Raw genomic sequence first — 144,179 nt, 5'->3', positions numbered from 1 at the left:
CTAGGTGTCTGACACTCTCTTGGGCAATGGAATATTCACATGAAGAGTAGGCTGAGAGGAAGTACGTGCTGGCATCCTTGGGAAGCTTGCCATCAAGGTGAGCCTGTAAGAACCTGGTTGGAGAGAAAAAGAGGCCGACAGCCCCTCTGTTAACTTTGGAAGTTGTCGCTATCTCTCTGGGGACTCCGCCCCACATAAGATGCTTGGAAGTCAGGAATGTTCAAGGTGTTTCACCAGAGTTTTTTCACTCGGTTGACCAGAGCTAGGTGCCCAGAAACTGGGGTTGTGAGTTTAATTCCCAGAGATAACAGGGAACTGATCAAGGAGGGAAAACCATTCACAGGGACCAGGTCATGAAGCCACTTGCAAGCCATGTAATAGAATCTGAACTTCACCTTGAGAGCAATGGGAGGCCCTTTGTAGGTTTACAGGTAGGGCTTTGGCGTTGTCTGATTGATTTCCTTCAATTAGCACATGGAGAACAGACTGGAGAGAATGAGGGCGAGACCAGAGGGAAGGAGCCCAGCTAAGAGACCTGCAGTCGCTGGGCTGGGTGGCTCTCAATCTTGAGAAACGAGAGAAGCACCTGGCCCTACGCTGGCCCCAGCCGGGACCAATGACATCAGAATCTTTGGGGGTGGAGTTCCCAGGTGATGTCAGGGTGCAGGCAAGATTGAGAGCCATTGATCCACGTGCTGCCAGATGGCAGCCTGCATCAGGAAGGCAGCAGTGGGGCCGAAGAGGAGAGAGAGGTTTAGGAGGCAGAATAAGCTGGATCTGTGGGAGGTTAGGAGAGAAGCCTTCCCTCTTGGTTACTGCTTTGCCCCTCAGAGTAGAGGGTGGTGCAGTTCATTCACTCACTGAGACGACTTTAACAGGAGGGTTAGCTCCAACCCTGCAGGAGAGCAGTAAGCACTTTCTCCCCAAAGCTGCCTGTTGCTCAAGGAGGCTTTGCTCTGGCATCTTGGGTCTGCTTTCCAGGTTTCTGACCTCCCTTCCCCCCGCACTGTCCTCTCGCACCACTTCCTCTTCTGCCTCTTGGATACTTGCCTGGCTTCTGACTTTTGCCTCCATCATCTCCCCAGATCTAGCCAATACCTTGGCTGGCTCACCCGTCCTGGCTGCCACGTTATACCCACAGTTCAGTGATGGCCACAGACGTGACGAACCAAAGGAGAAAAGCTCAGTTGCTGTGACATCTCCTGGGGTAGAGGCATGGGGTCTCCCTCTCCCACAAAGACCATTCAGTCATTCATTCTGCCAAGAATGGAATCTTCACTCTTGCTATTTGTAGGCTTAAATGGAACAAGGCTGGACAAGCTATCACACATAGACTCTTCATTAAAAAAGGAGCTCGCTGTTTTTTAGTTAAGGTGTGGAGGGTTGCTCAAGGCCACAGCCCCAGTGAAGGAGGGCAGAGGGCTCCTTCTTGGCCTCAGACCTATTCCCCTATTCCTGTTTAGGCCCTGCCTGAACGTAATTTTTTTTTTTTCTTTCGGTACGCGGGCCTCACGCTGCTGTGGCCTCTCCCGTTGCGGAGCACAGGCTCCGGACGCGCAGGCTCAGCGGCCATGGCTCACGGGCCCAGCCGCTCCGTGGCATGTGGGATCCTCCCGGACCGGGGCACGAACCCGTGTCCCCTGCATCGACAGGCGGACTCCCACCCACCGCGCCACCAGGGAAGCCCTGAACGTAATTCTTCTCAGGCCTGCTTTAATCTCTAAAGAGCAGGACACCTGACCGGTGCCCTGTGTTCCTCTTACCTTTTAGGCAGACCTAAGTTCCCACCTAGGGACTCTCTTCAGTCCAGTAAGCTATTTCAGTTAAGTCCAAGTGTTCTGGAGAGGAAATTAGCCTGTACTTACAGAGCTTCTAGCACATGCTCAGCACTGAGTGAGAATCCGGAAAATGCACAGGTCAAGAAAACATCTACACCCGCTGGGACCCTGTCCGTCTGACTCGGCAGTCAACGGCCACCTGAGAAAAGGCAGAGAGTCGATAATGCTCGGCGTTTATACGGAACTTTCCCGAGCCGGCTGGCATTTCTTTTCCTCATCTTGGTTGTGACATCTCAGTCTTTACCTTCCCACGTGCACAGGTCCCTGGACTTTTTCTCCCTGGGCAGACGATAGGCGTTTCTTGGCTAGGGTAGCTCACTTGGTCTAACCTGAACCTTCCTACGGAGGTTGCAGTTCCCATCGGTGCCACACCAGGGTGCCCTTGGGGGAGTGCGGCTGTCAGTCAGGCAGCCGCCAACTCAGGGCATCAGATGCACACTGAGTGTCTGTGGAGCCCAGGCCTGCTTCGGCCACAGGGACCTGCGGGGATGGGGCAGGAGCGTAGGAACCAAGCTGGGATGGCTGGTGAGCTCAGCGTGCCAGGGTGGCCTCAACAGCACATGGTGAGGGTTCCAGGGACCCAGCGCAGCCGAGGTGGTGATGTGGGAGGTGCTAGGGAGGCTCGTGGCAGTGGTTATTTACCAAAGGGTGACTGACAGCCATCCTTTCCTTCCCTCGTTGTAGCATTCCCTTTCCCAGCTGTTTTTGAACAGATTCTCTAACTGAACCTCAAAATGCAGGTGCTGGAGAGCTACCTCATTCCTGTTCCCATATCCTTGGAGTTTTCCTGCATATGGAAAACACAAGGACAAGGAACTGACCAGTTGCCTCTGATTGACATCATATTTGGGGAAGAAAATGTTTTTAACCAACTAACTATAAGCTATTTAGTTAGATCCCAAATCCTCACAACCATCCCCGGCATTGATCTTAATGGGACTGGGCCACGTGGGGCACATACTGATCCAAGTCCCCAGAGCCTGCCGTTTCTTTCCCTTCCTTCTCTGGCTTCCAACCCCGCCATGGCAGCCCTTCTCCCATCTGCTCCCAACAAGCCTGTTGAGAGTCTCCATGGACCAGTGATCTCTCTGTTGGGAGCAGCTGCAGGAATCGTTCTGTCCAGCTGCTCCCCGAGCTGGGAGCTTCATCCATTTCCAATCTAGGCTGATGGGATCGAGCCCCAATTTGTAGTCTTCTCAGATGGGGAATGGTAGCGATGCTGTTAGGCAATGGGCTGGCACAGACACAGATGGCCAGTCGGGCCACAGTCAGCACGTGTCTGCTTGTTCCTGTCTTCACCAGTACCACAGGACTGGGCTGGCCAGTGCTGTTGTCACAATACCAAAATAATAGTATCAAGGACCTGGGGGTTCTATTATGGCCAGTGCTAATTAGTTTCAATAGAAGAAAACCCTCTATCTTGTGGACACAGATGTACTTCTAATGTCACAGATGTTCCCTGGTCCCAAAGGAGATTAGAATAGAGAGCGGGTGTTGGCTGGTGGAACCCGTTCTGATACCCAGAAAAACACCCTGGAAAGTGTGTCCTTTTGGTGGTGCTCATTTTCCATAGTCTGAATGATACTTCACAGCAGAGAGAGAATGTGGGCTGCTAATTAGTAGGAGAACAAAACACTTTGCCCTTGTTTATTCTGATCTCTTGATTTTATTTTTTTCCCTAGATCAGGGATTGCGAACTGGAGGCCAGGATGTTGACTCTGGTCTTCAGATGGGTTTTGTCTGGCAGCACATGTTTTAAACTTGCATTGGAAGGCCTGCAGGTGGTATGTGTCTCTAGTTAGGCCCTGACTCACATAATGTTACCTTCCTGGCCTTTATCACATGATTTTGTCCTATAAACTTTATGCCAGGTGTGGAAACATCTGCCTCACTAAATCTGTTCGTTTATGACTGGTCCTCATGAACCCTTTCAGGACACATTTTAAGATCATAGAAAACATCTCTTCATCTGGAGAGGCTTCCCTGACGTTTAGGGCTTTCGTGGTGTGACCCAACTCCAGGGCACCGCTCACATAGAGCGTGAGGGTGCGCCTGGAGGCCCTGGTGCTCTGTTAGGATGCTTTCAGCTCTAGCCTGTTGGGCCGTTGTTACTCTGTCCTGGTTATGTCGGAAGCTTCTGCCCCCTTAGGGGAGTGGGCACCCACGCTCAAAACTATAATCTGAACAGATGAGCGTGAAGCTGCTTACCCAAGACTCATTTGGGACTTGAGCTGTGGGAGGTAAGACAGACGCCTCGTGCCTGAGGAGAAGGCACTGAGGTGCCCGCGGCCCAGGAATGGGTTCAGAGTGCCAGGAGAGCCTCTGTCCTAAGCCCAGACCCACTGCCTGCCTCACCCACATGGAGCGAGGACCTGTGCTGAGCTCTGTCTTTTCCTCATTTTGTCTCTCTTTCAAATCTTTTCCTGTGTGAGTGGGGAGGTGCACCTTGACTTCTCCTAGGCCTCTTATCCTCAGGAAAGAAACGGTTAGCCAGGGAAAGCAATTCATTTCAAAAACTCAAGCTAACCTGTGCTCCCCTTCCCGACCTCCAGACTATTTTAATCTTGTGAACGGTAATGATGTGTGTGGGGAACAGTTTTGCTGTTTACTGAAGCAGCTGAGCGATAATTGCAGAGAAAGGAGAAAGCAGAAGGCTTCTCCCACATCCTGCATTTCTCTCTGCCATTCTCCATGCTAATACAAGGCCCCGATGTTGTATCCTGTGAATCAAGATGACAGACCAGGAAAGGGAGCACAGCAGTGGGTAAGGGAAGGAGGGAGGCAAGCCTGAGGCCTGCACCCCCTCCCAGCGAGGGAGTAAATGGGATTGGACAGTTGCGGGGTTGGCTGACTCCTCAGGGTGTCACGGTAAAGAGGGTAGCTGTGCAAACAGCTCTCGGTCCACCAGATGGGGTGCTGGGTCTTCTTAAATAAAGCCATGATGGAAAGTGCCTTCTGGTGTCAGATCAAAATGTTTTCTGCTACAACATAAAAGGGAGGAAGGTAGACCAAGTGGAACAAATATAAAATTATTTTATTTAACCTTCTTAGGTTAATCTGTCGGTTTCTGTGTGACTACTGTTCATTAAAAATTCATCGTGCTTGGAATTATCAATGCCATATTCCTCTTTAACAAGGTACGTCCCTTAGATGAGCTTCTTGTCACTGCCAGATATAGAATGTATTGAATGCCCAATGTATGCAGAAGCCTGTGTATACACTGGGCTGGGAAGCCAGGGTGCAATTTACAGTCATGTTGGGTTGAGAGAGAACTTGTGTCCCATAACCGCAGCCTGCTTTACATGCAATAGAACACAGGTTAAAATGTTATAGATGTCATGCCTTGAGTGACGTGACTGCAAAGCAGCCTGGGATATGAAGAGGTAGGGTCAGTGGGGAACAGGGAAGGCATCCAGAGCTGTACAGGACTTGTCTGGGGGATGGCTCACCCATTGCAGGGTCGACCGAGATGGGGTTCACGAGCTCTTCCACTAGAGTCACCCAGGACTGGGCGGAATGGATGGACTGGGTACCTGGAGCAGAATCTCCAGTGGTGGGCACAGGACTTCTGTCTTAACAGGCTTGCAGGAATTCTTGTGCACACGGAAGTCTGAGAAGCTTTAAGCCATAGGGTGCTTAGGTGTATTAGGGGTGGCCGTCCGCAGGCTTGTGGAGGACAGGCACAACCGTAGGCAACCCTGGCAGCAGGCCATGAAAAAGCAAGCCCCGCCCCTGACGGCAGATACAGGGTCCACTCCATCCCCCAGAGAGGGGAACTGACAAAAGCAGACCAGGGACTGGGGCCTTGGTGCACTGGGGGAAACCCAGCTGTGTGGCAGGACTTGGCCGAAGGTCATGACCTGGGGGGCATGAGAAGGTTTGGGCCTCCCAGGGTAGGTACACGTTTCCACATCCCATCTGCTGGTGGGCCTGAGGCTCTGAATCTCTTTCCAGCCTTGGGCAGGACTGGCTCCAGGGCTGGGTAAGGCTAGGCCTGCGGGTGAGGGGCACCCGCAGGTAGGACTGAGTGGCGGGGGCAGAAGCGGGGAGCCAGGTCAGCAGGGCAAGGGTGACCTTGGAATTGAACAGTAGAGATTTTAAGGAAAAGCTTTCTGGTGGAGCACCTTAGTTCCCAAACAAACCCACAGAAAAAGCAGGAAAACTCTCAAATGTTGAGACAGAAATGTTGTTACAGGACATAATGTTCTTCCTCGGACCTGCTTGGGTGGAAAAGGAGTCCATAAGCGTAGGATTTCCTAGCAGGCCCAACCATGTCCAGGCCAACTTGACTTTGCTGGAGTTGCCGACAGGAGCAGGCTCGTGTCGGACAGAGGAGCGTCCAGTGGGCTTCTTTTCCTGATCTTGGTAGAGGAGGCATCTCTCAGCCCTTTACTCCATTCTTAATCTGAAACCAGGCCCGGCTTTAAGAAAAGATGCTCAGTTTCGGATTGCTATCATTTTACATCAAAAACCCCAGGCTTTTTCTTGTTTAAACTTCTTTTGGTTAAACCTTCCCTTTCAACTAATCCTGAGATGAAATTCCTACAGCAAGCCTGTCCAGCTATAGGGTATTTGACTCTCAGGATTCTTGTCTAAGAGAGACCCAATCCTCTCTCACCTAAAAGCCTGGACTCTGTTACCCACAGCCTCTTGTTTGTTCTGTCTTTTCAAACAATCCCTGAGTCAGAATAAAGGGAAATTTTCTGGGACAAAACAAACAGTGCCTGAGAAAGGCTCCCTTCTCTTTTATATTGCTTACAAAGCATCCACAGACACTTCCCTGAAGGTAAAACTTCTCCTTTAATTGTACCCAGCACACTTAGCCAAGGCAAACTCTGGATCCAGACAGCCCCGCCCTTCTAGGTCAGCCCCAAGCCATTATCCTCTGGCGCAAAAGTGCAAGGAACGGGCAGGACTTCATATTGCGGCTCCTTTTTGGGCTTCAACGTTGAGCTTATGAAACACAATTTCTTTTGGCTACTGCGTCTATGAACTTGCTCGTTTACTGATGTTTTCCCAGTAATTTTCCCTGTCTCCCACTCCTATAATCTGGAGATCTGTACCTTCAGTTGCTTTTGCTTCTGGGGCATTTGCTGTGGGAGGAGATGGGGGAGACCTGAGGCCCAGCTAAACTTCAAGTCAAGCTTGCCACTTCTCCTGTTCCCATCCTTTGTCTCCTCTGAGGAAGAGCTCAGGTCTCTCTTGAATGCGAAGAAAAGAAGGATGTGGTAGGCGGCTCTCCTCTGGACTCTTTCTCTGAGCCCCCAGTTCAATCAATCTGAAATGACCTAAGTAACACACCTTCACACACCCACCCCCTTTTCACAAGCAGGAAAGGAAGAAAGAGGCAAAGGGAGCTGGTTCTGAGGTTTTGAAGAGGGTGATAATTCCTGGAGGGTCTGACCCAGCAGACCTGACTTGGGGAGGGGGGGCAAGGGGACTCCACGGAAGATAATGGAAACATTACGTTGTTAGACAGGGAGGTTTTGGCTCCCAGGCTCCTCGGGGAGCACCTGGAAGATGCTGAAGCAAGCGACTCCTCTACCTCACTCTCCTGCCCGCAAAACACCTTGAATTACCAGGACATTCACATTGCTCTTCATAATAAACCGATCACCCTTCCCCTCTTAATCCTGTTTTTTCCTTCTACAAGTATTAGCTGAACACATTATCATTTTTCAAAGTTCAGAGAACGTAGAAATAGATTGTCTGAGTTCAAATTCCCTAGAAAAATGGGCCGGAGGCAAAGTTTACTGTGCTAATACTTGGGATGGAGGTGGGGAATCCCAGGGAAGTGAGACTGAGAGAAACGGGGACGTGAAGCCAAGGAAGGAAGAAGGTAAGGTGGGAGTTACCAAGTAGGCCACAGGTTCACAAGAGAACTCAGATGGTCTTGGTTGTGCGGGACATCGCCAAGGAACCAGTTACGCCCAAGGAAGCCTCCTGTTATTTCCTGTCTTTCATTTGTCGAAGGTTGTACCCTGGTTGTATTCCGCAGGCTGCTGTAGAGGCCCAGAACCTCTATGGGCTGGGCCGAGCCCAGCGCTTTCCAGTATGGCAGGAGCCAAAGGCAGAATCTTGTTGGTATGGGAAACTGAGATAAACCTTCTCCCATTTGCCCTCCTCTCCTCAAAACAACTACTCTTAAGAGCTTAGCATATATCATTCCAGGTCCTTTTTTATGCATTTGTACACATATCTTTGTGGGTTTTAAAAAACATGAACTAGATAATGTAGTATGTATTGTTTTTCAATTTCCTTTTTCTCCTCTAATTACATCTTATAGATTTTTCATGTTTGTACATTCTTTTAAATCCCTGTGTAGCATTATTTATTTAGTATGGATATGCCATAATTTAGTCCCCTTTTGCTGGCCCTTTAGATTTTTCCAACCTTGGCTATTATAGTCAGTAATTGCAACGAACATGATTCTTTGTGTACATGTGAGGCTATTTCTCAATAACAAATACCTTGAGCTTGTACTTTTGGGTTAAATGATCACCCACAAAAATCAAATAACTCCCTTCTTGTCAGGATCCTTTCGATCCTGGAAGAATTTAAAAGTGGAGGCCACTTGATTCAGTTGGTCGGAGCATGAAGCCAATGAGCTTGGGAGATACTGAACTTGATCCTCATTAAATAATGAGGAGGACCGTTACCCATGGTCACAGACTGCGCCCTGAACCTTGGCTAGCTGCTCCTCAAACGTTTATTGTTGAGCATGAGGAGGAGAGAGAGTGCCTAACTCTACAGAGTGGCTCTCAAGGGGTGGCCCACAGCCCAGCGCCACCCAGAAACTTATTAGAAAGGCAAATGCTTGGGTCCTGCCTCAGAGCTACTGAATCAGACATGCTAGGGGTGGGTCCAGAAAATCTATGTTTTAACGCGTCCCTCCAGTGGTTCCAATGCATATAAGGTCTTTGAAGGATGCCCTTCAAAGCCCATCTCTATTACTAGGAGAAGAAAACACAAAAGTCAATAGAGCTCTGTCGCCCTGTTTCTGGGTGAGGAGCAGCAGAACCGTGTCAGGCACATATGAGGCTACTGCAGGTGGAACCTTCCTTCTTCTGGACAATTTGGCCCTTAGGATCTTCGAACCCGATCACAGTCTCTCCCTCTGCACGCACTGCCCCTGCTGTCAGACCAGAGTCACCAGAGGTGTCCAGCAGCTTAGGGTGTGTCTTGCTGATAACCTCACCTTCATGATGTCATCCTTTGGCTTCTTAACTTCTGTGGCCTTTGATCTTGACCCTGGAAACCCCCAAGCAAGCTTGAGCCCATGAGCCGCAGTCCACTGACCAGTGTTGGAGCCCAGCGCTGACCTATGGAATCTTCTATTTCCTTTTCTGTTCAACCATGTGGGGCCTGCTGATACCTCTGCTAGGCTGTGACAGTTATTTCTGCATACAAAGGATGGCATTTTTGCTTTTTCATATTACACCATGGACTACAAATCCCAACTCTGTACATGGATACATTTAAATCAACTGTCATTGCTGTGATGCAAGAAAAACTGAATTACCAAAGGATTTTGGCCGGGTTTTCCTGCCAAGGAAAGTCCCCTTTAGTTTCATATTTGTTGCATCTGCCTCCAGTAAAATGAGATCCTCACCAACCTCAGAATATGAGTGGAGATCCCGTCCAGCTGACTGCAGTTGCCATTATTGGGACGTAGCAAAACTGATCTTGCATAGATTTTTTCCTTTGATGCGTCTTATTGGTTGAATTTGTGCCCCCCCCCCAATTCATCTGTTGAAGTCCTAAACACCAGTACCGCAGAATGTGGCTGTGTTTGGAGATAGGGTCTTACAGAAGTAATGAAGTTAAATTGAGGTGATTAGGGTGGGCCCTAACCTAATGTCCTTATGAAAAGGGGAGATCTGGACACAGACATGTGTGCAGGGAGAATGCCATGGAACATGCAGGCAGAGATCGGGGTGATGCTTCTATAAGCCAAGGAACCCCAAAGGTTGCCAACAAACCACCAGAAGCGAGGGGAGAGGCACGGGCCAGATTCTCCCTCACAGCCCTCCAAAGGAACCAATCCTGCCGACGCCTTGATCTTGGACTTCTGGTCGACCCATCGATGTGAAGATAAACTTGTTAAGTTGCCCAGTTTGTGTTGCTTTTACAGCAGCCCTGGCAAATGAATCCAACAGGCCTGTCATCGTTTACTTTTCTTCTCACAGTCATCCTGCCTTTCGGATCTCATCAGCTCTTACCTGGGCTCCTGTGAACTGCTGTTCTCCCTGACTCAGGCTCCCCACACTCCATCCTGTCCAGCAAATCTTCGTCAGAGCAAGCTTTTCTAAGAGCGGTCTTCATCTCCTCCAGCACTCTATTCTTACTACTCCAAGTCTGAATCCCATGACCATAGCCTGCTCCTCAAACTCTTATCCTCACCCCCAACCCCTACACGGCCTCTGCTCTCCCTTCAGATGGGCCTTCTCACTACCCCATGAATATACGTCATGTCCACCTGCATACACCTGCCATGCCCTCCTTCCCAAGTTCTCCAGAAGCCCGGCATCACTTAGTCAAGGGGTTCTCAAACTTTGTTGCATGTTAGAATCACTTTAGGAGCTTTTTTTTTTTTTTTTTTTTTGCGGTACGCGGGCCTCTCACTGTTGTGGCCTCTCCTGTTGTGGAGCACAGGCTCTGGACGCGCAGGCTCAGCGGCCATGGCTCACGGGCCCAGCCACTCCGCGGCATGTGGGATCTTCCCGGACCGGCGCACGAACCCTTGTCCCCTGCATCGGCAGGCGGACTACCAACCACTGCGCCACCAGGGAAGCCCAGGGCTTGTTACTTAAATTCTTTGAGTTGTGGTTTCTTCATCTCTAAAATGTAGGTAATAATACCTATCTTCCAAGGTCGTAGAGGTGATTAAATGAGATCAAGCATGTAAAGCCTCTAGCACTGAATCTGATGCATACTGGAAGTACTCATTAAACGGTTGCAGTGATTATCACCATAATCACTTCTATCAACGCTTCATTTCTAGGGCCACAGCAGCACCCACATGCCTGTGAGCAGAATGGTTACTCAGGACGTGCTCCAGGGCTCTTGAGGTTTGCACGTTTCTTGCTCAGCTGCACGTGCAAGGGCAGAATGGTAACTGGGCATTTCTGCAGCTGCTCGTTTGTTTTCCCTTTTGTTCAGTCAAGGCTGCATTATAATTTCTGGAGTTCTTGGAAAATTTTGCCTTTCTTGGGCCTCCTTTTGTATAAAAAAAATTAAAACATTTTGCGATTGCATCGATGTAAATGTGAATGCAATTCAGATTGGATTATATTCACTTTTTTCTTCTGATTTTACAAGTTAGAACATTTTCATGGGCCCCTAACCTATCACAGGCTCTGGGCACTATGCCCACTCTGGCCCCCAGATGGTCCCTCAGGCCTGCTTGTGCTGACCCCCTCAGCAGCAGAGCACACACGGCTCAGGGGGCAGGAGGGCCAAGAGCCCCAGCATAAGGTATCATTTTACATGCAAAGTTCTTTCTTCGTAATTAGGTCACAGCTGCCTCCAGAGCAGGGATTTTCCTTGTTAAATTCCCTCCCAGCGCTGAGTGCAGAGCTGAGCACTAGGGCCGGTTTTCTTATTGTAAACGCGTTGCAACATCAATACATTTTGCTGCAGATAATTGTTAGGAGGCTCCTTCCCAAGCCTTGGGAGCCAGTTGCTCTGCAGCTTCCACGGTCATTTTCAGACTCAGATGGGCCCCTCCAGGCCTTTCTGTGGTGAAGCCTTGAGAAATTGGCCACAATAGGCTCCCACCACTGATGGAGTCCATTGTCACCCAGGCCAGAGGAATGAGGTGATGTGGAGGTGCCTGGCCCTGCGTCCTCAAAACTGCAATTCAGAGTCATGTGGAAGCTCCCTGTTGGGGGCCGAGCTTCACCCCCACGTGCTTCCTTTGAGCAGCAGCGGCCAGTCACCTACAAGATGGATTTCCCGCTCTCTCCCTCTGAGCAGAGGTAGCCTGGCAAGGACACTGTCTGGGATTGTCGGACAATCGTCACTCGCTGCTGCTCTTCCCTAGATCTATTCAGTTGGGGAAGACAGCACATACCACAGGCAACATCCACCAGTACCTGTAGGCTCCCAGGGTCACCGTCCACCCCAGTAGTAACATTTGGGGGAAGGTAACATGGGCATGATCCTTGGAGGGATGTGTCATTTGAAAGTGCCCCTGGGGCTGCCTGACTGGAAAGCTGGGGGGAACGACAGCTGGGGGTCGGTTTTCTCAGCTCTACTCCTGTGTTGGTTCAGCTGGGAGCGTGTTCACGTAATCTGTCCAGCTGATGCCGAGGAACTGACAGGACGGTGATGGTGGAGCTGGGGACAGATTACAGAGGCTGAGCAGTGACAGCTCTGGAGCAGACGGCAGTTTTGCTGTTCCTTTTGGATACTTGTTTTGATATGAAACTTATTATTTCACATCTTGTTTATAATAAATTGCTTGTTCATTAGTTTTTCTTGATGGTCTGTTGCGTTATCTCTGAATTTCTTTTGTACAATTTGAGAGCTGCCAAGACGCTTAGTCACTGTTACTGAATGTACCCAGTGGCAGCAAAGTGTAAATATTGAGCTAAATTCTGAGTTTGGAGATGCAAATTAGTTAGTTACTAATTAACCCAAGTCCTCCAAAAGTTGTTAGGATGTTGGCTTGTGGTGCAGCATTGAGGGAGGGATATAAACATTAGCATTAGGGCCTGGGAAATAAGATGGGTAGGATATAAAAACCCCACTGATGGTTTCAGAGAGGAATCTCGAGTTGCATTGGAAGCAAAGACTGTTTGAGGACTGGTGATGGACTATGTTAAAAGAAGGTTCAAAGCCTTATGAGACTCAGACCAAAGAAACAGTGACTCAAGAGCAAGGGACTTCTCCGGTGGTCCAGTGGTAAAGAATCTGCCTTCCAATGCAGGGGACGCAGGTTCGATCCCTGGTTGGGGAATTAAGATCCCACATTCCGCGGGGCAACTAAGCCCACGCACCACAACTACTGAGCCCACACGCCTCAACGAGAGAGCCCGTGTGCTGCAAACTACAGACCCCACATGCTCTGGAGCCCACACACCACAACTAGAGAAGGGAAAAAACAGCACACCACAACTAGAGAGAAGCCCGTGCACCACAACTAGAGAGGAGCCCGTGCAGCACAAAGAAAGATTCCGTGTACTGCAACGAAGATCCCGTGTGCCACAACTAAGACCTGACGTAGCCAAAAAAACAAAAAAAAAAAGAACAAGGGTAATGGAAACACCAAGAAAATTCCTCCATCCATCTGTTGATTTTATAAATATTGTTTGAATCCTGGCACAGAGAGGGGGATGGCAAGTGTGGTTACGACACAGAGGCACATCTGTGGTCCCACAGGTGAGGGGAGGCATAGTTTGGATGGTTGATCTGGTGAAACAGATGGGTCATGAAGGTCTTGGGAGGCATGAAGAGGCATTTGGATCTTGGACTTAGGGCAGTGGGGAGCCATTGAGAGCTTCAAGCAGAAGACTGAGGAGCGTGTGTTATTTGGGAGTGGGGCCGGGGTCACAGAGCCCATTGGAGGGTACAGTGATCCAATGCTACAATAATCCAGAAGAATAATTCCAGCATAGTAACTAGGAGCTTCAGCAGCAGGAGGCTTAGCTGTGTCTCATGAGAGGGGTTGTTGAGGATGTGGCTTGGGGTTGGTGCAAGTGATAAATTTAGTTTGGAAATATTGAAATTGAGGGGCCTGTGGGACTTCCCAGTGTCTGCTTGCATCTGGGGTAGAGGTATAGATTTGGGAGTCACAAGAAAACAGATGGTCATTGATGAAGTATAGGAGTGGCTGAGGTCACCTCGCTAGATGGTATGGAATTGGAGGAGAAGAGGCACTAGGATGGGACTCCCTGAAGAGCAGTACGTCAGGCATGGGCCGAGGAGGAGGAGCTCTTGAGGGAAACTAGAAGAGAGACTAGGGTCTCAACACAGGGTCCCCAACACCAAGGGAAGTGATGACTTAAAGAAAGAGCAGGTCATCATGAGTGTCAAATGTTGGAGAGAATTCATATAAGAACTTTATCTATTAGATTTGGAACAAATAGATCTTTAGTCTCCACATATGGGAGTTTATTTTTTTCAATCAACAAATATTTCCTGAACAACTGCTCACTCACACCAGGCACTGCTCTTGGCTTGAAACTTACATTCTGGTAGGAGAGACAGGCAACCGAGAAGTAAACCAATAACCGGGCAAGGTTATTTCAGACAATGATAAGAGCTATTGAGAAAACAAAACAGGGTGATTGGTAGTGGCAGTGGGTGATTGGTGATGAGTGGGGAGCTCATTTAGATTGGATGGGCAGGGAAGACTGTTTGAGGAGATGACATTTGATCTGAGTCCTGAATAAGAAACATTTGCATAAAGATCCAGGAGGCAGAACATTCCAGGTAGATGGGACAGCTTATGCAAAGGCCCTAAATCAGTGGTTCTCAAGCAGGGGTAATTTTGCCCCTAGGCAAAATTTTGTCCCCTAGGTAATTTTGTCCCCTAGGGGACATTTGGCTACGTCTGGAGACAAAACACAACTGGTGGTGGGGGGAGTGTTACAGACATCTAGGGGGTAGAGGCCAGGGATGCTGGTAAACATCCTATAATGCACAGGACAGGCCCCACAGCAGAGAATTATCCACCCCAAATGTCGTTAGTGCCAAGGATGAGAAATCCTGCCTTAAATTAGGAACAAGTTTGGTTCATTTAAGGAGTAGAAAAGAGGTCAACATCCGGGAAACAGGGGACTTGAGTTAGAGGGGTGAGTAGGGCCAGGTGACAGAGGCCTTGGAAGGAGGGCTTGGTAAGGGATATTTACTATTTCACTTCTGGAAGTGCAATGGAAAACCATTTGAGGGTTGTCAGCAGGGAAATGATTTGATCTGATTTACATTCTGAAATGATACTCTCCTGCTGTAGACACAGGATTGCAGTGGGCAAGAGTGGGAACAGAGAGGCCAAGCAGCCATCCAGGTGAGGAGAAGAGTGGGATATAAGTGGACAACTAGGTAGAGCTGATGGAATTTTTCTGATGGACAGTTTGAAGGTTGAGGGAAAGTGAGGAATCAAAAATTACTTCTAGGGCTTCCCTGGTGGCGCAGTGGTTGAGAGTCCGCCTGCCGATGCAGGGGACACGGGTTCGTGCCCCGGTCCGGGAAGATCCCACATGCCGCGGAGCGGCTGGGCCCGTGAGCCATGGCCGCTGAGCCTGCGCGTCCGGAGCCTGTGCTCCGCAACGGGAGAGGCCACAACGGTGAGAGGCCCGCGTACCGCAAAAAAAAAAAAAAAAAAAAAAATTACTTCTAAGATTTTGGTTTGGACAATAGGATGGCTATATGTACATATAGCTCACTGTGATGAGAAGATGGGGCAAGGTTTATATAGAGAAGATAAAAACTGTTTGAAATGCATGCTAAGGGGATTGTCAAGGTAATGGATGAGGGTTTAATGCTCATGTTTATCACACAGCTGTTTGAAATAGCTGCAATCAGCCTAATTATCCAATTATAGGAGATTAATTAAATAAATTATGGAACCAGTATAAATTAATATAACAGAGTATTTCAATTAACATGGAAATATGGTCACAATGCAATAAATTATTGTAAGATAGTATGTGGAGTATGATACTCTTGGATTCTCATTTCACTTTTTATACCAGAATATGTACTCCATGAGGTCACCATTTAAGTATAGAAGTAAAATTATAAAAATAATAGAAGAAAATAAGGATGAATATTTTTATAACCATGGAGTGGTGAAACCTTGTATAATATATTATTAAAACCAGAAACCATGAGGAAAAGATGGATATACTTGACTATATGAAAAGTTAAAACTCTTGTGGGGAGAAACCAATAGACGAAGTAAAAAAAAAAAAAGAAAGAAAAACTAGGAAAAATTATTTGTGATAAGCACGACAGGGTTAATATCTCTATTAGCTAAAGAAATTTTATAAATCGATAGAAAAGACAAATGGCCCAGCCACAAAACAGACAAAGATGGGTAGGAAATTCCTAGAAGAATAAATGACCAATCAGCATATGAGGAGTTCAGTCTCCCTATGAAAAAAATGCTAACTGAAACAATGAGTTCATTTTTTTTACCTATAAGATTGGCAAAAATTAAAAGACTGATAATATTCATTTTTGGAGAAGGTGAGGGAGAGTACCTAATACAGTCTTTTTAGAGTATAATCTGGTACCATCAGAATGTAAATGTGCTTATTCTTTGACCAAGCAAATCTACTTTTGGTTATTTAGTCTACATGAATAATTAGACAACTATTAAAAGGTATAGGTATAAGATGTGTAGATCTCACTAGTGATAATAAAAACTTTGAAATAACTCAAATGTTTCTCAGCAAGGAGATGCTTAAACAAATTTTGGGCCATAATAAATGATAAAGCAATATTCATCTGTTCAAAGGAGGGAGATCAATTTGTACGTCCTGATTTGGAAAATTGCTCATGACACTGTTAAATGAAAAAAGCAAGTTCCAGAGCAGTCAGCATGATATGGTCTCATTTTGTAAAAATAACTAAATAAAATTATGTATTGATAGATATGGTTCTAAATGTTTAGGAAAAGGTCTGAAAGGCTTACACAAATTTATTCAGTGTTTTCTTTTTCCAGGGAGTCAAATTTTTAGTTCCTATTTTTTTACTTTTCTCTATTGTTTATTTATTTTTAACATAGTGGCATGTGTCTAAAAATGCTCTGTGGTAAAAATTATATATTGGCATATTAGTAAAGGTGGACTTAACACAATTATGAGGGTAAAATATATTCCCTATGTCAAAATCATCTTCTTAAAATTTCCACCATTGTCTCTTCCTATCTTAACACCACAATATATGTACTTAGAAAATAAATGAAATAACAGCTTAATGTTTGATAAAGTGTTAAGTAAACATCACGTCCTTTGGCCCCCACTGTTTTCTGACATGGAAATAGGTGTGCCAAGTTGTCACAGAGTGCCTTTTTTAATAACAGAAGCTAACACTTTCATAAATCTTTGGATAACGCAGAAGCAGCAGGAAACATAAGCTATTGTCATCTCCTATTATCTTGTTTTTGTTTGTTTGTTCTGTAAGCATTCTACTTACACCTGCAAAGTCCTTGTGAAAATACACATGTAATTTGTACATATATGTATGTATTAAGTAGTATATGTATAGTATGAATTCAAGTTTTAAATTAGCATTGTTGTAATAATGAAAAGCTTGAAATAACTCAAATGTTTATGTGCATGTGTGTGTATATTCTCTGTGCATATGTCTCTACATCTGCACATGAACATACACACAGAAGGTAATCTGGGATCTACAGTAACCTACTAACAGTGGTTGGCTTGGTGGGTTTATGGATTTTATTTTTTAATGTTCATTTTAGTTGCTTGAGGTTTCTAATTTTTCTGTAATGAAAATATCTGCTTTATAATAAGAAAAATTATTTTGAGAAAAAAGGAAGAAAAAAATAAAAAGATGTCAGCGGTGACCTTGTCCAGAGATGTCTCTGGGCAGTACGGTAAATGCCCTACCTACGAAACTTCAAGTTGAGAACTTCCAAAGATGCGAACGTGCGTTCTCATGTCCAATCACGTGAGTTAGCACGTGTCTGGCGTAAATTGTCACGTGCAGCTTGCCCTCCGTCTCCTGTTGCTGACCATCCTTCAGCTCTGCCATCTCCCCCCTCCTCTCTCTCCTCCAGTCAGTAGCTCTTCTTGCCTGTTCACTCGATGTCAGCCCCTGTACGCCAGCTGTTGTACTGTACTACTGTATTTTTCAAGGTACTGTACTGTAAAATTAAGAATGTTTCCTTTATTTTTTGTGTTTTTTTAATGTGTTATTTGTGTGAAAAGTATTATAAACCTATTACAGTACAGTACTATATAGCTGACTGTGTTAGTTGGGTACCTAGGCTAACTTTGTTGCACTTATGAACAAGTTGGACTTACGAAGCACTTTAGGAACGGAACTCATTTGTATGTAGGGGACTTACTGTAATGACAGGGCAGAAGCTAGATGGCTATGGGAGATGATGAAGTAGAGGCAGGGAGTGTGAAAAACTCCTTTAATAATCTCGAGTGAGGGAAAGAAGATAAGGTCAAGAGGGAGAAGCTGAAGATACAGGAGAGAGGCTGGAAGTTGATGTAGAGTCAGGGGGAGGTTTCTGCTTCCTCTGTCTAAGCATGTCCATCTCTCTGTCCATGGAACATCAGTGCTCATGCTGAAGTTTTCTTAAAAGCAGTTTTACTCTCGTTTTCCATTGTCCCTTTAAATCTGTTCAGGTTCTGGTCATTTCTTTGGTTCCTTTTTTTTAAAGTTCTGAATCATGTTAGGTTACAATCTCAGTCTCAGTTAGTTAATTTAGAATGTCTGCTCCAAGATAACAGTCAACACTCTGCAGCTGGTTTAATGTTCAATCTTCTCACGTGCACACCACCCCCTCCCCTCCCCCTGCCCCGCCCCAGATGGCCCCTTGATGTGATGGTGGGGGCTGGCATGGCCCTCCTCTCTCCCCCCATCACCCCACACTTTCTCCTCGTTCTCTGCTTGCCAGCTGTGCTTCCCCCGCCAGGGTCAGAGCTAGGAGGAGGGATAAGTGGTGAGGCTGGCTCTCTGGTAGGATGGTGTTGCCTTCTCTGGGGCAGCAGGTGTGTACAGCAGACTCTCGCTGGGCATTTCCATGGGTTCCTTGAAAGTTCACCTGGTGGGGCCTTCCAACTGCAACCCTTCAGCTGGCCTTGTCCTATCCACCTTCAGTTCTTCACCCAAACCCACGCCTACCTCCCAGTACTGTTCACAGTTTCCTGCTCCTGGAGTCCTCTTTTCTGGGAGCCTCTCCCTGAGCAAAATTCTTACAATTTGATCCCCAGGAGTGAAGTTACTTCCCAGACCCAGCCTTCTACCCTGCTGCCTTCCTTGACCTTCTCAGGCATGAGTAGGTCCCAGTCTTTCTAGCACCCAACTGCAGGGGACATGCATTCATCTCTCCAAGCTGTCCCATTAAAGCATCCTCACTAGGCTTGAGAAGAAGGCAGAGATCCCCTTCATCCTTCCATCCTTGGGGTCTGAGACCCACAGCATTCTAATGGCTCTACTCAAGAATCCTCTTCAAACCCCACTCCTTTCACTCTTTAGCCTCCTGCTGAATGAGGGAATTTATTCTACTTTGGTTATTCTACTTTGAAATTGCGCATATGGTCTAGCACATCCTTTGAAATGTAGCTTTTATTATATCCTGGTGCTTCACAGTCCCAGCTTCTAACATAACATTTTGTTATATACAAATGGCGACGAGCCACAGCTAATACAGAGGGAGACTCTGAAGATGCAGGAGAGGGGCCGATGGAGTTGGGGTCCCAAGCCTTGGTGGGGAACTGGCCTAGAGGGAAGAGGGCCTCTTTCCCATTGCGCCAGGAGGGAAGGGAGAAGGCAAGTCTTAGATTAGTGGAGGCAAGCGAGGAACTGATGGAGCGTCCATCTGATGATTTCTGTTTTCTCCATGAAACAGGAGGTCAGAGGTTTACTGGAGCACAGCAAAGAGGAAAAATCCTGATTGAATCAGTCTGAATAATTCGCATGATGGAATTCCGAGGGAGTTTCTAGTCCAACTTAAAGTTGTGAAACCTGCTACAATGGTGTGGGCTGCTGAAAGGGCTGCTGAGTTCCTCCTGCATAAGGAGAAGTTAAGGTTAACACTTCCCCAGCTCGGCCGTGGCTGTTGGCTACCAGGAGAGGAACGATGAGAGAGTACCGATACTAAATAAAGAAGGGTATTACATGACAAAGGAAGATCAGAAAAGCCTAAAGATAGCCAGCCTCCCTGGATTAGAGAGGAAACTTTTATCTTTGCAAATAGACTCAGAGTTCAGGTTTGAATGTCCTGAGTCACAAAAGCCCCAACTACACACTAATCAGCAGCCCCGCTGAATCCTACAGCTCAAAAGAGGAAGGTGGTTTGAAAGAGAAGTCGCGGTGTGGTCTGCAATTACTGACTGGTGGGAGGGAAGAATGAAGTCCTTTGGGCTTATTCAACCTTAGAACCCAGTCTCAGAACCCCTGATTTGTTCAGACCCGGTAGACTCTCTTGATTTTGTTTCAGACGAGCATGTGGATATCCATGATTGACAGTGAAACTTTCTGAAGTCTCAAACACCTTTATCTCATTGAAGTAAGGGTGATTGGGGCTTTATTATTAAGTTGGTATCACATATGACCAAATGCTCCAACAGCACCTTTAACTGTAGGAGATACAATTATAAGAACTGAAACTAATATTTTGGTGGTAATCCAAGGTCAGCGGAAGAGGGAAGAGAAATAGAAAGTGAAGCATATTTTCTGAAAGCTAAATGGCTACTCACAATCAAGGAGAATTAATAGAAATTAACGAGCTACAATTTTAAGTAGGGACCCCTTTGCTGCACTCCCTAAAATAAATCACATGGGCAGGTGCTATTAAGCCTAAGTGATGGGCTAGTCTTATTAATAGTGGGTCTCAAAAAGGGTGCATCTACTGAGGATGGTCACCTTAAATTGTCCCGAAACCTTTCAGGGATTTTCATGGGGCAGTTATGTCACCAAGAAGCCATTGGAAATGTGTACAAAGCCAAAAATTAATTTCTAAAGTGGAACTTTGCTTTTTCTTTGGAACTCCCCATTCTAGACTTGTCACATAGGGGAGGAAGTTGGGATGGGTCCCTGGCACTGTTGCACTGAATGTATGCCTGTGATCTGCATGTGATTTTCTCTAACGGGATCAAAATCTTCAATCTGAACACGGTGCAGTATGTTCTAGGGATTCTTAAAAGCATTGCCACCCATGAGGGCAACTCCTTAAAGGTAGTGGAAATAAAGGAAAGGACACAAGAGGGCTTCCCTGGTGGCGCAGCGGTTGGGAGTCTGCCTGCCGATGCAGGGGACACGGGTTCGTGCCCCGGTCTGGGAAGATCCCACCCGCGGAGCGGCTGGGCCCGTGAGCCATGGCCGCTGAGCCTGCGCGTCTGGAGCCTGTGCTCCGCAACGGGAGAGGCCGCAACAGTGAGAGGCCCGCGCACTGCAAAAAAAAAAAAAAAAAAAAGAAAGGACACAGATTTCCTCAATAAGGATCAAAGCTTTTTGATTGCAATCCCGTTAAACTCTCCAGTGCTAATAATTGCCTGGATTTATTCAGCCTCGAAGCCCCGGAAGTCTACTGGCTTGAGCGTGAGGTACTCCATTTTAATGTTTCAAAACCTCTTAAATAACCACAAAAGCAACTGTTGATCTCAATCTTCCCTTCAAACACCTGCTTACTGACACTCGATTATGTGTTTTGAGGCTTGTGATTGAGAGCTTAACACCTGGCTGATTAGGCCGCTGTTTGATCATGTTTTGAAATGCAACCTTACTGTTCCGTGTGTGGTTCCAGGCTGCAGTGCACTGAGTGGATTTGATGCCTCCAAACTCTTATTGTTGGCTTTAAAAAATAACTGTTACAGAATAATAGCTTGTTTTCATTAAAGAGGAAATGAACTTTAAAATGCTTACCCTCTGATGTGGCCTTGGTCTTTAAGACAGTGGGTTTCAAAGGGTGGGGCTGGAGTGCAGGGCACCTACCTTGATTTCCTAGACCTACTGCAACTGAATCTCTGTAGCGGGGCCCAGGATTGACATTCTGAACTCATTCGCTTTGTTGAGAAATGCTGCTTTAAGAGAAGGCACCTTTCAATTGGATCCTGAATAGGAGCTTTCTGGGTAGAACCTTCTGGTTCCTACCTGTGAAATGCACCTGAACTAGAGCTGAGAGGTTTTGGCTGTTCCCTGGGAGAGCACAGAACATGCGTGTGAGCTGAGGAGTGGGCCCCTGTGCTCAAGAGTCTGAGAGGTGAGGAGATGTGCCCTTAGGACCATGATAGGCGCCCACTTTCCCCCTTCACTTTACAAATGAGAAAACTGAGGCCCGGAAAAGTATAAGGACCGACTGAAGGTCACTCGATGGCGAGCCGAGGCTAGAGCCCAGGATCAGAGTCCCTGCCCATTGCTCTTGTTCCGGGTCAATGAAGTGAGGCCTCTGTAAGAGGCCAGGCCCCTCCGGGACCCCGCCCCATCCTTTCGCCCAGCTCGGTACCCAGGAGGCTGACCTGCTTAGCTTGCAGCGCAAGCGTCCTGCCCTCCGTCTTCTGGCTGGGTTTGGGGACAGGGGGAAGGAGCCCATGGGTGGCCTGAGGGTACCACTTCAATCTGGAGAGGGGAGTAGCCTGTCCAACCCTCCTAGTCTGTCGGGACTGAAGGGTTTCCCAGGACACGGGACTTCCAGTGCTAAAACCCGGACAGTTCCAGGTGAATGGGAGTGGACGAGTGCCTTTAAAATTTGACTAAAGTTTGAGCAGGCTCAGGACTGTGGTTAATAATCACGGAAGTGGAGTTGTTGTTGCCATTTAAAAAATAGCCACATCCTTTACTATCTTTTGATTAAAAAATGAGAGTTTGTGATAGAAAACTAAAACGTTTTAAAGGGGTATGTTGCTAAGTAAGTCCTTCCCACTTTTGGCCTCTGTCAGCTTTCTTCTTCAGAGGCAACTGTGGCCAAGCTTCTTTGTGTATCTTTCCAAAGGTATTTTATGCACATTTAAGTGTAAAAGTATATCATGCAAAGCATCCAATGGTAGCATACAGTGTTCATTACCTTGCTTTTTTCACTTAACAGATTTGAGTGTTCTGCAATAGGTAAGAGCTGCCATATTCTTTTTAGTGGTTGTACAGTGTTCCTTCTTCTGGATTTATTGTCTTTTATAAACTTATCAAGCCACCTCTTAATAGGCTTTCAGTTTGTTTCTAATTCAGTACCATCATTATTTGTTTAAATTTATTATTATTTTTAAAAAATGTATTTATTTATTTATTTTTGGCTGCGTCGGGTCTTCATTGCTGCGCACGGGCTTTCTCTAGTTGCGGCGAGCGGGGGTTACTCTTTGTTGCGGTGCGCGGGCTTCTCATTGCAGTGGCCGGTCTTTATTGCGGAGCACGGGCTCTAGGCACATGGGCTTCAGTAGTTGTGGCACGCGGGCTCAGTAGTTGTGGCTCGCGGGTTCTAGAGCACAGGCTCAGTAGTTGTGGCGCACAGACTTAGTTGCTCTGGGGCATGTGGGATCTTCCCAGACCAGGGCTTGAACCCATGTCCCCTGCATTGGCAGGCGGATTCTTAATCACTGCACCACTAAGGAAGTCCCTCAGTACCATTATTAATACAAATAATGCTGCAATGAATATCCTCGAGTATCCTGGTACAAGGGAATGTGCATTTAAAACAGTGAAAGCCAGTGTCAAATTGGCTTCCATAGAGGCTGTACCAGTTTACACTGCTCCCCTCCGTACAGAAAAGTGCCTGGTCCCCACAGCCCTGCCAGAAGTACACCCTCCAATTCAGCTATGGTCAAGGCCTGGGTAAGCAAATACTGGTTTTTACTAGTAAGTCAGATCCTCTCCCATTTTACTTCCTTGCTGGTCTCTCTCCGGCTACCAAGGCAAAACTATCCTCTAGCCAGAGCCATTTCCTGCCTTTTTTTGCTGCTTTTGCTGTGTCAGCTCATTAGCTTTAATTGTCTTCAAAATGATCTCCAGCTGTGTCATTCTCTCCAGACCTGCAGAGCTTCGGGAAATGCTGTCAAAGCTAGGGTGTGTCTATAGGGATAGAGCGAGGTCTGTGCAACCAGTAGCCAAAGTTGGCAACTGGAGAGTAAATCAGCATTTTTTTTGCTCTGAAAATAGGTCACATGGACAAAGGCGGTGAGGAGCTGGAGAGCGTCATGCCAGGGCAGCCATACCAGAGTTTAGGCTTCCTTTTAACATCTAAAGCTATGTGTGAACGCACAGGACACGTTTGTGGGACAGCTGGCTTTCCTGACCCCAATATCTACCATCCCTACCTCCCATCTCCACATATTTTGTACAGGTGGAGAGCTAATGTGACCTTCTCCAGGTCTCCTCCAGCCAGTAGTGCGTGGGGAGGGGGCGTGGGGACAGGGATCAGATCGTATCAGCATTTGAGAGCCGGCTGGTAAATTTTTAGGGATTTTGTGGGCTGCTTGTTAAATACAGCCATTATTAAAAATTACATAAGTGTACAAGTAAACGTATTTATTAAAAACGAAGGTAATGCTCAAACACATCACTGCCTAATTATTACACACATTTTATTTATGCTTTTGAGTTTTTACATCGATTGTATCTGTCGATTAAAAACTAATCAACAGTTGATCTAAGAAAGAAATGAAAAACTTTATTCAAGCCAAACTGAGGATTATAACTGGGAACAGCCTCTCAGAAAGCTCCGGGAACAGTTTCACCCGTTAGAGGACTAAAGCACAGTTATATAATTTTTTGAGACAGAGGCCGCTACGTTAAATGACATATTATCCACAGTTTATACAATCCAGATCTACGGGACAAAGCAAGTAGTGGGTCATGGGTCATCGCAGCTCCTTACAAGATTAAGAAGCAAGGCTATCTCCTAAGTAGCTGTGACCCTTTATGAGATTAAGAAAGGAAGTTATCTCCTAAAGAGGTCTGGTTAATGCTTTGTACAACACACACTAAAGGGGAAGGAGGAGGCCCTAAAATTTTATGTTTTTCTTGTCTTGCCATAAAATATGAATTTTATTTCAAGCTATACACTGGAAATACTATGTACTAGTGCTGTGTGTCTCTTCTTTACTTGGTGGTTGGTGATGTCATGCTGGTAGCTTGAAATTGTCCACAACGGGAATACGTACAGCAAGGAAATTGGCAAATGCTATAAATCAGGGCTTGATTTATTGCTTTGTTGCTTGTCTAGATTTAAGAAAGTTAAGGAGAAAATAGAATGCAGATTAAACTTAAAAGTCTGAAATGACTAGAGCCGAAGGTGAAAGAGGATTTAGTTCAATGAACAGTTTGTACCAGAGTGAATTTATCAGTAGGTCTTATCATATGTAATGACAATACATTTACTGGGAAAAGAGCAGACTGAGATGCAATTCTATATGTCAAATCATGGTTGAATTGCAACCATGGTTTGACTGCAGATTCAAGAGGAAAATCAACTATATGGGATCTGCAGTAAAGACAACTGTGTATTTTATTACTATCTGTAAATTGTGTATTGTAAATATACATGATTTATATCAGTGAAACTTACAATAGCCTTATGTCTATATATACATACATTCACTTCTTTGGTTTTTTGAGAGCTGGTTGTTAAGTATTTACCTGCATACCACCATCTCCAGCTTCAGAATTCTGTGACTATCTCTTGAGTTTATGCTATTATCTCAGAAGAAATCCTGCCATTTTTATTAGTCTGCTTTCTGTACAGTGGGGATAAGACACCATTTGGCTCCTTTCCTAAGGAGTGAAGCTGGGCCTGAAGAGCATCTTCACCCGGACCTCAGTGTGTTGCTAATGACTAAGATGGGGATTAGGCCTGGAGCTGGGGAGCTTGCCTGGCTTCGAGCCAGGCCCTTTTTGCTGAACCTTCTTTCTGTTCAGTGGCCAGAAGTTTTCTGCATTTCCCTAACTCAGGGGTTGGCAACCGTTCCGAATTAGCAAGCCAAGTCCTCATTTATTCACTCTAAGGTGGCGTGCGCCAGGAATACATTCTAACTTTTAGAAGTTCTCTCTGTTAATCCAGGTTCTGGCCAAAGTCACTATATAGAAGAATTCTTTTATTATGAGAAAACCCACTGAAACATAAACTCCAAAATACACCATTTCTTTAAACTTTTGACATGAACGGAATAGTAATTATTTTGTTCCTCACCTGAGGGAGATTTTCATCTTGCCCACGTGACTGGAGCAGTAGGGCACGTTCCTTGCTCTCACGCCCCCAGGCAATGCTTCAGGGCCCCTCAGAAGCCCTGTTGGCGACTCAAGGGCCAGGGTGAATGGGTCGGTGCCAGGGTTGCTCCTGGGAACGTATCAAGGTTTAGGGGGTGGGGGCCTGTGATAGTTCTTTTACTTGGTGTATCATTCAGAATTCATCAAGGCGATCAAGAGATACTACTTCTGCTTACGAAAGGGGTGAAGAGACTTACTAAAGGGATATCAGATAGGTCAGGTCCCTTCAGAAGGCTATAGAACCAGGTTGGAGGGCAGGCTTGAACAAGAGGCTAGGTGTCAGCTAGGACCACAGCCGCAGTCACATTCTAAACAGCCTGGTGAAGACCCTGCACCTGCTTTTTGCCACCATTGAACACTGGGCACCTCTGCTTAGACCAGCTCTGCTGCTGCCCAGGGCACTGGATGTTCTTGCCCCTAGAAACTCTTTTTGTTGTGTTGTACTAAGGCCTGACTCAAAGTTCAGCGTGTGTGGGTCTAGGCCCCTTGCCTTTGCTGAGCTGCAAGGGAGCCTGGGAAAAAGGCGATTTGGCTTTTTTCAGGATCTCTAGTGGGAAGAAGGCTCTGCTTTCTACTGAAAAGCACAAGGGGGATGTGCTGCACACAAAGGGCAGGGATTGGCTGCTGGGTAGCCACAAAAGGAAAGTCAGATGTCCATGACACTCAGCCACGTGCTCTGCAGATTTCTAGGCTCTCATTATCATCTGGAATGTGCTGGTCTTTTGCTTCATGGGACCACTACGCACTGGGTCTCCTCTTCTCTAAGCGGGATACTCTGGGACCCCTTCTCCTCATCTGTAGGCTCAGGGGTGGGTCTGGAAGAGATGCTGGCACAATGCTATCCTGCTGTGTGCTCTCTTGTCCATCTCGGGACAGCACAACCTGCTCCTCCATGATGTTCTGGGTCATGACGCTTCCCCTGCCCAATCGCCCCTCCTCAGCCTATAACGCGTCTGTAGTCCCATGAAGCAAAAGGGTGTGAGAAACAAGGGGTTGGGTCCTGACACCCTCGTGCTTCCTGGGGAGTCCCCACTGCCCCTGCAGTAGTCCTCTCAAAACCCATGGCCCACATTACCTTGTGTATCACAAGGGGACAATCCCTTGTCCTGGTGTTTCATTTTGAAAAGTGCCTCATCCTCACTTTTGGTTAGATAACTATCAAACGATATATTACATTGGTTCAGTGCTGCAGAGTTTTCAAACAAACATTTTCATGACGATGAACTCCTTTTATTGGCTGGGCTCCCCCATGAAATATCAATAGCTGTTATTATTCCCATCATGGAGTCAAGCCTCTGAGGCCCAAAGGGCCCAAGGTTGCACAGCTGCAAAGGGACAGGGCTGGACTTGATGCCAGTTTTCCTTACACCTCACTTGCTGCTCCATGGACAGTATCACGGTGTTGTGGTCATGTGTGATGACAATGGCATGTGCTGCTGTGATGAAGCAATGACCCAAGAATCAGTGTCCGTGCTGGACAGTCCTGCCTCCGTGGAGTTTGCAGACCCCCGCTGAGCTGTGTCTTGCCTTTGGGGCCAGATCCGGTGAGCTAGTCTCCCCTGACAGTGGCGAGCAGCTGTCAGCAAGAAGAGTCCTGGATTGATTTCCAGCCCCACGTGGCCTGTAGCTCTCACTCACTCTCTACCCAGGATTTTTCTCCTTCCCCACTAGTCATGAACCCTCTGAGAGGCAAGCCAAAAGCAGCTGATGCAGTGGTCACAGCCCTCTAAGAGGAGGCCAGTGGGTGGAATTCTCAACAATCCCAACCCCGAGGTTTGGAAGACAAACGACTTCTGTTTCAGACAAATGGGAGTGTCAAGTTATTCCAGCCTGATGAGATTACAGCTCGGAGGATCACGAGGAATCAGTTCCTCCAGAAGAGGAAAAAAACAGCTGGCATGGGAGCTCTGCAGGGCTTTCTGCTAAGGGTAACGTGGGGTCACAGGCTGGAAGGTTCCAGTTGATGACGGGGTTAGGGCGAGAGGGGACTGGCATGTGAAACGAGCCCAAAATATAGTAAACGATGAACCCAGGGCCCATCAGGAAGGTTCGCAAACAGAAGCATGACTGACGATTCAGAGGCACCAGTTTCTGGGTCCCTTCTCTCTGTCCAGAAGCAGCAAAGGAGAGACAGGAGGAGTTTGGACTCTCACAGGAGAGCAGTAGAAAGGTAGAGGAGACCAGGACGAGGCAAGAGAGGAGAGCGAGGTACTTCCCTTGGTCATAAAATTTAAGGCGGAGCCCCAAATCTCAGAAATCAAGATGAATAATATTTCAAGGCCGTATTTACAAAAATCAAAATGCAAAAACAATCTGTGATGACAAAATACCAAGATGTTAAAGGAAGACTGGGCAGCAGCAGTGCTGTATGGAGCGTATGGGAGCCTTAGGCAAAGGGAAAAATCAATAATATTGATACTGTCTTGACTTAAAATTTTGGCATTTTGTTCATCATGCATTTTTTGCATTCGGTGAAGTACATGTAACTCAAAATTTAAACCATTGTCAAGTGCACAGTTCAGTGGTATTGAATGCATTCACACCGTTATGCAACCACCACCACCATCCACCTCCAGAACTTTCTTCATTTTCTCAAACTGAAATTCTGTATCATTAAACACTAATTCCCCACTCTTTCCTTTCCTGGAAACCACAGTTGTGCTCTCTGTCTTTGCGCATTGGACCGCTCCTGGGCTCCTTCTACAAGTGGAATCACACAGTATTCGTTTTTTATGACTAGCTTACTTCATTTCGCATAATGTCCTCAAGCTTCATCCATGTTGTAGCAGGTGTCAGAATTTCCTTCCTTTTTAAGGCTCAATAATATTCCATTTTGTGTACATACCACATTTTGCTTATTCATTCATCCAGAGATGGACGTTTGGGTTGTTTCTACCTTGGCTGTTGTGAACAATGCTGTGATGAATATGGGGATACAAATAACTGTTCAAGTCTCTGTTTCAATTCCTTTTGGGTATATACCCAGAAGTGGAATTACTGAATCATATGGTAATTTTATGTTTAATTTTTTGAAGGACCACCAAACCATTTTCTATAGAGGCTTTTGCATTAATTCTGATTTTTAAAAATACTGCGTTAGAATTTTATTTATCTGAAGTACTGAATTTTTCAGGACTTGCTTCAGCCCAGTCCTGGCCCTGGAAATACAATCCTTAACGCCTGGTGATTCATCCACGGCAGTGAATGGAGCCACAAAGCTCTTTTCCAGAACCATGGAAAGACCTCTTGGCTGGCCTGTTATTTAGTGTTTTGCCCTTATTTGGGAAGATGATGCTTTGGGTTGTTTTTCTGGTTGTGAGACCAGGTAACATAGACCCACCTGCTACCTTGTGACACTGGCATAGATCTGTGGAGGAGTGGCCAGTGTTGGGGTGCAGTCTGTGACAGATACCATTCTGGTAGATGGGAGGCTAATTGTTCTGAGCAGGAATTGTACCTGCTGGCACTCTTGATCCTAAATTTCATTAGCAGCAATTAATTCTACATTGTCCCCACGGTTTTCTTAAAAACCGTGAGTTTTTAAGTGAGTTTCTCTTCCATTAAACAAACCAACAATATTTTGATCCTTTCTTCAATCTCTTTTTTTTTTTGTAATTGGTAAAAAGAAGAGCGGCCTCCCCACTGGAATAAAACGTGAACTGTGTTCTGACACAACACCCTTGGACAGCCCAAGCACATTCTGGAATTACAGAAACAAAAGTTCATCTGAGAAGCAAAATGGCTCATTTCTATTTGTTTTTCCTGAGAGGAAAGTGGAAGTGCTCACTGATGCCATGGTCCCCAAGTCCTCTGCGAGCCGATAGTGCCTTGGGAGGCTCCAGACATGTGTTCACCATTTGCTTCTTGGGAAGTCTCCCCAACAGGGCAACTCACTCTCTGGCTTTTTGGGTTAAATATGGGGTTTCCAGGTAGTAATTTCCATCCCCATTTTGGAAGGTCTCTTATCCTCTCGATGAGGCTCTGTACTCCATGAAGTTTGGGGGATGGTCTCCTTTGTCTTTATCTCATCCCAGGGTGTGCTTACTCTTCATCTCACACCCTGGGGCTTTCTCTTCTCTCACTTGGTTGGAAACTGGGTAGGGAATGGTTATGGGTACATAGAATGACATTTTTCCATTGACTTGAGGGTAAGTGACTATGAGCCACTCAATAGCTTCGTGCCTCAGTTTCTCCAATGGTTCAACATTAACATCTGACTTCCCACGACCTTTTGTCTCTATTGGGAAGAGTACCTTTGATATGAGAGAAGGAGATGGTGATTAAATATAAGGGTGTATGACTGGCTGGTTGCATGTATTGATTCTACAAATAATTATGGGAGTCCTACTTTGTACCTGGCACCCTTCTAGGCACAAAAGGTAGAGGATTGCTTAAACGTGGCTAGGGTACAGCTGAGGATGTAGATAAGTAAAGGGATTTAATGAGAGTATATGTTTAGAACAGTGGCTAATACAGCTCAACAAATGGTGGTCCCTATTTCTATATTCCCGCCCCCCCCACACACCCCGTCATCACCATGCTAGGCTTTGGGGATATAAAGATGAAAAAGCCTTAATTCTTTCCCTTAATTTGTTAATGATCTAGAGGGCAAGGTAGACATGTGAACTACAATTTATGTGTGTATGAGATTAAAGCTGTCCTACCCATGTGCCTCCTCAGTTACAATAACCCTTTTACAGATTGGAAAACAAAAGCTCGTAACAGTCATGTGATTTCTTTCAAACATGCAAATAGGAAAAGCAAAGCCAAATTTCAAACCCAGGACATTCTTTTTTTTTTTTTTAACATCTTTATTGGAGTGTAATTGCTTTACAATGGTGTGTTAGTTTCTGCTGTATAACAATCAGCTATACATATACATACATCCCCATATCTCCTCCCTCTTGTGTCTCCCTCCCACCCTCCCTATCCCACCCCTCTAGGTGGACACAAAGCGCTGAGCTGATCTCCCTGTGCTATGCAGCTGCTTCCCACTAGCTATTTGACATTTGGTAGTGTATATATTCTCAGTGCCATTCTCTCACTTCGTCCCAGCTTGCCCTTCCCCTCCATGTGTCCTCAAGTCGATTCTCTATGTCTGCGTCTTTATTCCTGTCCTGCCCCAAGGTTCTTCAGAACCATTTTTTTTTTTTTTAGATTCCATATATATGTGTTAGCATATGGTATTTGTTTTTCTCTTTCTGACTTACTTCACTCTGTATGACAGACTCTAGGTCCATCCACCTCACTACAAATAACTCAATTTCATTTCTTTTTATGGCTGAGTAATATTCCATTGTATATATGTACCATATCTTCATTATCCATTCGTCTGTGTCGATGGACACTTAGGTGACTTCCATGTCCTGGCTATTGTAAATAGAACTGCAATGAACATTGTGGTACATGACTCTTTTTGAGTTATGGTTTTCTCAGGGTATATGCCCAGTAGTGGCATTGCTGGGTTGTATGGTAGTTCTATTTTTAGTTTTTTGAGGAACCTCCATAATATTCTCCATAGTGGCTGTATCCATTTACATTCCCACCAACAGTGCAAGAGGGTTCCCTTTCCTCTACACCCTCTCCAGCATTTATTGTTTGTAGATTTTTTGATGATGGCCATTCTGGCCGGTGTAAGTGATACCTCATTGTAGTTTCTATTTGCATTTCTCTAATGATTAGTGATGTTGAGCATCCTTTCATGTGTTTGTTGGCAATATGTATATCTTCTTTGGAGATATGTCTATTTAGGTCTTCTGCCCATTTTTGGATTGGGTTGTTTGTTTCTGTTTCTTTGATATTGAGCTGCATGAGCTGCTTGTATATTTTGGAGATTAATCCTTTTTCAGTTGCTTCGTTTGCAAATATTTTCTCCCATTCTGAGGGTTGTCTTTTCATCTTGTTTATGGTTTCCTTTGCTGTGCAAAAGCTTTGAAGTTTCATCAGGTCCCATTTGTTTATATTTGTTTTTATTTCCATTTCTCTAGGAGGTGGGTCAAAAAGGATCTTGCTGTGATTTGTGTCATAGAGTGTTCTGCCTATGTTTTCCTCTAAGAGTTTGATAGTGTCTGGCCTTACATTTAGGTCTTTAATCCATTTTGAGTTCATTTTTGTGTATGGTGTTAGGGAGTGTTCTAATTTCATTCTTTTACTTGTAGCTGTCCAGTTTTCCCAGCACCACTTATTGAAGAGGCTGTCTTTTCTCCATTGTATATTCTTGCCTCCTTTATCAAAGGTAAGGTGACCATAGGCATGTGGGTTTATCTCTGGGCTTTCTATCCTGTTCCATTGATCTATATTTCTGCTTTTGTGCCAGTACCATACTGTCTTGATTACTGTAGATTTGTAGTATAGTCTGAGGTCAGGGAGCCTGATTCCTCCAGCTCCGTTTTTCTTTCTCAAGATTGCTTTGGCTATTTGGGGTCTTTTGTGTTTCCATACAAATTGTGAAATTTTTTGTTCTAGTTCTGTGAAAAATGCCATTGGTAGTTTGATAGGGATTGCTTTGAATCTGTAGATTGCTTTGGGTAATATTGTCCTTTTCACAATATTGATTCTTCCAATCCAAGAACATGATATACCTCTCCATCTATTTGTATCATCTTTAATTTCTTTCATCAGTGTCTTATAGTTTTCTACATACAGGTCTTTTGTCTCCTTAGGTAGGTCAAACCCAGGACATTCTAATGCCAAAGCCTGAGCTGGTCTGTCTTATGGAGATGATGGTCGATGTTTGTCAAATGAATATTCATTCATGAGATGTATGTGAAAACTCCCAACACAGGCAGAGCAGAGGGCACAAGAGGTGCTTAAAAGATTTTAAAAGAATATCTGGGGCTTCCCTGGTGGCGCAGTGGTTGAGAGTCCGCCTGCTGGTGCAGGGGACACAGGTTCGTGCCCCGGTCCGGGAAGATCCCACATGCTGCGGAGCGGCTGGGCCTGTGAGCCATGGCTGCTGAGCCTGCGCGTCCGGAGCCTGTGCTCCACAACGGGAGAGGCCACGGCATTGGGAGGCCCGTGTACTGCAAAAAAAAAAAAAAAAAAAAAGATCTGAATTTTTTCCCCTCCTGCAATGTGTACATATAAAGAAAAAGGAGTGGAAACAGCAACGAAAAACCATCTTCTGTGAATCAGGAGCAGAGAAAGACACACTCAAAGACTCCAGATTTCTCAGAGGATTAGATTACCAGATGATGATTTCGGAACTGACAGCTGAAAACTGTTTCCTTCTTTCGGGGTGATTTGGATCTATTGTCCTTACTTTTACCCTATACTCTACCGGATAATCTCCTTGTGTTTGTTTTGTATCAAGGACTTGTATTTGGGTGAGTGACAGGGAAGCAGAGGTGGGCAGACAGCGGAGAGAAGAGGAAAAGAGCTGGTGGTTCCTTTCCTTTCTTAAGAGTATTTGATAAAAGCTTTGCACCCTCTGGCTGTCAGGGCTGTCTAAGGACTCATAAAATAGGTTAGTATATTCTGAAGTGACAGTTTTTCCCCCCAAAGGAAAATTGCTTTCTTTAAATTATAAAAATAATCCATGTTCCTTGAAAAAAAAAGACACAGAAAAATATAAAAGAAGATGAACATCATTCATTTTTCTATCACCATGAGACACACATATACACGTACCCTCACATATTATATTACAAAAATGGGATCACACTGGTAATAGGTACCACTTGGGTACATGCACAATAATTCTTCTTACTCTGGGAACATCCCAATAATCAGAGTTGGGTGGGTCTTATATAAACATAAAATAACATGTTTATGTTATTTGATGAACCAAAGCTGATTGGTTTTAGTGCAGACATCTGAGCCAATCTAGACCAATCTAAAAATTTTGTAAATTTTTTTTCTGCTGAGGTTCCTGAAACTATGTGGGTTCATATCCTTTCTTTGTTTTTAGTTGTTTTAGGCTTTCTTCATCCATGAAATAGCCCAGCAAATTTCCAGTAAATTCCCCCCTCCCTCCTCTCCCCTCCTCCCATCCTCTTCCCTTCCCTTCCTTTCCTCGCCTTCCTTCTTCTGTCTCTCTGCTTATGCTGGTCAGAATCAGTTCCTCTTGCATACAACCTGAAGAAACTTAATTAATACAATATTATATTTACTGCTTTCTAACCTTTTCCACCTAATAATGTGTTTTGGGCATTTTCCCATGTCTATAAATACAGAGTCAAATGTTTGTGTGTAATGGCGGCGTGGTATTCCACTGTACAGATGTACCACAACTTATGTAACTAAAAGGAAACAGTTTTCAGCTGTCAATTTTGAATCTAAAAATCAACAACAAAAACAGCAAAAAAGGACTCAAAATCCTTTATATTTGGACATTGAGAATATTCTCCTAAATAATTCATGCATCAAATAAGAAAAATCACAATAAAAATTTTAAAGTATTTTGAACTGGATCATAATGAAAATACAACAGATCAAAACTTTGTGGATGCAGTTGAAGCCTTGCTTAAAGGAAAATTTATGGCACTAACATGTACATTTAAAAAAAGAAGCCTAAAAAGCCGTAAGCTGAGCACCCACCTCAAGACGTTGGAAGCAGCAGCAGTGGCAGCAAACACAAATATTCACTAAAGATACCTGCAGGGTCATCTTCAATGAAGATTTTGTGTTTGTTTATTTTCTTGCTGTCTTCTTATCTAGAGTTTTATAATTATTGTTGACGCTTCCACCTGGCCTTTCAGGCTCTCAGTCCAGAATCAAGCCTCATGATGGTATTTTGGGGTTCCTGCTCCATGGAAATATTGGGGATGATACAGATGATACAGCTTAATTCCTGATCATGAGGTTCTGGCTTTGTCCCAGGCAGCAGGTCCATGGCCTTTTTTCTCAGCTTCTTTTCACAAAGCAGGAAATTCTCATCTCCTCCTTCCCCAAGTCCCTTCCCCAAACCGGCTTCCAACAGTGAATGTGAGGCCAATCCCCTCTGCTATGGCCTGAATGTTTGTGTACCCCCTCCAAAGTCCTATGTTGAAGCTTAGCCCCCAGTGTGGCTTACTTAGAGACGGGGCCTCCAAGTAGCAGGTTAAATGAGGTCATAATGGTGGAACCCTTATAAGAAGAGATGCTAGGGAGCTCTCTCTTGTCTCTTTCCCTCTCTCTTCATGCACAGAGGAAGGACCCTGTGAGGACTCAGTGGAAAGGTGGCTGAATACAAGTCAGGAAGAGACTCCTCACCAGAAACTGCCCTGTTGGACTTTGATGTGGGTCTTTCAGCCTCTAGAACTGTGGGGAAATAGCCTTCTGTTGTTCAAGCCACCCAGTCTATGGTACTTTGTAATGGCAGCCCGAGCAGGCTGCCACAGCTTCCTTCAGAGTGACTGGACCACGTGCGGCCCCTGCCTGCTTTGTGGCTCAGTGGTCTGTATCCATTCTTTAGGCCTGATCGCTTTGCTTTGCAACTGCTCCACAGAGGTGTTTATCTTCTTTTTGAGTCCAACTATGACATTCAGTTTTTTTGTTTGTGTGTTTCACATATTTTATCTGCTGTGAGGTGAGTTCACAAAGCGTGGGTATACTGTTTAAGATCCTTCATGTATTATAATAAGAAAGAATCGCAAGGAGACAGACGCGCCATTTAATTTTGCCCTAAACATTAGTGAGAGGCGATGGCTTTACTACATTACTTTTTTTCTTTTATGGGCACAAGTGTTTGGAATCAACCAGTTACTCCTTCATAGTGACTAAATAGTCTGAGGTTCACTATGATCCAGTATTTTCCAGATCATTCTCGGGGGGAGGGCTGTCAGCCATTCCTTCCCATCTCCTCACCTCCCAGTCCGCTAATCCCAGCGTCTCTCCAACCACAGCTCACTCCAGCTCTTTGTGTTTCTCTTCCCACGTTACCACCAACTCCAAGGTCCACCCTCCCAAGCAAAAGTGGCAAAGTTGCATCTTTATGTACCTAAATGAGATGCAAGTTGGGAAACAAAGCTACAGTGACGTTTGTGATGAATGTCTGTGTGTACATGGGTGTTTTCTTAACATCAGTGCTTTCGAAGCGTGAGGGGATGGTATGGATTCTGCCCACGTAGGGCAGATGCACCTGGACAGGATATGTATCTGTTGGTCCCCTCCCTCTGCTCACCCATTGGTGGCTTCTTAGCTTGTAGATACAAACTGTTACTTGCAGGCCCTGTAGTCATTTGTGGTTCTGCCTTTCAGACTTAAAGCAGAACTGGAGCCTTTTCTTAACATTACCTTCTTTCTCAGCACTGCAGGATTACATAGATGTGTCTGTGGTTTTCAGCACGTGGTGTTAAAAGTTTGACAACCAAGAATCAAATGGAACAAATGGCTTCAGATGCGATTCTTTTGAGTCCCAGGGGGCTATGTAAGAAGGTGGAAATATGATGGACTTTTGTGTTGGTCAAATCTTATTCATCCATCCATTAGCTGTGTGGCCTTGGACAAGGTCTGTGAGCTTAACCTCTGTGAGTTCGCTTGTAACAGGACCCTTATACTGCATACCCCACAAGGTTACTGTGAGCGTTAAATGTATGTCAAGCGCCCAGCCTGTGCCTGGAGATGCTCAAAGTGTATTACTTTTCTTTCCTCCCTCCCCTGGTCTTTCAATAGCTAGATACCAGCCCTCAGCACAGTCATCCCATCCCCCACACCTCGTCTTTCTAGGCGTCAGTGTAAGACATGTGAACCCAGCAGCTTGACTACAGTGATGTCCTTCTGGTTACATAATGGTGTGGCTGCCGTCCGACAGCTGTTGATCAGGCTGTGTAGGTGGTTCGTCTGGTTTGCCCCCTCCTCCCAGGGGAGCTAAGGAGCCCTGCAGTTGTTTATGACTATAGTGATTAGGAGAAGAGAAGGGGTCATTTCAAAAAGGCTTAAAGGGAAAGGGGGTTGGGTTAGAACCTGTCAGGAGAGGATGTGACACTTGAAATTGCTGAACACAGCAATGGGGACATCCCTTCTCCACGCCAGAAGGCCGACTGAGCAAGTGAATCTCTGCTCTTGGCGATCTTGATTTCCCAGGTATCAACCCTGGGAAAACTACAGAAAAGTTGGATTCTGTCCTTGACACAATGCCCCTTCCTCATTTTGTGTCCTTCCTCCCCTCCCCTTCATTCTGTACTCTGTGGTACCCCAATAGGCCTGGCTTCCTCAGTTCTCACAAAAATTACCTCTTCTTCCCTCAAATTAAGTATTCTCTCAGTACCCAGTTGTCAGGCTTCCCACAGAGGAAGGAGATCTGAGAAATCAATTCCCAACTAGGTTCCTCTCTATAGTGTTATTTATAAACTCTTCCAGAGGCATTTACGTATTTAAAGAACTGCTTCTTAATGGAATGTTATATTTCACTGGGCTAGGCCATACTAATTGTGAAAGGAATTAATAGTATGATGTGATTTACCTTAAGAAGGCTGCATTAATATAAACACAATGTGAATCAGGAAAGAGGAGTAAATCCCAACCTAATTCCATGGGAATCAGACTTCTCTTGGAATTGTTACATATGGTCTTGGACTCCTTGCTGTGAGAAACACCTAGACATAATGGGATACGTTTGGATCAGTGAAGAGTAGAGAGATTCAGCAAGCCCTGGAGAACTGCCTTCCACTCTCGTGAAGGATGGACCTGTTCAATAGCATGTTGCCAAGAGGTAGAACAAGGACCATTGGGTGAAACATACAGAGAGATGTGTTCCCCCACCCCCCAGTGTGAAGTTGGCTGGGTTTTTTTTTGCATCAAAACTGCCCAAAGAGGCAATGGGCTGTGAGAAGGGTCAGGGAGGTCCCAGCCCAGATGAGTGATCTGACCCGTTCTCATTCCCAGCTCTTCCAACCCAAATCATCAAGGCTCTCTTTGAGTGAGATCCTGGAGATCAGCCTGTGGATGGCGTAAAGTTTTGGCCTGGGGAAGATTCCTTCCCAGGGATAGATGTCATTTTCTCCAGGCAAGTGCAAGGCTGAGCCTTGAACAGGGCTGGTGTCATCTAGAAGAGAGGAAAGAAGTGACTGCCAGGGGCAAGGATTTTACTTCCCGCATTCATATAAGAACCCAGCTGTGGGAAAAGGACATTTCATTTATTTGCGTTGGTGGCAACTCTCTGTAGGCTGCTGAATGTTTATGAGTATGAATCATTTTTATTTCATCTCTGTGGACTGAGTCCCTAGCAAGAAAAGAAGACATCTTGACAAATCTAGATGTGCTGTTTAGGTGATGGAATAAATTTAAATTTTTTGAGGATTGAGTTATTTTTACTTTTGACCCCAGACAAACTCTCTCTTCCAAAGAAAATTAATCTGAAAGATTTATATAAGGTATTCAAGGTTCTTTGGATCTTATGTAAGCCTGAGTCAGTCTTACCCAGGTGAGTTTGTAGGTATAGTAGAACTTTGAGAATAACATTTTCTGTGAATTAGCAAGAAATGAGAGAAAGCAGTACTTGATATGCACTTGGAACTCTCACAGTCCAGAAACTTAAAGCCAGTGTCGTTTTATGGGCAATGTCTCAAGCTCTGTATATACAATTGTGTTCTTTTCCTTTTTTCTCTCTTATTAGAACTCTTTCTTTCAAGAATTTAAATTAGTATTTAATAAACCATTATTTATCAGAATGAAGCTTTCTGAAGTGCTTATGACTCAAATTAACCAGACAATACATTACTTAAAATCACATAAGAGCAAACACATAGATGTCGTTACAATTGAAAATTCCTACTTGACTTTTCTGCCATCCCTAAGTCCTATAAATAATACTGAAAATACTGAAAATTAAATATCTTTTATGAGTAACAGAAGTTCTTCCTAATACAAATTTTTTATGATTTACTGATGGAAATTAAGAATATATAAGGATAGAACAATAGACGCATGAAATCAATATCCATCATAATGAAAACTCTTAGCAAACCAGGAACAGAAAAGAACTTCTTCAACCTATTAAAAACCTGTATAGGGCTTCCCTGGCGGCGCAGTGGTTGAGAGTCCGCCTGCCGATGCAGGGGACACGGGTTTGTGCCCCGGTCCGGGAGGATCCCACATGCCACGGAGCGGCTGGGCCCGTGAGCCATGGCCGCTGAGCCTGCGCGTCCGGAGCCTGTGCTCCGCAACGTGGGAGGCCACAACAGTGAGAGGCCCGCGTACCGCAAAAAAAAAAAAAAAAAAAACAAACCTGTATATACATCTATCAAAATAAAAAAACAAAAAAAACCCTGTATATACATCTATATACATCTATAGATGTATATACATCTATAGCTAACATCATACTTAGTGATGAAAGACTGAATGCTTTCTCCTTAAGATAGGGAACAAGGCTGATGTCTGCTCTCACCATTCCTATTTAACAACGTACTAGAGGTTCTAGCTGGTACAGTATGGAAAGTAAAAGAAATAAAAGGCAGACAGATTAGATGAAGAAGTAAAATAGTTTTTACTCACAGGTAAAGTCATCCTTTATGTAGGAAACCCCAAGAATCTCCAAAAAAAGCTACTAGAACTAATATCTTGTATTTGCAGGATAGAAGACTGATAAAAAAGGTAATTGTATTTCTGTATTCTAGCAATTGGACATTGAAATTTTTAAAAATGTCATTAATAGCATCAGAAGTATAAAGTATTTAGGAGCAATTTTGACACAAGATGTAAAGCACGAACACGCTGAAAACTATAAAACATTGCTGTGAAAGATTAAAGAACCCCTAAGTAAATGGAGAGAGATGTCATGTTTATGAATTAGAAGTACCAATATAGTTAAGATGTCGATTCTCCCAAATTGACTTATAGATCCAAAGCAAACCTAATTAAAATCCCAGCAGCCTTCTTTTTTGGGTAGAAATTGACAAGGTAATTCTAAAAATTATAAGGAAATTCAAAGACTATAGAATAGTCAAAACAACTTTCACAAAGAAGAACAAAGTTGGAGGACTCACACTAGCTGATTTCAAGACTTATAAAGTATAATAATAAAGACAGTACGGAATTGGCATAAAATAGACATGTAGATCAATGCAACAGAACTGAGTCCAGAAATAGACCCACACATTTGTCAATACCATATGGTCAACTGATTTTCAACAAAGATGCCAAGACAATTCAATTGGGAAACAATAATCTTTTCAACAAATGGTGCTGGAAAAATTGGATAGCCATATGCAGAAAACCAAACCAAACAATCAAAAAGACACCTTAACCCCTGCCTTACACAATCTGCAAAAAGTAACTTGACAGTCATCATAAACCCTAATATAAGAACTGAAACTATAACATTTCCAGAAGAAAACATATGTGAGAATCTTAGTGACTGAGTTTGGCAATGATTTCTCAAATAGGGCACACATAAAAATAATCAATTAATTGGACATACTCAAGATATGCTTATCTTTCAAAAGACACTGTTGTGGAAATAAAAAGGCTCATCATATATAGAGAGATATTTGCAAAACATATACAAAGAATATATATCTTATAAATCAGTTGTAAAGAGGCAAGTGACCCAATTTAAAAATAGAAAGTTTAAACAGACTCTTCACGAAAGAAGATGTACAGATGGCAAATAAGCACAAGAAAAGACACTGAACATCATTAGTTGCTATGGAAGTGCAAATTAAAATCACAAGGAGATTCCCTTATATACCCACTAGCTGGTTAAAATTAAGACTGAATATGCCTTGTGCTGGTGAGGATATGGAACAACTGAAACTCTCGTACATTGCTGGAGGCAGTGGAAAATAGTATAGCTACTTTGGAAGACAGTTTAGCAGTTTCTTAAAAAGTTAAACACGTCTACCAAAATACATAGCCATACATTTCTTTTTACTCCTAGATATTTATTCAAGAGAAATGAAGGCATATGTCCACCCAAAGACTTGTACACAAATGTTCATAATAGCTTTATTTGTTTTTTAAATTGAAGTATAGTTGATTTACATGTTAATTACTGTTGTACAGCAAAGTGACTCAGTTATACATATATATATGCATTCTTTTTTATATTATTTTCCATTATGGTTTATCATAGGATATTGAATATAATTCTCTGTGCTATACAGTAGGACCTTGTTGTTTACCCCTTCTATATATAAAAGCTTGCATCTGCTAACCTCAACCTCCCACTCCACCCCGCCCCCAATCCCCTCCCCCTTGGCAACCACCAGTCTGTTCTCTATGTCCCTGATTCTGTTTCTGTTTCATAGATAGGTTCATTTGTGTCATCTTTTAGATTCCACATATAAGTGATATCCTTTGGTATTTGTCTTTCTCTTTTTGACTTACTTCACTTAGTATGATAATCTTTAGGTCCATCCATGTTGCTGCACATGGTGTTATTTCATTCTTTTCATTATTTCATGCATTTCATTCTTTTTTATTTTCTCACAGATCTGGAGCCTAGACATCCAGTATCAGGGTGTCAGCATAGTTGGGTTCTAATGAGGACTATTTTCCTGTCTTTCAAATGGCTGCCTTCTCTCTGTGTGCTCACATGACCTCTTTGTTGTGCATGCGTAGAGAGAGAGAGAACAAGCCCTCTGTAGTCTCTTCTTAGAAGGACACTAATCCCATCAGACCAGGACCCCACCCTCGTGACCTCATCTAACCCTAATTACCTCCCAAAGACCTTGTCTCCAAAGATTGTCACTTTGTGGGTTAGGGCCTCAACATATGAGTTTTGGGGAGGCACATTTAGTCTGTAGCAGTTGGTGTTCAGTAGTGCTTTTATTTTTTTATTTTATTTTTTTTAAATTAATGTGTATCCCTTAGAGTTTTTGTGTTTTTTTTTAGATGTTGGGGGTAGGAGTTTATTAATTAATTAATTTATTTTTGCTGTGTTGGGTCTTCGTTTCTGTGTGAGGGCCTTCTTCAGTTGTGGCAAGCGGGGGCCACTCTTCATCACGGTGCGCGGGCCTCTCACTATCGCGGCCTCTCTTGTTGCAGAGCACAGGCTCCAGACGTGCAGGCTCAGTAGTTGTGGCTCACGGGCCTAGTTGCTCTGCGGCATGTGGGATCCTCCCAGACCAGGGCTCGAACACGTGTCCCCTGCATTAGCAGGCAGATTCTCAACCACTGCACCACCAGGGAAGCCCCAATAGTGCTTTTAAATTGAATATATACTGAGTAATCAAAACAGACTAAACATACCTTTAGGAAGACCTGTGTATAAGACAACTTATTCCATCTAAAGATATTGTTTGATGCACAAATGGATTTTGAATAACTCCTTGGACCTAAGTCAAGCCCAGACGCTGGGAGCCACTACAGTCTTTGCTCCGTTCCATCAGTGGAGCAGCACCCAGCTACTATGCACCTACTCATCGTGGGTGCACTGAGAATTATGTACCAGAGACACAAAGGTGAATAGGCCATGGCTGTTGCCCTTAAAGAGTTCACATCCTGCACAGGGAGCCCCTGGAAGGCAGGTGTTGCACCTGGTTTATCTCTGTGCCACGATAGAGCCTCAGCACAGAGCCTCACACAGCATCGCTGCTCTGTTGACATTTATTGAATGAATACCTCTAAAATATGGCAGTTCCTACTGTTTGACCAAGACCTCTTTCTCAAGCAAAGGAAAAACCTTCTCCCAATCTTTTGTGATTCCCTCACTGGCTTAAGGTTATATTTTGTGAGTCAAATAATCCAGAAAATTTGGGAATAAGGGTCAGAATCCAGGCAAGCAAGTAAATGGGGAAATTTCCCTAATTTCCATCCTCCTTTTCTGTGTCTTATCCTGCAGACCTTTATTCATCTAAGGCGAGAGTCAGTAAGTATTTTTTGTAAACCATTAGGTAGTAAGTAAATTAGACTTTCTGGGCAATTGGGTCTCCTTTGAAACTACTCTGCCCTGCTGCTATAGTGCCAAAGCAGCCATTGACACTACAGAAACAAAGGAACATGTCTGTGTGCCAGTAAACTCTATTTATAAGAACTAGCATTGGGCTGAATTTGGCCTACGAGCCATAGCTTGCTGACTTCTGCCCTAGGGTTTGGATCTATTAGCTAGCATTTGTTGAAGTCATGGAAGCTACACTTTAGCCTTTAGGTAATAGAACTGATATTCAGTAGAGGCCATCTGGTTTTCTGAAGAAATTTCTTGAGCCATATCTTGAATCATACATGAAAGTACATGATCCAGATGGTTGGAAAGCCATGCTGGGACTGACCACACTGATACTCAGGGTGGTCCTGAGTATCATGATACCCAACTCCCACAACTCATGTGTGTTGTTTGATACAGATGTCCAGTAAGCACTGTTTCAGTGGAGTGGTATGGATGGAAGCTGGGTTGCATTTGGTAGCAGTGTAAATGGGAGGTGACACCAAAATGGGAGGCAGGTATAGACCATGTGTCTGGGGTCCCCAAGGCTCCCACGTTCAGAGGTATGTTAGAAGCACAGGCTGCCCGGACGTGACTTCTAGGCTCCTATTGTTTTTATGTTGCTGCTTGTATGAAAAAATCTGAACTATCTGTCTACTTCCTATTTTACTGAGGAGGTCAAGGCCATGTTATTTTCTTAATCTCATTTACTTATCTCATTCCACCATTCCCTTCATCTCTCTTGACTCAGAATAGAGCGTCCCTCTTTCTGTGGAAGGTTGATGCCACTGCCTGTGTCCTAGATCCCATCATCTAACCCTCCCCTCCGTCTCTAGGCTCTTGCTCCATCACTTAGCTCCCCTCTCCTATATTCAACCTCCCCTTCCTTACTGGCTTTTGTACCCTTAGCACACAAACATACTGTATTTAAGTCTTTCCCATCGTTAAAAACATGCTCAAACAAAACCTTCCTGTGACCTCTTTAGCTGCTGTTCTTTCTCCTTCCATTCTCATTCAAACTTCTTGAAAGACTTATTTTTTAATCATCTCCTCCTCATTATACCATTTTTTAATCATCTCTTCCCCGATTCGATTTTCATTATACCACAATTTGACTTCTACCTACACAGTTCTATTGAATGTTAGGAGCCTCTGAGCACCTAATTGCTAAATCCAACGGGTACTTTCCATTCATTATCTTCCTTGACCTCTCTGCTAAATCTAACACCATTAATCATTCCTGCTTCCTGGAAACTTTTATGTTCCCTTGGCTTCCCTGACATAGCGAAAAATGTCCTGTTCTCATCATCTCTATTTGACTATCCCGTTGTGGGCTCCACTTTCTTTACCTACCATCTAATTGGTGTACCCCAAGATTTTATCTGTTGTGCATTCATCTTCTTCTTATATGTATTCTCTCTGAGCAGTCTAACCACTATCTGGATACTGACAAATCCCCAATTTATACCCTCAGTACAGACATCTCTCCCAAGCTCCAGACCCGTATATTCATCTCCATCTGGATATTCCAGGAGAACCTCAAATTCATCTTATCCATAACTGAACTAATCATTCTCTAGTTCTGGAATTCTCTACCTCAGTTATTGACACTGCCACTCACTAATGCATTAGATAGAAGTCATCAAGTCATCTTTATTTTTTCCTTTATTCACATGTTCCATCTCTTCAATCACCAAGTCCTATTGACTCTGCTTCCTAAATGTTTCTCAACCCATTATCTCTTCATCTCTGTTACCAATACCTTAGTTTAGGCTTCCTCTGTTCTTGTCTGATGATTCCAAAAGCTTTCTGATAGGTCTCCTTGGCACCCATCTTACCTCCAGCAAATCCATTCAGTCAAAACATTTATAGAGCACCTACCATATGTACTACTGGGGTTGGGGATTTACTGGGAAACAGAATAGAGCATGTGTTGGAGTGATATGTAGGTCACTATATAATTAAATCTATTATACACTAAATAAATCTACATTAAATAATTCCAGATACTAGTAAGTGCTCCAAAGACAAAATAATAGAATAGAAGCTAACTGATGCGTTGAACGAAATTTGGATATTCAGAGTAGCCTTGTCTGGGTGGGTAACATGTGAGCAGAGACCTGAATGATGAAAAAGAACCTGTCTCTGGAATACCTGGAGAATGAGGATTCTGGGTAGACAGAACAGCAAGTAGAAGGGCTCTGAGGCAGGTCCACGTTTGGCGTGGCTGGAGGATGTCAGGTGAAGGGAAGAATAGTCTCGGATGAGGTAGGATTGTGTTGGGCCATATAGGCCATGGGTAGGTTTAGGGATTTAGGATGTAAGGGGGAACCATTGGAGGATTTTCATCAGGAGAGTAACCTGATCTGATTTACCTTCAAAGCAGATTACTCTAGCTGCTGCATGGAAATAGGTTATAGGAGCACAGTTAGAAGTAGTTAGGAGGTGATTGAATTATTCCAGGTCAGAAATGATGGCTGCCCTAAGGGACTAGCAGAGGAGATGGAAAGAAGTGGATGCAATTGAAATATAATTCGGATGCAGAATCAATAGGACTTGAAAAGGAAAGAATCAAGGATGTCTCCTCCAACCTCCATCAGTGGCTCCAGAGTGATTGTCTAAACACAGCTTAAGCCATATGGCTTCCACATGCAATAACCCTTAGGGTTTCCTTGCCGCTTATCAGAAAAATTCTAAACACTGTAACCAGAGATATTGATACAAAGCCATCCCTGGTTTTTTCCTCCTTTTCTCTCCAGAAGACTTCCTTGGCATCCCTCCCTCCCTAGCTATTAGATATCTCTTCTTGGTGCCCCAGAGTCTGGGTATTTGGTGTCTCTATTGTACCACCAACATTGTATTGAAATTTCCTATGTGCCTGTTTATAATCCTAAGGTACAAAGACTTTGTCTTTCTTGATCATTTTATTTCTGTTGTCAGCTCTTTGCTTCTTGAAGTCTGGTCCTTGGACCAGTTGCATTGACATCACCTGGGAGCTTGTTTGAATCTGCATTTTAGCAAGGAGATGCCCAGGGGACTCTTATGTACCTTACAGTTGGAGAAGCCGGCTGTTTCCTGGAAACAGTAGGCACTCACTGAATGTTGAAATTGATGGAACCAGTGATGCAACGAAGACTCCTCAGAGCACGGCAATGATTTCCTTTCGCTGAAATAGATCCAAGTCACACAGTTAATGTCAATGAGGTGGATTAAGTCCTACTAGGTGCTATGGATGTATTGAAAATGTCTGTCACCACATGGCAGAAAACATCTGTTTAAAGTAGCATAGGACCTGTGGTTACATTTACTTCAAGAGGAACTTGAGTATCAGCCATTTTAGACTGCATTGACTTAAATGTACTTTCTTATAAAATATTCTGTAATTTTTTGTAAAGTCACCCATATAATCTAACACCTAACTTTTTCCTTTGAATAGTTAATACTCTATTTAATTAAGTGTCTAGAACAAACTTCTAAGTACGAAAGGCAGGTACGCTGGTCCCATATGAACTATGAACAAACAATGCGCAAGTGTTAATTAGCTCATTAACACTTCACTGTTATTCTTTGAGATGCTCTCAATTATTTTCCAGCCTGAATAAATCCAGAAGGTCAGAAGTTCCCAGTTTTGCCTTGTCTTTCTTGTAAACTTGGAAAAGTTGTTGAACCTCCTCTGCCACAAACCACAAAATGGGAGTCACAGTCCATTCCCTACCCAGCTCCCCAAGCCCTCAGGGTGATGAAGATTTAGGGCCCTTACAGGCAGAGATTCTGATGTGCTTCCCAGGCCGCCAACGTGGGTAGCCTGAGGATAGTTGTGCCAGGTTAGCTTGTAGTAGAAGAAGGGGCAGGGCCCTTATCTCCTCAGCATTATAGGGGCTCAGGGAATTCAGTACTGCTTGAACTCAGAGGTGTCTCTTAGATATTAACTCTTAAGACTCCAGCAACCTGAACTAACCCTGCAGTGGACTGAATGCTTATGATTCTGCAACGTTCATACGTTGAAATCCCAACCCCCAGTGTGATGTTTTTAGAGGTGGGGCCTTTGGGAGGTAATATGGTAATGAGGGTGGAGCCCTCTTGAATGGGATTAGTGCCCTTATAAAAAGGATCCCAGAGAGACCTCTTGTCCCATTTCCACCATGTGAGGACACAATGGGAAGTCTGCAGTCTGCAATATGGAAGAGGGTTCTCTCCAGAGCCTGACTGTGCTGGCACCCTGATCGCAGATTTCCAACCTTCAGAACCATAACAAATAAATGTCTGCTGTTTATAAGCCACCCAGTCTATGGTGCTGTGCCACAGCAGCCCGACTGACTAAGACCACTGCCTGGAGGCCAATGCTTCACCTGCTCGGAACAGCTCTCACTCCCCATCTGGAAATCTCACGCGAAGCAGGAAGTGGCTCTTTTCCATGAAACGCTTAGGAAATTCTTGACCCACCTGCTTCTTAGCTTGAGGAAAGTCATGGTGGAAATCAAGTGTTTCATTTTTAAGATGGGAAAATTTACTTCCTTAACAATGGAGTGAAAGCAATGACTGTCTTTTGCTTGTTTTTTTGGAGTCTGTTTGGGACTTTGCAAAGAATGGTGACCTGGAGATGAGGGATCTGGGTCTTGTCCTCTTTGTCTGTAACTGGCAGTGTGACATTCCTGTCACCTCTCTTGGCCACAATATTTTCACTAGGTGACCTCTAGCATCCCTTCCAATCCCAACATTTTAGGACTCTCTGTTTCTATCTTTGCTGGTCTTTTCTGTAGAGAATTTAAAAATAAAATAGCTCAAGCCTTGACCCTTTCTGAATGTCTATAAAATCCCAAGAGTTCAACAACAAGCTTGATGTGCTGGTGAATGTTTAAAAACTGGCACTGATCTGTCGTATCTGCCAATTTCTGTGGTGTAAATCATCTCACCATGGCTGATTTCCAGCTATCATGGTGATATCAACCTGCTCACAAAATTATTGAAAATTTAACAGTCACCTCTTACGAGCTGCACACCATTGTGAACAAGCCTCCTTGTCCATTATTCTGAGAGGAGCAGGACTTACACAGTAAGGGGCAGAGATGCTCACTCACTCTTGGCTGCATGCCTGGCTATTGGGAAAAGTCAGTGTGGACATCATAAAATTATAGAAGATTGGCATTGAAATGTGTGGTCAAACACTGAAAATGGGAATGATTCCTACTTATCAGGATGTCTGACAATTCTCCTGGGGCTTTCTGCCAGAAAGTCATTGTGTCTTTATGCTTGCAGAAGGGCACACAATGACACTCAGAAATTGGATTGCCAATAAGAATTGTTCCAAGTTGAGAGATGGCATCTTTTCCCAAGTGCCGGGTGGAAGAAAGGTTGGAAGTCAGGTGGGGCTCGATATTATGCTCCGTGGAGCCTCACTTATTTAGTCTTATACTCATAAACTGAAATCAACTTTCTATTCTGGGCGGGCATTTATTTTCCTATATATATGCATTCCTTTCTTGTTGCTATTTCTGAGGGCTGGTGCTCTAATTTTACTGTCTTTGTTTAAAAAAAAAAAATTAGTTCCCAGGATATGCTCAGGGAAGGCCTCATATTTCCCTCTTATTTAACTGTAACCAGAAGCATAATGGAGGTCTTATTTCCAATTCAGCAGCCAGTGAGTTATACTGAGAACAACCTTGTCCCCTGGCCATGGATGTGATGTTTAACTGAAAGAACTTGAAGTAGAAAGGGTGTTCCATACATACTCTGTCTCCTAATGGGGACACATGTGTCAGGTGGGGCCCTGTCCTCAGCAAACCAGAGCTTAGCAGACCTGTAATGTCAAGAAAGAGCTCAGTTTGCAGATGCTAAACACTGACGTGAATGTTTTTGTGACAACTGGGGAGGACGTCTTATTTAATCCAGAGCCCTGCAGTTCTTTGTTCCCTTACCAGGGTAGCATGGAGCAACCATTAAGGTTCATGGTCAAGGCATACTGAAAACTAAGCAGGTGAATTACGAGTCCATATCTGGGTTGATTAGGAGGCAAGGAACAGGGACCCTAATCTGAAAACAAGAAAGCTTTGACATAACCTCGACCATCCATCTTATACATAAATGTTGTTGGTTTCAAGGAAGATATGGCAAGATGGTAAACTGGCTCAATGAGTCCCATCTTCTTACTGGACAGACAAACACACCCCTCAAACAAAAGTACTCTTTCTCTCTTTTCCAGACTATGAGTGAGGACTCCAGGAATAATCTGTGTAGGAAGGATAGTACACTACTGAGGATTTGCCTAAAAGATAGAGATGAAAATTAGCTTGTGTGTGAAGAAGTGTTTCAATGAGAAGGGGAGTTTACAAAATGGTGCCTGTGTTAGGATTATAATAATTGCAAATATTTACACACATGGATAAAATTTGGAAGAGGATGCACAGAAATGAAAGTGAAGGTGGGCTGGTAAGATTGAATATTTTACAACATTTTCTTTCCTGATTTTGTCATGTTATTTGAATATATTTAAATCTTTTGTGAGAAGGATTTTCTATCTTCAGAGAGAAAAAATGAGCTGGAATTTCCCTGGAGAATTTGAAATCAGATGTAAGAAAAAATTTCTTTGTGGGATGTTTAGACCCTGGGAAGTACTTATAGGAGAGTTGAGAAACACCTTCAAGAATGGAATTCCTCCTTCGCCTTGTGGAAAGCGTGGTGGTCCCTGGCATGGGGGATAAACCAGATTGCTGCTGGAGGATTCTCCCATCTGGAGAGTCTTACACTATTCCCATTTCACAGATGGGGTCCTGATATGTAGCATTAACTGAGATGCAGATGTGACTCGGTGAATTGATGTCAGAGCTATTAACAAGCAAATTTATGAGCTATGGAAAGACCACCTCTGATAACTGCTTTAGAGTGGCTCAAGCTACATCCCCCATTCCTGTAAATGATCTAGATCCTCCCAGCAGCCACAGCAGTGAGGAACCAGATTAAGCAATCCCTCCCCACTAGGTCAGTCTAACATGAGAGATTTGCAGAGACTCTTGCAGTTATAAATATTTTAAACAACCTAAAGGGACACCTCTTGGGTGCAGGGAAAGACATTAGGAGCAGCTTTCTAGGGTGGGAAAGTTTTTTTTTCTTCCACCACAGGGGGAGGGGGCTACCGCCTCTGTACCCTCCCACTCAGGCCGTTCATCTGCTCCAAGTTCAGTGCTCCCCAGTATAAATAAACTCCTTTTTTTTCCAGATAGGAAAGTTGTTTTTGTTGTCCATATGTACTATGGACATATCTGGTTAGAAACATGTTACTTTCCTGAGATATAAAGCTCCCTTGGAGTTCAAGGGCACTTGTCTTCCCATAAGGCACATTTGTGTAACAAAAGTTCATGTCTGAGCTTCGGATATGACAGACTCGATTTGAGGCTGAGCCTCACCACTTGCAATCTCTCAGAGCCTCAGTTTTCTCATTTGCAAAGTAAGGATATCAGTACCTACCACACAGGGTTTTGGAGGTGAAGTGTGCGAATAAAGTGCCTGGCATGTAATAGGCTCTCACTAAATGTTCGTTTCTTGAATGCTGTAAGTGTCAACAGAGAGGAGTTACACATTTGGTGCCCCTGCACTGCTTCCTGTACTCAATCATGACTCATTCTCAATACCCAGAAGGTGTCAAACAACAGACCTCGCCAGCTCCACATGTTTGGGGTGACTGGCACCCTTCTCCATGACCCTTGGGTCTAACCACAGATATCACCAAAGACTGTTTCAAATTAACTGTGGGGCCTCCTCCCCAAGAGCCCCTGTGAAATCCCGTGAATGCATCTGTTCCTGGTCCTCAGTCAGTCTCCACCAGGGCCCAGTGTTGGCTCTGAGCGCTTGGCACACCCTTGGGACAAGACGGCTATTTTAAACTTTCAGGGCCAGAGCTCGCCGGCCCTTGCCTGCTGGTGGATGAGGGCTGGCAGCCTCAATGCTGCTTAACCCTGCCCAGGAGCCCAGGGTACGGACGCCGGTGAGTGGGAGAGCATGGAAGGCTGCATTTCTGAAGCTGAAGCTCACCTGGATCTTCTCTTTGTTGGGTTGGGAAGGACAAACGAGTCCATCAGAGCAGAGCAGGCAAGGACAGCCCAAGAGGTTGACTATCCCAGATTGATGTAAGACCCCAAAATAGTCATCTTTCAGGAATAGTGATTAAAACATAGGCTTTGACACCAAATGGACTCCAGTTGAATACTTGGCCATTTCCTAGGTATGGGACGTTGAACAAGCTACTTAACCATTTAAACCATGAGACTGGATGATCTGACAAGGGAGAAAGGGTGAATGGAAAAGATGAGAGATTGTCTAAGGGTGAACTGCAGGGTTCGCCAACATTTATAGAAAAAAATCCAGATGAAAGAGGCCTTTAGGGGCCACGCTCCTTTGGGACCTCCAAGTTACATGCTTTAGCTGAGCAGTTATTGTTGTTAGTCAGGCCAAGAGTAATTTTTAAAAAGTTTCGTGTTGACTTAACATAACCACAACTCCTAGACTCTCTCCTTGGTGTCTTGACTACCAGACTTTGCTTGTACCTGTCTCATGGCTGGAGTGGGTCATGGGGGCGCAGACAGTGCAGGCCACATAGAGTCTTGCAGTCTGAGACCTGGCTTAGCTTTGCCAGAGAGTGTACTGAACACTCATAGCTATGAAGCTGCCTGTCTCTGTCAGGGACCAGTGAGTCTTCAAGTCTCTGGAGACCAGCCTCAGTGGTTGTGTTAACGCAGAGGGAAACTGTAAGTGTTGCTACAGGCCCCAAGAGGCCCCTGAAGCCACCGTTTACACGTGGCCCAAACCTGCGGGCAGAGGCCTGCAGAGGCCACTCTGTGAAGTGGCAAACTGAGATGACTGGAGTCAACTTGGAGATGCGGGCGGGGGTTGGTTGCAGCAAGCTCTGGTTTTGATCCCCAAGAGGAAACCTGCCCTTTTGCAGGAAGGGCCTCTTTTGGTTTCAGAGCTTTGAAGAACAGAGATAAACAGTTTGAAACCAAAACAGGGTTTAGTGTTCTTGTCCAGTCTTAGGCCCGGTGGGGTCTAAAGGCGCTTAGTGCTTTTCTTTACATAGACACGGGCCACCTGGTCGTGCTGAAGACTTGCTGGCGAGTGGGATGCGGGCTCTGTGTCCTTTCGGTGTGGCAGTTTTAAGAGGAAGCTGGTAGAATGGTTGGGCGTGGGGTGGAGGGGGTGCACTGAGGTGGCATCTTATAACCTCAACTCATGGAGACAATTAGTCCCTGCAGATCTCTTTCAGTCTTCTTGGTTACATCAAAAGAGTTATCAGGGCGCTGGCCTTTCACACCTCTCTAACTTTGCTAGTCCTCCTTCTTCATGCAGAGGGAGGCTCCAGGATCAGAGCCTTGGGAAGCCAACAGGAGCCATTCAGGACTTGAAATCATCGCTTTTGTTTTTTAAAATTATTTTATTTTCATATTTGCCTTTTACTTTATCACAAAAGATAAAAGTAAGAAAACGTGACTTAATTTAAGGAAGAAATGGATAAAAAACAGTACAAGCCATTTGTGGTTGTGGCAAACCCGTGGCGGTAGAAGGTGGGGGGCTGAACCCGGGTGGAGGAGAACAACGCCGCAGTAAAATCTCACATCTGGGTGTGTGCGGCACAAGTGCCTTTAAAAACAGAAAAGATTTCTAGGGCAGAAACTGTTGTCCCGAACTAGTCTGAAGACATTACTCCATTGTCCACCGGCTTCCAGAGTTGCTGGGGAAAAGTCAGAAGTCACCCGGACTCCAGACCCTTTGTATGTGATTTTGTGTTCCTCTCTTTGGAAGCTTGTAGGATCTTCTGTCAGTCCACAGTGGTCTGAAGATTCCATGATGATGTGCCTTGGTATGAGCCCAGCTTACCTGTGTCAGCTCTGGGATATTTTCTTTACTTTTTTAAAATTTGAGATTTATTTGCCATACAACATTGTGTAAGTTTAAGGCGTACTACATACTGATTTGACACATTTATATTGCAATGTGATTGCCATTGTAACGTTAGCTAACACCTCTGTTGCATCACATTATGATCATTTCTTCTAGGGCTGGGAACAATTCAGATCTAGCCTCTAAGCAAGTTTAATGATTATAGTACAGTTTTATTCTCTCTAATCACTGTACTGTGTATAGATATTCCTTGACTTACGATGGGGTTGCCTCCTGATAAACACATGGTAAACTGAAAATATCATTAGTCGAAAATTACTTTAATATATCTAACCTACTAAACAGCATAGTTTAGCCCAGCCTACCTTAGACGTGCTCAGAACACTTATGTAAGCTGCCAGTTGGGCAACACAAAGCCTATTTTATAATAAAGTGTTGAAAATCTCAGGTAATTTATCAAATACTGGGCTGAAGGTGAAAAGCAGAATGGTGGTCTGGGTACAGAATGGCTGTAACTATATTGATTGTTTACCTTTGTGTTCACATGTCTGACTGGGAGCTGCGGCTACTGAATGCATATTGCTTTTGCACCATCATTAAGTCAAAAAATTGTAAGTCAAATCATCGTAAGTTGGGGACTAGCTGTGTAAGGTCTCCGGGATTTATTTATCTATTAGTTGCAAGTACGTACCCTAAACAACAGCTCTCCCATTTCCAGCTACCCCCCTCACCCTCCAGACCCTGGTAACCACCACTTCACTCTCTGCTTTTACAATTTTAGGTTTTTTAAGATTTCACGTATAAAAAAATATCATAGAGTAGTTGTCTTTCTCTGACTTATCTCACTTAGCCTAAGTCCTCTAGGTCCGTAGACGTTCTTGCAAACGGCAGGATTTTCTTCTTTCTTATGGCTGAACAATATTCCATTGTATATATATACCATGTCATCTTTATCCATTCATCCACTGATAGACACTGAGGTTGTTTCCGTATCTTGGCTGTTGGGAATAATGCTGCAACAACATGGGAGTGCATACCTGTCTCTTGGGTAACCTGTTTTCATTTCCTTTGGATGTATACCCAGCGGTGGGATTGCTGGATCATACGGCAATTTTATTTTTAAGTTCTTGAGGAACCTCCATATGGTGCTTCATGGTGGCTGACCCAGTTTATAACCTCACCAACAGTGTGCAAGGGTTCTGGGAAATTTTCTTGATTGTAATAACAATTTATTTTCTGTTATTATTTATGTTATTTTATTAATCTTTTTGTTATTTTATTTTCTGTTTCCCCTCTCCTCTATAGAGCTTCTATTTGCTCAGATGCTACCTCTCCTCTTCAGGGTTTCTATTTTTATTCTCTTTCCCCCCTATTTTCATCTCTTTGTCTTTCTATTTTCTGGGTGATTTCCTCAACTTTTAAAATGTTTATTCATTGAGCATTTTATTTCTGCCCTTATACATTTATTTCCTAAGAACTACTTTTTTTGTGCTCTCTGAAAGTTCCATTTTTAGAGCATACTATTCATATTTTATAGATGCAGTGTCTTCTTTTTATCACAGTTTTTCTGTGATAAAAACTGCTTTTCACAGTTTTTTTTTGCTTTGTTTTCTTCTCTCGGGGTAGTCTTTGTTTCCTCCAAGTTTCTTTTTTTTTTCTGTTTGTGTTTTGTCCTTCATTATAACTGCTTTCCTCAAATGTCTGGCGATCCTTGGTTGTCACTTCATGACTATGAAGAATTAAAAAGTGATTGGAATACCCAAAAGAATTGAAAAGACGACTCAGGGCTTCCCTGGTGGCGCAGTGGTTGAGAGTCCGCCTGCCGATGCAGGGGACGCGGGTTCGTGCCCCGGTCCGGGAAGATCCCACATGCCGCGGAGCGGCTGGGCCCGTGAGCCATGGCCGCTGAGCCTGCGCGTCCGGAGCCTGTGCTCCGCAGCGGGAGAGGCCACAACAGTGAGAGGCCCGCGTACCGCAAAAAAAAAAAAAAAAAAAAGAAAAGACGATTCAGATGCTTGCATACCAGTGTTCACTGCAGCATTATTCATAATAGCCAAAAAGTGGAAACAGCCTAAGTGTCCAACGACAGATTAATGGATAAACAAAATGGGGTATGTACTTACAATGGAATATTATTCCGCCATAAAAGGAATGAAATTCTGATACATGCTACAACATGGATGAAACTTGAAAACATTATACTAAGGGAAATAAGCCAGAAACAGAAGGACAAATATTGTATGATTTCACTTATATGAAATATTGAGAATAGGCAAATTCCATAGAGACAGAAAGTAGAATAGAGTTTACTAGGGGCTGAGGGGCAGTGGGGAGTGGGAATTATTGCTTAATGAGTACAGTGTTTCTGTTTGGAGTGATGAAAATTGTGGAAATAGATAGTGGTGGTGATTGTATAACATTGTGAATGTACTTAATGCCTGTAAACTTAAAGTTTACTGAACCGTAAACTTAAAACTGGTTAAAATGGCATATTTTATGTAATATATAATTTACCACGATAAGAAAATAAAAAAGGTGATTGGCAGCCCTGAGCCCATTAGTAGGGCTTATTGACTGTCAGGGTCACTGTAACGGGTTCTGGCTGGGCCAGTTCCTGGGGGACCCTGAATTTCAGAATCCTTAGGTTGAGATTTGCCAGTGAAGCCTCTTTCAAGGTCTTGCCTGAAGCATAGAAACCTGGCTACTGGCATTTTGAGAGTCCTGGAAGACCGCTAGGGCTGAGAGGAGAGAGTGTCAATATTCAGTACAAGTTTGACTGAATCTGCTGTTTTCAGTATTAGAACCTTCAGCCATGCCTAGTGTTCCCTGGGCCAGAGACCCACCGCCTTACTGTCTCCAGCAAATGCACATCCTCCCGGGCTGTTGGACAGGAGGAGATGGGAGGGGCAGTCACTGGCTGAGCGGAGGGAAGGTACGCTGAGGGCTACATGCTTCCTAAACCCACTTTCAGTCAGTCCTCCTATTTGCAGACCTTTCTCCATCCTTGCTTCCTGGTTCCCATAATGTCTAGATCTTTTGGGAGTCCTGAAGTCAAAAATAGGCTGTTTCTCACTTTTTCCCCACTGCAGCTTAGGAATTAGACTTTGTGGATAAATATATAATCAGTTTTTTGTTTTAATGAGACTTAACTTTCTTTAACCCATGACTTATTTATGAGCACATTAGTTTAAAATAAGTTCCAACCATCTTTTTATGTTTTTTGGGCCGATTTTGGATTTAATTGCGTTATGGTCAACGATGTGGTCTCTTTATGGAGTCCCTGAAATTTTAGGGAATTTCTTTGTGATCTACTATGTGTTCACCTTTTATAAATGTTCTCTTAGGTAATAGACCCTTTGATGTAGGCAAGACGGAATTATTATCCCCTTCTTATAAGCAGGTAATCAGGGCCCAGAGAATTTTAAAGAGTCGCCCAAAGTTTCTCAGTCAGGTTGGACCAGAACTGAGGAATGTGAAGGAAGGGGAGCCTAACGGTTAAGCGCATGGACTCCATTCCATGTACCTGGGTTGCATCCAGGCTCTGCTAGTTCCTAGCCATCTGCCGACCGGGGATTATAATTGTTCTTGCTTCATAGGGTTCTTGGGAGGTTTACATACATGGCACACGGTAAACACTCAATAAAAGCTATTACTATTATTACTCTTTTTTACTTTTTATCTAGGATTCATGGTGCACCTTGTACAGAGGAGTTATTCCATTAAGGATCGCATCCTTAGAAACGTTTACAGCTATTCCTCAGCGCAGCAATTTACTTTATCGTCTGGCCACTGTGCCTCAGAGATTATGGCCAGAAGTACCACCATGTCAGTAGAAAAGCTTCCTGGACGTTATGCACTGAGGGCACGCAAGTCCTTTTTTGAGAGCCTACTACGTGTTGGTGCTCCATTCCTAGCCGAGAGGTATTTTCTATCTTCTGGGACTTCTTTATGCCTTAATCAAGGTAGGTACTCAAAAAAGCCTTTGTAAAATGAACAACAGCAAGGACAGAAGTGCTTAGAAGCCCAGAGTTGAAAGATGGAGAGTTGGGTGTGGGAGAGAGGGCTTGGCCACCCACTTTACGGCAGATTGTCCTAAATAAACAGAATTATCTGGGCCTCCCAGACCGTCAGGTGCTAATCCCCACGATAATCAGGCTCGAAGCCCTCAGAGCCACAGAACCAACCAGCTGGGAGGGAGAGCGACCACAGGGCTGTTCACGTGGAAGCAGCGTCCCCTCTTTCTCTTTTGTGGACACAAACAGCTGACAGTCTTAAAATAAAGGCGCCTGGCCCGCCTCTGAGCTGGACACCTGGAAATAGGCCAGCGCTCAGCTCCCTTATTGCGGATTCTGTGCTCCACATCAGTCTCCATGAAATTAGCTTTTAAATCTGTCTTTCGCTTTGAATCTTTCCGTTTCCTGGCTCCCTCTCTCCTCCTGTTGGGTGGAAGAACTGTGCAGTTACTCCCTTCTGCACCATCGCCCCACCCCGCCCCCCAAAGGAAACATGGGCGATGATTTAGTTCTCTATTCCCACCACTATTGCAAGGTATGGGATGCGAAGGGACATTTAGAGAAACTTTTAATTTTGAAACTGTATTAGAGAAAAGTTGCAAAAAGAGCACAGAGCATTTCAGATATGCTTTACCCAGCTGCCCTAATGTTGACATCTTATCCAGCCATAGGACAATGATCAAAACCAAGAAATTAACATTGATACAACACAAATAACTATAGACTTTATTCAGATTTAACCCGTTTCTCTGTTACTGTCTTTTTCCTGTTACAGGATTCAATCCCAGATCCCATGTTGCACTGAAAGGTCCTCAAATCCTTCAACCTATGACAGTTCCTCAGTCTTTCTTTGTCTTTTATGACCTTGATGTGTTTGAAGAGTACTGGTCAGTAGTTTCACAGACAATGTGCGTTTGTCTAATGGTTTTTCATGGATAGATTGTGGTTAGACATTTCTGGAAAATGCTGTGGATGGAATTGTCTCCCCTCCAAATTCATATGTTGAAGCCATACCCACTGTGACTGTGTTTGGAGATAGGGCTTTTAGGAGGTAATTAAGGTTAAATGAGGTCAGAAGGGTGGGGCCCTGATCTGATGCCAGGGTGACATGACCTCAATAAATTTTATGACTAGTGCTTTTTCCTCAATCCCTGATTTAAGGTATGTCTGAAGGGTGTTTCCACTGTAAAGTTACTGTATTTCCTTTTGTAATTAATTAATGTCTTGGGGGGATACTTTTAGACTATGCAAATATTGTTTATCTCAAGCTTTTGCCCAATAATTTTAGCATCCATTGGTGATTTTTTGCCTGCAGTAATTATTACTAACGGGGATTTTATATTTCCTTCTACGTTTATTCATTGGAATTTTTTTCTAAGAGCTATACCTTCTTGCCAATTTACTTATTTGTTCAATTACTTTAAAATATGAGAATAGACTCATGTATGTTTACTTTAGTCTATGGATTACAATTAAATATTGTTATTCATTTTATTGTTCAGAATGTGCCGGCTTTGGCCATTGGGAATACTTTCATGCTGGTTTCTATGCTCTTTCATCCTTTCTGAGCACATTCTTACCTTCTGGCACCACAGGATGCTCCAGGATCATCTCGTGTTTCTCTTGCCTAGACCTGGAATCAGCTACTTCTTCAAGGAGCCCTGGTCCCTTTGGTCGGAGACTCGTATTTAGAAACCAAGATCTGGGTGCTGGGCATGCTTGCCGCTACTGGGGTGCCAGTGATAAACAGACATGGTTTTCTTCTAAAAATGTTTGTCTTTGTTCCCATTTGCCATAGTGCCTAGAATTCTGAGTCTTCTAGAAACCTGTGTGATTGAAAATAAGGTATCCTGCTATATTCCAGCTACCTTAGGGATGAACTGTTGAGTCTGGAAGGTTCTTCAGTCCCCAGTTAAAATGCAAACATCCCTGGATTACATGATGGTATGATGATGTAACACTAGGTGAAAGCAGATTCCTTGTGAAGGAGGCCCAGCAGCAGCCCATGGCTGAGGGCACCTGTGACACCAGGAGCAGGAGATGGATGTTGAAGAGGAAGTGTGTGTTCACCTTGGGCCATTACAGTTTATGCACTTCCGGAAGGCCAAATCTACTCTTCATCCCAGCTTTTCACATTCCCAAAACAGAGAGTAGGTCTCCTTCACTCTTTTGGGAATGTGCAAAGTATTTTGAGTATTTGTTGGTCAGAAAGTTGCTGAGAACTAGCAAAAATATCTAGGGAACCCTTCGATAACGCTTTGAACTTATCTTTGTTCCTCTATAGGTAAGGTATTTTTTCCCTCTGGCTTCTTTCGGAATTTTTTCTTTATCTTTGATTTTCTGCAATTTGAAAATGATACGCCTAGGTGCAGTTTTTTCTTTTTTTTTTTTTTGCACTTATCCTACTTGGTGTGCGACCTCTGTGCTTCCTAAATTAGTGGTTTGATGTCTGATATTTGGGGAAATTCTCAGTCATTATTGTTTCAAATATGTCTTCTGTTCCTTTCTCTTTCTTCTTCTTCTGATATTCCCATTATGTGTGTATTACACCTTCTGTAGTTGTCCCCTAGTCGTTGGATATTCTGTTTTTGTTTTTTCTTTCCGTCTTTGTTTTTTTCCTTTCTGGTTTGAAGATTCTATTGATATAGGCGCTAGCACCAAGATTATTTTCTCAGCTGTGTCCAATCTACTAATGAGCCTATCAAAGGCATTCTTCATTTCTGTTACAGTGGTTTTTTTATCTCTTGCATTTCTTTTCTGGTTCCTCCTTAGGATTTCCATCTCTCTGCTTACACTGACCATCTGTTCTTGCATGCTGTCTGTTTGATCAATTAGGATGCTTAGTGTAATAATTAGAGTTGTTTTAATTGCTAATTAAAACACTGCCTGATAATTCCAACACTCCTGCCATATCTGGTTCTGTTGCTTGCTCTGTCCCTTCAAATTGTGTTTTTTGCCTTTTGGTATGCCTTGTAATTTTTTCTTGATAGCTGGACATGATATACCAGGTAAAAGGAAGTACTGGAGATAGGCCTTCAGTAATGTGGCGGTGAGGTGTGAGCGGAGGGGAAGCATTCTCTAGTCCTATAAGTAGGTCTCCATGTTTTAGGGAGCCTGTGCCTCTGAACTGCGAACTTCACAAGTGTTTCTCAGTTTTATCCTCCCTTCTTAGGTGGGACGTGAAGGCTAGAGTGGGCCGGAGCTGGGCATTTCTGTTCTTCCACGTGGAAGAGCCAGCTGGAGCTGGGTATATTTCCCTTCCCCAGGTCAATTAGGCTCCGATAATAATAGCCCAGCGGGTCGGGCTCTGGTTAACTGGCTTCACCTGCGGGCAGGCCTTGTTGAGAAGCACAGCAGCTCCGGTCAATTTAAAAATGGTTCCTTTGCCCCTCCCTCTGCGGGAAGCTCGCGGGCATTTTTCTCATATATTTGCTGCGGGAAGCTGGTTGAGCTCCTGGCGGGAAGTCTCCCCGTATGTTGTGGGCCCACCGTGACTTGGTCATCCTGAAGTTTTCAACTGTCAGAGTTGTCTACACTGAGCCTCCGGCAACTCGCTCATTGCACGCGTCCTACCTGGGCACTAGTTCCTGCTGTTTCTTCTCCCGAGTCTCGCTCTGGTAAGTTGTGACTCCTGTATTCACCCGTCTGTCTTAAGGGCAGTGGTTTGCCCTGTGTCCCCTGCTCTTGTACCGATGCAAGAAGTATTGTTGATTTTTTTCAGTCTGTTCAGCGTTTTACTTGCTGTTAGGATTGCTGACTTAAAAAATATTCACAACCTAAATGTTGAGAGTTACGTTTTATTCAGCGGGAATTTTTCGGACTTCAAGCCTGGGAGGCAGCATCTCAGTAACCCTGAGAAAACTGCTCCGGGGAGGCGAGGGGGGAGCCAGGTTATAGAGAGGTTTTGCAACAAAGGGCAGGTAGTCTGACCGTCAAAAGATGATTGTTAATGAAAGAAAACCGGATATCTCAAGTTAAGGAATTTAGCGCTTTTCTATGTATGGGAAGATGCAGGAGTCTGGGCTCACTGAAATCATACCTTTGACAGGCATCTCAGCTACCTGGGGCCAGTATCCCTGTGTTTTCACATCCTGAGTTTCTCCAGGGCTCACTGGCTCATGTTGGAGGGCAGCAATCACTGCTGACCATGACATCTTTGTTTACCGATATGGCAGGTAATATTCCATTTCTCAGAATGGAGTGGTGACTTCTAAGCTCCTTACATACGGACCTGGAAACTGGAAGTTCCCCTCTTTCTTCTTTGGCTTCTAATTACTTTCCAAGGTTGGATTCCCCACACTGCACCTCTCCTCCCCCCCCCCCCGTCCTAACGCTCTAAACATCCAGTGGACGATCAGAGGATTTGTAACCTGAGGGTACGGCCCAGGAAATAGCGATCTCGCTGTCAGAGAGGCTAAGTCACATGCTTTGGAGAATGTGGGTAGAAGAGGTGGTGGAAGAGGGGCAATGGTTGGCTGACAGAGTTGGAACAGCAGTAATGTTCCTCTGGGCGCCTTCCCTCGCTCTGTCCCTCAGAGTCACATGGTGGTCCCTGCAGGCTCTCTGGGTGTAGCATCTTGGAGGTCTGGACAACTTCCTTGCTGAGCAGAGGTCTCCCACCTGCAAAGGCTTGGGCTGTTTGAAAAGCCCACTGCACAGCTCTTATCACCTGAAGATTTGTGACAGCTCGTTCGCCTGCCTGCCTCTGTTGGAAGGAGTTGGCACTTTGAATTATCAAGCACCACTATGAATAGGAGAGGACAGGAACTCCCCCACTTGGCATTTGTAGTGGCAAATCATGTCTTGGAAAACTTTCAAGATTCTCAGCACTGGCAAAATCCTGGGGAAAGGGGATCAGTCAACTATCATTTATTTATGCTTTCAAAGGGCTCTGGAAACACAGGTAACAATGGGGTAGAAGAACAAGCCCTATTGTGTATTATTAAACACGAAGTCATAACAGGGAGGAAGACTCCCCTCTTGGATGGGTCATGGGGGACTAATAAGGCTCCCTGAGGCTCCAGGCTGGGGCCCTTCTATTGACTTCTTAGGCTACTGGAGAAAGAGAATGGCATTTCCCCCTCTTCAGCCACTTTTGTCTGAAGAACTTTAAGGTATTTCATTAGTAATTTCTTTAAAAGGAGGCAGATACTGCTTTACTTAGGATGGACCCAGAACAGATATACCTGGAGGCTGGATTTTTAAAATGAATTAAGTAAAATATTTATTGAAAGTTTATGAAATGCTAGACATGGTGTGAGGCATTGGGACACAAAGATTAACACGGTGCCCGGCATGTTGCTCACAGCCTACCCAAGGGCAAAGCAGGTGTAAAGGCTACTAGATCAATTAATCTATGAGTACTTTTAGAGTATCTGTATGCTCAGGGGAGGTAAATTGCATAGCCCATTTCTCCAGGTGCTTCTGAATTGCTAGGGGAAACAATGAAATCTACTTGGTAGAGTAAAAGGATACTTTAGTGGAATCAGGGGCAGCAGGACTTTGAAGAAGGGAGAAGTCAGTGTAGATTGGAGTTTAGAAAAGGTGAGGAAGAAATAGTGGGAGATACATCTGTAAAGGGAGGATGATGTGGGAAAGGGCCTCAGGAGCCAGGCCAAAGAATCGCACTTGATATAATAAAGCAATAGGAAGCCACTGAAGGTTTTAGAAGGGAAGGGGGTTGTATTAGTCTCCTAGGGCTGCTGTCTCAAAGTAGAACAAACTGGTTCACTTAACACAACAGAAATCTATTGTCTCATAGTTCTGGCGGCTAGGGATCAAGGTGTCAGCAGGGCCATGCTCCCTCCGAGACCCTGGGTAGAATCATTCCTCGTCCCTTCCTAGCTTCAGGTGGCGGCCATCCATCCTGGGCTTGTGGCCGCCTCACTCCAATCTCTGCCTCCATCTTCAAGTGGTGTCCTCCCCTCATAGCTAAGCATCTTGTAAGGGCACCAGTCATATTGGATTAAGGGACCATCCTACTCCAGTATGACCTCATCTTAATTAATTACATCTGCAACCCTTTTGCCCAAGAAAGTCATATTCTGAGGTACTGGGGCTTAGGACTTTAGCATTTACCTTTTTGGGGAACACAATTCAGCCCATAAGAGGGATGAATTGGTAGAAGTGGGATAATGATAAAGTTAGTCTAAATGTAGTGTGTTAATTGATTGGAGAGGGAGGGCCTTTCTGCTGGGGGTTGTGACAGTATCCGGACCTTCAAGGGGAGGGGGCAGGGGCACTAATGTGAATGGAGAGTTAAGCTTGGCCATGGAGGGTTTTCAGGGAAGAAATGACTACAAGAGAAGCTGAAACTAAGGGTGTGTAATCAAGCAATTTTGATGAGGTTTTGAATCTACATGATTTAAAAAATGATATTGTGATATATACTCAATTAATTGATTTTCATAAACGTATTTAGCAGGAATGAAATGTTTTCTTTTTGCGGGTGGGTGGGCAGTGAGGATCATAGGTTTAGTTGTGGATGTAGAAAGTAGTTGGAGGTCGGGGCCCAGAGCCTGGGTGAGATTTCAAGAAAGATGTGGATGTGGGAGTCATTCTCCTGGTGAGGGCACTCCTGGAGCTCTTGAGTTCTTGTCTGTACCCCTGAGCTGGCTCTGGGGTTGCTGTTTCTTGTTTTGATATTAAACATCTGTGTAAGGAACTCTTCTAGTTGGGTACAGCTTCTCTCTGCAACAGGGTGGAGAGTCCTGGCATAACAAGTGAACGCTAGGTACCTTGGGTTGATGGTGTGCTGGGCTTTTTGTGGAGATGTCTCCTTGAGAATGAGATGAGATGTTAGGAGTTATGACACAGAAGGGCTCTATCAAGTTGGCCTGAAACTCTTATTTCCAGGGTATTTCTTGTTCATGCCTCCATGCTCCTGGAACCCTCCCTGTTGGGATTGGAAACAGGATGTTTTCAAATCTCCTAAAACCTCACACAACTGCTTTCTCAGAATACATTGTCTGTCTTTAAACATCTTGAATCATTTCATAACCATCTTGTACTGCAAAACTGGCATTCTACCAGGGCTCTCAGTGCCGCCTTCCTGCTTGATCACCCACACGTTTGACTTCATTAGTCAATCAAGTTTAAATCTGGCGGTACTGCTCCTCAGCTGTTTACGTTAGTCCTTGGAGGCCTGGGGGGAGGGGTCTTTTCTTTTCTTTTTAAAAATTTTTTAAAAATCTATTTTGTTTATTTATTTTTGGCTGTGTTGGGTCTTTGTTGCTGTGCATGGGCTTTCTCTAGTTGTGGCGAGCGGGAGCTACACTTCGTTGCGGCACGTGGGCTTCTCATTGCGGTGGCTTCTCTTGTTGCAGAACACGGGCTGTAGCCACGTAGGCTTCAGTAGTTGTGGCTCTCGGGCTCTAGAGCGCAGGCTCAGTAGTTGTGGCGCACGGGCTTAGCTGCTCTGTGGCATGTGGGATCTTCCTGGACCAGGGCTCGAACCCGTGTCCCCTGTATTGGCAGGAGGATTCTTAACCACTGCGCCACCAGGGAAGCCTCAGCCTGGGTGGTCTTAATGGATCCTTGTTAGACCCATTAAGCATCATCAAGGGAGGAAGCAGGATTGGGCAATGAGGACCTCTTAATTCAATTTTGGTTGGATGGATTTACTTATGGACACAAGGAACTTGGTTTATCATTGGCGTGAGAACTGTGTCTGAGTTCCTGGTAATCACATTTCAGCTCAGCCGGGTGTGAGCTCCTGGACAAGTTTATCTAGGATGCAAGTCATCTGTATGTTGTCTCAACCTGTGCAGGAAAGGACAAAACACAGTGTGAGCAAAGGAAGTGTTTCTCCATGGGGGTCTGCTTGAGTTCATCCTCAGGCAGCCCCTTATCCTATACCTGGAATCTGCTTCTCATTGACATGTTAGCCAATAGGCTTGTGAAAGCATGTTTCTTCCTCCTTAACAAGAAGACAACAACATCAAAGAGAATGACTGGGGCCAAAAGTATGGGTGTGATTTTTGTCAAAAAAAGATTGTCAAGTTAATTTATGACATGGCAAAGCTCCAAACATAATTCTTTCCTAAAATGTCAGGAAGCACAAGGTAGTATAACTCAAATAACTGTGGCAGGAGAGAAATCATAATAAAGATATTTTCCCTTTGTTCAACACTCCACAGTTTAGGAGGCATGTGAAGTCGCTCTTATAATAGTGAATATCTCAGAAAAAAGGAAATTTAATCAAATGAAAACGTTCTGGGCAGCAGTTTTAGATTTTTAACAAATCCCTAATATTTAATCAGTAAGACCTTTTAATATATATATATATAATTGAAGTACAGTTAAATACTATAGTTAATTTTTAATGTTTTAATTTCTGCTGTATAGCAAAGTGATTCAGTTATACCTACATTCTTTTTTTATATTCTTTTCCATTATGGTTGATCGTAGGATACTGAATATAGTTCTCTGTGCTATACGGTAGGACCTTGTTGTTTATTCTGTATATAATAGCTTACAACTGCTAATGCCAACCTCCCACGCCACCCCTCCCCCAACCCCCTCCCCCTTGGCAACTACAAGTCTGTTCTCTATAAGACCTCCTTTTAAAACACACACCTTTAATCTTAAATGAGGGAGTTTAAATTTTTAAAATGGAATCCACTGGGTCACACAACCAAAATATACGCAGTTGGTTTGCTTATCCTCAGGAAGAATTCCCTTTTTTGTTCCACGTCGTCCAACCTCAGCCATACCTCCTGGGTGAGTGGTTCGGTTGTCTGTGGCAACTGGGTGGCAGATGTCCAGGTTTTAACTGGGGTTTGTGTTGATTCTTATCATCATGAAAAGAATTGCTGATAATGACGTGAAACAAGATTTAAGCTCACAGCTACCGAAATGAGATGAACACAGGATTTATGTAATGGTTCATTCAAAATGAAAAGGGGGTAAGAGAAAGATGACAAGCAACTCTCTAGCATTTTGTGCTTAGTGTGAGGAGGAGATATTAGAAAGCCCATCCTCCTTGAGGTGACAAAGCCTGGGGACCTCGTTCCTATTTTGTAAAGCAAGCCAAGCACTGGTCGACCTCTCCCTGGACTTGGAAGCATTAGTAGCTCCCTACAGAGAGCGCTGAGCTTCTGTCTCGCGCGTGGTCCCATTAGGGCAATCTAGTTAGAGAGCTTGGGCAGGGCCCTGCTGCTGCTGCTGCTTGATCAGTGAGCACACACAGCGCAGAGAGATGGCCTTGGAGAACTGCTGCCCTGCCTGCCCTGCAGGCAGGGTCATTAGTGGGGTGCCAGGCGATCCCCCCCACCACCAGAGGGCCAGCTCAACGTCTTGTCTGGTCTCAGCGCTGCTGCCATTCGCCACCTCCCTCCCATGTCTTAGCCTGCATCGATATTACCCGACACAATAAACTGAAATGCGGAAAAAATCTAACCACGTGGAGCTTTACTTACCTGAGGCCAAAACATTTCCCTCGAAGGTATAAACACCTTGAACGTCAGAAACCAGTAAGACGTAGGCGAGCCAGGAGGTCCTCCAGCACCCTACCGTGTGTGCCCTAGCCCAGCTTGTCCACTTTCTTCCAGCACATGTCAGCATCTGTACTGGTTTTATTTAGGGAGTAGCCGTTGTCTTTTCTCTCCTCCTAGGATGTAAGCCCTATCTGGGTAGGAGTCACGTCCGTAGTGTTGACTGTTATCACTACAGTGCCCACAGCGGGGCCTGACATATATAGATCCGCAATAAGTATTTGTTGAATGAACCAATGAACTCACAATTTAGAGAACTGACTCTGCTCACTACCTCCCTTTTTGCCCCTGGAACCCAAGGCATTTTAGCTTCTGGAGCCGCTGTGGCTGGTTTGGGTCTTAGCAAGGCTGCTTTGAAACGATTCCACAGGTCTTGACTGAGAGAAAGAGAGTGCTGGGAGGTGATAAACAATTAAGGGTGAGGGACCTTTTGCTGCTGTTGCCATTCCGGATGCAGCTGCCATGCCCACACCCTGCTGGCCATGCTTGAGGGCCCCCTTGCCTTCATGTCTGGCAGGAAGGCCAGCACTGGCTCACCTGGCGGTTAGCGTGGGAATCACAGATGAGAGTCTCAGCCCTTGTGGCTCTTCTTTATTTCATGCCGTGCTGCCCCCTTTTTCCACCCCCTCCCCATACTATTTAAGCTGTTACTTCGCCATAAAGCCGCTAGCTTGGCACGGGTGTTTGGCTCATACCAGCAAATCCCCATTAGCCTTTGACTCCTCCAAGAGGCAAAAGGAAAAACCTACCAGGATGCAGGAGACACTTTCTCTGTCTGGGCAGATAGAAAGGGATAAAAAGGATTCTGTAGAAACACAAGAGTTTATTTATAGCACTTAACCTTTCCTAGACAGAAAGCCAAAGGTTTTTGCTTTTAACTTATTTTTCTCTTCTTCAAGAATCTGAAAGAAAAGGAAATCCTGGGCCCTTCGTTGTATTTGTTTGTATCTCGCAGGTGTGTATATTTTAAAAATTCACTTTCTTTTTAATTAGACATGTCTTCTTGCCCCCAGGTACTGCTCCTGAGCCCTCATCAGTAGATTTCCTTCATCTAGGGTGTTGCATCAGGTGTCTCTTGCTGCATAAAAATACCCCAAAGCCTAGTGGCTTAAAACAACCACTGTGTATTTGTCCATGATTCTGCAGTCTGAGCTGGGTGTAGCTGGTGGTTCTTCGGATCTCACCTGGGGTCACTTGCGGCTGCAGTTATGTGGGGGCTCAGCTGGTGTTGGATAGTTCAAGATGGCTTCACGCACCTGTCTGGCGGGTAGCTGGGACTGTGGACTGGGACACCTCAGTTCCTCATGTGGTCTCTCCTGAGATATAACTCTGGGCTTGTTTCCATGCTGAGACCTAAGGGGGCATGCCCCAACAAGGAAGCACCTGTTCATGCTTCTGCTGGCTTCATGTTTGCTGTCCCATTTGGCCCTGGTAGGTCACATGGCCAAGCCCAAGAGTCAGTTTGGGAAGGGGTTGCACAAGGGCCCGGATACCCAGGCATGATTCACTGGGGATCATTACTGTAACAATCTACCCTAGGTATGAAGAGAGGTGCATTATTTATAGGCTTGGCTTTTAAGTTGCTTCAATTAACAGGTTACATTCTCCCATGACTTGCTCATCACTCTCTAATTAGGTCCTGGCCAATCCTACAGAGTTTTCCTCAACCTATCCCAACTAAACATCTATATCACGAGTTGGCAAGCTTTTTCTGTGAAGGGCCAGAGAGTAAATATTTTAGGCTTTGTGAGCCATAAAGTCTCTGTTGCAACTACTCACCTCTGCTAATGAAGTAGAAGTAGCCGTAGATCATATGTAAGAGAATGGGTATAAGCTGTGTTCCAATAAAACTTTATTTATAAAAAACAGGTGATAGGGCAGGTTAGAGCTGTGGGCCATAGTTTGCTGATTCTTGATCTATATCATAATAATTCTAGACTGCCAAAATATATTACATTCAAGTATTTCTATTTCTCAAACTGAAAACTAAATTTCATCTCTGCAGAATTTGATTTCATCATAAGAAGTAATTGATCAAGGCATGTTACATGATATTTTTCATCTAATTGCTTAAAATCATAAACAAACTCATAAAATTTTTGCTAAGTATCTTTTTAAGAACTTGGAAAACACTGCATTTACTGAATAAAATGTCATAGGTTGGTTCAGTGAGAGTTGGAGAGGCAATATAAGGTGCAGAGAGCACAAACTTCAGAGTCAGACTGAGTTTAAATCCAGACTACCACTAACTGGCTGTGTGACCACATGCAAGTTACCCGACTTCTCTGAGCTTTAGTTTTCTCATTTGAAAACAGATAACAATAGTCCTACCTCATAGGGTTTTTATGAAGATTAAATGAGTCAGTTCACATGAAATACTTGGCATGATGCCCAGACCACAATAGATGATCAGTTAAAATGGTGATCTAACTCCCTTAAAGAGTAATTTTTGATAAGCCTGGGTATATGATAGGGTTTCCAGGTTCATAGTGTTACAGTTTAATTTCAAGAACTTAATTTTAATTTGTTAGAACTAATAGGCAATTTCAGTAAAGTCAAAGGACACGAAAATCAACCTACAAAAACTAGCTGCATTTCTATACACAAACAACTATCCAAAAAGGAAATTAAGGGGAATTCCATGGCGGTCTGGTGGTTAGGAATCTGCACTCTCACTGCTGAAGGCCCAGGTTCAATCCTGAGTCAGGGAACTAGGATCCCACAAACCACATGGGTGGCCACAAACAAACCAACCAAAAGGAAATTAAGAAAATTCCATTTACAATAGTGTAAAAAAAAAGAATATAATACTTAGGAATAAAATTAACCAAAATGGTGATAGACCTGTACACTAAAACCTAGAAAACAGTGACTAAAGAAATAAAGACAGATGGAACGATGTCCCGTGTTCATGGATAGGAAGAATTAATATTGTTAAAACGTCAGTATTTACCAAAGTGATCTATAGATTCAGTGTAATCCTTATCAAAATCCCAATGACATTTTTACAGGAATAGAAAAACAATCTTAAAAATTCATTTGGAACCATAAAAACCCCAAATAGCCAAAGCAATTCTGAGCAAGAAGAACAAAGCTGAAATGCTCCCTCATTTTAAAATGTATTACAAAGCTACTGTAATCAAAAACAGTATAGTACTAGCATAAAAGCAGACAGACTATGAAAAAGAATAAAAGAGACCAGAAATAAACCCTGGCATATATGTATGGTCAACTAATATTGGACAAGGGAGCCAAGAAGACTCAATGGGGAAAAGATAGTCTCTTCAATAAATGGTGTGGGGAAAACTGGATATCCACATGTAAAAGAATAAAATTGGATTATCTCACACCATATACAAAAATCAACTCAAAATGGATCAAAGACTTAAACACAAACCCTGAAACAATAAGACTAAGAAAACGTAGGGAAAAAGCTTCTGACATTGAACTGTACAATGATTTCTTTGATATGGCATCAAAAGCACAGGCAACAAAAGCAAAACAAGACAAGTGGGACTACATAAAACTAAAAAGCTTCTGCACAGCAAAAGAAACCATCAAAATGAAAAGGCAACCTACGCAAGAGGAGAAAATATTTGCAGACTATATATCTGACAAGGAGTTAATATTCAAATATATAAGGAACACCTATAATTCAATAGCCAAAAAAGTCCCCAAATAACTCGATTAAAAGATGGGCAAAGGACCTGAATAGATGTTTCTCCAAATAAGACATACAAATGGCCAACAGATGAATGAAAAGGAGCTCAATGTCACTAATCATCAGGGAAATGCAAATCAAAAGCATGAGATACCACCTCACGCCTGTTAGACCAGGGAACTTGATAGAAATGCCCAGCAATCCGTGTTGTAATAAATGTTGGCAAGGATGTGGAGAAAAGGGAACACTCGTACTTTGTGGTAATGTAAATTGGTGCAGCTACTATGGAAAACAATATGGAGGTTCCTCAAAAGATTAAAAATAGAATTACCATTTGATCCAGTGATCCCTTTTCCGGGTATATAGCCAACAGAAGTGAAATCTAGATCTCAAAGAGATAGTTGATAGTTGAACACACTCCCACGTTCCTTGCAGCATTATTCGTGATCACCAAGGCATGGAAACAAATGTCCATTGATATACAAATGGATAAAGAAAATGTGGTATGTACATAAGGTGTAATATTATTTAGCCTTGGAAAAAGAAGGGAATTCTGCCATTTGCAACAACATAGATGGACCTTGAGGGCATTATGCTAAGTGAAATAAGCCAGAAAAAGAAGTTATGTGTGGAATCTAAAATAGTCAAACTCATAGAAGCAGAGACAGAATGGGGATTGCCAAAGCCTGGGGGAGGGGAACATGGGGAGGTGTTGGTTAAAGGTTACCAAGTTTCAGTTATGCAAAATAAGTTTTGGAGATCTATTGCTAAGAGGGAAAAAAAAAGGGCACCAGGGCTGCAGAGCCTCTCTGAGCTTTCTGCAAGGGAGTAGGTATGAGCATTGGTTTTGGATATATGGGTGAGAACAGCTTTTACTCTTCATTTAATTTGAAGGAATATGGGCTCTAAAATCAGGAATGTGGGCTCTAAAATCGGACAGAACTAAATAGTACCATTCATGAGCTGTTTACTGCAAGTTTTTTAACCTTAGTCTTTTTTTTTAAACATATGATTATTGTGAAAATTGAATAATGTAATGTGGTAAAAAGTTCTCAGCACAACTAGCTGTAATACAATAACTATTTAAAAATTTTAGTAGTAAAATTAATATAAGTTAACTTAGATCTGAGTACTTTCAAGCCTACTGAAATTAGACTAGCAAATCACCAGCAGTGGCACATAGCTAGACTTGGTGGCCTGCCACAGGGGATTTGCATAAACACATGGGACATTACTAGATATCCGGAGAAGGATATACAGATACATTCTCAGATTTGTTAGTAAAACTTTAGTAAAACACAGTTTCTTTAAAAAAGAAAAAAGTTATCTAGTAATAATATCAGCATCCAGTTGCTAGGAATTGTCTATGCATTATTTTCCTTTGTGTGATAAGATGCTGTTGCCAGACATGTGACCCATCATTCTATCCAAATGGTGTGAATAAGAATACCCTTGCTGCTGCAGCTGCTGAATGCATAGAAGTTGCTGGGGTGACCAGACAGTCCTTTGTGTTGCTACTCTATTTACAGCTGTGCTTTAGTATATGCCACAAATAGCTCAGTGACCTGCATTTGACCCCATGGTCAGCGTTTCCTCAGTGAATCTTTGTGACTGTGATATTTGTCTCTACTTCATTGATTTGGGTTTGAAATTTCAGTAGTACTTTTGAGGCTGCTTGGCCAATATTTGAGTACAGTGACACTTAGGTGTAGCCCCATGGTCCCAAAAGCCAGTAATCCTTTAGCCAGGATTTACTAAAACAAAGCTTACCTCGCATTTGACTGTATAATGGTTTGACATTAGTTCAGAACAAATACGGTGAATGTCTGCCATGTATCAGGTGCCATTAAAGATGATAAATTCTATTTTCAATCAGTAATTATATTGCAATGAAGTAAAAGCCTTGAAGAAGGATATCCTATGGCTGATGTGTGATTATCCCGTTAGTGTCTGGGGAAGATGGTAAATTTAAAACAGGAAATGGTTCGCTGGCACAAAGGTGGCTGTTTCTGAGCCAGTGGTGCACCCACTGCAGTGGAGGATCCATGTTTAAGGCACTAATGCCAGCCCAGGGAAGCAGAGTTGAAAGCAGCAACTGGTCTCCCAAAGGGCTCTCCTGCTGTAGGACTAGCTAGGCAGAAGCCGCCAGGGGCACAGCTAAGTGATTAGAGCCCTGCCAGTGACCCATAGTATGCTCAGCATGAAATAAGGAGGTTCATGACATTATCTCCCCAATGTCCTTGCATGCTTCCCTCACTCCACTTTGGAACTCAAAGGACTTGGGCAAGGCTCAAGCCTCAGCAATTCAGCTATGGGGACTGTAACACCATAGCTGGGGACTGTGGAAATACTGTCCATGGCAATTGATGGGACATCCTTCAGGGAAAAATCCCTAATAATGAAGGGTCATTCTTTTTTTTTTTTTTTTTGCGGTACGCGGGCCTCTCACCGCTGTGGCCTCTCCCGTTGCGGAGCACAGGCTCCGGACGCGCAGGCTCAGTGGCCGTGGCTCACGGGCCCAGCTGCTCCGCGGCATATGGGATCTTCCCGGACTGGGACATGAAACCGTGTCCCCTGCATCGGCAGGCGGACTCTCAACCACTGCGCCACCAGGGAAGCCCCGTGAAGGGTCATTCTTACCAGTGTTACATTTTTGGAGCCACTGTTACATCTTAACCCGACTTCTTTTGCCCAGAACGTAGCTTTGAAGTTCATCTTAAGATTTTCTTGGGTGTCCAGAGTTTTGCTGTCTCATGTGTTACAGCTTCCATTTACTCTCTAGAAAGCCACCCTTGATGACATCCTATTTAGAAGCTTTTTGACTATTTCTTTTTCTCTTAATTGTCTCGTACAAATCTGTGTGCATCAGAATCACCTGGAGGCTTTATTACAACACGGATTGCTGGGCATTTCTATCAAGTTCCCTGGTCATGGTTGCTCGTCTAGAGACCACATTTTGAGAATCACTGGTCTTAACAGGAAGAGGAAAAAAAGATCTAACAGTCTGATACACTGTGCTACGTGAAAGTTCTGCGATAGCTTAAATGAGCATATGAAAGGATTAAAGAGGTTTACTGTGACCCTGTTTTCTTTAACACCTATTAAGATCCTGACACTCTCGTATTTCCTAGCTACAGCTTGCTCCTAGTAACTACTCAACATTTATTACAGGCAAACAATTTGTATCAGGCAACTGTGAGAAGAGCAAAACCTCTAGATGAGATAAGTAATATAGTTTATTTCTATTGAATCTTTCCTATGTCCTATTTTCTTTCCACTTATTTTTTTCCAGAAGTGGGATAGAGGGGGAAAATTCAGATTAATTAAAAGTTTGAGTCAAAGCACCGATACAGTTGTAGAGAAGACTGGAGGAGGAAGGCGATAGTAACGGAGTGAGGTAAACGCTGACACGCTGGCTGTAGCACAATTCAAGTTTATTCCATTTGTTCTTGCAACACAAAACTTCAACACAATATTATTTAGCATTCTGATGTACGTGAACTAGGATAATATGAGAAACCCAATTGTGTCAAACGCATTACATTGTGGAAAAAATGAACTCAAATATATCAAAATGCACAAAGCACTAGTCTTCCTCCATTACTGCTTAGAAAGATATGATTGTTTCTCCATTTACAAAATAGAATCAGGACAATTTAAATTTTTTAAAATTTTGCATGCAAAACACTGCAGTTACTTATGCAGGAGGGCACCCTCACCAGCTTCTTCTATACACAATCGAGTATACAGTATTGCATGGAAGAAAACAGCAGCTCAGTTGAAGATTTAGGGAAAAAAAATCAAATAGGTACATATAGATTTGAAATCCATTATTTGGGGGAAAGAAATCAATGAATCAAGGGTGTACTTGCTGGCAGCTTCCACTCACTGCACCCACCTACCTCTCCTTCATGCCCCACTGGGTTTAGAAGGTGAGCTGTGAACTACTGCATCGATTCTCGTGCCGTAGCTCAACTGTAAGTCTACAGATACCAGTCTGAAGCTGCAAGGGGGAATCTGTTAGTATACTAATGTAGACAGGTAAACCACCTGTTTTCACTTGATACAGTGCATACGATATGACTGACTTAATACAAAACTACAGAACATGCAAGATTTTTTCTGAGATGTTAAATATTACTTCAGTGGAGAACAAAACTTACTTAATCTTTTACTAATGCATGTAGTACCAAAAAGCAGACAAGGTTTTAGCTTCCTTTAGTCAAAATATGAACATTAAGTGTTGTGAATTTCTCTGCCAAGTGGTTCAGAAATACATTATAAATAACCTAGTTAAAAAAAAGAAACTAAACCATCTTGGTCAGTCTATTCTGTTTATCTGTTATTTTCTCAAGCAACTGCTTCATAATTATGGGGTTTACAAAATGGCTGAGAAAGAAGAGGGAAGGCAGAGTAGCCTCTACTGCATTACGAGGAACATGAGGATAAACTGTACACAGAATCACATGGTCTCCAGACCAGGTGACTGTGGAAGCAGACCAGGTTTAGGAATGACAGGACAGTGCACTCTCTGCAGCAGCCAACTACAAAAAATACTTTGAGAGTAAAGGTAAAACTGCGTAGAGAGTAAAATCCAAGCCTTTTAAACAGCAGTATGCCAAGAAGTGGAAACAAGAGATATCAAAACAGCTTGTCACTACGCTGACAGTTACAGTCTGATAGAGTGCCCTCCATCTTCAGTGAGGATAGCTCTGTGTTTCAGTTCAGTGATGTTATGAAGTACTGATTACCGACTTTTAATCCAACTCTAATAAATAGGCTGCATTAAGACAGCAGAATTAGCCAAATGTATCAAAGTATTTAAACCAGCATTTTGTGATTGTTTTCTTGGATGCAGGAAAATTACAGGGTTAGGCTAGTTTTAAGTGAAAAAGCCACAGGATAAAAAAAGGGTTCATGGGGAAAAATACACACACACAAACCCACACACCAACCAACCAATCAGCAAGTGGTCAGTAAGACTTGTTGGCCAGGCTGACTTGGTACTAGTTTAACCCTGCTGTAGAATGCTACATTGCCTTAAAAAATCATCATTAATTCTTTGTTATCCACAATCTGAATACAAGTCCCTCACCCACCCTCCCCCGTTTTAAAAATTTGAGGTACATTCAATTATTGCATGACATGGCTAAGGAAAAACCCTTATATTTTTAGTAAGCTTATATGGATGGCAAGTCAAGGGAATCTTAGTATTTTATATGCAGGACAGCAAATTTAAGGGTATATGTTTTAATTAGCTGTACTGCTCATGAAATAAACATTAGAAAATGTGTCTAAATATTTTCTGCAGGTCCCAAGAACACCATTTTAGGGCACTGTATTTTAAGAACACAGAATACAATTTGAAGTTCTCACATTTTATGCAATGCATAATATAGAAAAGAAAAAATATATATTATGCAGGTGGGTTGGCATACATTCAGCAGAAGCCTATCAACACCTCAGGGAAACTTGGTAACACGCATATTTTTAAGGGATGGGGTTAAGTTTGTCCAAAGAGTAAATCTCACCCCAGTGATAGCTTTGGTGCAATAAGTAATCAGCATCCAGGATGGGTCTGAGAGAGGCATTCCAAAGAATGTTCCTTGATTCTCCAAACACAACTGAGGCCAATCCATTCAAATAGCAAATGAAGAAAATCCATAGGTACTAAGACAACTGTTCTCTCTTTATGATACTAACAGGCTTATGGCTATGATTCTATTTTTAAATCCCCTTTTACTACCAGCAGGAGTTTGAAAGTGTTTTCAATGTTCTATAAATGTCTGAATCTAGAGGAAAAAAAATATGCATACTGGAATGATTTCTCCTTTAGACTTCCAAAATTTCGAGATTTTATAAATAAAACTAGTCAGTTTTATCTAAAGATACATGAAATCCATGTGAAGGGGGAGAGGAAACCCAAAGTTCAGCCGCCCAGCAGTTTAGGAGTGTGCCCCTCCTCGCCTTAAATGAGCTTTCACATAAAGCTGGAAGTCACCGAGGGAAGATTTGGTCACCAACCACAGGCAGCGCTCTTAACTATGCCGGGAGATCCCCACTAGAGTGAATCTTAAGGCAGAAGGCTAGAGCTAATTGCTTATCTCAGCACCCTAAGTTACGTCACAGCAGCCACTACTGCTCGCACAGATGGGGCTACCAAATGTATAGTTGGTCTTGGTAGAGTCAGACCCTCAACGCAATCTAATTAATAAATTAACCAGGGAGCTGAAAAGGTCAAACATTAATGGTATATTTTGTCTTTGCTCTCCCATGGGTATAAGCTGTGTTTTTTTTACTGGAAATGGAAAAGAGGCTAACCTGATCAGGAATCCTAGTAAAAGCCTGATCTTGTTTTTCTCCTCTCCTCCCAAACATTGTTTTTTTCTGGTAGTCTGATTTGTTATGAATTTCTCTCTCCCCTCACCCCTCTAGAAGTATTTTAGCTGAAGAAGCTGGCAGATAGAGTGACAGACAGACAGGCAGCAGTGTGAGGCCACAGGAGAGTCATTCTTCCAGAGCTGTTAGCCCATCCGTCCATCACTGAAGAAGGGCTTTGATTGCCTGGTTGTCAGTGGCTTCAAAGGCAGTCAGTCCATCTGGACCTTTCACAGTCTTATCAGCACCCTGGAAAAGAGGAAAGAGCCTTTATCATTAAACGACGCCCACAACCAGGAGAAGAGAGTGAAAGCCAGGGCGCTTGGCAGAGGCAAAACTCCTTTACTACCGGAGTCCATTCTAGTGAAGGAAAAGCCCCGAACAGCTGGCAAGGTTAGAGACTAAGCTGTAAAAACACCAGATTATTTTTCAGGCACTAGAAATGTAAACTAGGAACACAACTTGCCAATAACATAGGCAATGACTGACTTTTATTTATACTATCATATATTTACTCAATTAAGCTTTAAAAAAGAAGATCCCTATGTAGTATAAAACAGGGAGGGTTGGGAAGGAAATCACTTTTGCTAAAGAAGAAAGTATTACTGCGACAAAATTATCTTTTTTTCTTCCTTGCAACACTTTTTGGAGAGTGCATAAGTAATACACACATTTGTAAAATCTAGAACTTACAAACCTTTTATTTTAGACAAATTCCTAAAGAACATGTACAATATTGGTCATTATACTTACAAAAACTTAGCAGTAAATGGCTGGGATGTGGGCTAGGAAAGGAGGGTATCTGCTATCATCTAGGGAAATTCTCTCCAGCTTGCTCTCAATGCTTCATGCAGAGAGTGCTGTCATGGAACATTTTACTTGCAACATGGCACTCTAGTTTCGAGCATGTGTACGCATACCTTTGTGTCTATTGTTTTTATCTGTCTTCCCTTATTAGAGTAAAAACTCAGTGGGAGTAGAAATCTTGTTCATATTATCCACTATTGTGTCCCCAGTATCTAAAAAAGTACCTAGTGCATGGTGGGTGAATTTGCTCCCAAACCAAGTCTGAACCTCTCTAACTTCCACAGATAGCAACACTCCACCATGGAAAGGTTCTCTGCTAGCTCCAGCCCAACCCGTATTTATTCACCAAATAACCTCTTGTGTCCTGTCCTCCTCCCATTGCCAAGTCTCACTCATTCTTCTGTTCCTGAGGCCTATGGAATTGTCTAAACTTGGCATGCATGGTCCTGTAGAGACAAACTCTAGTCAAATTCACCAGTCTCTTTTCCCATTAATCTTTCAATACTCTAATCCTCTGGAATGTCACCATTCCTCAATGTACCAGGTGCCATGACTTTACACTTGTTGGAATATGGAATGCCCTGCCCCCTTTCTGCTGGCAAATCCATTCACTCATTCAACAAATATTTACTGAATGTTTGATGCATAGACACAAAACAAGATAGAGCCTGCCAGTTTGGCTGGTGTGAGAGACAGACAAGTCAACCAGTATGACACAGTGGGATGAGAACAATAGCGTTATGCACAGTGATGAGTGGTCTGTAAACCATAATGGGATGTGGTTAGGAGAGTGTAAGAAAGTCCTTCTGGATGAGGTTATGCTTGAGCTGAGCCTTGAGTAAGTACAAGTTGATTAGGTAAACCAAGAAGGAGATGACAGACATTTTAGCAAGTGTTAAATTATCACAAAGTCCTCCTCAATATGACTATAAAAGTCTGTTTTCTCTTTTTCTAACTGAATTTAACTGCATTATGGAACATATGGAACTTACAGTTAAGTGAGAGAGAAATCTGTGAGTGAGAACTTCAGTGTGGTGAGTACTCCAACACAGGTTAAGTGACAATAATTGGGACCATTGTATCCAAAACAAATTTTAAAATTTATTTTTTATTGAATTACAATGTTGTGTTAATTACTGCTATACAGCAAAAGTGACTCAGCTATATACATATACAGTATATATTCTTTTTCATATTCTTTTCCATTATGGTTTATCACAGGATATTGAATACAGTTCCCTGTGCTATACAGTAGGACCTTGTTTTTACCCATTCTATACATAGTAGTTTACATCTGCTAATCCCACATTCCCACTCCTACCCTCTCCCACTGCCCCCCCCACCCCCCTGCCCTGGGGCAACCACCAGTCTATTCTCTATGTCCCTGATTCTGTTTCATAGATAGGTTCATTTGTATCATATTTTAGATTCCACATATAAATCATATGGTATTTGTCCTTCTCTATCATACTAAGTTAAGTAAGTCAGAAAATCTCTAGGTCCATCCATGTTGCTGCAAATGGCATTATTTTGTTCTTTTTTATGGCCGAGTAGTATTCCATTGTATATAGGTACCACATCTTCTTTATTCATTCATCTGTTGATGGACATTTAGGTTGTTTCCATGTCTTGGCTATTGTGAACAGTGCTGCTATGAGCATAGGGGTGGCATGTATCTTTTTGAATTATAATTTTGTCTGGATATATGCCCAGGAGTGGGACTGCTGGATCATATGGTAATTCTATTTTTAGCAAAACATATTATTTCTTATTCAATATTGATAACTGTTTTTATGACTAACATTGTAAACTGTAATTCTGCATTAACAAAAAGTTAAATATCATAGTGAATATCTGTTGCTTTTTAGCTGCCAGACTTCCCTTCTTTTGATAACAGCACCCTAATTTCATTCGGGGTAATCATTTGTCCCCATTGTGTGGACTCCTAGAACTGTAACTTAAGGTGCCATGTACTTTCCTTGCCAGGCATCAAAGCAGGACGCTCACTTCTGGATTTTGAATCTTGATTAGAGAGAACAAAAGAAAGACAACAAGAAGTCAGAGCTCATTTATTTCTGTGTTATCACCCAGAAGAGACAGTTGAGAAGTTCCTGCCATCTAGAGTCTTACAGCTACCATAGCTCTGGCCTCTTCTGAGCCTGGTCCTCCAGCTTTCCTATTGATTCTCTGACTAGTCCAACATCTTCAAAAATTCCTTTTCTACTTGTTAGAGTCAACTTCTGCTATATGCAACCCCAAAAATCTGATAAAAGTATTAAAAATTTTATATAAATCATCTTTTTTTTCTAATTGTAATACAAACTAATCACAGAACTCAGAATACACACCAAAAAACTCGCGGTAAAAAGAATTCCATTGATAATAGCATTAAAAAGAATAAAATGTTAGGAATAAAGTTAATGAACTCAAACCAGTTCTTCTAAAAAAGATAAACCAATTTTGTCAACGTGGAAAAGGATATTAAAAGAAAATAATTTTTTGATACTTGATGCAGTTATTGGAGAACTTAAGTATATCTGGCCTCACCCCTCTCCTGAGGAAACCATTTTCAGTAGTTATTAGTTCTAGTGATTATTTCCGTGGCTCTAAGTACTATACTCATGCCACTATTTGAGTTATTAACTTCAGAGATTACCTTCTGACTCCCTGCTGCATGGATGCTGCCCTAGCAGGGAGCACATCCCTTTCCCACATCCTCCCCATGTCTTATACTTCAAATAGCAGTTTCTGTTTCTTTGTAAATATGTTTGTATTTAAAACCTGTTTCTTGTTCCATCAAATTCCTCTACTTTATAAGATACTTTCTCTACCTTCCCATTACTCCCTCTACCTCTTAAATTGCCAGCTTCTCTATTTTGTCAAGATTAACTTTTATATTCGGTTCTGTAAAAACTGTTGTTTATTGATTGATTTTTTCCTCCTAGTCACCATACTGTATATTATATCCCCAAGACTTACTTATCTTATAAATGGAAGTTTCTACCTTTTGACCACCTTTACCCATTCCTCGCCCCCCCCCATCTGTTTTCTGTCACCTGTGAATTTTGAGACTCTTCATATAAGTGAGATAATACAGTATTTGTCTTTCTCTGATTTATCTCACTTAGCATAATGCCCTCAAGGTCATCCATGTTGTTGCAAATGGCAGGACTTTCTTCTTTTTTTAATAGCTAAATAATAATCCACTGCATTATGTGTGCATATGTGTGTGTGTATATACACACCCACATACCCACCCCATTTTATTTATCCATGCATTTGTTGATAGACACTTAGGTTATTTTCCTGTCTTGGCTACAGTAAATAATGCTGCAGTGAACACAAGGTGTAGATAACTTTTTGAGTTAGGATTTTTGTTTCCTTCAGATAAACCCCCAGAAGTAAAATTGCTGGATCACATGGCAGTCCTATTTTTAATTTCTTAAGGAACCTCCATACTGTCTTCCACAGAGACTGCACCAATTTATATCCCCTCCAATAGTGCACGAGGGTTCCCTTTATTCCACATCCTTGCCAACACTTATTATTTCTTATATCTTTGATAGCAGCCATTCTCATAGGTAAGAGGTGACAATTCATTGTGGTTTTGATTTGTATTTGCCTGATGATTAGTGACGTTGAGGAACCTTTTTATGTATCTGTTGGCCATCTGTATATCTTCTTTGTATAAATAAATGTCTATTCAGATCCTCTGCCCATTTTAAAATCAGATTTTTTTTTCTACTGAGTTTTTTTTTTCTATTGAGTTATATGAATTCATTATATATTTTGGGTATTATCCCCTTATCAGATACATGGTTTGCAAATATTTTTCTCCCATTCTATAGGTGGCCTTTTCATTTTGTTGATGGTTTCCTTTGCCTTTAGTGTCCAATTCAAAAACTCATCACCAAGACGAATGTCGAAGAGCTTACTATCTATGTTTTTCTCTAGGAGTTCCACGGTTTCAGGTCTTATTTTAAAGTCTTTAATTCATTTTGAGTCGATTTTTGTGTATGGTGTAAGATAGTGGTCCAGTTTCATTCTTTTGCATGTGCCTGTCCACTTTTCTCAACAGTATTTCCCTATTATATATTCTTGGCTGCTTTGTGGTAAATTAATTGACTGTCTGTGTGTGTGTGTGTGTGTGTGTGTGTGTGTATGGGTTTATTTCTGGATTCTCTATTCCATTGATCTATGTACCTGTTTTCACATCAATACTATACTGTTTTGATTCCTACATATTTGTAATATCATTTGGAATCAGGAAATGTGATGCTGCTAGCTTTGTTCTCTTTTCTCAGGATTCCTTTGGCTATTCAGGATCTGCTGTGGTTCCTAAAAATTTTAGCATTGTTTAATCTAGTTCTGTGAAAAATGCCATTGGAATTTTGATGGAAACTGCATTAAAGCTTGCTTTGGGCAGTATGGACATTTTAACAATATTGATGCTGCCAATCCATGAGCACAGAGTATCTTTCCATTTATTAGCGTCTTTAATATATTTCATCAATGTTGTACAGTTGTCAGCATAAGAGTCTTTTGCCTCCTTGGTTAAATTTCTTTCTAGGTATTTTATTCTTTTTGATGCAGTTTTATGTAGAATTAAAAAAAATTCTCTTCTAATTTGTTATTAGTGTATAGAAACACAACTGATTTTTGTATATTGATTTTGTATCCTGCAAGTTTACTGAATTAGTTGAACAGTTCTAACAGTTTTTTTTTTTTTTTTTTTTGCTGTATGCGGGCCTCTCTGTCGTGGCCTCTCCCGTTGCGGAGCACAGGCTCTGGACGCGCAGGCTCGGCAGCCATGGCTCACGGGCCCAGCTGCTCTGTGGCATGTGGGATCTTCCCAGACCTGGGCACAACCCGTGTCCCCTGCATTGGCAGGCGGACTCTCAACCACTGCGCTACCAGGGAAGCCCCTAACAGTTTTTTAGTGGAGTCTTGAGGGTTTTCTATATGGAGTATCCTGTCACCTGCAAACAGAGAACATTTTACTTCTTCCCTTCTAACTTGGATGCTTTTTATTTCTTTTCTTGCCTAACTGCTCTGGCTAGGGACTTCCAGTACTATGTTAAATAAGTGGTGAGAGTGGGCAACCTCATCTTGTTCATTATGTTAGGGGAAAAACTTTTCAGTTTTTCACTGTTGATTATGACGTATAGCTTGTGGCCATAGTATGGCCTTCATTATGCCGAGGCATGTTCCCTCTACAGCCACTTTGTTGAGTGTTTTTATTATGAATGAACGTTAAATTATGTCAAATGCTTTTTCTGCATCTACTGAGATGATCATATGATTTTTATCCTTCATTTTGTTATTGTGGTGTTCACACTGATTGATTGATCTGCAGATGCTGAATCATCCTTGCGTCCCCAGAATAAATCCCAGTTGATCATGGAGTATGATCCTTTTAATGTATTGCTGAATTTGATTTGCTAACATATAGTTGAGGACTTTTGCATCTATGTTCATCAGGGATATTGGTCTGCAATTTTCTTGTGGCATCCTTGTCTGGTTTTGGTATAGGGGTAATGCTGGCCTTGTAAAATGAGTTTGGAAGCGGTCCCATCTGTACTGATGTTTTTGGGAAGACTTTGAGAAGGACTGGTATTAATTCTTCATTAAATGTTTGGTAGAACTCACCAGTAAAGCGATCTGGTCCTGGATATTGATAGATTTTTACAGTTAAAATATATAAACAGTGCTTAAATTACTTCTGGGTAAACACTGCTCACTGTGGCACCTAGCAGACAACTATGATCAGTTTTATTTCTATCGTTCCAAAATCAAAACCCTGTGCAACTCTCCCAAGTGACAGAATCGGGAGATCCACACCCAAGTTTTCCCCACTCCTGTTCATTCATTTACAAATAACAACTTTTGACCCAATTTGTTATGGTTTGGCTAAACTGCTATAACAAAGAGAGGCTAAAACACAATGTATTAAACTAAGTTAATTTATTTCTCTCTCATAAAACAGTCTACTGCTAAGTGTGCTCACCTCCACATGTGCTTCCAGCCTGCTGGATGTGGGGGTGAAAGTCCCCAGTAAGTGGCTTCACATTTTAGGTGATGATCTAGAAGTGGCACACATCATTTGTGCACATCCCATCAGCCCAAACTTAGACACAAAGTCATATCCACTGCAAGGCAAACTGAGATACAAGGACTAGCTAGGCTGCAATGTATGCACCCAGTTAAAACCTGGGGTTCCCCTTCTAAAAGAAAGAGTAAAAAATGGACACAGAAGGCAATTTATAGTCTAATCTATGCTGTCCTGAAAATGCTTTAGAATATTATCTCCAAGTTCTGTCTGTCTAGCCTGCCTCTCCTTCCTGCACCCACTACTTCCACTCCACCCTCCTCCCCTTTACTTTCTCTCTGCTTTGTTTAAATGCTGGATTCTCCATGGTTCTGGTCTTTGGCACTCTTCGCTTTTTGCCTGATCTCATACATGTTACAATTTAAGTTCCAACCTTTATACTCATTTTGAATATCTACCCTGATCTTTAAACCCATATATATATAAACACATATACATGCCACTGAGACTTATCTACTTTAAGTCCCAGAAATACCGCAAACTCTACGATTCCTAAAGTGAATCCATGATCTTTTCCTACAAACTTGTTTCTTTTTCTGGAGTAGTCACTATCATGGTAAGAACCACCTTCCAGGAACTGTGGAGACACTATGCAGTTCTTCTTGTTTACTTCACATGTTATCAGTCACCAAATCTTTAGACCATAATGTTCCTAACATTTTCCACCTGTCCTTGCTACCACTACTTTCTTAGTTCAAGATTTTCATATGAAAATTCTAATGCAAGCTAGCCTCATCCACTGGAGGGCAGAGAGCAGAAGCAAGAAGAACTGCAATTCTGCAGCCTGTAGAATGAAAACCACATTAACAGGAAGACAGACAGAATGAAAAGGCAGAGGACTATGTACCAGATGAAGGAACAAGATAAAACCCCAGAAAAGCAACTAAAAGAAGTGGAGATAGATAGGCAACCTTCCAGAAAAAGAATTCAGAATGATGGTAGTGAATATGATCCAGGACCTCGGAAAAAGAACGGAGGCAAAGACTGAGAAGATGCAAGAAATGTTTAACAAAGACCTAGAAGAATTAAAGAACAAACAAACAGAGATGAGCAATACAATAAATGAAAAATACACTAGAAGGAATCAATAGCAGAATAACTGAGGCAGAAGAACGGATAAGTGACCTGGAAGACGGAATGGTGGAATTCACTGCCATGGAACAGAATAAAGAAAAAAGAGTGAAAAGAAATGAAGACAGCCTAAGAGACCTCTGGGACAACATTAAATGCACAAACATTCACATTATAGGGGTCCCAGAAGGAGAAGAAAGAGAGAAAGGACCAGAGAAAATAGCTGAAGAGATTATAGTTGAAAACTTCCCTAACATAGGAAAGGAAATAGCCACCCAAGTCCAGAAAGCACAGAGTCCCAGTCAGGATAAACCCAAGGAGAAACACACTGAGACACAGAGTAATCAAATTGACGAAAATTAAAGACAAAGAAAAATTATTAAAAGCAACAAAGGGAAAACGACAAATAACATACAAGGGAACTCCCATAAGGTTAACGGCTGATTTCTCAGCAGAAACTCTACAAGCCAGAAGGGAGTGGCATGATACACTTAAAGTGATGAAAGGGAAGAACCTACAACCAAGATTACTCTACCCTGCCAGGATCTCATTCAGATCCGATGGAGAAATCAAAAGCTTTACAGACAAGCAAAAGCTAAGAGAATTCAGCACCACCAAATTAGCTCTACAATAAAGGCTAAAGGAACTTCTCTGAGTGGGAAACACAAGAGAAGGACCTACAAAAACAAACCCAAAACAATTAAGAAAATGGTAATAGCAACATACATATCAATAATTATTTTAAATGTGAATGGATTAAATGCTCCAACCAAAGGCACAGGCTTGCTGAATGGATACAAAAACAAGACCAATATACATGCTGTCTACAAGAGACCCACTTCAGACCTAGGGACACATACAGACTGAAAGTGAGGGGATGGAAAAAGATATTCCATGCAAATGGAAAGTGAAAGAAAGCTGGAGTAGCAATACTCATATTGGATAAAATAGACTTTAAAATAATGTTACAAGAGACAAGGAAGGATACTACATAATGATCAAGGGATCAATCCAAGAAGAAGATATAACAATTATAAATATATATGCACCTCATAGGAGCACCTCAATACGTACGGCAAATGCTAACAGCTATAAAAGAGGAAATCGACAGTAACACAATAACACAATAATAGTGGGGGACTTTAACACCTCACTTACACCAATGGACAGATCATCCAAAATGAAAATAAATAAGGAAACACAAGCTTTAAATAACACAATAGACCAGATTTAATTGATATTTATAGGACATTCCATTAGAAAACAGCAGATTACACTTTCTTCTCAAGTGCACATGGAACATTCTCTAGGCTAGATCACATCTTGGGTCACAAATCAAGCCTCGGAAAATTTTAAAAATGGCAATCGTATCAAGCATCTTTTCTGACCACAATGCTATGAGACTGGAAAGCAATTACAGGAAAAAAAAAAACTGTAAAAAACCATGAATACATGGAGGCTAAACGGTGCACTACTAAATAACCAAGAGATCACTGAAGAAATTAAAGAAGAAATAAAAAAATACATAGAAACAAATGACAACAAAAACACAATGACCCAAACCCTCTGGGACACAGCAAAAGCAGTTCTAAGAAGGAAGTTTATAGCAATACAATCTCACCTCAAGAAGCAAGAAAAATTTCAAACAATCTAACACGACACCTAAAGCAACTAGAGAAAGAAGAACAAAGAAAACCCAGTCAGTACAAGGAAAGAAATCATAAAGATCAGAGCAGAAATAAATGAAATAGAAATGAAGAAAACAATAGCAAAAATCAATAAAACTACTAAAAGCTGTTTCTTTGAAAGCTGGTTCTTTCTTGCCTCTGCAACCTTCTCACATTGCTGCTTCTGCTTGGAAAGGTACTCCAGTTCTCTATTAGATTCTTGGACACTACGTTGCTAAGATTCAACTCAAGTGTCAACTGCTTTTTGAAGTTATATTTGTGGTACCTAAAGTTGTAATGACATCCTTATTTATAACACACTATGCCCTTGACTCCCAGGACCACACGTGACCTCTTCTTCCTTTAGGTGTCTGCTGTTACATAAACTCCTGCCACAGCAATCACAACACTTTGTGCACTCGTTTTACATTTTACTAAATATGGTGACAGCAGTAACCATGTTTATCAGTCTCTGAAATCACAAGGCCTTGCAGTGTCAATAACAGGCTATCAAATGATATTAGAAAAATTAAATGTTTTTTAAAATTAATTGATATAGACAGGGACTGTACACATACAATAAAGGACTAGGCTCACCTGCTTATAGTTACAGCGTGATTCTGATTGTGATAGTTTCCTGGAGGAGGAAAAGGTTGCTACAGCCAAGTTAAGTGGCCCAAGTAGAGAGACAGGCCATTTGTCATTTGTCATTCTAGGGAGTAAAAAAGCTTTAAAACCTCACCAGTAATTTCTTCATTTTCAAAAGTTACCGTTTTAGACAATCAAGTATTATTTGATAGTTAAGTTGTAGAATATGGGGAATGTTTAAAAAAATTCATCATACTATCTCTGCCCTTGAATAGAATAGTTTACAATGTAGCTAGAAAGATATACTGGCATGAAACAAGAGTGCATCTTTATCTACTTCTTACTTCAGATAGCTCAATGCTGCTTTATACCACCAGGTTTTTTTTGTGTGTTTTTTTAAAAATTACCACCAGTTCTTAATCTGGACAAATAGGCCAGAAAACTGGATTAGTAACATTTTAAGAATGAAACTCTTAAACTTGTACTCAGGTTATCTGACATTATCTTGACAGAAGGCTTTCGTGGCAAAGATGATAATTATAATTATACTAATCAATTGTTAAAACACTACGCAGCTTTGTTTCAGTGCAAAATTTATCAAATCAATTAAAAAATTAGCATTTAGATACACACATGACATCTTGGCGGACATTTCTGTATTATGTTGCTAGATACTGTTTCACAACCTTGGAATATAACCACTATCTCAGCAATAAAAATTTAGCAACCATGGTTTGGTATATTCAACTCACTTTTGGAAAGAAAGTGGGTTAGAATCAAGTACAAAAGGAATGCCTGAATAAATATATCTGATATTAAATGTCCCAACAAGGACTCTTAAAATGTAAAGGAACAAAGCAATTCTTTGTGCTCTCCCTTTAACCACTTGATTAACTCTTATTCAGTTGTTTCCGTGAAGCCCTTCTGGAGTTTCCAGGACAGCTGGCTCCCTCTCTTCCTGTATGCCCCCTGGCACGTTGCTGATCATACTTCAAGGTGTATACTGGGTTGGTCAAAAAGTTTGTTCGGTTTTAAGTAAAAATAAAAGACACATTTTTCATTTTCACCAAGAACTTTATTGAATGGATTCATTAACCAAATGAACTTTTTGGCCAACCCAGTACTACAGCTTGGCTCATCCAAAGTCTAGCGCAAACCCCTTTTTTCTGTGCTTTCCTCTCCTATAGAGGCTGAAAAGGCACTGAATCCCCAGACTCCCTTAAAGCTACAGGTGGCCATCTGGCACAAAGCTGGCATCTCGTGGATAGCTTTCCTTTTCCAATAAAGCCTCAGGGAGGAGAGTGTCCTTAACTGTTTCCCTTCTCCCTGCCCCAAACAGACACAACGCCTGGAGGTTCAGCAGTCATCTTGCAACCGTAAGGAGTGGGGAAGACAGGGGAGAAGAGAGTGTGGGGTACTGAGGACAAGTGGAGCCAGCTATTCAGCCCTGGACTGCTTACCTTCAGGCATTTCATTAAGAGCCACTTGTTTTTTTTCTAAGTTGAGATATAATTGACATAGACCATTATATTAGTTTTAGTTTTACAACATGACGATATGATATATGTATATATTGCAAAATTCACCACAATAAGGTTAGTTAACATCCATCACTGTAGAGTTACAATTTTTTTTTCCTTCTGATGAGAGCTTTTAAGCCTTACTGTCTTCCCAGCTTTCAGGTATATAATACAGTACTAAGGATAGCTACCGTGCCGTTGTTGCATCACCAGGACTGACTTACCTGATAATTCTAGGCCTCTAACCTTTTGACCCCACACACCCTCCACCCAGCCGCCTGCCTCTAGCAACCATCAATCTAATCTGTTCTCTGTATCTGAGTTTGTTTCGTTTTTGTTGTAGATTCCATATATAAGTGAGATCATACAGTATTTTTCTCTGACGTATTTCATTTAGCGTAATGCCTTCAAGGTCCATCCATGTTGTCACCTAGAGATTATCATACTAAGTGAAGTCAAAGACAAATTTATGGTTTCACTTTTATGTGGAATCTAAAAAACAGTACAAATGAACTTATTTACAAAGCAGAAACAGACTCACAGACTTAGAAAACAAACTTATGGTTACCAAAGGGGAAGGGTGAGGAGGGATAAATTGGGAGTATGGGATTAACAGATGCACCTACCATATATAAAATAGATAAATAACAAGGATGTATGTATAGAACAGGGAACTATATTCAATATCTTGTAAGGGAAAAGAATTTCTGAAAGTATATAGATATACACACACATATATATGTATAACCAGATCACTTTGCTGTACACCTGAAACTAACACAATATTGTAAATCAACTATACTTCAATTTAAAAAAATTGTGAATCACTATATTGTATACCTGTAACTTATATAATATTGTACATCAACTACACTTCAAGATAAGAAAAAGCAGGTGGTGTGGTTCAAGGACATACTGAACCTGGCCACCCAATTTTACCACAAATTAGCTGTGTAACTTTAGGCAAGTACCTTAACCTTTCTGTGCTACTTTCTGCAAATAAAATGGTAAACCTAACATGATTTCAGCAGTAACTCCTAGATCAAAAATTCTCTTAATCTCTCTTAAAAATAAGAACTAATTATACAATGGAATATTATTCAGCCACAAAAAAGAAGAGCCACTTTCTTGTTTAAATCTCTGTAGTAGGAGTTTTTGTTACAGTTGAACCCTACTTCCCTTACAGCACTTGTCATAGTCCTTTATTATCTGTTAACTGTGCTTCATTGGATATGAAACCATAGGACCAGGTGTTAAATCTTGCTTTCCTAACTTCAATGCCATGCTCCTCATCTGCACCCCCTCTGCCTCTCTAAACAACATGCTAACCATGCAACAGGGAATGACATGTATTCTACATTTCTCTTCATTTTATTTCTCCTTTGGAGACAGTGACTACAGTTCATTTTCAGTTGCATATATAATGGTCTTAGATTTGTTCTTATGTTACCCCTTGTGAAAATATGATTTTTAACATCTCCACTGTAGTCATATCTAGCAAAAACAGAAAGATCATTTCAAGGTTTCAGAGAGAAATTCATCATGGAAATACAAGGGATGGGAGAAAGTATAAATGAGCCTTCAAATTACTTCTCTCCAAAGACATTCAGATAGTGAGCCAATATATTACCTATGATGTGGTACACTGTAAGTTTTGGATGAAAAGTTTGTTTATATTTGAAACAGTCATTTTCATAAAGCTTGCTTTTCAGGGAACCCTCATTCTTGCAGCAAGTCTTCCCTTTTCTGAGAAATACATCAAAGTCATCTGCATCAATCCTAACTGGTCTTAGTATTTACTGAGAATTTATGATGAGCTCAGTATTGCTGTCAATGACTTGCATACAGTGTCTCTTCTAACTACTTGGCTACACTGAGAGGCAGTGTAATGTAGTGGTTACAGACACAAGCTCTGGAGCCAAAGTGATGGGGTTTGAATCCTAACTCTCCTCCTATCGAGCTATGTGATCCTGGGAAAGCTTCCTAATGCCCTGGGCCTCAGTTTCCCCAATGGTAAAATGGGGGATAAAAATCGTACCTACTTCATAGGATTACTGTGATGATTAAGTGAATTAATATATGTAAAGCACTTAAATGACATTTCCTATGTATAAGTACTATTTTAACTATGAGCTAATTTACCTGCTCATCAACTCTATGTGATGAGTACTGGCCCCATGTTGCAGAAGAGGATGCTTAGACTGAGATGATAAGGAATTTATTCAAAGCCCCAAAGGTATTAGGAAGGAGAACTCAGAACCAAACTTGGGGGTGTGTGATGTCACAACACACAGTTTATGTCACTAACAGAAACTATCTAAAATAATGATGCACTCCAGTCTAAAAGAGCTAAATAGGTAAAAAAACAGTGAGCTTACAATGGGCATACTTGTGGATGAGATTTGTGAGATATATCAAAACAGCATAACAACTGGTTTCTTCAGTTATTTAGGGGGGTAAGTTTTCTAGCTGTATCAATTCTGCTAGTCCTTCTCTAACACAGTTTCTTAAACTAAGGCAATTCAGAAAGGCATTGCTCAGTTCTTTGCAGGTCATCTGTCCTAAAATTTTTTTGAAACCAAACCTGCCCATGTTATATGGAGAACTCTGGGGATTCCAAGTAATCATAAAATGTGTGCTTGAGAATGTGTGAAACTGTTTAGATTTTACTGGGAGTGGAACAGTGAGTAATTTGAGTAAAAAAATGTTTCTACCTACCAGCACACCTACTTATTTAGGCTGAAAGGGTTGACTTCTAAGTCCTTATATCTTACGCACTTGATTCTCAATTCAAGCAGCAAAATCTGTACCGTACATCCTTCTTGAGGATTTGACAATGCTGGTATTTGAGAGGGGTATTCAAATTTTATTATTAACTGGCCGCTTGATTTTTTAAAATACAGCACGGAAAATACATGGGGCAAAATCATCAGTGTTATCAGATAAGGTGGTTTTCTATATTTTCTTAACAGACTGATTTTTAGTACTTTTTCTTCTCTACAGCAATTGTACATAAGACGTTAATCATTTTGACTTTCTTTTTATAAAAGGAAGGTTGTTGAGTAAACCTTTGTTTCTCACTCATTTGTCCCACACAGTGAATGTACAGAGTGGTCTGAAACAGCTGTGCCTCACTAACATCAGAGTTGCACAAGCATCAGTGGTTACATATTTCCGTTGTAAGGTTACAGCAGATATCCTAAGGAGGTAAATTCTTCTTTTTTTTTTTTAACATCTTTATTGGGGTATAATTGCTTTACAATGGTGTGTTAGTTTCTGCTTTATAACAAAGTGAATCAGTCATACATAAACATATGTTCCCATATGTCTTCCCTCTTGCGTCTCCCTCCCTCCCACCCTCCCTATCCCACCCCTCCAGGCTGTCACAAAGCACTGAGCTAAGGAGGTAAATTCTTTGACACAGTATAAAGCAGAGAAATGATGGAAAACAAAAAAGCAAAGTTTCTTTTGGACTTTTCTCTCTCAGATATAGCTTCGTATTATCACTAACAACAAATGGGTTTATAATAACAAGTATACTGTCAGTTTGTTTCTGTAATCTAAGAATAAAACAGTAATTATAATGTTTTAAAAACTTTCATTAAATTTTCAGTTCATGAGATCTGTGATTCTCTCATGCTGGGGTAATTTTTCTATTTATTTGTTTAAAAGAATTCTTGTTTTAATAGGAGGTTGACTGGTCATTTTTAATATATAGTATATAAAGGACAGAGTATAAACCACACTAGAGTAAATGACTGAAAGCTTACCTGTCTGAATTCTAAATGATAGCGAACTTAAAGGTTAACTTGTATTATCTTTTAAAGATGTTAAGTATTTCCCCTTTCCCCACAATATCCTTTAGTGGATTATTTAGAAACAGTTTTCCTTAGAAAATAAGGATACTTCTTAAAATCCTTTATTATCAAAGGGATTACATAGATTATAAAGAATTTTAATAAGTATAAATATTATAGAAATTTGGTATATATTAAATACTATATATACTGTACTGTTAAAGGAAATGTCTAACATGATAGTGTATTAATGCTACAGGTAAACTATTATTTCTCTTAGAGAACTGTTTCTTTAACTACACAGAAACTAGATGATTTCAAATTATATGTAACTGAAAAATAAATGAATTTTGGACTTATGAACATCCATTGATTATAACATTATAGTTCAAGAGTACCACTTCAAGATTAACTCTCTTCTAAATAATGTGTTCATGCAACGCTGCTATTATTCAGGTATCTGAGATTCTAATCAGGAAGATCAGTTCAGTAATATTTTTATACATCTTTTAAATATCTCTTTTATTCCAAAAATTTCCTGTTAAGATTTTTCTAGGGCAAAGAAGGAGGAACCTTATTCAACCGTGAGATAATTATGATTCAAAATGACAGGTGCTTACACCGTCTGTTTTTGCTTTCATAACATCAGGCTGAAGTCTGTTAGGCTTGGCCTTCTTAATGACTGCTGTGCAGCTGCCACTTCTTCTGTTTCATACTCTCACTTGGGCTTCTTACTCCCTGGGACCACTCAATTACCCAGGATGCTTCTCGAGCCTGCATTTTTTACCTGCTTCATCAGTTTCCTTTCACCAGTTTTACTAATGTTTCTCATGTACTCTGGATTTGGTGAGAATACCAGGAGTTTTGTTCATTTCCCTTGCTTCTTGTTAAGTTATTATTTAACAGTTCTATAGTTTTAGCTTAATTAATTAATCTATCTATTTATTGGCTGCATTGGGTCTTCATTGCTGCGCGTGGGCTTTTCTCTAGTTGCGGCGAGTGGGTGCTACTCTTTGTTGCAGTGCAAGGGCTTCTCATTGTGGTGGTTTCTCTTGTTGCAGAGCATGGGCTTCAGTAGTTGTGGCTCGCGGGCTTAGCTGCTCTGTGGCATGTGGGATCCTCCCAGACCAGGGCTCGAACCCGTGTCCCTTGCATTGGCAGGCGGATTCTTAACCACTGCACCACCAGGGGAGCCTTGTTTTAGCTTATTTTAAATGTTCATGTTTGTTTTGTATTTCAATATTTGTTTAGATTTATTCACATACTGACTTCTTGCATACCTCCTTCAGTCTTCACCTCTGGGTCTCATTTGTTTCTTCCTGAAAGCACATCCAACTCTTCACTCATCTGTTCCTCAAGGGTACTGACCACTTCTGGGCTTCAAGCTGCCTTGGATCAACTCCTACCTTTCACCAACAGTCCTCTCATGCTCGTGTTTGGGAATGTTTTCTTCTTCAACTTCATCCTACCTGCCTTCTGTCTCTCAAGGCTTCATTATAATTTCTTGTCTAATGAACCCTGCTGTCTTATGGTCTAAAACAGATGTTGATTCATTCATTTTAAAAACATCTTTTCTGTCATCAGAGGGCAAAAAGGAGATACCATGGCATGTGCTCAGACCTCAGGCTTCAAGTGGAAGTCCCACAAGTGTTGATCGCTACATTTTTTTCATTCATGAATGTATCAATTAAAAATCAGGCCAAATATCTTTTACCTGCGGAAATATACATAATCATTTCTCATAGCTATCCCTGACAGTAAGTCTGAAAGCCACTCTCAAGTAGTAGAAAGAACATGGGTTTTTGAGTCATATAACTTGGAGCAAATCTTGATTTCATTATATTCTATTAGACTTCAGGTAGTTATTTAACCTCCTCAGGACAGATGGTCACCTCATCCATAAAATGGAGATGATTATACTTATGTATTTGGAGATTATATAAACAAAGATTATATTAGATTTCCCACAGATGTTACTTTCCTCTTTTGCTATATGGACAATAAAGAATTAAATGTTTTAAATTTTTACTTGTGTCATAAACTTCATCTTCCATCGCATTAAAGTTTTTTTAAAAAGTCCAGTAAGTAATACAGCATATAGCATAGAGTTTGATTTTATACATTCTACCATTCTTTTGTTTTCTGTAATTTTTGTGTTTCTCTATTAGTTGTGATCATATTGAGTTTTAAAATTTATTGTTTTGGCTTTTTTCCTATGCTAACGATATACCAGTGGAATAATGTAGTCGACCCTTGAACAGCGTGGTGGGGGGAGGTTAAGGGCGCTGACCCTCTCTGTAGTTGAAAATCCACTTGTAACTTACAGTCGGCCTTTCATATCTGCAGTTCCTCCACATATGTGGATTCAACCAACCATGCATCGTGCAGTATATGCAGCATTTACTACTGAATAAAATCTGTGTGTAAGTGGACTGGTTCAATACAAACCTTTGCTGTTCACGGATCAGTTGTACATTAGAGATGTCAATGAATGTGGAAAACTTCTAAACTACATACAATAGTAATTGATAAAGATTCTACTTTTGATAAAAGACAGAATAAACCAGATTTCATAATACAAACATTGACTGCACTTTAAAAAAGTGCACTGGAATAGCCTTATTTTAGCAATTAAGGATTTTTTAAAGAGCACAGTTTCCCCCCTCAAAAATTTGGTTAACAGAACTATAGGGTACACATTAAAGGAGCTTATGCAAAAATAAAATTGAAGTAATTAATTTTGAAAAAAGAACTAAATTTTATGTTGCTTTCAAAAAGGTAAAAAAAAAAACCTTTCATCTAAAATCAATAACAGCTCTACATGGTTACAAATGGTCTGCCATCAATACAGCCATCTCTGAATGTCACTTGTTTAGCTATAAAAATTAAGGATCAGACACAAATGAAAGAATATTATGGGCACAAGTAAAATTAAAAAACTACTTAAAGTCAGGAAACTCAACTTATAACCAGTAATTCAGCAACACAGCACATATTTATAAAGACCCTTCTGGGATAACATATCAGGGGCCTAATGTACATTCAAATCAAGCCAGCTTTTCATGAACTTATTTTATGTAGAAGATTCTATCTTAACAGTGGAATCTTATAGCCACAAGGTCTCGGTCACCTAGAGCATCATGTTTTGGGAATAAGAAATATGGAACAACGGTTTTGGCTCTATCATAAGAATAATTACATCTTGTTCTGTTTGTCCTAGGAGGAAAGAGAAGCTTATCAGAAAGAAATACAGCTCTGACCTACAGTTTGAGATCTGGCTAGGAGGGAGGAGCTTGCTTAGGGGCATTTCATTTAGTAAATGACCAGAGCCCTAAGCTAAAAAGGATCCCATGGAGTTTTTTATTTTCAGAGAAGAAAACCCTTGGCTAGATAGAAAAGGTCAGGGAAAGAGGGAGAAAGAAGGGGAAGGAAGGAACCATTCATTTCTTGTTTGTTTTAATTCTGACTTATGAATTTATTAATTTGTAATTGATATAGCTGACATATAATACTATTAGTTTAAGGTATACAACATAATGATTTGATATGTTTATATACTGTGAAATGATTACCACAATAAGTTTAATTAATATCACTTCACATAGTTTAAAAATTGTTTTCCTTTGATGAGAACTTTAAAGATCTACCCTATTAGCAACTTTCAAATATATCAATAATACAGTATTAACTGTTTCTTTTGCTCTACACTTAGCAGATAGATTGAGGCCAAGGGAATTAAGTCAACACTGAGGAAGAGCTGAGAAATATCCAAAAGAGAAGTCAGATGCTGGTCACGTGACTTATGCCCATGGACAAGCTGTGCCTCGACTGTAGACCTATGTGAGTCAACACGATCTCTTTAATGCTTAAGCCTGTGTGAGCCGGGTTTAGTTACTTGCAATACAGGGTCCTAACCAACAAAATACTGAAATTATAAAAATCTTTCATGAAATGTAAATTTATATCTGTAGCCTTCGACAACGAGTTTTTAACATTAATATGCAAAAATATTCCCCCAGGGATGAAATTATCCAGTAGTTTTCAAAGGTACTTTTTAATCTTTTCATGGGTGTTGTGGAGGAATAGACAGTAAGGAGAAAGACAGTGGCTGGAAATCTTTGTGAGTACATCCTACCACAGATCCTGGATCCATTACAGTGGCAAAGAATAATATCCCCCTTTATTTTGGCTTTTCATATCAGTACGGTGTATAATATGGAAAAACTCCTGTTGCCATATGCCAAAACCTCCCAACCCCTCCCCCGGTGGTTTTTCAAAAACCACCACCACCACACATTTAAAGGAATCCGGTAGTTGTGTTTAACATGAAGGTATGGGTAAACCCCCTAGTTTTAGAGGACCTGAATTAACTGCTTTCAGACAGTATCTTTGAAAAGTGAAGTGTTGAGACAAATGTGCTACTTTCTCAATGTTCTCCAAATCTTACTGAAGTTCAATTTATGAAGCATAAAATCCTCTTTAGTCGTAGAGGTAATAAGAGCTACTATTTATTGAGTACTTATTATGTGTCAGATACTGTGGCAAAATGCTTCATATACATTTACTCATTTAATTTCTAATTCTTCTTTTAGCAGGGCTTATTTTTAAAATTCCAAATGAAATGTTATGAACAGCACTTTCCAGAGTATGGCCATGAAATGATAACCTTGGGATTGATACTGGTGCCTTATTTTATGAAGATTTCTTGTCTTCCAAGATTTGCAGGTCCCATCTTATACACCTAGAATGGCTGCAACTGACTGGTTAATTTCTGAGGCTGGACATTGAACTTCATCTAAGAGCTTGTAATAGCAAAGGTAAAACACTGGAAAACTACAAATTTACCATGATCTCAATCACATCAAGAAACCAGATGACTTGGAGAGCCCTTACAGCAATCTGCCTCTAATAATCTTGCTCAGTACGTACTACAGAAAATGAAGTTTATACAAATTTCAAACCGTGGTATGTGAATATGGTACCAGTCTGCAAACTGTTACTAGCATGGGACAACATTTTCTATATTACTGATTATTAACTACAATGCCTAGTTTGGCTAACTTTTTTTAAATAGCAAGATATTCTTGATGAAGGAGAGACTGTGTTGACTTATTTTCTAGCCCAACCTCTTTACCCACCATGAACTGGTAACAAACAGCCTGTGGACCAGCTGTTTTGAGCAACACTGCTCTAGACCTCAATTTTGGATATTACCTCTAGTTTTTCTGTCCCTGATGCCACACAAAATTTAAGTAAATTAACAACCAAATACTTAGCTTAAACAGTTACATAGTAATGGAAAAAGCAATAAAAATCAGCAATTGACCTCACCTTTGACAGAAGCAATTTCACACAGGAAACATGACCTTCATAGACGGCAGACAGAAGAGGTGTAATATGATGTTTATCTGGAGCCTATGAAATAATAAAGATATAGATCACCTCATCCATTTTTCATTTATTCCTTCCTTCTAGATCTAATTAGGGAATGCTCATAAATATTTCAAAATCAGTGTTTACCCATTTTTAGCCTCTTAGGAGCTGCTAGAGGCCCAAGCCCACACGCAGTTTCTCCTTGGGAGTCAGCCTAGTGAAACAGATGGAGCAGGGCTTTGACCCCATCTCAAATCTGGGCTCTGCCACTTACTGCATGACTAATTACTTAACCCCTCTGAGCCTCAACTCCACATTACTGTAGACGTGCCAATGTGGTGCAGGAAGGGAATCTCGAGAGGGGTGGAACATAGCCAATGAAGAGGTAAAAGATTGCCACAATTGGGCCACGTGACATGGTATCCCCTGAGATGTGAAAAGTTCATCTCACTTGCTGTCATGGTTACTTAAACATTTTTCTAAAACTCTGAAATGCAACAGCTACAAAAGGCAAGAGTCAAGAGATGACTGCTGTCTGACTTTTGTCCAAAAATCCAGTTTAGATTTCTCATGACTGCAGAGCCCTATGCTCCATTGGGTGATAGCTATTTGCCACCTACAGATAGTGCTAACTCTCACATTGCTTTAGAACTTGAAAAGGAAACATCTACCCCCCAGTTTTATCAGTTAAAAAAAAATCAACTTGTTCTGCTTATTTTAAAAAAATCACAACTATGTATTTCTAAGTTACAGAAATTTGGTATAATTTCAGACTATATTCTTACTTCATATGAGGTTTCCACCAGTAACTATTTTATAAATCTACAGAAAACAATTACCCAAAAGCATACAAGAATTTTTTCTAGAATGACAGTGTTCTTTACATACATTAATATCTGCTCCTTTCAGCAGCAGAAATTCCAGGATTTCAAGCTGCCCACAATCTGCTGCATAATGAAGAGGCTTCCTTCCACCTTCTAGTGTCCGGTTGACGTCTTCTCCCTTATAAAAGAAGCCAAATGAAAACAATATTCATAAGGATGGTAGACTGAAGAAGGGAACTGAGGCACCTGCTATTTTTACTTTCTTAAAGCTGCAAGGGTTTCATGAAAGAATTACATTTCTTGCAACGTGAAATAAGTAACCAAGAACTTTAAATTCTGTACAAATAGCACACAGCATGACAGCAATTCAAATCATGATTAGTCAAGCTGAAAACAATAAAAAAATGCTAAATGTAATGAAATCTATTATTGTGCTCTATTTCTAAGGAGTTCAATCAGCACGATGTCAAGATGTGGCCACCAAAGACTGATGAGTTCAAATACTTAGATTTTACACAGATCATATGACATGTATTTTAATACTTCAGAGAAAGCATCACTACTTTGATGGAGGCAGACATCATCACAAGGTAATGAGTATTAGCTATTAAGAATTCATTTCATTCATTCAGCATTTAAGCGCTATTGTATGGCCGGCTCTGTGCACACAGGGGACCATAGTGAGCAAAATCAGAAATGGATGCTGACTGCACGGAGCTTACCATCCAGTGTGGGAGGCAGATTTTAATCAAATAATCACATGACTAAACATAATGACGATAACAATACCTACATCTAATGGAGTTGTGGTGAGGGTTAAACTAAATGATCCATGTAGAGCACTTAAGATATTATAGCTAATATTAATAGAAATATGATTAGCTATTATTATAAGTTACCTATGTACATATGAGATATACTCAAATTCTGAATGAAATCCATTACTCAGTCTTTTCTTTTTAATGTTAAGGGTCACTATAAAGATAATGCATCAGTTTTTCAAACAACAATTTGAAATCTTTAAATATATAGAGGTATTTTTTTTTTCCGTTAAGGAAAAAGTTTAACTCCAGGGTTTTACATCCTCCAGTAAGTATCAGAGTGAGCTATATTATCTTACTTATTATTCAAGGGCTGGTACGTTAAAAAAAAAAAAAGCATTCCAAGAGGTGAGATCACGTGCCTGTCACAACAATCAGTGGAGGCATCAGAGCTTTAAGTCAGGAAACGAAATTACACAGTGTTCCCGAGTTCCAGGCCAGATGTATATTTCAAATATATTGTCTCTGTGGAGGATCAAGAATTTCATCAAAAATAATTGTCCTCTTTTGAATTAATGATAAAACAACCCTTTTCTGTTAAGAGTACTTGAGTAATTCACAGCAGTAACTTCTAATGGGTTGTTTATTCAAGTCAACATGTGATATTTACAGTAAAATAGGGCCTCTTATAAAGTATATGAATATAGAAGAAAGGTGTATAACATACTTAAGATCAACGAAGGCTGGGTTAGAGCTCCAATTCTACCAGTCAGTTGTAGGACCTTAGACTAGTTATTTTCTAAATCTTTGTTTTCTTATCTGTAAAATGGGACTAAAAATAAACCTCATGGGGTTTTAGTGTATCATCAAATGAGATAATCCATGTAAAGTATCTAACACACTACCTCACAGGGTAATATGTTTAATAGAGGTTAAGTATTATTGCTGTGCATTCCTAATGTTGGTTTATACTGGTTCTAAAAGATTATCCAAAATTAGGTTAATGCAGGTTTCTGCATAATGGTTGAAATACAAAGATATGATTTATTATACTTTATATTCAGAAACAAATTTAAACGTAAGGGTGACTTGGTGTACCACCTTAGTCTTTATTCACAACTGTAGAAATGTGAGGCTTTGAGGCAAAGAGGTACTCCTTCAAATGATTTGGATAAAACTAGTTTTCCTTTCATTATTATTTCCTTTCCATTATTTACATTAACTGGAGAGGATTAACTGAAGAGGATTAACTGGATAGGCCTTTTCAGTGAAACAAAGTAAAGAAATAACTGCAGTAAGTATTCAATAAGATAGCTTTGTCAAAAAGGTATTTTCCTGGGTTTCCCTGGTGGTGCAGTGGTTGAGAGTCCGCCTGCCGATGCGGGGGACACGGGTTCGTGCCCCGGTCGGGGAGGATCCCACATGCCACGGAGCAGCTGGGCCCGTGAGCCATGGCCGCTGAGCCTGCGCGTCCGGAGCCTGTGCTCCGCGACAGGAGAGGCCACAACGGTGGGAGGCCCGCGTACCGCAGAGAAAAAAAAAAAAAAAAGATATTTTCCTGAGTTAAAATATGCAATATCTTCCTTCCTTACTTAGTACAAGCATGCAAAATGCATATGAAAAGGAACTGTTGTGAGTTTAAACTTTCTCCTTTATCCCTGCAGATGCTGCTTTACAATTCTTATTTTAGCAGACAAAAGTGACAATACTGGAAAGGCTTTGTGTGAATGACAGGAAAGAAAGGATTTTCTTCTGCAGGCCTTTGCAAAAGCAGTACTTACTGAGAAATTTATAGTACTAAATGCCTGTATTGGAAACGTAGAAAGGCCTCAAATTAACGATCTTTGTACTTCTACCTTAAGAAACTAGGGGGAGGGCTTCCCTGGTGGCGCAGTGGTTGAGAGTCCGCCTGCCGATGCAGGGAACACGGGTTCGTGCCCCGGTCTGGGAAGATCCCACATGCTGCAGAGCAGCTGGGCCCGTGAGCCATGGCCACTGAGCCTGCGCGTCTGGAGCCTGTGCTCCGCAACGGGAGAGGCCACAACAGTGAGAGGCCCGTGTACCGCAAAAAAAAAAAAAAGAAACTAGGGGGAGAAATGACATATGGAAATCTCTGTACCTTGCTCAGTTTTGCTATGAACCTAAAAAATGCTCTAAAAAAATTAAGTCTATTAAAAAATTAAGTTCAAAATAAGCAGAAATCAATGAAATGAAAACAGGAAAATAATAGAAATCAAAATCTGATTCTCTGAGATCAATACAACTGATAAATCTCTAGCCAGAATGATCAGGAAAAAAAAAATGACAGAAAGTGCTAATATTAGACTTCACAGACTATCTTCCCACAAAGAAACTCCTATGCCCCAGGTGGCTACACTGGTAAATTTTTACCAAACATTTAAGGAAAAAAAGAGTAATACCAATTCTACATGCTCTTCCAGAAAACAGAAAGCACCCAAACTCATTCTATGGGGTGAGCATTACTCTGATTCTAAAACGAGACAAAGACTTACAAGAAAAGAACACCACAGGCTAATGTCCCTCACGAACACAAATTCTAAACAAAATTTGAGCAAACTGAATCCAACAATATATAGAAAGTATAATAGACCATGACCAAGTAGTGTTTACCCAGGAATACAAGGTTGGTTGAATATTTGAAAAAGTCAATCAACATAATTCACTATTTTAACATCTAAACAAAGAAAAATCATATAATCATCTCAAAAAGTATCTGACAAAATCCAACATCCTTTACTGATAAAAACTCAGTAAACTAGGAAAAGGAGGACACTTCCCTGGCCTAATAAGGGGCTTCTACAAAAAAAGTACAATTAACATCATACTTAATTTATGACAGATTGAATGCTTTTTTCCTAAAATCAGGAACAAGACAAGATGTCAGTTTCTACCTTCTATTCCACACTGTGCTGGAGGTTCTAACCAGTGCAACTAGGGAACAAACAAACAAATCCCATCTCTTTTGAAAAGGAAGCAGTATAACTGTCTTTATTTGCAGATGGTGTGACTGTCTATGCAGAAAGTCCAATGGAATCTACCAAAGAGCTACTAGAATAAGTAATTTTAGCAATGCTGAAGGACAAAAGATCAATATACCAAATCAACTGCATTTTTGTATAGCACTAGCAATTAATAATTGCAAATCAAAACTAAAACCAATGTTATTTACAATAGCATACAAATTTATGAAATACTTAGTAAGTCTAACAAAAAATGTACAATATCTATATACTGAAAACTACCAAACACTGTTGAAGAGAAATTAGAGGATCTAAATAAATAAATGGAGAGACACACAGCATGTTCACGGATTGGGAGACTCATTACTGTAAAGATGTCAATTTTCCACAGATTGATGTATAGAGTCAATGCAATACCAGTTAAAACTTTAGCAGGCTTTTTAAAAAGAAATTGACAGGACTTCCTTGGTGGCGCAGTGGTTAAGAATCCACCTGCCAGGGCTTCCCTGGTGGCGCAGTGGTTGAGAGTCCGCCTGCCGATGCAGGGGACACGGGTTCGTGCCCCGGTCTGGGAAGATCCCACATGCCGCGGAGCGGCTGGGCCCGTGAGCCATGGCCGCTGAGCCTGCGCTCCGCAATCGGAGAGGCCACAACAGTGAGAGGCCCGCGTACCGCAAAAAAAAAAAAAAAAAAAAAAAAAAGAATCCACCTGCCAATGCAGGGGACACGGGTTCGAGCCCTGGTCCGGGAAGATCCCACATGCCGCGGAGCAACTAAGCCCATGTGCCACAACTACTGAGCCTGAGCTCTAGAGCCCGTAAGCCACAACTACTGAGCCCGCATGCCACAACTACTGAAGCCCGCGCGCCTAGAGCCCGTGCTCCGCAACAAGAGAAGCCACGGCAGTGAGAAGCCTGCGCACCACAACAAAGAGTAGCCCCGCTCTCCGCAACTAGAGAAAGCCTGTGCACAGCAACGAAGACCCAACGTAGCCAAAAATAATAAAATAAAAATTTTAAAAAGAAAGTGACAAACTGACCCTAAATTTCATATGGAAATACAAACAATCTATAACAGCCAAAACAACTTTGAAAAGAAAGAACAATTTGGAGAGCTAACACTACCTGATTTCAAGAATTATTAAAAACTGCAGTAATCAAGAAAGCATGGTATTGGCATAAAATTATAAAATATGCAAACATATATACTGATAGAAAGCAGATTAGTGGTTGCTTATTTGGGGGTAACAGAAGGGAGGGACTATGAAGGGGCACTTGAGGGTAATGAAATCTAGTCATTATCTGGACTATGGTGATGGTTTCATGATTGTATACGTGTCAAAACTTATCAAATTGCACTCTTTAAATATCTGCAGTTTCTTGCATTTCAGTTACACCTCAGTAACATAGATTTTCCTAAATCAAGTCTCTGTGGCTCTAATTCTTGTAAAATGAGATGCTAACAAATCAATATTTGAGGTAGAATAGGTGTAGGAATGAGTAACAGTACCTTCATGGGAGACTTAAAGAGCAAAAGCTATTTGAGGTCAAGTTCCTTCATTGTTAGTGCTGAATGAAAAGCTCCTGACTTCTGTAACCAACAAACTACACGGAACAAGAAGTTTTTAAGTGGGATAAGAGTGGATCCATATGACTCCTACTAGCTGGGTGGGCTTTAGAGGTCAAAACAATTGTCTGGATTGCTGAAAAAAACCTCTTACTCGGCCACCCCAACTTCCAGCCCCATTATGCCTACTCCATCCTTTACTCTGCAGCTACAGGGATCTTGCTAAACACAAAATGTGGTCACATTATTCCCCTTTTAAAAGTACTCTGAAGACCACCCATTGCTCCTAGAGAATAGGTCTAAACAACTAAACACGGTTTACAAGACTTGGAGTGATCTATATCCAGTGATTACCTTTCCAGCTTTAATTCTCACAGCACTCCTCCCCACTGTCCTTTGTTCAGTTAATTCCTACTAATTCTTTAGAATCAAGCTTTAATCAAACTCCCTCTGGAAAGTCATCTTTTAACTACTGCAACTTCGAGTCATACGACCTTCACAGGGGTGCCCAAAGCACCTTGTATTTTCCCTGTTACATTCTACTTAACCTGCCTCTGTCTGTATCCTCTGTGAACACAGGTCAGGTATCATGTCACTATTATTTACTTTTGCAGCTCCAGTGCCTAGTATACCTTCTGACACATACTAAATTTTACATGATAGAAGCTTTTAGACTGAACAAATGGTGAAATTGCTGAAGCAAAAGACTTGGAAGTAAGTCATCTTCTATTTCAAGCAAATACTGATAATGCATTAGTTATCCAGTAACAGCAGCAGTTACTTGAGATCAGTGGTATGTTTACTGATGTAGGGGTTTGAATGACAATTTCACCAGCTTTCCAGCAGTCTGGATGGGTGGTAACTTCAGTAGTGGTGGTGAAATAGGGAAGGAAGATAGTGCTCTATCTAGTTCCTTTCTCCTCACCCTTGGCATTAGTGAGTTACATCAGAAGAGAGGATGTTAGACACCTATTCTGTAATCTTCATTCTAACTTCATGAAACATTACCAGCTACAGAGAAAAATTTAACCCTAATTTTGTCTCCCAGATTCTGGGGATAGAAGAGAGAGATGCACAATTTCAACAGGTCCCTTAGCATTACATGACAATCTTACCATGTTCCTTTTTATCTTGCTTTTCTACCTTCCACAGCGGCTATTTTAAATCTCTTTCATTTTTTTATAAGCCTCCTGCTTCTTTTTTATTCTCAGCAGATAACCTCATATCCTTCTTCAAACAGAAAACTGTCTTCGGACATGAACTTCCTCCCGAGCTTCTCTCTACCACACCTTCCTGCAACTGACAAATCCTTTCCTATCTAAAGCCAATCCCTCACCTAAGTTTTGGATATCATCCTTTCTTGTTTTCTTAAACTTATTTATTTATCCCTTTTCTTGCCTGTGTTTTCAACCTCTCCTGCTGTACTGGCTCCTTCTCATCAGAATATGCCATTCTCAACTCTTCGGCTAAAAACGCAAACAGCAACACAAAAAACTATCCTTAGACGTGATATTCACCTTTTAGTTACTATTCTCTTTCCTCCCTTTCATGGCTGAACTTGCCAAAAGCATTGTCTGTATTTGCTATCTCCAGTTTCTTACTTCTTGTTCTAATCTGGCTTCCACCCTCAATACTACGCCATAGCCATTTTTGCTGAGATCAAAGACATCCACGTTGCAAAATGCAAAGGTTATCTCTTAGTCCTCACCTTAATTGACCTCCCAACAGTGATAAAGTTGATCACTCCTTCCTTTTTTAAACACTCTCTCTTCCCTTGATTTCAGGGACACCACATTATTGTAGTTTTCCTCCTGCTCTCTATTCCTTCGTTGTTTCCTCTTCTGACTTGTCCACTTCTACTAGATGTTTAAAACAAATTTTTGAAATCCTGGTTATGAATTCAGATTATCATCATATATTTATAATTCAAACAGTTGCTAAAAATTGGTTAGCCTTATAGTCTTGTAATAGTATCTTTATAGGAATACCTTGATTACAGAATTTGGGGGGATTTCCTTAGTGACAAAGTTTATGTGTTTTTAAAGACATCATCATGCAGTAATATCACTGTCACAGAGTTGGGCAGCAATAAATTCTCACCATGATATGGGTGTAAATAACCAGGCAGGTGACAAGTAACTGCACACAGCTTCTATTTGCCATATGCAGTTCAAGTAAAGCAGGCTGACAAATCTAACTTGTCACCACATCCAGGCTTGTCTAGCTTCACCTTTCCCTTTTTAGCAAGAATAATTGAACCAGTTTCATTTTAATCTCCTTCCTGTCATTGCACTATGAAGCCTGTTGGTTGTTAAATATACAACAGATTTTTATTACATTAAAACTGTACTTTTTACCATATTTTACTTGTACCAAGGAAGTTGTTTTGACGCCATTTTTTCTAAGTATGACATATTCCAGATGTTATATATGTATATATAACATATATATGTAATATTGGATATATGAAATAATACTGTTTCATGATATTTTCTGGTGAGTAGTTTAAATTAATATACTCTATCCAGAACCACTATAGTGACCATGAATGAATGCTTTAGGATGTGTTGATTCCTGATGCTCCTCAATAATGACATTATTGGCATTTGAGAAAGCTGGTCATGTTTTTTTTACTTCTCAAGTACCATTGCTCTAAATAACCATGAGCCTCAGCTATACCGATAAATTCTCTTACCTGACTAGAAATATATTGGTACAGTGATCTAGTTCTATCTTTAATATCAATAAATCAACTAGCATTTACTGAGAAACCATGTTCCTAGCCTTGTGCTAGGCATGCTAAGGGTACAAGAAAGTGGAATTGTGGGTCTCTGCCCACAAGAACTTTACTCTTCACTATTAACTAATTTAACAAAATATGTATGAATTTTTATCTATCTATTATCTATCTATTATCTATCTATCTATCTATCTACCTAATACACTCACAAAAATATAAAATAACCTACCCTACTAACTCTCTACCCGGTACTTCTCAAACTTTTTCACTGAAGTACTCCAAATAGCAAAGGATAGAAAATATATGCTTCTCTGAGTCTGAAAGTAGAATCCTAAACAAATTAAAAATTCATTCAAATATATCTGCACAAATATGCATGTATCATATATACATATGTATGTTCTGTTTGTTTTAATATAAAAGCCACAGCTCAAAACCCATAGCTACTGCTATGGGTTTTGCCCAAGGATGCTTCAGGAATTTGGGCCATGTGTACTCTATGGCTTAGAGTAACTCCTTGGAAGACCATAAGCTGACTACTGAAGAGCACAGTACAATTTAATTCGGTCTTATCTATTTCTGATGCCATGAATATAGTATGCTAATTTGTGTACCTTTCCTCTTGAGATCTACAGACCACCAGGCAATCAGTGAACAGACTTTCAAAAAGCTTACTAATTCTTTGTGTGTGCATAAAATTTTCTAGGTAAAGAGTCTAAAGGGGGCCATGACCCCTGAGAGGTTAGGAACCCCTTCCTCTAACGTTCACTGCCTAGTTTTCTACTTTATGAAGAGAAGTAGTATTAAATGGTGGAAAGAACACCAAACAGAAGCCCTCAGCTCTAAGTTACCTCTGCTACTGCCCACAATGGGGAAGTAAGAAGCTTGGAAGACCTTAGTTTCCTCACTGAAAAATCTGTGGTTGGAGGAGATGACCTCTAAAGTCTTATAGTTAGCTTACTTTTACGGCTAAATGCATCTGGGAACAATTGTTCCCCCCACCCCCTCTTATATTCTAGACCAGAGAAATAGGTGTTTCTGTACTTCTGGCCATGAAAACAAAGTAGTTTAAGAGACTGGATGCTGAAAATGGCTGCTACAGTAGGTATATTTAACTTTCCACAAAAGTTGGATCAAGCAAGAAGATTTAATACAACAACATGAACAATGTAAAAAATATATACATATATTTCAAAGTTAAAAATTTTTTTCTTTCAAATCTATTATTACTTTGAGTTGTTTTACTAACAAAAGTAGGCATGGATCTAAAAATGATGAAATACAGTATTTGAAAAAGATACACTATTTACAATTAATTTAATTCAACAAATACTTAACGAGCCTACTTGCTACTGTGCTACTTGCTTGGGATAAAATAGAAAGGCCCAGCTCTTTGCTGCCTTCTTGGGAAGCTAGCAGGCAAATAAATGAATGCCATTTAGTTGAATACTACAAAATACAGAAGAGCCTTAATGAACAGAATGTTCAGTACCTTAGTGTGTGGGCAATTCATCTTTTACTGCCATTTAGTTTTTCATGTATTTTTATCTTGTGTTGTTAATTAGACTTTAAAGGTCCTTAGCGGTCAGAAACTACATCTTACAATTTTCATTTCTACCATAATTCCAAATATGGTATTTTTAAACCTCAATAAAAATTTGTTTTGATTGCTGATTATAATAGCATAGTATAAAATGCTAAATTAAGAAATAACAGTATTCAACAGGGTGTCTACTGATTTGGAGAGTGTGGAGGTATGCATATGCGAGAATGGTGCCTGGAGAAATTAATTGATATATTATGGTGTATGTAATTCTCATAGGCCAACTGGAAATCCAAGAGGTGCTCATTTGGAAAGCATCTACTATATACAGTGCTGTTTTGAGGCTTCAATGAAATAACATAATGTACCTGTACAGTAAGCACTCAAAAAATGTCAACCAATATTATTATTATTAGAGGCCTCAACAGTTCTCATTTGAATAGTTTTCCACTCAATTTTTCCACCTTCAACAATTCAACAAATGTAAATCAAGTAAATTAAAGTTCCTAAAGAGTAACACTGATCACACCTCTTCCTCATGCAAAAAAATTTCAACTGCTCCCTTTTGTTGAATAGAAAATCCTCACCATGATACTCATCCTCAATTCAACACCAACACACCAGTGCTTTCCCACATCTGGAAAACTTCATGATGTCGCCTTTCTTTGGCATAGTCACCCCACTTCCACTCATGTCTTGGTGTAATGAGATTCCACTTACCCTTCAAGATCTATTTTCTCTCTAAAACTTTTACCTGATACTCCCCTGCCCACTATACTCTTGATATAAAATTCCCTCCTTTTAATCCTCATAGTTCTTATTTATATGTCTCTTACTACATTTACGTTTATTTAATTAGGTATTTCAATGATATAACTCCGTTAAAGAAAGGACAATGCTTTACTTATTTATATATATTGTCTACAATGTCTGTGGGTGACTTGTGCATAAAAGTCCAATTCAAAGAATTAGTGTAATCATTTATACCATCTTTGTCATATTATGTAACCTGTTGTTTACCAAAACATATACATATACAAAACAAATATAAAGAGGTATGTATTTAAAAAACATTGTTAAGAGTGTCTGAAAGCCACATAATCTCCTTGTTGGAAAGGATTCTGTCATCTAATTCAACCACCCATATTACGTTTGAATCCCTGCTTGTGCATGCCCAACACATAACTGAATCTCTCTAATGAAAGGCAATTCAAGACCTTACAAATCAGTCTATTCCTTATTTAAATGCTGGAAAATTCACTGTTTACAGGTTCTGATCCTATCCTCTGGGGACACATGGAACAAGGAGTCCCTATATGCATGTTAGATTATTAATTGTTTAGCAGTCAGATGACATAGTAACTAAAATGAAATCTTTTCTATATGACTTGCTGTTATCCTGAACTTGGATTACTGACTTTTTGAGTATACATGGAGGGCCATTACATTAACTGCTACTAAATTGCATCTTAAAATGGTCATCTTATTTTTCCAGGCTGCCAAGTTCTTTCTAGAGTCTCATTAAAAGGAATTTGTTAGTCCTCATCTGCCCCTCCCTCCAGTTGCATCTCACCTATCTTCATGATGGTCACCTAAAGACATTAAAATTAAATAAGAAAAGTCTAGGGAATGAGCCCCACCAGTGTCAGGAAACTTCCTTCAGTTTGCTACATAAAGCGATAGGTAGTGTATTTGGGTACTACTGTTCAAACAGTCTTAAATCTAGTTCATCACACTCTCATCTAACTATCCTTTCCCATATGCCCCCAAGCATACCATTAAAACATCCAAATTTCAATGAAATGCTTGAGAGTTCCTTTATCTAACAGTCTAGGAACTGCAAAAATGGAAATTATTATGGCAGGACTTAAGGTCTAAGTGATCTCTTTGTAAGTGTTACAAACAACCCTACTACTAACATACACACACACTTAAAAAGTAACATGATCAATAAATAAAATTTGAAAAATAAGAGATGTTTCTTCTAGTGAATCCTGCGATCCAAAATATGACCATTATTACTACCTTGCTGTACTTCTGTTTACTTTTTTCTATGAAAGTAGCTGCTTGAAAAAGTTATAATCACACTATTTATTATTTAATATATGAAATATCTTGCTATCATTCTTGAAAGCCACATAATATTCTGTCAAATAGATGTGCCGGTTTACTTAAATATTCTCCTAATTCTGGACATGTAGGTTAATACCAAATACCCTATAATATTATTAAAGTTCTTATTTTACAGAACATAACAATATCATATTTCATCAATTCCAAAGCATACATTTTCCTGTATTTTTAACATGTCTGAAATCAGGTCACAAAAGAGAAAATAAAGTCTTACCACTTTACCTTGGTGAGTGGGGAAAGGGGTTATGGGTTGATTATATGCTTTGTAAAAACACTTAACAGTCATTGCCTATGCCTTGCTTTGCTACGGAAACTAATAAATGACTGGATCAAGATGCTAAAATGTGAAGTACAGAATTAAATTATGCTGAATTTGGAGAACATAAAATGGTGAAATTCATGGAAAGTAGGACGTGTTGATATTATTCTTATGAAATTTGGGTGAGTGTGCCATCAATTAATTTTAGCTCAAAAATTAAACAGAATTTTCATGCTTTAAATGTAAATAAATTAAACCCAATAGGAACACATTAAACCCTAATGCTAATACTAAATGTTTGGAAGTTCTGACCTTATCTGAATTTTATGTTCACAGACTTAAAAGGAAAGCAAACTGAACTCTAGTATAAGTAATATATCCTCAAGGTAACATTCCCTGATATGCCTGTCCTAACTTCTGTGAAAACAGACAGAAAAAGACTACCCTAAAAAGCTCAGAAAACCAAGCGTATTGGCCAACTACTTGCATATTCATTCTTAGCTGCAGGGTCTGCTCCCGTCAGAGGGAAAAAAAGTGACCCACTATTTCTCCACCCACAAAGGATCATCTTAAGCAGAGACAGAGTCAGAGAGACATAGGCACATTCCTGCCTTAAGACAGAATTTTTTACAGTGTATTAGAAGCAGGCAATAGAGAGTATAAAAGATCTCACATCAGGCCAACAAAGGCACCCCAAACTAGAATTCTTCTAGCACATACGCAGGTGATAAGTATGGTCAGAAGCAATCCTCACATCCTATCTGTTCACAACCCTGAATCGGGATTGCTTTCCCTCTTTAATAGGTGAGTAACTGGGACTTCCCTGGCAGTCCAGTGGTTAACACTCTGCACTTCCACTGCGGGGGGGGGGGGGGGGGGGGGGGGGGGAGGGTTTAATCCCTGGTCGAGGAACTAAGATTCCACACGCTGCATGGCGTGGCCAAAAAAAAAAAAGCAACTACCAGAAGAAAAACAATATGGGGATGTATGAAAACTAATCATATAGCAAAAGAAAAGGAATATCATACTGAAAACTCAACAATTTTAGAAAGCACTTACAGAGTTACCAAAATGGAATCCAAAAGATACGGTTTCTATGAAAAAGGTATTTTAAAAAGAAAACAGGCAAACATACAAAGTGAACAACTGAGATGCCAGCTGATAAGAAAAGGAAGCTGGCTGAGAAAGTAAAATATAGTAAGGAAACTGAAATTGCAATTGCAAAATTAAAATCTGCACCAAAGTCAGTAGAGTTGGGCAGCCCTACTCAAATTAAGAAAATTTAATTAAATAAAGAATTGAGAACAAGCTTAAGAAAATTTCCCATAATACGGAGCTGATAAAGAAAAAAAATAATTTGAAAAAGATGATTGGTATAATTAAAGTTCAAACCTATAAATAATACAGAACCAGAACAAAGGGAACCGAACTAGTTATAAAAGTAAATTTTTTTTGAGCTCAAGAAAGACCTGAGCCTACAGATCATAAAAGCTCATTAGATTACAGACAAAATTGAATAGATCTCCTCCATTAATACAGCTTTACAATTTCTGTTTTATAAAAATAAAATAAAAAGTAAAAAATACATTAACAGGAAAGAAAATTAAATTAGCCTGATCTCTTATTTTTGACCTCGCTACAACACTGAATTCTAAAGAAGAGGGAGAAACTATCTACAATAATGATATCTGGAGGAGGCTTGGGTATCAGGTATAATCCCCTGAGGAGAGTTACTGACACTTATACTAATGGGAAATGTGTGAGGTGTTGGACGTAGGCAGAAGGTTGAGAATTTCTGATTTGCAGTTTGGAAAGAATAAATTATGCAAATCAATATTCATGTGTAAAGACAGTCTTGGGTATCAGCAAATCAGCAGGTATGTCACCCGTGCTCCCCTGAGAGGGAGGCAAACATGAGGCAAACCTTAGACTTCTAGTGCAGTAATTCTCCAACATTTTAGTCTCAGGATCCTAGGGTTTTCTTTTTTAAAAAAATATGGGTTATATCTACAAGTACTGATCAAATTTGAAATTAGAAAGCCTTTTAACTGTTTATTAATTCGTTTAGAAATAACAAAAGACATTACATGTTAACAAATGAAATTTTAATAAAAAATAACTATACTTCCCCCACCCCAAAACTGAGGAGGATGGCACTGTATTATATTGGGTTGGCCAAAAAGTTCGTTTGGTTAGCGAACACGTTGTTCAATAAAGTTCTTTGAGAAAATGAAAAATATGTCTTTCATTTTTACTTAAAACTGAATGAACTTTCTGGCCAACCCAATTTTTTTGGTAAATTTTTTAAATGTTCGCTTCAATAGAAGACAACTGAATTCTCTTATCTGCTTCCACATTCAATTTGTTTTGACATACTGTTTTGGCTGAAATATATGAAGAAAATTTGGCCTCCCACAGATATGTAGTTGAACAAGTAAAAAAAATTTTAAGTCTTTTAGGTCAATTATGGATATTCTTCTTTGACACTGTATTAAAAACTCAACAAGTGGCAGTTTGTTAAAGGTTATTTACAATGTGGAATCTGAAACTGTATCAACAAACTTCATACTCTGTTACATTAAAATGTAACATATTCTGTATTTATTTATTTAATGTATTTATTCATACTCATAAATACATTAAATGTATTTAATGTAACATACTCTGTTACATTAAAATCCATCCATCTACTTACACTTTGAATAGCTCTTTTATCCATGCAGCATGATTCTGTAACCTCATGCATTGGTAATTTAGAATATATTGGTTTACTGAGCTATGCAGATCTTCCAAATGTTGACAAATTTCTTTATACAATATCAAAACATCACATTCAATGATATCATTTCAGATCTCATTGGAAAAGTCTTTAAATACTGGGAAGCTGTCAAACTCAAAATGGCAGATATAAATGTTCCAAATTTGAATTTTCTCTTAAAGCTTGAATTTTGTCTTTGGCAATAAAAATTATCAGCTGTTTTCCTTGAACTGACAGTCTCACTAAATTCATCTTCAAGACAATATCTGCCAAATACCCAAGTCTGAATAGCTGAATTTATAATTTGTCAGTGGATTTTTTTTTTAATGGTGTTTCATAAAAAAAGGAGCTAGTGCAAGCAAGCTGCAACCCCAACGAATGTAGAAGTACTTTATGAACACTTCCCATTTCTTCACATAGAATACTAAAGAAGTGTACTCCACAATCAAGATTTAGTAGAAGTGAATTATTATTAATCTTCATCAAGGGGATATTTTTTAACTACACATGTGTGTAGGTAAAGTTCACAATGACTAGCAGTTATACAGTTTGGTGCCACTGTCTTGATTCACACAGCAGTTTTACTTGCCTTTGCTTTTGCACCATCAGTAAAATTATGATCACAATCAAAAGAGAAAATAAAGTCTTAATAGTATTATGAAAAGAGTTTTGACCTCATGGATCTCTTGAAAAGGTCTCTGGGGCCCCTGGAGATCTACAATACTTTGAGAACTGCTGCTCCAGTGAAACAAAAGAGAGGAATTCAAAATTAGAACACAAGAATGGGGAATTCTGGCATAAAAGAATTAATAATGAAAAGTAAAATTAAATGAGCCTTTACTTAAGCATATATGATTAAAAAATAAGTCTTGAGAGAGTAGATATACAATTTAACAAGTATAAACAATCACACATTTATATATAGAAAGGAGGTGAGGAAATAAAAAGCCTACTAGATTCTCAGACACAAGGTCTTATTAAGTGACACACTGACAACTAAATGCTGTACATGGGAAGCTTTTAAATAAACGATGGCATAACCTCCATGAAATACTATGCGGAATTGTTCAAAATGAAAATGAAGAGTGGCTTATACTCCTTGAATGCTTACCATGTGCCAGGCACTGTTACAAGTACTTTTCAGGTATTAATTCACTTAATTATCACAAAAGCCTTAGGAAGCTAGTACTACTGTTCTTGTACAAGGAAACTAAGGCACAGAGAAGGTAACTCATACAAGTTCTGTATTGTTGAAATGCAAGATTACCATGCTATTGAGTCAGTAAAGCAGGTACGATCCTGTTTATTTCAAAACTTAGAAAAATATGCTTATACATAATCATAAAATTTCAGAGAATACACACAACAAATTTATTAGTAGTTACCTTTAGAGAAAAGGATTATGAGGATATTCATACTTTCTTATTTTAGTAGTATTACATTTTTTATAAATGAGCATGCATTATTTTTATAATAGATTAAAGCAAGATAGATATTATTGTTTTGAAAAACTAAAATCAAAGGCTACTGCTTAGCAAAATCTAGACCTAAACATTTTTTTTTTCCGATAAATTTAAGTTCTAGTAACTTTTTGGAAGAAAAAGAAGAAAAATTCTGACAGCTAAAAAAGGCAAAATGAAAGCAAGTTTAAACAAAGTGAATTCAAAGTCTAAAAAGCATAAAGTTTAAATAAATTGATCAGTTATATCAATAAATGTGAATAGGTTTATCTATCAAAGATAAAGAATGAATTTTGTTCATGTTCATTTTGTTTTGAATTTTGTTAAATGACAACAAAAAGAAAAGCAAACAAAAAATCCAACTAGAAGCTGTTACTGAGCAACACACCTAAGAAACAAAGTAATATGAGAAAATTATAAAAGAATGGGCAAAAATACATCAGGCACATATATCTAAAAAACTAAGAAGAGGGGCTTCCCTGCTGGCTCAGTGGTTGAGAGTCCGCCTGCCGATGCAGAGAACACGGGTTCGTGCCCCGGTCTGGGAAGATCCCACATGCTGCAAAGCGGCTAGGCCCGTGAGCCATGGCTGCTGAGCCTGTGAGTCCGGAGCCTGTGCTCCGCAATGGGAGAGGCCACAACAGTGAGAGGCCCGCGTACCGCAAAAACAAAAAAGAACAAAAAAAACCCTAAGAAGAGTAATATTAATATATGACAAAGTAGAATTAAAGGCAAAGAAAAGTAAATGGGAAAAAGATGTTCATTTTACATTTTTAAAAATGTAGACGTCAGTCATGAATTTTTATCTGAATATCAAGAAAACGACTGACAAAAATAGTGTTGTACACAACTCAACATTAAAAAAAAACAAAACAAAGAAAAACCCCGACCCAATTAAAAAAGGGGCAGAAGAACCGAATAGACATTTTTCCGAAGAGGAAATGCAGATGGCCAACAGGCACATGAAAAGATGCTAAACACCACTAATCATCAGGGAAATGCAAATCAAAACCACTACGAGATAGCACCTCACACCTGTCAGAATGGCTATCATCAAAAAGAATGTAAATAACAAATGTTGGTGAGGATGTGGAAAAAAGGGAACCCTCGTACCCTGTTGGTGGGAATGTAAATTGGTGTAGCCACCATGGAAAACAGTATGGAGGTTTCTCAATAAAAACAGAACTACCATATAACCCAGCAATTCCACTCCTGGGTATATATCCAAAAAAACCCAAGTACACTAATTTGAAAAGACGCATGTACCCCAATGTTCATAGCAGCACTATTTACAATAGCCAAGACATGTAAACAACCTAAATGTCCATTGACAGATGAATGGATAAAGAAGATGTGGTGTGTATGTGTACACGCACACACACACACACACACAATAGAATACTACACAGCCATAAAAAAGACTGAAATTTTGCCATCTGCAGCAACATGGCTAGACTTGGGAGGGCATTATGCTAAGTAAAATAAGTCAGACAGAAAAAGACAAATACTCTATATCACTTATATGTGGAATCTAAAAAATACAACAAACTAGTGAATATAACAAAAGAGAAGCACACTTACAGACACAGAGAACAAACTAATGGTTACCAGTGGGAAGAGGGAAGGGGGGAGGGGCAATACAGGGGTAGGGAATTAAGAGATACAAACTATTATGTATAAAATAAGCTACAAAAAAATAAAATAAAAAAATAAAATAAGCTACAAGGATAACTGTACAACATGGGGAATATAGCCAATATATATTTTTTTAATTAGTTAATTTATTTTTCTGTACATGGGCCTCTCATTGTTGTGGCCTCTCCAGTTTCAGAGCACAGGCTCCGGACGCGCAGGCTCCACGGCATGTGGGATCTTCCCGGACTGGGGCATGAACCCGCGTCCCCTGCATCGGCAGGCGGACTCTCAACCACTGCGCCACCAGGGAAGCCCTAGCCAATATTTTATAATAACTATAGGGTATAACCTTTAAAATTGTGACTCACTATATTGTACATCTGTAACTTATATAACATTTACAGCAACTATACTTCAAAAAAAAAGGTCTATCAATCTCCTATAACCATTGCTGAGGAAAGAAGAAGAAAGAATCAGCAAAATGAAGTATACATTAAAAAAACAGCCTTGGAGTGAGGGACTATCACAATAATTTCAGTCTTTGGCAGTTAAGAATATAGCCAGGCTTGATTAATAATTAATGAGATTGAATTAATATATACCAAACTCTCGACTCTATGGAAACTACAATTCTATTTCCACTGACTATTAACAAAACTCATTTATAATAGACCGAAGAAAACCTCAATACATTCCCAAGTTTAGGAGCTTACAGAACCCATTCTCTAATCCCAATGCAATAAAACTAAAAATTAGTACCAAAGGCTTTAGCACAAACACAAAACAGAACAAAAACACCAAGGAAACAACAAAAATAACACACAAAACAACACACAAACACACACACACAACCAAACCAACACTTAATGTCCTAAATTACTGATGGAGTAAAGAGGAACGCAATACTAGAATTAGACTATTTTGAAAATAAGGTAAAAATGTTAATTATATTAAAGAATATTACTTATAGACAGAACCAAAACTGTGCAAAACCAAGTGAGCTTTTGTGAGATGGTTAAATTAAAAGTATGGATTTTTAAAGTCTGCCACAATTCTTTTACTTCATATTAGATTTTGAAAACATTTATAATTCTGCTTAAGTCTTGAAACAACAACAAAAATTTTAAGTACACTAATTGTGATAACTTTTCATATAAGCTGAAAGGTAATGACAATCTTTACAAATTTAGAAGTCCATAAAAAAGTCTGTATAGAAACACCATTCAATGCATCTTGCTTCCTAAGAAAATTAACCTCAGAACATCTGACTTGAAAGATCTATCCTTCTAGTTTTGTAAAAATCAGTGTTAATAAGAGTTCATTAGAGTTCCTAATGCTTGAGAAACCCCCCAATATTTATATATATTTATAAATATATATATATGCATACATATATAATATATATCCATCAATATTTCCTTTAGAATAATTGTTCCCAAACCTGACACTGTTCAAATTATATATATCCTTATAAAAATGAACATTCAGAACAGAAGAAAAGAATTAAGAACAATATACAGCAATTACAGCACTAACTGCAGAAAATCTCCAAGCTAATTAAAAAAAAAAGTCTTAATATTTTGAATCAAAAGTCTAGGAGCCAAAGTACTTGCTCAATTCACTTTTCATTTTAAACAAAACTGGCAAACTAATACCTGGCTTTGGTGATCTTGTGTAGCAATTTGACTGTTTCCTCTTGAATAACAAATTAGGGGAAAACAATGAGCAACATTCTGTGCCAAAGGTAAAGAAGTCTTACAAGGACTTAAATTATTATTTAATTATGAAGCTTGAAATGCTGAACCACTTTTTTACATGATTAAGTCAAAGCGGCCTGGCATCTTTTTTATTTGATCTCCTCATTCTTCGTCTTACTTACACCTTAGAAGTAGTTAAAAGTATCAAAGAACACAGAACCCCCCTAATGCACTGGGTGGCAAGAGTTAAATCCTATAAGGATGTTACTCCCCCCGCCCCTCCCCATTCAGACACCCTATCTGCCAGTTTGCTAACGTCAAGAAGGAGGTGAATTGGTTCACTTGGACTCTGCTAATGCCCTCTTTCCTATTCAGACTTTGGATGCTCTTCTTTTCCTGTCATTTAGACTCTAAATTTTACCAATGACTTTCACCTTGACCCGATATTCCTTAATCTGATCTTGATTTTGCCTTCTGGATAGAGAATAGCTGCAAGCTCTTTCTACATAAACTCCTCTTACCCTGGTATACACAGCTGTAGATCTTTCATAAGACCTTGAAGCTTTAAAGAGTTTTTCATTCACTAGTCATTTATTTAGTCATTCCTTCATTCATTCAACAAATATTTGTGAGCTCCCACTATGAGCTATACATTATTCTAAGTGGTAGAAATACAGAAGTGAACAAAACAGGCAAAGTTCATCAGGTCAAGTAATGGCCTGTAACCTGCTCAGCAAGAGCTGGATTATGGTCACTGTGGTTCTAAAAGTTTCTCTTTTGACAACAGTTTGTGCTAAGTCAAACAAAACTTCAAACTCCATTCTTCCTCTCCCTCCTTAATTAAAAAAATAATAATACTCATGTTCCTGTAATGGAACAAGAGTGCTCTCTGGAATCTAACAGATCCAGAAATAAATTCTGGCTCTGCCATTTACTAGCTTGGTTACCCTGGGCAAGTTACTTGAATTTCTTCAAGTCTCATTTACCTCATCTGCAAAAAGTCTTTTATGGTCTTTTTTAAAACAAAATTTTCTGACAATTAAACAAAAAAATGTAGACCAAGCACTCAGTAAACAACCTCACATTAAACAGTGGCCACTGGGATATTGTGATTATTGTTATTTCATAGCACAGTGCAAAAATTAGGACTCTAGTCATAGAAAACAAACTTATGGTTACCAAAGGGGAAGGGGGGTTAGGGATAAATTAGGAGTATGGGATTAACATATTCACACTACCATATATAAAATAAACAACAAGGATATACTGTATAGCACAAGGAACTATATTCAATATCTTATAATAACCTATAATGGAAAAGAATTGAAAAAAATTATATATATATATATATATATATAAACCGAATCACTTTGCTGTACACCTGAAACTAAAACAACATTGTAAATCAACTATACTTCAATAGAAAAGAAAAAAAAAAATTAGGTCTCTGGTTTGCTTTATCCGTGTTCTAGGGATATTACTAGTCTAATCACTTATATGGTCCAGAGAGCAAATTTTCTTCTGGTAGGCTGCTGTTACTACTTCATTGCAAGTGCAGCTACTAGAAGTTTAAGGCAAACAAAGGGTAATAGGTTAGGTACACCAGTAAAGAAATTTCAAGGGGCTTTATGATAGGAAGTGTTCTATCTCTAACACCCACAATCCAAATACAGAGTAAATCAGAACAGTCTAGTTTACTTAGTATTTCTATATTTTTAGATGTCTAACTCTTCCTTTCACTAGATTTCCCCTAGTTTTTCTCAATCTTTGCCTTCCCCACTCTCCTACATGGCTTTAATATGGAATAAAAACATATTTTTAATAGTTTCAGATTTCCTATCCTTAATAGCAACATTTTTAAAATGCATCTCAAAAGTATAGTTTGGTGGAGATAGTTACTATAGATCCAGTACTTCTTATAGGCCTCTACTACACAAGATGAGGTTCATTTGAATAATAAACATTCGGATGGGATAGTGTTCTTTAAAATATTTCTAAATGAAATGGTTATCTGGTTCCTGCAGAGAACTACTATTTTAGCCTTCTCCTACTTTTTTAGGCTTTTCTTCAGGTGAAAAGAAACGACTAATTCTCTTCCTTTGATCTTTAAGATACGTACACGTTGCTGCAACTGAGCTCTAAGGCATAAGTACATACTCTACTGTCACAAGAAACCAGTGTCCTCAAAAGCTACTTAGCAAAGAGTAGATTAAATTAGCATACGTGTGACCATTTTGTAGTGCAGCACGTAAATTAATACTGGACACCTGACTGATTGTAGAATGTAGCAAAACTATTAAATTTAACAAATTCTATACAGTTGAGTCAATGTCCCTAGTAATTCAGTTACAGCTAAGTATTACCTGTCCCCACTTAGAATTCAAAGACTGTAAGACTCGGGTGTTTAGGTTTTGTTTGTTTTGTTTTTCTTTTTCAGTATTTTTATGATGACAGATCCTTTTGGGAACTGGATGAATGCTATGGACCTTCCTTTCCTATGACCCTCCCTCTGTCCTCCTCCCTCCCCTGCCACTCAAGGTTAAAAGTCCTTACCTTAGGATATTACTTTGCCAAGAAAACTCATATATTACTGCACTGGTGACATTAGTGGGTAAAACCAGTACCAGAGTTATAAATACCAGTACCAGAGTTGCAGATAATATTATATGAAACTTTACGATACAGAATATAGATAGATGGCACAACAGAAAGGTAGAAAGTCTGAGAAGAGTATAAAATAAAATCAGCTTGCTCTTAGTCCACATAGTTTCTACAAAGTTAACAGTAAAGTTCTGTCACACCAAATGCATCGAACTCTCAATGTTATAAATATGAACTCATTTCAAAGTAATGAACAATGATACCCATAACAAATAATCATTTAATGAGCATCTCTTTAATAAATGTAATATATGAAGATACAGCTTCATAAAGCACTTTAAATGTTTTAAACAATAGTTTCTTATTACTAGTTAAAAATCCATACTAGGCTGATCCCGACCAAAGTGATCACCTTCTAATATCCAACAGATAAGTCACCTCAGATATGTTCCCAATTGAGGGTTATTTTCACTGACAAAATTACTATGAGTGGTAGTAATTTTGACACACTTCAATGGTTGTGATGGCTGAGAATCTGGCCAAAAAGAAAAAAGCTGTTTGCAGTAAAGAACAAACAAAACACATATACCTTGTTTAAGGATGAGAACTACAAAATAAAACGAAGTCCTGTGTTTTTAACACCATTTTACAAATAATTATGTATCTCTGTCTCTGGGACTCTTAACCTAGGACTATTCAAGGTTCTGAAAGTATGTATTCAAATTATAGGTTCATTTTCATTAATTTACTTATTAGCAGCATCACACAGAACAGAAAGCAAAGAAATAAAATGTGCACCAGAAAACATGTTAAGTGCAAATGTGTAAGTCTTTATAAGTATTTTTAATCCATAAAAGTGTTAAGCATCTTTCTTTCTTACTAACAAAAAAACGTTTTTAAAAAAAAAAAAAAAAAAGTTTTAAAATGGAAGCCTGCAATAATTAAGGTCCCAAATCTTATGGTATGTTACCATATATACCATCTATACATCTATCTGGAACTTTCAAGTTTTTTTTTTTCTTTCAAAATGACTACTTCAGGCATTTAAATTAGTTTTATATAGTTGATTTACTTATTAAAAGCACACTTTTCTTCTTTGAAAGGTTTAAAAGCAATTAGACATTTTCTAATTGAAAATAGTGAAGTATTAAAATTTTTACTGATGGTATAAAATTACAATTTTAATTTAACAAAATATATATTTCTATATGAAGAAAGACTACCAAAATTAAGAAAATCCATCCAAAACATTATAGCAGTATCTCAATGTGGAAAAAGATTAATATGATCAAAAAGTAGCTTCATTTTCAAGAAACTAATTCATGGCTCCATAATTGGAATAAATTCCTAAAAATATTATGTAGCCTGGGAAATCCCTTGTACTCTGTTCCAATGGTTTATATTCTTAAAGGCTGTATCTGTAAATAATCCCATGATAAGGAGAGAGAGGGAGAAAGGGAGGAAAGGACAGGGCAAGAGAGAAGGGAAGAGAAAGAAAAATTCAGTCCTTAAAATTTCAGGCATGATCTCTGTAGAAATCTGCTGAGTGGGAAGGGGGTTATATATTTTCTTAAGATTGTTTTTTGTCACCATCATACATGAATGACAACTTAAATATATTCATATCTTTTATTCCTGACAGAACTGCTTATTTCACTGTTTTCCAGTACCATCACAGAAAATAATCTAAAGGTAAGATGATTTTTTTTTAACCCCTTGGAAATTAATGTTATTATTTTGCCCAGAAGCTTACAGACTAAAAAAAAAAAAATTTCATAGTTAATCATTTTAGCCAGCATGTATCTTGCTCTTCATTTGGGTTTATTAATTTTGAATAGAAGTATAGGGACTGTCTATTTCCAATCTGGGGTCTTTTTTCTGAAAACTTGTATTTCTATTTATCAGTTCAAACTTGTATGTTCTTCCCTATCTTCTGCTGGTTTGATCTCAATGTTTTACCTACTGTAATACTTAATCTTGATTTTTTTTTCCATCTAGTATTTCACATGTAGTTCTGAAACATTTCATTACAAATGATGTGGAAAGAATACTCTTCTAGAACGAATCAGATCAAATCCAATCCTTCCACTCATTAGTTGTAGGATTGCAGGCAAGTTACTTAATTTCCATTTCCCTAATTATGAAATGGAGATAAGGCCTACCTGGGTAGATGTGAGGATTAAATTTCATACATATCTGTATGTATATTTATTACGTGGAACCATACCTGGCATAGAGTGAGTACTCAAAGGGAAGGCATTCTGTTCTCGTTATCTTCCATTTTGAATGTGATGTTCTATAGCATTCATTCTCCTCTATATTGCAACCAAATATGATTTCTTGGCTCTTACAGCAATCTGTTCTTTTTATACAGTTGTATGTTTTCTTAACACGTTTGTATAGTTGCTTTCTAAGTTCTTTTCATATGTCACGTATTAAATAGGGAAATAATTTATTGAGAACCCATACAACTATCTATCTTATTTGTTGTTTGTCCTGTACACCCTTTTATCTGAACCTACCAAAGAAAACTCATCCTCAGAAGAGTTATTGAATACACTGGCCAGCACTGTAGGTCTCAAATGATATTTGATGAATGAACTGTGAATGAACCAGTGAGAACTGTGCTAACTAGCCTTCTCTTTCACTCCTAGAGTTGGAAATCAAGCCAGGTCACGCGACTGGCACTAGGGCCGGAAAGAGAAGAATTCTGGCACGTTTTTGGTGATGGATGACCTTTGATAGCTGAGAAGATTTTGTAAAATTCCCTTTCACAGTTTAAAGATCTAGTTTCTCTTTGCATGTTTATAAGTAATGATTCCTAATTTTCAGAATAATTTTAGGCCTCTTGCCTAAAGGTTCACATTTACTGTAGAAACACTACACTTTTTCTTTTAAAGAATTTCATTCAGCCTCTCTTCTCTCTTCCCCCTATCTGTACATGGCTTTCCATGCCTTGCTTTTCCTTACAGTTCAATACCTTTAAACCATAAAGATCATATTTTTGGAAAGGCTGATCCCGAAAATAAGTTTTATATTTGATCATATATTTTAATTATTTTAGATTTCAAAAACTCAAGGAGAAAGAAATGAAATTTAGTTTATCGGACAACCTGGTTTTTGTAACTTCAATGTTATGCAGGAGTGAGTAAACTATGACCAGTGGGGCCAAACCTCGTCTGCTGCCTATTTTTGTAAATAAAGTTTTACTGGAACACAGACATGCTCATTTGTTTACATAACATCTATGGCTGCTTTTTAACAGCAGCAGAGATGAACAGTTGTGATAGAGACTGTATGGCTTACAAAGTCCAGGCTGTAAGAGAGCCTTGATGTCTCTAAGCCTCCTCTTAGGAAAGGGTCTAAATAAAAACAACACAAATAGCAAATATTTACTACACAGTTACAATATCTTAGGCACTGCTTTGTTAAATTTTACATTAATTATCTCTTTTAAAAATTGGGTAAAATTTTTGCATAAAATTTATGGCTAAAACGTGAATAGGGTACTTATTGTAATCCCTATTTTCAGATGAGAAAGCTGAGGGTTTTTTTAAATTTATTTTTGGCTGCATTGGGTCTTCATTGCTGTGCGCGGGCTTTCTCTAGTTGCGGCGAGCGGGGGCTCCTCTTCGTTGCAGGGCATGGGCTTCTCATTGTGGTGGCTTCTCCTGTTGTGAAGCACGGGCTCTAGGCACGCGGGCTTCAGTAGTTGTGGCACACAGGCTCAGTAGCTGTGGCTTGCAGGCTCTAGAGCGCAGGCTCAGTAGTTGTGGCACACAGGCTTAGTTGCTCTGCGGCATGTGGGATCTTCCTGGACCAGGGATCAAACCCATGTCCCCTGCGTTGGCAGGTGGATTCTTAACTACTGCACCACCAGGGAAATCCTCTTTTTTATTTTTTTTAACAACTTAAGTTATATTGGGATTAAATGACAATTTAAGGCAATTATTAATATATATAGTAAATAAAATGGAAACATTTACATTTAAGACATTTATAGATTTTAGTATTTTCCTCAGTGAGTAACAGTATTTTCACATGTCTTTATTCAAAGCACTTTTCATATATGTAATCTTATTTTTTTTAAATTGAAGTATAAACGACCTACAACACTATGTTAGTTCCAGGTACACATTATAGTGATTTGATATTTCTATACATTTCAAAATGATCATCATAATAGTTACCATCTGTCACCATACAAAGTTATTACAATATTATTAACTATATTCCCCACACTGTACCTTTCTTTCCTGTGACTCATTTATTTTGTAACTGGAAGTTTATAACTCTTAATGTCCTATTTCACTCACCCCCTCCCATTCTCCTTCCTCTGGCAACCACCTGTTCATTCTCTATATCTATGCATCCATTTCTGTTTTGTTATGTTTGTTCACTTATTTTGGTTTTTAGATTCCACATATACGTGAAAATCATATAGTATTTGTCTTTCTCTGACTTATTTCATTTATCGTAATACCCTTGATGCCCACCCATGTAGCAAATGACAAGATTTCATTCTTTTTTATGGCTGAGTAATATTCCACTGTATATATATACACCACATCTTTATCCATTCATCTACTGATGGACATTTAGGTTGCTTCCATATCTTGGCTACTGTAAATACTGCTGCAATGAAATTAAGAATTTAAAAATTCTTAACTGAAATTCTAAAATGATGGCCACGAGAGGTTACAAGTGGAAGTTTGTGTTATATTTATACAACTGCTATCACTATTACTGTATTTCACAACTATTACAGTAGTGAGGAAAACGTGAACCAAGTTTGAAAACTGAGCTATTTTTAAGTGAGGAAATGCAGGAATATCATTTACACTAAGAACATGTTTTAAAGAGGTATGTGGTAAAACAACTTTGAAAACAACAAAGCAAGGAAGGGTTAATTCCTAGAGATATGGCTTCAACGCAAATTTAACTAAACTATATAGGTGGATAAAAGACAATGTGATAAAGATTGGGAATACAAAGATACCTTCTAAAAAATTCATAGCTCAACAGGGGACAGGCAGGTAAAAATTAATATGGGGTTCTTAACTGCAAGCAACAGAAACCAATTCATACTGATCAACAGAAATGTAATGCATTAAACAGGCATTAAAAGTAGTTCTCAGAATTGCTGGGAAGTTTGAAGAACTGCACTCAGTAAACGGGCAGGAACTGAGCGAGAAGGCTTAAAGGCAAGAAATAAAAATCAAAATCTGTGACATGAGCCACCTGAGTACAGAAGAGATGTCACTACTTCTCCTTTTGGCAACTGGATGCTTTATTGCTGCCACTACATCTTTTACTGTGCCCACACAGGCTCCAGATAAAAGCACCCAATTAGTCATGTTTGGGCTATGGGCCAATTTCCTAAAGTTTGGGCACGAGAAAACAATTTATTTGTCCTTTTTTGCTTTTATGTAGTGGGAGCCAGGGCTTGCACTTCACCAAGATTCATACTATATAGCAGGGAACTCCTCAAACACAGGAAGGGGCTTCAAAGGCTGGGAAGCCCCACCCCCAAGAAAACAACCCCCCCTCTACAAACACTGTATCTTAAATCAAGATTTGCAGAAATATTTTGAGGGGGAGTCTCTGTGTGCTCAAATACCTATTCAAATACTTAAATAATAACAAGTGATATACTCCTATACATTCACCTTTGTTTTTTTAACCAGTCATTAAGACAAAACTCTTTTTCAACATTCAAAACTTAAAGACATATTTCACAGAGCAAGATTTGAGTTTCTTAAGCCACTCAGTTTTTCAAACTCAAGTCCAGGGACTTGTCAGTCAAGTCAGGAGCCCATAGCTCTCAAGTTTAAGAAACTACACTAAAACATAATATAATAAGAAAGCTCTATATTAGATACCATGTTGGCATAAACGAGGGATTAACTACAGTCAGGGAATGCTATGCAGAACAAAAACTTTAAAATAACCAGAAATTTACCAAGCAAATGGGGTGGGGCAAAAAAAGAATACTCCAACAGAGGTAACAGCTAGTATAAAGCACTTCATTAGAAAACACTGTAGCGTAGTGAAAAAGGCACCTGTTCAGGTCAGGAAAAGTGAATTAAACTCCTAATCCTAATTAGCAGTATAATCTGGGTCAAGTCCTTTAACATCTGATTTTTCCTCATCTACAAAATAAGGGAGACGGACTAGATGATCTTTAAGTAGTTTTGCTACTAAACAAATTTCTGGTTATTATTATTAATCACAATGGTTAACATTTATTGGCACTCACCATGTGGCAGGGAAAATAGTATACAGTTTACATATATTAGGTAGGTATCATTATCCCCATTTTCCCCAATTGAGGAAACTCAAGTTCTGAGCAGTTAGCTAACTCATTCAAAGTGATCCAGTTAGTAAGAGAGCCACAGCTGGAGGATTTAATTGCAAAGCCAATACATTCAATCATAGTTAAACCAATCACAAAATTCCAAATTCCCTAAGGACAGGGAATTTGCTACTATGGTTTTTATTATGCTATGGGTAATATGTTTATTATCTACCTTTTTCTGATATCTAAATTTTTCAGAGGGCCAAGAATTTAGACCCAAGTATCAAAATATTCATTACTTTATATGGTCAAATAGAAATCTTTCCAAAATATATCATACACATCTCTGTTTAGATCAAAGTAGATCAAATTTTAACTTTTCTTGAAGCTCAAGGTTACATTTATACATATTAATTATTGTATGGTTCTGTGGAACTTTAAGATAATGTGACTCTTTTCTCTTCATTTTCTTGGGTCAGCTTATGTTTTTGTTTCTTCTCACTGCTTTCATTAATCACAGGTCCTCTACACCCTTATAATGGTTTCTGGACTAAAAAAATAAATCAAGTTGCAAAAAAATTACTTTCAGCCATATTTCTCATTACAAGGTGGCTTTTGATGTAGTACCATAAAGTAATTCTTAATTATCAATTCAGCGGTGATTTGATGACCTAAGCACAACTTTATTGTTTCAAATACTTTGACACAGAATATTGCTGTACTGTACCATATCCTCCTATCTTAAGATACTTCATAACGAATTAAAATCTGAAGCATCATGTCTTCACATAATGCCAGCGAGCCAGAAAAAAAAAAAAGTTTAATGTTTATGAAGTCATATGGGTTAAATGTGAGGTAGGTTCCAAAAATGCTCCTTGTTTCCCTGAAATGATAGAAAAAAGGAAAAATCCTTATAGGAACCCTCCTGCAAAAATTCTAAAGAGAATATAAGAGGGAAAGTGGCTCTATCCCATACTAAAACATATTATGAAACTACCATTAAAACAGTTTAGTATGGATAGAAAAAGAGCAAGAAATCCAAACACATATTGGAATTTTCTTTATGATAAATAGTTCAGATTAGTAGGTAAAGAGGAATTACAATAAATGTAGAAACTGTTAAAAAAATACACAAACTATATTCCTATTTCATGTCTTACTTCAAAATAAGTAACTGAAGGATCAAATGCCTAAAATGCAAAAAAATGAAAAACAGAAGTTCTGGAAGAAAGACCAAATTTATTCATAATCTGATAGAGGAGAATAAACAGGTCTCTTTAAATAGGACACAAAATCCAAGTCACAAAAGGGGGAAAAAGGGATATACTTAACCACGTAAAAAGTAAAGACTGTTGTAAAACAACAACCAAAAAAATGAAGCCAAGAGACAAACTGGAAAAAATATTTGCAAAACATATGATAAAAAAACTAACTTCCTGGACTTCCCCAGTGGTGCAGTGGTTAAGAATCTGCCTGCCAATGCAGTGGACACAGATTTGAGCTCTGGTCAGGGAAGATACCACATGCCGCGGAGCAACTAAGCCTGTGCGCCACAACTACTGAGCCTACATGCCGCAACTACTGAAGCCCGTGCGCCTAGAGCCCGTGCTCCGCAACAAGAGAAACCACCGCAATGAGAAGCATGCACACCTCAATGAAGAGCAGCCCCCGCTTCCCGCAACTAGAGAAAGCCCACACGCAGCAAGGAAGACCCAACGCAGCCATAAATAAATAAACAAACAAACAAACCCAAAATACTAACTTCCTTAATTTATAAAGGGCTCATACAAATCAATAAAAAACAGACCAATTGCCTACTAGAAAAATGAACAAAAGATATAAACAAGAAATCTGAGGAAATGAATACAAATGCTAATAAAGTTCTGATGTTTGATTTCCTCATTAAAGAAATGCAAATCACCTATTCAAATGGCAAAAATGCAATGTCTTAGGGAATGATCAGTCTCAAGTGCTACTGATGTGTGTCTAAGTTGATAAAATTCATCGGGAGGGTCATCCAGATATAGCCTGAGAAGCTGTCAAACGTATGTACAAAGGTAATCATGATAACATACGCTGGAAAAAGATGTTTATCATGGAGCATTAGTTAAATAAATTATGGTATATCCATAAAATGGAGGCATGCACCATTTAAAAAGGCAGGGGGATGAATAAATTTCAATGTAGAATCTAAAATAAACTATTAAGGAATTAAAAAAAGCAAAGTGCAGAAGTGTGTATAGAATTATTTTTATGTGGGGAAATGGATGAGTAAGCGGGTTTTCCAATGTTTCTCTGGAATTAATTATGTGAACCTGTTAAGTGTGGTTAACTTTGTTCACAGGGACTGGGGCAGAGAGCCACAGGTCTTGCATTTTCTAATCTGTTCCCGAGTTAATGTCACTTTTTAAAGTTAATAGGAATTATCTACAGAGTAGAATTGTGGGCCAATTTTTGCCTTTTTAAATACTCTTCTGTCTTAAAAATACCTAATAAAATCTATATTTTAAATTTAAAAAACCACCTGGGTAGGGATAATGGGCAATGGGACCCTTTGTTGCACTTTATTCTATCAATACAGCTTTATCTCTTAAATAATAAGCATATATCATTTTAAAATTTAAATCAGCTTTAACATATTACACTTTAAATTGTTTGCCCTAGTTTGATAATGTTTAAAATCTCAAAGCAAAACACTACATATGGACATCTGAGTGAAAACTTGTCTTCCAATGTTAAAAAGATCTTGCATTATTTTAAATTCAAAGTAAAAGACTAATAGAAAAGTATCTATACTAAACTTTCTGTATCTACTGAGGGCACCTTCTTCTACAAGCTGACCTACTGGCTTTCTGACTGGGTCACAAGCCCTGCTGCAGAAAGGGCATAACACAGTGACAAATTTTTATAAGAAAGAAACTGATAATTTAAAAAAGAAGCAAACAAACAAAAAGAAACAACAAAAAAGGAAACTGCATAAAACTGATACATGCAAGATAGTGTGAATCAGGACCTCTTTTCAATTGCCTATTTTATTAGGAAAGTGAAAAGTGATCCCAATAAGTCATGCAATTTCTAAAGATTAGAGTTGATACTTTTCTCTCAGGTTCAAGAGATCATTTTCTCTCACAGGTGAACAATTGTTGCTTTTCAAACATACCAGAGTGTCAAAGGCAGGTGTAATTAGATTGGGGGCTGGAGAGGGAAAGGAAACCACAGAGAAAGGGAAGTTAGAGGCCTGATGTATAGTATTTCACAGTAAGTGAAACAGAAGCACATGTAAACAAGAGAGTATATATATCAGACCTACTGTAGATTCTAAGGTACTACTTATCAATATAACTCACAAGCATTCACCTCTAAGAGAGTTGGATCCTCAAAACTAATCACAAAGCTCACCTCTAAGTAGTCTCAATGGATAATTACCATCCTGCTGTGATTATTTTTAATACTTACTCAATAATACAGTACTCCCTGAGTTACCTAGCATTATTGAGAAATGAAAGTCAATGGTATGCTGACATAAATAGCAAGGAGCTTTGAAGCCAGAGAGACTAAGTTCAAATCTCAGCTTCATTACTCAAGAGCTGTATGACCTTGGGCAAGTTATTTAATCTTTGCCTCTATTTCTTCATCTCTAAAATCTCTAAAATTGGGTTAACGATATTAACTATGTTCAGGGGTTGATGTGATAAATAAATGAAATTATACCTGTACATGGCATCACAGTACTCAAATATATAAAGTTTTAAGAACATATCTTTTGAAAAAAGTGCCATTTGTTTAATTTAAACCATTCTGAATAGAAGTCTCAATACTTCAGTTAACTTTTGTTTCTTCTTAAGGCAAACAGACACAATTTAACTTTTCCTGTACTGTACAGGATCGTAATTATTAATACAAATTATAAGATTACGCATGACGACACATACAAAAAAGTTTCCACAAGCTTTCAATCAATCAATCAATTAATCAGTTTCTTTACAGACACTTTGAGAAAGACAGCACCTGACAAGACTTAAAGTTTATAGCGATGTCTCCATGCTAATTATTTCCAAATGTAACAATTTTACAATTAAACAGTTGAAAATTTAAAAAACTGTACCCCTTTTACTATTCCTTATTCACAGAGATAACTTGTGCTTGCCTCTTGCAAGCCCCTTTCTCATTTTCTTAATGTGCTCATGCTAAGCAACTGTGAGCTAAGAAGCCAGATAACCATTTCAAGGCAGACTGATCTGGTGAAAAATATATGGGCTGTAGATTCAGACAGCTCTGGGTTTAAATCCCAGTTGTGCTACTTATTTTGTGACCTTGTTAAATTACTTAACTTCTCTAAGCTTCAATTTCCTCATCTTCAAAATGGGAATACTATTACCTATATTGAAAGGCTGTGGTAAAAGGCAAATGAAAATTTACGTAAAAATCTTACAGAATGCTTTCTAGTACCTGGCAATATAAGTCATCCTGTCAATGGTAATTATTATTATATAACTAATGCAAGATGTTGAAACTATAGTGAAGTTAAGAATAAAAAGAATTTCTTACTTGGAACATATGCTTTTAATGCGTGAAATTCCTTGGCACTATACTGGAGACACAAAGATGAAAAAGGATATAGTATCTATCCTCCAGAGGCTCACAGCCTTTAATTAAAGACAGACATATAAACAAAATCACAGCAATTTGATAAGTGAAACAGTAAAAGAGGCAGCACTCCATTTGAAGTCAAAATGCTTCTCTGGAAGAGATGATATTTAAGCTAAGAGGAAAAACAGCTCACCAGGTTGGGAGTTAAGGACTGAGGTGAGCTGACTTGGTCAAAGAAGATGAAAGAGCACATGTGAAGATACACAAGTAAGAAACAGCCTAGCAGGGTCTGGAGCAGAGAGCGTGTAGAGAGAGTTTAAAATGGCCAGCATAGGCCAGATTTTCACGATCTAGTACGCCAAACCAAGGAGGAGTTGGCCCTTTTTTAAAATAAATAATGGGGAATCACAAAAGTGTAAGGGCAGTGAAGAAGGTTGGCTGAAAAAGATAAGATGCTCAGATTCGTATTAGAGAGAGATCCCTCCAGCTGAGATGTTCAAGTTGATCAGGAAAGAGGGGGGAACTACAGTCAAGGAAAATACAGTCCAGATGGTTAAGCAGCAGCAACTAATCTAAAGTAGTGATAAGAATGTAGAGTAAGGAATGGATGAGAGAGACTAAGAAAGGGAGTCCTGATAACACTCAGAAATTTGGGAAAATTCCCCAATTTCTAGTTTGGGCAAATGATTGGGTCATAATGTCATTAGTCAAAATGGGGACAAGAGAAATAGAAACAATTTTTGAGAAGAAAATGTGAGCTCAATTTGGAATTTATCTGAATGGCGCTATCCATTAGGCAGTCCGGAGCTCAAGTGAGGGCCGAATTAACTCCAATGGGAGAAATTAACATAAAGGCAGAAATGGAAGGCAAAAATAAGGTACCAAGAGGAATCATACAGATTGAAAATGGGTGAATATCTACTATTACTGCTCATGAATATCTTACTTTCTCTTGTTTTCCAATTGGACAAACTGCTTACGAAAGTGAGATGTTATTTTACTTTGCATGCTACTTTAAAACCATGAACGCTTTTCCACATAGGTCTGCTTAATATAAACATATGCGTTTTCTGAGCATTGCGTCCAAATTCTTCACTATTATGCCAGGCTTAGCAAAGTGCTGGGGGCCTGAAAGGTGCCCAAGAAAAATGGATGAATTAAGTAAATATGGTCTTTTGGTCAGTCAAGAAACCAATTTGTTTCAGATATTGTTTTAATGACACAGATGAATATTTAATATGGAGTAATCTTAAGTTTTTCTTTATATGCTGCTTTTTCCATTTAGGAACATAACAATTTTCAATGGTTTTGGAACTCTGAACTTATTTTTCAGAATTCAAGAAGTTACCCCAAACCAACAATTTATGCCTATCCATACTCCAGATTTCTGTATAGAAGTCAGAAACAGATAGAAAAATACAATTATTGTTTTTTAAAATATTAATTTTAAAAAAGGGAAATACTACAATGCTTCACCCACAGGTCCATTCTTAAATGTTAGCAATGTGAGAGATATTCACAGGAGTACTCAGAAGAGTATTTTTAAAGATTCTCACCCCTTAGAAGGAAAGCTACACAAGTCCAAATGTTTCTTTACGTACTTTCTTTGTACACACTCAGATAAATGCACATTACATAAACTTAGAGAATAATAATGTGTGCAAAAATTGGTGGATGAAAAAGGTAAATCAGTGAATAAGCAGGGAAGATAGAGGCTGAGCAGAAGAAACCATGTTATGAGGACCTGAAATGTGAAAAGGCACAATAAGGGAGCTCAGTCAGAAAAAAATGGAGTGCTAGTTTTTGGTTGTTTTGTTTTTTATTATTTTTCATTAACAAAGCAAAAGATATTTGAAGAGACTCAAGTTACCCAATAAAAACTAAGAAAGGAAAAAGCTCAATGGTCTGTTCATAGAATTACTTTAGAGTCAAACCTTTTTGGATAAACCAGTTCTTAATACTTTCTTTTACTTTGCTTTGACTGTCTATCCTTCCCTCTCATGCACATCTTTTTTGTTAATGACAGTAAGCAGTATGGTAGTAATAGGGAAAAAATCAAAATCAAACTGAATAGAATGACCTAATTTAAAAACTAACTGAAAATAAATTAATCCATTGGTATTGGCACATATTTTTACAAAAATGTTTTTGTGTGATTGAAAACTATGCATAATCTGCCTGGATGTGGACCTTGGGAATGTCCTGCTAGAAATCTTGATATCATAAATTTTCACAATTACAGTTTAGATTGTGAGAGACTGCATGGAGAAGTTAAGGAGTCTAAGTTTGGGAGTCGGCAGTTTAGTTCTGCCTTCGTTTGTTCTCTCTATAACTTTGGATTTTTTTTTTTCTCTTAAGTACCCTGCATCTCAGTAATCTTATCTGTAAAATGGGACTAATAAAAGGACTTACTTTACAAGACTCACAAGGATGATACTAAATAATATAACAGGAAGACACTATATAAACTTATTTTTATAGCTGCAAGCTCAGTACTTAAGAACTTTTCATATCTCAAGAATATCAAATAACCTAGGTTCCACCATTAACAGAAAAACAAAAGCCCACTCACTTCCAGAGTACTTCAGTGTCCCACCACTGGAACCATACCATGGACTGAAATGTTCCAAGTAATTTCCTTCCTTTAATCTTAAGGGAAACATCCAAAAAGTCCGATTTCAGACTATGCGAAAAGTCTAAATTGTAATGGTACTAAACAGAGTAAAAACTATCAGTAGCTTGCCTTGCACAATCCTGTAAGTTTTAAGAAACTCTGCTTCTGGTTACTTGTTTCTAACAGAACTCTGAAGCAAAAACATAGCAACATACCAGTGGTCATATCCTTTGAAGAACTAAAATCTGGATTGGCTTCTTACACTTTTAGAAGGTGAGCAAGATGCCCTCCCTGATCATGTCATAAAGCTATACTTTTTAGAAGCAAGATGTGCTCCATGCTTAGGTAATAAAGTCATACTTTTGTTTTGAAAGATTTCTTTTTAGATCACCATATTAAAATCACATGTAAGTTCTCTCCTAATTACACAATGCACAATTTCAGGGTCCAAAGGCAGGCCAGCTTGGAAATTTTAAGTTTACCACTTGATCACAACGTGGATTCACATCTGGGTTTAGGTTTGAGATTAGCTTTCTTCATCATGATTCTACCCCCAAGAGTACTGTGACTAAACTGCCTTACTATTTATTACACATATAAGCATTTCTGATGGAATCAAGGAGAAAGACAGAGTAACCAAAGTTCACACACTTGTTTGGAAACTGCTCAAATAACTTAAAGACGCCCAGATGCTAAATGACAACCTTACCACTGGAAGCAAAGAAGTTATTTGTTTTAGCGGGGGAGAGGGAAAAGGCCACACCCAAAGTTAAACGACTTCACAGTGAAGTGATACCAAGTTTCAGAATTTTAACTACTGCTATTTTCGGTACTCTTTTTCACGGTCAATGAATACTTTAAATTCATAACAGGCCCAAAGTTAAAGAAAACGTTCCTCTGACCCTAATCACTTGTTACTTCATTCAGTAGTGGGCAGGTCCAAGATGGAGAATTACCTAGTCCAGAAAAAGATTTAAGTGTAACTCTGGAGTAGAAAAGGGCCGAACTCAAGTCATCAGGGCTCGTAAGTGACTCTAAAAGAGCGGGTCACCACTCTCCCCTCCCCCAAGAGGTCGGGAAGGCAAGAGCCTGACTGTGTCACCACGGCAGTTACCTGACACAGAACGCGACCGCGTTGTGTGGATCCATCTTTCAGTTTGGACGCTCCCTGCCTCCCGGCTCTCTAGGTGCCGCCTCCACCCGGGAGGTCTCCCCCACCCCCGCCCCCGCCAGCCCAGCTCCCAGCAGCTTCCTCAGCCTCCCCTCCATCCCACCTCCGTGCTCTCGCGACTCCACTCATCCCCACGTACCTTGGCCACATAGTCTTTCACCTCATCCAGGTCTCCGTTTTTCAGGGCCCACATGAACTCCTTGTCGCACATTACTGCAGCGGGGCGGGCCGGCTAGCCAGGCAGAAAACGAGGAGGCGGTGGCAGCAGCAAGCGGATACCGCCGGGCGAGCGGGAGACAGGGCCGCGCGGAGCCGGAGCAAAGAGAAGGCGGGGTAGGCTGGCAGGCGAGCGAGGCAGTTGGCCGCGGCGACCGTTAGGGCGGGAGAAAGAAAGTTTTTTGCGGCCACCGGGCCCAGCTGAGAAGGTTCCGCCTGGCCGAAGAGAAGCTGGAGCGCTTGCACTTCCGGTTCACTCCCCGCTAGGGCCCTCCCCCAACTTCCTCTTCCTCTTCCCGTCGGCGGAACGCCCCGCTCGGGACCCCGCCCCGACGGCCCGCGGCCGAGCGCCCCGCGTGCGCAGGCGCAGTGGCTGGGACGGCTGGCGGAGATTGCTGGGGGAGGAGTGGGCGGGTCTGGGAGGCCAAACAAGGGGGTCGGAGGTCAGGAAGGGCAGAAAGTGTGTGGCGGGAGTTTTAGGGTATTCCAGAGGGGATCAGGACGTTTCTGCGCCCCATAAGCGGGAAAAACTTAAGAGAAACCCACAGCCTTGGAGGGCATGTTGCTCACCTTCCTAGTGTGCAGTAGGAATTTTTGATTTGAATTCCTTGCCTTCTCTTTTCTTTCCCTCCTTCTCTCCTTTTCTTTCTCCTTCCCTCGCTTCCTTGCTCCTTCCCTTCCTTCCTCTACTGTCAAGCATCCTTTAGGCTCCTACTGCATGTCAGACTCTGCTAGGCACAGAGGCTGTAGGAAAAAAGATGGCATAAACCAATTCTTGCCCTCAAGGAACGCTTCCATACTTATGACAACAATGTGAATTCAGTGTGCCAATACTACGTGTAATGTTCTGTGGAGGGAAAAACTCGACTCATCTCCCCGACCAGCAAATGATATCCAGAGACTAGGAATTCAGTTTGATGCCATAGGGCAGAGCAAACTTAACTGACCGGTACAATTTGTGTTTTTTAAATTTTTTTGTTCGTTTGTTTTTAATGCTTTGAAGCTTCAGGACCGTTCTAGTGAAACCGGTTCTACTCTTCCTAGAGTTTGGCTGTAATACCCTGGGGCGCAGCCACCAAATGAATTGTGCCTCAACCCTAATGACCCAGGCGTGCACACATGAACATAAAGAAAGCCAATAAAAATGCTTATTGGAACTATTATATATATATGTATAGTCCATTATTTATGACCCACTAAACGGATAAATGATAAACTACTTTACTAGGCTTGCCATATAGAATAGGGGTTCAGAACACAGACTGGAACCAGAATGCTTAGTTTTGAATACAGGACCCAACCTTTGTTAATTTTGTGTCACCTCAAGCAAGTTATTTAACCCTGCCCTGTTCAGTTTTCCATATTTGTTTAGGGGATATGACAGTAGTGTTCAATAAGCGCATATATATATATATATATATATATATATATACGCCTGTGATTTAGAACTAGCAAATAGAGATAGGATTCAAATCAAAAGAAAAATCTCCAAATATTTAATAGCTACCTTGATTGTTATTCTGTTAATTTTACTTTCTGACAGAAATGCAACTTCACATACCTAATGATGATACATTTCTGGGAACAAATCTCAAGGATGAATTTGCTAGGTAAATCCTGGAGTTCCTATCTCTTTTCTAATTCCCACCTGTGTGATCTTTGAGTTACATCCTGCTGACAGCTCTTGGTTTATGTCTCTAGCCCAGACTTCTCTTATGTGATCCATTCTGATATTCAACTTCTTACCCATTTGAATGTCTCAAACTTAACATGTCCAAAATAGGATTTGGTCTCTTCTAGATTCTAAACCTAGTTGTCCCCTGGACCACGCCTTCTCTTTGAATGACACCACCAACCACCTTGTCACTAAAACCAAACTCTATCCAGGCCTCTGTGAGCCCTCTTGACTAGGCCTCAACCTTCGTCTATAAAGACTTGAATAAACATGAACACAGGCCCTATCAGCTCAAGGCCACAACCTAAAATAATGCCAGTCCCCCTTAAAGTGGCTGCATGAGAAAATTCAAGGCTGCCAAGGCCCCTGTTTGTTCCAGTCAACACCTCCCAGTCTGTGTAGGAGGGTAGAACCCTAACTTCAATGATTGCCGCTAGCAGACACAGCTGGCCTAATCGCATTTACACTGACTAATCTTTTGTAATTTTTTACTTCCCTGACTCTACAGAGCCCCCACTCCACCACCCCTCCCTCATTCTCCCTTCAAAACACCTATTCATCTCTATACAAATGGAAGTTTTGTTCAGTTCACGTTGGACTCTTTTTCCCTATAGCAATATTTCTTACTGATAAAAATCTGTCCTTACCACTTTAACTAGTGCCCTGCTTTGTTCATCCTTGACAATGGGAGTCATATATAACACCTGCTGCTCCCAACCTTTCTCTTATTCCATCCATCAGTAAGTCCTTCAAAATATATCTTAAATTGTTCACTTCTCACCATCTTCCCGGCTTGCTGCCCGCCCCAAGACCCTTCCCAGCCCTGTCATCTCTGCACTGATACAGTCGTCTCCAGCTGGTCCCCATTTTCACTCTCACCCTTTTCCAATTAATTCACCACATAGCCAGTTACCTTTTTTTTTTTTTTTTTTTGTGGTATGCAGGCCTCTCACTGTCGAGGCCTCTCCTGTTGCGTAGCACAGGCTCTGGACGCGCAGGCTCAGCGGCCATGGCTCACGGGCCTGGCCGCTCCGCGGCATGTGGGATCTTCCCAGACCGGGGCACGAACCCGTGTCCCCTGCATCGGCAGGTGGACTCTCAACCACCGCGCCACCAGGGAAGCCCCAAACCTTTCAATGGCTTCCTACTGCATTTTAGGATAAAATTCTAAATTATTTGCTATGGCCTTCAGGGCCCTCTGTGATCTGACCCTTATGGTCTCTCCCACCCCATTGCTTCTTTGTTTCCCATAGATCTCATCTTCTGTCAGTTTCAGAAAAAACCAAGCTTATTCCACCCTAGGGCTGTTATGCTTGTTTCTTCTTGTCTGGAATGTTCTTTTAATTCTTGCTCACTCCTGAGGTCTCAGTGCAAATGTTACCTCTTCAGAGAGGCCTCTCACACCATCCACTTTAAACAGGTCCCTCAATCATGTCTACCATATAGTCCACTTTTTTTGTTTTTAACCTCTTTAAGTTCACTTACCATAAATATTTTCACTATTGTTTCTTCTTGTTGTTACCTATTTTGGCAGGTATCCAACAGATATTTCCCTTTGTCTGCCATCCTAGGCATAAGAGAGAATTGCTCTTGCTGGCTTCCCTGTGGTTGGATAATGTCATGTAACTAATTCTGGCCTATTAGTTATGAGCAGAAGTAACATGAGTCACTTGCAGGCTTGCCAATGCAAGACGCTTCAGAGTGCTTTATTCCCTCTCCCACAGCAGCCAGCAATATTCAAAACAGTGGCTGCAGTCAGCCTGGGTTCCTGAGCAACTTACAATCAACAGAACTCCTCTTCCATCCCATAGTGGATATCCAGTAAAATAATAATGAAACTTCTGTTGTTTCAAGCCACTGAGATTGTGGTGTTTATTACTGCAGCAACACTGAGTCAGTCTTGACCGACACAGAAATTATTGTCAGAAGTGAGCTGTTACTCGAACAAAAACCTTAAATACATGGCATTGGTTTAGGGCCTAGGTAGTACGCAACAAAGGAAGTGATATTGGAAGCCATGTGGATAGTGAGTCATTTTCACAGGAGTGAAACATTTGGCAAAACAATCTCCTGTGATAGCATGGTGATGCATGGAAGACAGGTAACGTACCCTGTATACTTGTAGCTCTAGTGGAAGAGGCTGGGAAATGGAAAGCTGGTGGCATGTGTTGGGAGCTATTTTTGTGTGTTGCCTGGGGTGGAGGGGAAGGGGAGGGGGAGGGCGGGCATGTTTTTATTTACTTTCTTTCCAGTTTTACTGTGATATAATTGACATATAACATTGTATAAGTGTAAGATATACCACATGGTGATTTGATATGTGTATGTATTGCAAAATTATTACCTCCACAAGGATAGTTATCACATCCATCACCTCATAGTAACTTTTTTTTTCTTTTGGTGAGAACTTTTAAGATTTACTTTTAGCATCTTTCAAGTATACAAGGCAGTAGTGTTAAGTATAGTTATCATGCTGTACATTAGATTCCCCAGAACTTATTCATCTTGTAAATGGAATTTTGTACCCTTTGACCACCTTCACCCATTTCCCCCACCTTGCAGCCCCTAGTAACCACCAATCTACTCTCTGTTTCTGTGAGTTTGGGTTTTTTTAGATTCCACATGTAAATGAGATCATACAGTGTTTGTCTTTGTCTGACTTATTTCACTTAGCATAATGCCCTCAAGGTTCATCCATGTTATCACAAATGACAGGATTTCCTTCCTTTTTTCATGGCCCACTGTATAGTATATCACATTTTCTTAATCCATTCATCTGTCAGAGGACACTTAGGTTGATTCTATGTCTTGGCTATTGTAAATAATGCTGCAATGAACATGGGAATGCAGACATCTCTGATACCCTCTTTGAATTTTATCATGAAAGAATGCTAAATTTTTTCAAATGCTTCATCTGTGTCTATTGAGATGATCATATGATTTTTATCTTTCATTTTATTAATGTGATTTTTCACATTTATTGATTTGTGTATGTTGAACCATCCTTGCATCCCAGGGATAAATGCCACTTGACCATAGTGTATGATCCTTTTAATGTGTTGTTGAACCAGTTTGCTAATATTTTGTTGAGAATTTTTGCATCTATATTCATCAGGGATATTGGCCTGTAGTTTTCTTTTCTTGTAGTTCCCTTATCTGGCTTTGGTATCTGGGTAATGCTGGCCTTGTAAAATGAGTTTGGGAGTGTTCCCTCTTCTTTTTTTTTTTTTTTTGGGGGGGGGTGTGTGATGGCACATTTGTGGGGTCTGTGATGGGAGATCTCTAGAGTCAGTGAAGGGGGAATCCGTAGGGTGAATGATGGGGAAATTTGGAGTGATGGGAGGGTGTGTATGGTGTGTGATGGGGGGAGGGTCTCTGGAGTCAGTATTGGGTGAGAGTGAGTGTTGGGAGGTTTATGAGATCTGTGACAGGGTGGTGCTGTTGAATGATGGGGATCTGTGGGAAAAACAAATGTTCTTTCCCATTTTTCTTGGCTACAGCATGGCCATTTTACCAGCTGGCATTTATGCATTTCTAGTCTGATGATTTGGTGAACTTTCTTTTTTTTGAATTTTATTTTAGTTTTTTATACAGCAGGTTCTTATTAGTTATCCATTTTATACATATTAGTGTATATATGTCAATCCCAATCTCCCAATTCATCACACCACCCCCCACCACCACTTTCCCCCATTGTGTTCCCTCTTTTTCAATTTTTGGTAAGAGTTTGAAAGGATTGGTGTTAATTCTTCTTTAAGTGTTTGGTGGAATTTGCCATTGAAACCATCTGGTCCTAGACTTTTCTTTGTTGGGAGATTTTTGATTAGTGATTCAATTTCCTTACTTCCTTACTTGTTATTGGTCTGCTTAGGTTTTTTATTTCTTCATGATTTGGTCTTGGTAGGTTATATGTTTCTAGGAACATATCTATTTCTTTTAGATTGTCTAGAACAACCTAGGCATATAATTGCTCATAGCAGTCTCTTATGATCCTTTATATTTCCATGGCATCTACTGTAATGTCTCCTCATTCATTTCTATTTTATTTGAGTCCTCTCTCTTTTTTTTCTTGTTGAGTCTAGCTAAGGTTTGTCAATATTGTTTATCTTTTCAAATATCCAACTCTTATTTTGTTAATCTTTTCTATTGTTTTCCTATTCTCTAAGTTTATTTCTGCTCTAATCTTTATTATTTCTTTCCTTCTGCTAACTTCGGGCTTATTTTGTTCTTTTCTAGTTCCTTGAGGTATAATGCTAGTTTGTTTGAGATCTTCCTTTTTTCATGATGTATGTTTTATATCTGTAAACATTCCCACTATAACTGCTTTTGATATATCCCATAAGTTGTGGTATGTTGTGTTCCACTTTCATTTGTCTCAAGATATTTTTAAATTTCCCTTTTCATTTCTTCTTTGACCCACTGGTTGTTCAGAAATGTTTTGTTTAATTTCCACATATTTGTGAATTTTCCAGCTTTCCTCTTGTTACTAGTTTCATGCCACTGTGGTTGGAAAAGATACTTGATATAATTTATATCTTCATGAATTTGTTGAGGATTGTTTTATTGCCTAACATATGATCTATCCTAAAAAATGTTCCATGCATACTTGAGAAGAATGCATATTCTGCTGCTGTTGAATGGAAAGTTCTGTATATGTTTGTTAGGTACATTTGGATGTTGGTAATTATTGTTTACATAAGCTATTATAGGAAAAGATGAATCAGAAAATAGTTGTTGAGCTTGCAACTAGAAATGGAGGAGATTACAGAGAGTCCAGAGATTTGGAGACTTGCACTGTTGGAAGATACAAATGATTCTCATCTTTAACTGAGATGAGCAACAAAGGCTGATTAGAACTCATCCATGTGTCAAGGATCAAATCAAGGATATGACTGTCATACTCATGACTAAAACCTCTAAGTGGATTAAAGTGGTTCCCAGTAAGTTGGGTTTTTTTAATTTTTTAATTTTATTTTATTTATCTTTTTAAACAGCAGGTTCTTAATAGTCATCAGTTTTATACATATCCGTGTATAGATGTCAATCCCAATCTCCCTATTCATCCCACCCCCCCAACACCACTTTCCCCCCTTGATGTCCATGCAATTGTTCTCTACATCCGTGTCTCTATTTCTGCCTTCCAAACTGATTTATCTGTACCATTTTTCTAGATTCCACATATATGTGTTAATATACAATATTTGTTTTTCTCTTTCTGACTTACTTCACTCTGTATGAGTCTCTAGGTCCATCCATGTCTCTACAAATGACCCAATTTCATTCCTTTTTATGGCTGAGTAATACTCCATTGTATATATGTACCAGTTCTTTTTTATCCATTCGTCTGTTGATGGGCATTTATGTTGTTTCCATGACATGGCTATTGTAAATAGTGCTGCAGTGAACACTGTGGTGAATGTGTCTTTTTGAATTATGGTTTTCTCTGGGTATATGCCCAGAAGTGGGATTGCTGGATCATATGGTAGTTCTATTTTTAGATTTTTAAGGAACCTCCATACTGTTCTCCATAGTGGCTGTATCAATTTACATTCCCACCAACAGTGCAAAACGGTTCCCTTTTATCCACACCCTCTCCAGCATTTGTTGTTTATAGATTTTCTGATGATGCCCATTCTAACTGGTGTAAGGTGATACCTCATTGTAGTTTTGATTTGCATTTCTCTAATAATTAGTGATGTTGAGCAGCTTTTAATGTGCTTCTTGGCCATCTGTCTGTCTTCTTTGGAGAAATGTCTATTTAGGTCTTCTGCGCATTTTTGGATTGGGTTGTTTGTTTAATATTGACCTGCATGAGCTGTTTATATATTTTGGAGATTAATCTTTTGTCTGTTGATTTGTTTGCAAATATTTTCTCCCATTCTGAGGGTTATCTTTTTGTCTTGTTTATGGTTTCCTTTGTTGTGCAAAAGCTTTGAAGTTTCATTAGGTCCAATTTGTTTATTTTTGTTTTTATTTCCATTACTCTAGGAGGTGGATCAAAAAAGATCTTGCTGTGATTTATGTCAGAGAGTGTTATTCCTATGTTTTCCTCTAAGAGTTTTACAGTGTCTGGTCTTACATTTAGATCTCTAATACATTTTGAGTTTATTTTTGTGAATGGTGTTAGGGAGTGTTCTAATTTCATTCTTTTACATGTAGCTGTCCAGTTTTCCCAGCATCACTTATTGAAGAGACTGTCTTTTCTCCATTGTATATCCTTGCCTCCTTTGTCATAGATTAGTTGACCATAGGTGCGTGGGTTTATCTCTGGGCTTTCTATCTTGTTCCATTGATCTATGTTTCCAATTTTGTGCCAGTACCATATTGTCTTGATTACTGTAGCTTTGTAATATAGTCTGAAGTCAGGGAGTCTGATTCCTCCAGCTCCATTTTTTTCCCTCAAGACTGCTTTGGCTTTTTAGGGTCTTTTGTGTCTCCCTACAAATTTTAAGATTTTTTGTTCTATTTGCATAAAAAATGCCATTGGTAATTTGATAGGGATTGCATTGAATCTGTAGATTTCTTTGGGTAGTATAGTCATTTTCACAATATTGATTCTTCCAATCCAATAACATGGTATATCTCTCCATCTGTTTGTATCATCTTTAATTTCTTTCATCAGTGTCTTATAGTTTTCTGCATACAGGTCTTTCGTCTCCCTAGGTAGCTTTATTCCGAGGTATTTTATTCTTTTTGTTGCAATGGTAAATGGGAGTGTTTCCTTAATTTCTCTTTCAGATTTTTCAGCATTAGTGTATAGGAATGCAAGAGATTTCTGTGCCTTAATTTTGTATACTGCAACTTTACCAAATTCATTGATTAGCTCTAGTAGTTTTCTGTTGGCATCTTTAGGATTCTCTATGTATAGTATCATGTCATCTGCAAACAGTGACAGTTTTACTTCTTCTTTTCCAATTTGAATTCCTTTTATTTCTTTTTCTTCTCTGATTGATGTGGCTAGGACTTCCAAAATTGTGTTGAATAATAGTGGTGACAGTGGACATCCTTGTCTTTTTCCTGATGTTAGAGGAAATGCTTTCAGTTTTTCACCATTGAGAATGATGTTTGCTGTGGGTTTGTCATATCTGGCCTTTATTACGTTGAAATAGGTTCCCTCTATGCCCACGTTCTGGAGAGATTTTATCATAAATGTGTGTTGAATTTTGTCAAAAGCTTTTTCTGCATCTATTGAGATGATCATATGGTTTTTCTTCTTCAGTTTGTTAACATGGTGTATCACATTGATTGATTTGTGAAAATTGAAGAATCCTTGCATTCCTGAGATAAGCCCCACTTGATCATGATGTATGATCCTTTCAATGTGTTGTTGGATTCTGTTTCCTAGTATTTTGTTGAGGATTTTTGCATCTATATTCATCAGTGATATTGTTCTGTAATTTTCTTTTTTTGTAGTATCTTTGTCTTGTTCTGGTATCAGGGTGATGGTGGCCTCATAGAATGAGTTTGGGAGTGTTCCTTCCTCTGCAATTTTTTGGAAGAGTTTGAGAAGGATGGGTATTAGCTCTTCTCTAAATGTTTGATAGAATTCACTTGTGAAGCTATCTGGTCCTGGACTTTTGTTTGTTGGAAGATTTTTAATCAAAGTTTCAATTTCATTACTTGTGATTGGTCTGTTCATATTTTCTGTTTCTTCCTGGTTCAGTCTTGGAATGTTATACCTTTCTTAGAATTTGTCCATTTCTTCCAGGTTGTCCATTTTATTGGCATAGAGTTGCATGTAGCAGTCTCTTAGGATGCTTTGTATTTCT

General features: G+C 40.4%; 1 protein-coding gene across 1 annotated transcript; it reads right to left on the bottom strand.

Moving 5' to 3' along the window:
* Positions 1-73,535: 73,535 nt before the first annotated feature.
* Positions 73,536-135,021, bottom strand: MTPN (myotrophin). The gene is made up of 4 exons (XM_030853927.2): positions 134,659-135,021; positions 97,777-97,890; positions 96,847-96,930; positions 73,536-76,205 (listed from the first exon to the last, which is right to left on the bottom strand). Exons 1-4 carry the CDS (start codon positions 134,728-134,730, stop codon positions 76,119-76,121), a joined length of 357 nt encoding a protein of 118 aa, XP_030709787.1. The 5' UTR covers positions 134,731-135,021; the 3' UTR covers positions 73,536-76,118.
* Positions 135,022-144,179: the final 9,158 nt, after the last annotated feature.

Source organism: Globicephala melas, chromosome 9, assembly GCF_963455315.2.
Source record: "Globicephala melas chromosome 9, mGloMel1.2, whole genome shotgun sequence".
Lineage (NCBI taxonomy): Eukaryota > Metazoa > Chordata > Mammalia > Artiodactyla > Delphinidae > Globicephala > Globicephala melas.
Note: the sequence above shows the minus strand (reverse complement) of the source record. Positions and strands in the feature narration are given on the sequence as shown.

Coding starts and splice junctions, on each gene's coding strand:
- MTPN (XM_030853927.2), bottom strand. CDS start 134,730: ATGTGCGACAAGGAGTTCATGTGGGCCCTGAAAAACGGAGACCTGGAT. Junction 97,891..134,658: donor TGAAAGACTATGTGGCCAAG/GTACGTGGGGAT, acceptor TTCTTTTATAAG/GGAGAAGACGTCAACCGGAC. Junction 76,206..96,846: donor TGAAATTGCTTCTGTCAAAG/GTGAGGTCAATT, acceptor CCTCTTTTCCAG/GGTGCTGATAAGACTGTGAA.